We start from the raw sequence: 140,130 nt of genomic DNA, 5'->3' as shown, positions 1-140,130 counted from the left end.
AACACATGAACACTCTTTCGTTATACAATCCTTTCAATCCAGAACAAGGAGTAAAAGAGGACACGTGCATATTTGAAATGTTTATTCACTAATGCAGTGTTCTCAAACGCAGTATCTTAGCTAATCCAAGCAAACATATTATAAGAAACAAAGTAATCAGCATAGTCAATAGTCCATAGAATACAAACGGTGAAAGCATGGTATTATTCTAAAATGAATAGGGTTTAACAAAACCTAATTCTCACCCTCCCTAGCTAGTATATTATATTATATCTAAGAAGGTCTCTTTTGGGTTTTTAGCAGAGCGGCCCCATACCTCAAGATCCTAGTGGTAAGGGATCACATCATCAGCAACCAGCTCTTGTGCATGCGAAGCACCATCAAGTGTGTTTGTATGCTCTTATGCAAAGCAATATAAAAGACGCCTAAAGCCAGAACTTGACTGCAGCTGCATGTATGTTATGTCTAGGAACGCGCGAAGATCAGTGCTCACAACAACTACTGTGTTGAGATATCCTTGAAGGTTTCAACACTCACTGTACAGACACAGCTAGCCAAGCAAGGCTGATATCAGTGTAACAACATATTATTCTCGTATGAATCGAAAACATTCTACTAGGCTCAAAGCTAAAGCAACAACTATGTGTCGTGTGCAAAAGCAGCAGAAAGGTAAAATGGCGTTTAAACTCCTAAAAAGCTCATGCTAACTTAACACAGCATACAGGCTATATATAATCTATATATCACCCTCCCTTGATCCGAGCACGTATCAGAAAAGATAAGATAAGATAAGGGACTCAATTGTTGAAAGCAGAGTTCAATAAAACGTTCAGTTCAAAATCGAGTAGGTGAGGAAAAAAAAAAATGTTGTCCGCCCAAAAATCCAAAATCTCACCAGCATGACATTGTAATGTCCACTGTTAGTAAAGCCAATAGGTCTGATCAAAAAAAATAATATCAATCATAATTCAAAAAAAAATTTTGGAGAGAAAAAAATCATGACATCAAAGGCCTCAATAGGAGTCAGCCAAAAATTGAGTATGCGAAATAAGCAGCAACCGCTTCCAAAAGGAAGTCACTGTTATCATCCGAAAATAACTCACCCATCCAATTTAATAGTGAGAAAGAACATACATGCTCTTCAATTACCGGAGCCTCTAGTACTATCAGAGGACAACTCGGTGGGTTCTCAATGAAGCTGTGTGCCAAGAAATATTGCGCCACTGTGAATATATTCCAACGACCCAGAACTCCATGCATCGCTGCAAAGGCCATAATCCCTCAGTCAGAACAAAGCAATTCATGAGTAACTAAGGGACTCATGAGATGATCATAATCCACTTCAGGAGACACCAAACTGCAGAGACACAAATCCAGGGCCCAATCGAAATCACAGCTCAGGCAATGAAATACAGGCTGGACACAGGTGAAATAGGAAAATCGAAACGATAATCCATACGATGCACTTAAGGTGGCAAGTTGCAGCACACCATAGTATTCATGCATCCTGTTGCGAAACAGTGCTAACTGCTCCCGCTCGTTTGCGAACACAGGACAGGCATCCATTTTGAATTAAACAAAATAGCAACAAAAAGCCAGCAGCCAGCGCCAGTAAAACGGGAAATCCACCAAATAGGCTGGAAAAGATCGAATGGAAGAAAGCAGGAATGACTCCAAATATATTTTGGAAAGAAGTCACTATACCACTGCTCACTACTTTAAAAAATGAGTCAGCCCCGAAGTGGAGGACGCGGTAAAGATTGTATGAATCAGCTCACCAAAATTTAAAGGAAGGTCAGTATTTAATAAGGCATGCACTTCTGTGCGGGTGTTAGCTACGTGAAGGACAAATGTTTCGCGAGCAGATGTCAGGGCAACTTCTTTTTGTGACAATAAGGCTCTTAATCTGCTCATCTTATTGAACTCTGACTTCAAGGTCGGAATTCTCGGCCAGATGGAAACATCCAGGTTCCCATGCGGGGGTGGATACAGCACATTTTTACAGCACACCACACGCTCACTGACTGTTATAACATAAGCTATGCCTTTTAATAACCCACAGCAATCTTCATTATTTAAAAGTAAATAACTCCCGTTTGCTAAGAAAGTAAAAATCGGGATAATAGCGGGCACAGTTGTACCTTTCAAAACACATGCCAAATTAGGGCGGTCTTGGTTACAGGAACCATGCAATTGGATGTGTCTACACATCCATGAGTGATCTGGTGTTTCTGTACACTCTTCTCCTTTCAGATAAACCTCTTTCCCGTCCCTAAGGCATCTATAAGTAAAAGGGAGAGACCAGGCTTCATGTAAGTAGGAGGTACTGAACAGCTCGTACCTGCAAATGGCAAAATACTTCATGCAATTTGTAAACTGGAAAAGCGCAAAAGGTAAAGTTATTAACCCGTGGATAAGCCACTTGCAGCCGTGGCCTCTGCCACTGAAAAGGGTAAAGACTCTAAGCGTTCAATATGTAACATGGAAAAAGAAGCATCTCTCATTGAAAGCAAACGTTGTTTTTCAGTTAAATTAAAAGGTGCAAAACAGAGATGTGACATTAATGTAATTCCAAGGCACTTTTCCATTTTTTAGCGACTGCAGGGTCCACGCAAACTGCAAAATAGAACACTTTATCCTGTACAATTTCAACAACAGATGACACAATATTATCCAATGTGTAAATTCGGGAGGAAAGGGTATTAATGCTGTTATCCACAACCGCAAGCACGTTTTCCAAATTAGCTTGATCAATAGCCCTAAGGCGGGTAGCCGCTTCAATCTGTGACGTTTTCCTGTGTTCATTATAACGGCATAGATCCATCTTTTAGATCTACCCTTAGCCGGGTCCTTTATGAAATCATTCAAGTCAACCTTGTCAGTTACTTTAGACAAATGCATTTTAACTGACGCTAATGTAGAGTGTTTGAGCCAATTCTGGCACAATTTGCCTACTGAATAAGTGGTCACAGAATGGTCACTCTCAAAACGGGGATCTACTCTGACCTGTGTAAAACCCTCAGCCAGGCCCAAAAACGATGCTGGCACAAATCTGCACTTCTGTGCCACATCAACCAACCCTTGGGATCCAAACTGGATATGTTAAAGGATGAATTTAGCAAAAAGGTCTGCAACTCTCTAATTGAAAATTTAGTTGAGTTTTCCCAACCCTAATATTCTTCCAAATCCGGGAAGGAAGGAGAATTTAATTTTAGCCAAACCAAAGCATGTTGTCTGTGAGAAAGTAGAATTCAAAAACAACATATGATTTGGGATGAGACATGCACGGTGCAAAGCCTCAGTGCCTTGTACCTGCCAACTTTTAGAACCCCAAACCGATTTAAGGTCAATAGTTTCGTTCCACAACTCATAGCCACCAACAGCTAGCTGGTCTAGAAAGGACTTCGAATACAGTAACTTAGTATCGGTAAGTCTAACTTTGGACATGGATTTATCTGTCATTTTAAAATAAAAAGAGGCGGGATTGGACTGATTAAAGTCAGTAAAATAAGTGTACTTTTTCAAAAACGTGTTTGAGCTGCCTCTCAAAGTAGCTAGGCAATGTTCCCACTGGGTATAATTCACAGTACTTCTCCTAGAATTAGTTTTGTGTAACTAATGATTGCCAAAATGTTGGAAGCAAAACAAATCACCATAATTAGCAGATTCTAAATATAAATCTTCAGCATCAAAGGCAGCATAATACTTTAAATCAGCAAACAAAGCCTCTACGGCCTGAACATCCCAATCATCAGAACGTATGTTTTGTTGAACCACATCCCCCATGTTAACTCTAAGCACATTAGGAACATTAATAACTTCAGTCGGACCATGGATTTGAAATTTAACTGCATCCCAGACTATTCCATCCAGGACAGGCTACGCAGTGATGTTAACAAAGGCCAAGTCTCTTTTCAATCTGTGGGCTGAATGTGATGAGGAGTGGGGAGCCAATGTTCCATTCAGATGTCTAATGCATGTTCTCTCCTCGACATAATGTCCATTTATAAATCGAAAAAAATAAAACACAAAACCAATTGACATAAAAAGATAGAGACCAAAAAGCCCCAGCCAAATGTAAGTCCAAGGGGGAATTAAAAAATATTTTTTAAACAATGTCGCGTAGGCTCTCAGCCTTGTGGGCTTCCCCGACGTATGTGAAACAGTGTCAAATGAAAATCTGGATTCTGTGGCTAAACGAGTTTGCAAATCAGGCATCGATAAGTCAGTTGGGTAGGTGTAGTCTGTATCATTAAGGCGAGTACCAGGCAAAACACTCAATAAAGGACTTGAAACTGTAGGCATCTCGAGGGCCACCTCCGGTGCATGATCCGAAGCAGTGGCCAAAACAGAATTTCTCATTATCGAAGGACATGAGACTGCTGGTGTCATGCTAAGAAGAATCGGCCACTCTGTGTATTTTGACATTGTCAATGGAGATATACCGGTTCTCTTTACGACCTGGAAGTGGTGGTAAAATGACTGTTCTTGTGCCCTTCACTCCAAGCACGGGAACCGGAGCACGGTATGAGGGACCCAATTCCTTTTGTTATCGATCTTCTCCCGAACCAGTTCTCCAACTTGGGGTAGCCAGCCAACTACCGGGATCTGCAACGCATCATCTGAGGTGGAGGGCAAATGTTCCTTTGCAAGACTGCCTCTCGTCTCTTGTAGAGTCGGTAAAACATTGCAATGTTCATCTACGTCAAAGGAAGCAGCCGAACCGACCGGGTCTAGACGGCCAAGGTCCGGGACATACATCTTGATACAAAAGAGCATTTGGTATGGGGTCCGCCCACCCAGAGACCTTCTAGGGAGATTATTAAGAGCACCCTGCACGCCATTGAGATGGGCCAGCCAATTTCTGCCAGTGCCTATAACTCGATCTGTCAGTGATTGCTTTAAGTCACAGTTCATTTGTTCCACAACACTATTAGCCTCAGGTAGGTATGGAGACGAAAACTTGACTTGGACCCCCATCGAAGTCATGGCATCCATATACGCCTTAGAGGCGAAAGCAGGACCCTGATCCGAATGGAAGGTACCACAGGCAAAAATCCCTACAAAGACACGCAAATCCCTGATGACAGTCCGTGAATCAGCGCTGCGATGAGGCCAGACCCAAAAAAAGCGTGTGCATGAATCAACTGCTACTAAGATGTATTTATACGCAGTATCAGAAGAAAAAGGACCGCAGTGATCTAAATAAACACAACCGAATCGTTTATTAGAAATGAACAACTGTGTTTGGGGCGGACGTGTAGAAGTTGAAGGCTTAATCTGCTGGCAAATGTCACATTGAAGGACATAGTCACGCGTCTGTTTGTACAGTCCCCGCCACCAAAAACGTTGCAACTGAGACACAGTAGCTGAAACGCCCGCATGCGCAGACGCAACCCCTTCATGGGCCGCTGTGATCAGTGAATGTCTGCGATCTGAGTTGGGAATCAACTAAGCATGGGCGGAAAATCCGTTACGCTCGCGGATTTTGCGGATTTTCGGGAAATCCGCAATCCGCGAGATTTGCGAATTTCCCGCAAAATCCGCAAATTCGCACGCAGCGGATTTTTTTGGCGGCGCGCGGCGTTGGTGATACAATTTTTGCGGCGCGCGGCGTTTATCATCGTTTGGCGAGTTGTTTTTTTCGATAGTTTGCGAGTGCTGCGCCATTTTGGATCTTGCTGTGTGATCCCGCGGGAATTGGCGAGCGCGATTACGTCATCGCGGCTTGCCAGCGATAGTTTGTCAACGCGAGTACGGCGAGATCACGTCTCGCGGTACTTCGCAATTGCGAGATTTGAGATGCGGCGAGCGAAAATATAAATTTGCAATTCTGCACAAGAAATCCACCAGCAAGCAGCATAAACCTTCTAGAAATGATGATTTTTATCTGAATAACTCCTTAGTTTGACATTTGCCTGCACTTTTTTAGCGAGGAGTCCATTTTGGGGAGGGGGGCAGGGGGGTGGGAGGAAGGAAGTGCCCCACAGTCTTCAACTTCCTGTTCCTGTTCAGCAGGCTCCTCCCAGTGCTTTGTCCATCTCCTGGTCACTTTTCATTTGGGTCTGGAGCTGGAAGGATTACTTTTTGTAGATGCTGCTGGATATTTGGATTTGAGGCCTTTTTGACTTTCTTTGGATCACTGTTGGATTAGAAATTTTACAAGTAAGTTTGTTTGGGGCATTACAGTTGCTGCAATTAAAATGTTGGCATTTTCGATTTTTGGGCTGTTTTGGGGCCTTTTGCCCAGGGGTACTCAGTGGTGGGTGGACTGAGTCTTTCTGTGGGGTGTCTTGAATTTAAACATCATGGAGGGGCTGGATGGCTTGGGATTGTGCTTATTTTTCAGTGATTTTTGTTTTTTTGGGCTGTACTTGTGGCCTTTTCACCAGGGGTAGTGAGTGTTGCATGGGCCTAGTCTTTCTGTGGGGTGTCTTGAATTTAAACATCATGGAGGGCATGGATGGAATGGGATTGTGCTGATTTTTCTGTGTTTTTCGATTTTTGACCTGTTGTTGGGGCCTTGACCAGGGGTAGTGAGTGGTGCATGGGCCTAGTCTTTCTGTGGGCTGTCTTGAACTTTAACATCATGGAGGGCATGGATGGAATGGGATTGTGCTGATTTTGCAGTGTTTTTCGATTTTTGGGGGTGTTCATGGGGAGGGACATGCCGTGTGGCTGGTGGCCATTTTGAGTGCAGCTACAGGCACTGGCCATGTGCTGGCAGGCAAGTGGCCATTTTGAATGCAGGCTTTGTTGTTAGGCCTCCAACCATTTTGCCTACTTTTCAACCTTTATTTATGCCCAGGGGTAGTGAGTCTTGCATGGGCCTAGTCTTTCTGTGGGTTGTCTTGAATTTAAACATCATGGAGGCCATGGATGGAATGGGATTGTGCTGATTTTGCAGTGTTTTTCGATTTTTGGGGGTGTTCATGGGGAGGGACATGCCATGTGGCTGGTGGCCATTTTGAGTGCAGCTACAGGCACTGGCCATGTGCTGGCAGGCAAGTGGCCATTTTGAATGCAGGCTTTGTTGTTAGGCCTCCAACCATTTTGCCTACTTTTCAACCTTTATTTATGCCCAGGGGTGTCTTGCATGGGCCTAGTCTTTCTGTGGGTTGCCTTGAATTTAAACATCATGGAGGCCATGGATGGAATGGGATTGTGCAGATTTTTCAGTGATTTTCGTTTTTTGGGCCTGTACTTGTGGCCTTTTCACCAGGGGTATTTGAGTCTAGCATGGGCCTAGTCTTTCTGTGGGCTGTCTTGAACTTAAACATCATGGAGGGCATGGATGGAATGGGATTGTGCTGATTTTTCTGTGTTTTTCGATTTTTGACCTGTTGTTGGGGCCTTGACTAGGGGTAGTGAGTGGTGCATGGGCCTAGTCTTTCTGTGGGGTGTCTTGAATTTAAACATCATGGAGGGCATGGATGGAATGGGATTGTGCTGATTTTGCAGTGTTTTTCGATTTTTGGGGGTGTTCATGGGGACAGGCCATGTGGGTGGGGGCCATTTTGAGTGCTGGTACAGGCAGGCCCTGGCCATGTGCTAGGAGGCAAGTGGCCATTTTGAATGCAGGCTTTGTTGTTAGGCCTCCAACCATTTTGCCTACTTTTCAACCTTTATTTATGCCCAGGGGTAGTGAGTCTTGCATGGGCCTAGTCTTTCTGTGGGTTGTCTTGAATTTAAACATCATGGAGGGCATGGATGGAATGGGATTGTGCAGATTTTTCAGTGTTTTTCGATTTTTGGGGGTGTTCATGGGGAGGGACATGCCATGTGGCTGGTGGCCATTTTGAGTGCAGCTACAGGCACTGGCCATGTGCTGGCACTGGCAGGCAAGTGGCCATTTTGAATGCAGGCTTTGTTGTTAGGCCTCCAACCATTTTGCCTACTTTTCAACCTTTATTTATGCCCAGGGGTAGTGAGTCTTGCATGGGCCTAGTCTTTCTGTGGGTTGTCTTGAATTTAAACATCATGGAGGCCATGGATGGAATGGGATTGTGCAGATTTTTCAGTGATTTTCGTTTTTTGGGCCTGTACTTGTGGCCTTTTCACCAGGGGTATTTGAGTCTAGCATGGGCCTAGTCTTTCTGTGGGCTGTCTTGAACTTAAACATCATGGAGGGCATGGATTGAATGGGATTGTGCTGATTTTTCTGTGTTTTTCGATTTTTGACCTGTTGTTGGGGCCTTGACCAGGGGTAGTGAGTGGTGCATGGGCCTAGTCTTTCTGTGGGGTGTCTTGAATTTAAACATCATGGAGGGCATGGATGGAATGGGATTGTGCTGATTTTGCAGTGTTTTTCGATTTTTGGGGGTGTTCATGGGGACAGGCCATGTGGGTGGGGGCCATTTTGAGTGCTGGTACAGGCAGGCCCTGGCCATGTGCTAGGAGGCAAGTGGCCATTTTGAATGCAGGCTTTGTTGTTAGGCCTCCAACCATTTTGCCTACTTTTCAACCTTTATTTATGCCCAGGGGTAGTGAGTCTTGCATGGGCCTAGTCTTTCTGTGGGTTGTCTTGAATTTAAACATTATGGAGGGCATGGATGGATTGGGATTGTGCTGATTTTGCAGTGTTTTTCGATTTTTTTGTGCTCTATAACTGAACTGATGTTCCTCTGTCTTCCATTTTTTTTAGGTGCACAAGACTCAAGAGAACCACCAGTGCCAGGAAGAAGTCCTGCAGCGGTGTGTGTGTGCAGCATAACGTCACGCGACGTCACGTCTGGCCTCAGACAACTCTACAATTCGTGCAACTGCGGCCTGCTGTCTGACCTGCTCTGAAGAAGATGGCCCCGCCCCCAAAGAAAGTTCTCCGTAGCTCCTCTAGCAAGAAAGTTGCTAGTAAGGAGCAGAAGAAGCAAGTTACCAAGGAGGCTGGTGTGCCACCCGCCACGTTTTTTGGGAGCAAAAAAAAAAGTACGCCTGCAGCAGCAGGATCTGCTGGGGACCAAGCTGGGAGCAGCACCCCTGCTCCATTGGGTTCAGTGCCTCCACCACCACGCCAACTTAAGTCAAAGCCCTTGAGGGCTTCAGAGGCAGTCAGTGTACTTCTCCAATCACCATCGACCAGTGATGTTGGCTCATCGCAAGAAAGTAGCAGCAATGTCCCTGAATCAACACAGGTTGTTGTAACTCATCTGACAAGTGTTGAACAACCACAGCCGCAACAACAACACCATGTGCAAGTACACGCCCAAGTACATGTGGAAGGAGAGGCAGCAAAAGGAGATGCGCAAGCAAAGGTGCATGGAGGTTCACAAGTGCCCACAATAGTTGTTCCTCCCGAAGTAGGGGCACATCAGGAAATCGACAATGAAGCCGAGGTATCATTGGAAGCCACTCCTCCTGATGATCATTCATTGTCTTCCACATCCCTAGCAAGGAAAAGATCAAGGGGGGTGTCTACATCTTCTTCAAGCCCACCTCGTTCTGATGCAAGTGATCTGTCTTGGGAACCAAAACTGCGGTCTGACAGTGAGGCACACCATGATCTGACACCGGTACCTAAGCGTAAAAGGAAGGTCGTCCAAAAACTCAAACCTATGGAGTGTGATGAGGCTCAACAAGAAGTGACAGATACTGCTGGTGATGAAGCCTCTCACGATGACGACGAGCCAGTCATCACAAAGGTCACTGCAGCCCCACCGGGCATGCAGCAAAGAGACATTTTGACCCTATCCCGAGAAGCTGCTGAGCGTGATGATGATGTTGGCGAGGAGGCAATGGAAATGGAATCATTAGATTTGGAGTTAAGTAGTACACAAAAACCTACCGCTTCCATATTTCTTCCTCGCAAGAAGGTACCCACCTCGTCCTCGACCTCAATTCGTGGTGGTGAAAGTGCAAAACGTACTGAAGTTCGGCAATCCACATCCTCCACTTCATCTGGCATTAGCAGCAGGACCACCACCACCAGTATCGCCGCCTCCTCCGGCCCCCGAAGACATTTCAAGTCTCCAGTTTGGGACTTCTTTAGTGTTTGCCCAAAAAAGGAAAACGTAGCCATTTGTAGCCTTTGTAAGCTTCGATTTAGTCGTGGTAAGCTTGGTTCTAACTATGGTACCGGAGGCCAGAGAGGTCATCTTGAGAGAGCGCACCCTGTCCAATGGTTTCTGTACCTAGAGGCGGTCAAGAAAGCCGGAATTGCACGTAATGAAAACGTTGATTTTTCATCTGCTGATGACGAGGAGGTAGAAGACGATTCAAACACTTCACTTACACCCAGTTCCCATGTCAGCAGCACACCCCATGGGAGCCACACTAAGAGTGTGGGAGAGAGTGAGACATCAATGCGGAAAAGTTCATCAGCGAGCGTAACTGGGTCGAAGAGATCATCATCATCCCGTAAATCCTTGGTCCAGGGCAACATTAAAAAGATGTTGTTTACAGAAGCGCAATATGAACGCAACCACCCAATGACCCGTCTGTATAACACTAAGCTGGCTAAAATGCTAGCTCTGGACCTTCTCCCTTTTTCTTTTGTAGAAGGGGTTGGTTTTCTAGAATTAGTGACAGCGCTCTGCCCTAAATGGAAGGTTCCTAGCCGGTTCTATTTTGCCCGAGTTGCGGTTCCAGCACTACATGAAGATGTTCTGAAGGTGATTGGGGCAGCTTTGCAGAAGAGTGCTGTTCACACTATACATCTGACAACAGACATGTGGACCAGTGGCGCAGGCGCTGATTACATGTGCATCACTGCACACTGGGTCTCTTTTTCAGGGGCTAAAGCAAAGCTAAACGCAGGTGTTGACACGAACATTGTTTTTAAAGGTGCTCGAAAACATGCAACACTAGCCATGTTTGGTTTGGAGAAACGTCACACAGCAGAAAACATTTTGGATGTCTTTAACACAAAGGTCCTTAACTGGCTGTCCCCACTAAAACGCAAGGTTGGTTATGTTTCCACGGACAATGGCGCCAATATAGTTAAGGCCATGAGGGACGGTTACTATTTCAGAGTGCCGTGTTTGGCGCACTGTATAAACCTGGTTGTCCAAAAATTCTTGGGTAATAAAGGCAGTGCAGCGTACAGTGTATTGGACACCTGCCGAAAAATGTGCAAGCATTTCAGCCATTCTTTTAAGGCCCGGAAGCAGCTGAGGAGCCTGCTATATCAACATCAAATGCCAGTGAAAGCACTCATCCAGGAGGTGGTAACACGTTGGAACTCAACCTTCTACATGCTTGAGCGTCTGTATGAGCAGTATACGGAACTCGATCAATATTTCCTTAAAGAGGGTGCAGAGGAGCTGAGGATGGGTGGGCCGCAATGGAACATAGTTGAAAGCCTGACACGCATGCTTCGTCCTTTTGAGTTCTTCACGCGTGCAGTCAGCAAGGAGGACTCTAATTTGGGAAAAGCTATCCCATTGTTGTACATGCTGGAGGACCAACTGAAGGAGGTGTGTTCTGTGTTTGGAAAAGATAAAAACCAAGACTCTTTGCTTCTGGCTGAGCAATTATTAGAGCTCCTACAAGGTGATGAACGTCTTAAAAAGATCCACTCAGAACAGCATTACATTTGTGCTACTATTCTGGATCCACGCTACAAAAAGGCGCTGGCAGGCAAAGCATTCTTTCCTTTTGATGATGAACATGTTCCAAAGTACAAACGTTGGCTAGCCTTGTCAGCCAAGAAGTTTGAAACAGAACGGCTGGAAATTGAAGGAAATGGCAGTACATCAGCAGGCCATCCCCAGTCAAAACAATCCACTTCTGCACCTGTGGCTGTGGCACAAGTGACCTCTCAGCCGTTAAAGACACCGGCAACCGGATCATCTGCACGAAAGACAACAGAAACATTGGAGGCTGAAGAGGATTGGCTAGCTCTGCGTGGGTTTGGTTCTCAAAAGGTCAGAGGCACAGCAAGAGCTAAGCAAAGTGGAGGAACCTTGGATGAGGACCTTGAGTCGATGGTGAAGGACTATCTGAATGACTCAACAGAGGTCTATGTTAATTCTGACCCATTGGCGTATTGGCATGGGAAAAAAGAATTGTGGCCACAGCTCACCAACCTGGCTTTAAACTACTTGTCTTGCCCACTCGCAAGCGTGTCTTCTGAACGGGTTTTCAGTGCGGCTGGTGGGATTGTAACTCCCAAACGGAGCCGCCTCTCGCCCAAAAATGTGGAGAGGTTAACAATGATCAAGATGAATCAGCACCTCATACCACCAGATTTCAGAGTACGAGAGAGCGTGCCGGATGAAGAGGAGGTGGGCAGCAACATAGATGAGGGAATTTCTACTCTGTCAGGTGACACTGAGCTCACCCTGCCTGAATTCGCAGAGTATGATGACGAAGCCTTATTCTTATTCCTGGACCGTGATACCGAGCCCTGAAAATGAGACAACGAATCAATAACTTTCTTTTTCATCCTTATTCACTTTTATTCCTTTGTGTCTGTCTTTCTTTGTTGTGCACAGTTAATATAATTCAAACTTTAATCAGATAATCACAAAAACAAGCCCATCAGCAGAACTGTCTTCACTTGTTTGCTAATTGATTTGAAGGTGCCGCAGTCTGCATTCCTCAGGTTCACAAGTTCAGAAGAACATGCTCCTCTATCCTCCTCCTCCAGACTCCTATTTCCATCAAAGCAGAGGGCTGGTTTACGCCCAATGAAGAAAGACTCAGCACTTGTGGGGGTGTTGTTCTACCTCTTTGCAGGTGAGTTGACGGGTCTATGGCCATTGCTGGGAAGCACTAAAAGTGGTTTGGACCAAATCCGAGGCGGAAAATTTTTTGTGTTTTTGATGACTTGCTTGCCTTTGAGGTGCTCTTAGGGGGGGTTCCGTCTGTTTGTGGGTGAGTTTCGTGGTCTGGGAGCATTGCTGGGACACTCTAATCTTGATTGCATTTGCTTTTCAGGAAATCCGTCGTGCCAACCCCGACTTATGGCCTAGCTACGCAGCGCGTTTGGACGGAAGGCCCAGAAATATTGCAAGTATGAGATTTTGCTTTTGGACTGTTTGGGGGTGTTATGCTTCTTGGCGGGTGGGTTGCCGGGTCTTGGGGCATTCCTGGGAAGGTCTAATACCGGGTAGAAGTGGTTGGGACAAAATCCAGGCCGATTTTTTTTTTGGCTATTTCTGACATTTTGCTCTATGTAGCGTTTTCGGGGGCCTGTTTGGGGGGCTTCCTGGTGTTTGTGGGTGAGTTTCGTGGTCTGGGAGCACTGCTGGGACACTCTAATCTTGATTGCATTTGCTTTTCAGGAAATCCGTCGTGCCAACCCCGACTTATGGCCTAGCTACGCAGCGCGTTTGGACCGAAGGCCCAGAAATATTGCAAGTATGAGATTTTGCTTTTGGCCTGTTTGGGGGTGTTATGCTTCTTGGCGGGTGGGTTGCCGGGTCTTGGGGCATTCCTGGGAAGGTCTAATACCGGGTAGAAGTGGTTGGGACAAAATCCGCGCGGAAAAGCCTTTAGTTTTGGCACTTTTTGTAACTTAGGGTTCGTTAGGGTTAGCCCTAGCAGCAGGATTGCATGTGTTTCGGGGTGTTCTAGATTTTTCCAACTGAGTTCTGGGGTCTTAGAGCACTCATGAGAATGTGTAATTTTGGTTGCAAGTCATTTGAAGAAAATCCATGGTGGGAAAGGGGGGATTTGGCATAGTTAAAGAAAGCCTTTGCCACTATTCTTAACTTAGGGTTCGTTAGGGTTAGCAGTATTTCTATTGCATGTGTTTGAGTGGGGGGGATTTCGAGTCTTGGAGCGATGCTGGCTATGGCTACTTTTGCTTGGTTGCTTGCAAGTAGTTTGAATGCAATCCACGGTGGGTAATGGGTAATTAGGAAGGGGGTACTTCGGCCTACTTTTACTTTCAAAGTAAGTTTTGTCACCAGTTTTCTGCTAGGCCTCGTTTTTTGAGATTTGATTGGGGGTCTTCTACATTTTTGCGACTGGCTTTAGTAAGGGTCTGGGTGGGAGCACTGCTAGGAAGATCTAATTTTGTTCTAAAACACAGTTTACAGTACACCTAGCTTGAGGGGCAAGATCCGCTACATTAATTTGCCCATACTTATTTAGCCTTCAAAAGGTGACTCAGAGTACGCACTTTCAAAAATATTGTACTGTCTACTAGGAAAATCAAATTGTGACTTTTTGCACTCCACAGCCTACATACCTTATATTTATTTATCAGTGGTGTTGTAATATTATATCACTTCCTGTTTTTCGTTGAATAATTACAGGCCGGGTTTCAGTCTCTGCAATGGGGAAAAAAGGATGGAGTCAGGCTTCACAGTAGCGAGCCACAATTCAGCATCAGGCAGGCAGTGGACAGGGTGTCTTCTGGTGACCAACATCGATGGACGAAGCGTCGGCTGCAATGGAGGAGTGCCGCTAATAGGAGGATTTTTTTTCTGCAGGCAACTTACTTACCACTTCCAACAGGACCACTACAACCACATAGATACAGTATCCCTTGCCTTTTTCTCTGACTGTGACTGCATTTCTTGGCTCTCTCTCGGCTTCTAAATTGATCCCTTAACACATCACTTAGTCCACTCCACTATCACATCTGCACCACACATAGTCATTTGTAAGTGCTCCTACGTAATTCGCAAGTCGCAGCACGCCCCAGGCCGTAGAGGACTGGGATGGCCCCAATGATGAAGCATGTCACCAAGGGGCAACCCTGGTGAGTGAGGGGACACCTAGAAAAAAAGCAATTTCTCCTTTTCTATCTACTATACCTTCCAGACCAACCCCACTGAGTGTTGTTGTGAATGGATTTATAGTGACCAGCAAGGCTCTCGGGTATCTGGCTACAGAGACCTTATGTTGAATATCGTTATCAATAATTTACACATAGGCCCTTTACTGTTGCATTCTTTCTTCCACAGTTGTCGAATGTACTACTTACTTTTCACTGACATGCATGCAGTAGTGCATGCACTTTCAAAGATTGATGGATAGGTTTGTACCCAAAGAATTGTTTATGTTCAATTGTTTGTCTATGCTGTGTTTTCTTTTACAGGGTGTCTTCTGGTGACCAACATCGATGGACGAAGCGTCGGCTGCAATGGAGGAGTGCCGCTAATAGGAGGATTTTTTTTCTGCAGGCAACTTACTTACCACTTCCAACAGGACCACTACAACCACATAGATACAGTATCCCTTGCCTTTTTCTCTGACTGTGACTGCATTTCTTGGCTCTCTCTCGGCTTCTAAATTGATCCCTTAACACATCACTTAGTCCACTCCACTATCACATCTGCACCACACATAGTCATTTGTAAGTGCTCCTACGTAATTCGCAAGTCGCAGCACGCCCCAGGCCGTAGAGGACTGGGATGGCCCCAATGATGAAGCATGTCACCAAGGGGCAACCCTGGTGAGTGAGGGGACACCTAGAAAAAAAGCAATTTCTCCTTTTCTATCTACTATACCTTCTGTCAGGTTACGCAGCCCCTAAGCGCCTACCGTACTATGAAACTACATTTCCCATGAGTAGGCGGGAGACTTGCAGGAAGTTTATCTGGGGAACAGACGCGCTTCCTGTTGCGCGTTATTCTGGTTTCTGTTCTGCACCGGCATGAGAGCGGACGCTCTGCATGCTTTTCTATCGTGTCTCCTGTGGACTATCACCTTCCCCCCCCCCCCTGAGGCTCAGTGGGGAGCGCTTCCGTGTTCTGTCCTTGGCGGTAGACGGACTTCACGCGTCTTCAGGTAAAGCCGCTCTAAACTCTTCGGCCGCCCATGCGGTCAGCTGATTACTGCCTGAACGGATTGTTAAGGGAGGTTCTGTGACTGTTTTCTAACAGAATTCTACCTTTGCTGAATTCCTGTTTGGTTGAATTGTGTGTGGCGGAGCACAGTGGCGGTCTATACCACGTGTTACCGTTCACATCGGGGATCGTTTTTGTGCTATTAAAACGGAGCGCGGTAGTAAGGACAACTACGCGTCTCCGTTGTATAACTGTGTATTTCAAAGGACCTCCATAACTGGGCATGTAGTGAGGTAACTACAGGCTACCCCAGTTCTCTTTGTGTAGTGCACCGTGGGGTGTGTTGTTGGCAGAATTCAGTGGTGGTCGCAACTACGTTTTTCTGTTTGACCTTCACCAAAGATTCTCTACTGGGTCATTACTTAGAGAGCGCAGTGTTGTAGTTCTTGCTTCCTACACACTACCGTTTCCCTCTTCCTTTTTGTTGGACCATACATCTTTGCTTTGACTATTTGGAACCCCCTTTGTACATTGAGTCCTCTACCATGTTTGTGGTATGTTGTGAGTAGTGGGTTTGATGTCTTAGTATAACGCGAGTGTGTTTGGTGCGACAGGAGTGTGTTCGTTAACTATATGTTTATGTGTTTCTTAGGCCTTCCTCACAGATTGTGGCAGAAGGGCTATAGTATTTCCTATCCAAGGTCATGTTTTCTTGGTGCTCAGGTACTTGTCTACTTCCTTGGTTATTTAGTGAGACTATATGAGAGTAGCCTTGTATGTTAGGACAGCACTTCACTGATGCCTGTCTTGTCTTCTGTTACAGGTATCCTTTCCCTGCTGACCCTACCTTTACCCATCCCACATTTTTTATTTTAGTTTGTTATTTTTCTCCCCCGCCTAATGGCTCGAACACCCTGTGTTTACACTTCTGGGTGTTGGTGACATTTGGAGGTGGAACCATATTTGCATCGACTGGATCACGGGGAGTAAACCTGACACCTTCCAGACCAACCCCATTGAGTGTTGTTGTGAATGGATTTATAGTGACCAGCAAGGCTCTCGGGTATCTGGCTACAGAGACCTTATGTTGAATATCGTTATCAATAATTCCACACAGGCCCTGTACTGTCGCATTCTTTCTTTCCACAGTTGTCGAATGTACTACTTACTTTTCACTGACATGCATGCAGTAGTGCATGCACTTTCAAAGATTGATGGATAGGTTTGTACCCAAAGATTTGTTTATGTTCACAATTGTTTGTCTATGCTGTGCTATTTTTTCTTGTCTCCCAAAACCTTTCCCAAAAACCCCCGTACCCATCCATTTTTCAAACCCTAACCCTCTTCCCCCGGGCTGTGTGGTTTTGATTGATGTGTGACTAAATTATTATTACAGCAATAAATCCACACACTTGCTGGGGAGGATAAGGTGATAGCAACAGGCTGGTGAAGAAATCCGAGGATATATTCTTACTCTGCTTGACAAAGAACCATTGCTAATGTGAAAGAACTTCAACCGAATTAGTAGTTATACTTTACCATTTGTTAGGCTACAATGTGGCACTGTTCTACTGTACTTCTGTCACCTGCTATATTCTCAGTTGTACCGTTGAATTGCTCAGGAGGACAAACCAGATTTCATTTTCTTTTTTTTCATAGGCATGCAACTGCCACTGTGTCACACCACTAGTACCACCGCTATGAGGAAATTTTATCCGACCAAGATTGCCAACCTTATTCGGTGTTTCCCGTGGAGCCAGCCCTGGGTCTAGCCCTACTTTCAAACACAAATTACAGGTAAGATAAGCGTTTGGTGGTTTGGGGGTATAATGGAGTATTAGTACGAGAGACGAGAGACTGAAGGTAGTACTACTAAAGTCCTAGGACTCTTGGATTCACTTCACTTAGTCTGTGAGAGGCACTTAGTGTTGAAAACATTTGGGCATTTACACTTAAAGGAAGAAAATGGAACTAAACTTTCAGGAAAACAGTCAACGTTAAACCCCCACCCACCAGGCAAGCAGTAAAAAACAGGTATGCTCAGATAAAGTTTGAAAAAGTATATTTATATCCCTAACAAAATAATCTCCCGCAAGACCCTCCCTAACCCCAACGATTGTCCTTCAAAAGTCCCCAAAAACCCAACTCCCAATTCCCACCCCCCAAAAGTCTCTAAAAAAGGGGCAAGGGACACTATGGGTGGATGCTGTTAACTTTTTGGGCCAGGGCATCATGCTCCTCGCGGAGCAAGGCGAGCTCCTGCTGAAGGCGGGACACCATCAGGGTAGTGCGGCGCAGGCGTGCCTTCACTGCCTTGCAGGTGCAATGCCTGTGAGAGGCAGCTGTTGGCCTTGCTGCTCGGCGGTGGCGTTTGCCTTTGGCAGCCCGGCTCAGTCTGGGTGGACCACTGTGCTGGGTGGCAGCCCGTGGGGCCACGGAGGCCGATGCAGACGACGTTGTTGTTGTTGTCGACTGCACACTTTCCTCGTCCTCCAGGGCCACCAGCCGCCGATATTCCGCAACAGTGGCCTCGATCCTCCGTTGCCGGGCCGCTCTAGCCAGCTCCTTCCTCCTTGTTCGTTTGGAAGGAGCATCTATATGAAGAAAGAAAGACATAGTCTGTAACCAATGCTCTTTAAGATTAACTCAATCATTCAGCAGAAATTTGTGTTGCAGTACAACTAGCAACTTGCAAGCGCATTACATAACTATTGAGGCCAGTATCTATCTAACCTCACACTTCTTCATCCTTGCTCTAACATTAGTGGGAGTTTAAGGAACAAATTCTACGAGCACTGTGGACTTCCATTGGAGTCGACTATGAAAGTACACCAGTCTTATTCTTCTTCTTATCTCTTGTTTTGGAAAATTGGTACGTTATTTTCTGCAAGCCGGCATAATGCCAGCGCAGTAAACTTGCACCCGAGAAAAAGAGACGCACGCCATGAGGAGTGACCTAGACTTGCGTTGCGTTACTGTACCCGTCCAGTACATGCAGGTGGTGAAGCTCTTACTTTTCTATTACGGGTGGCACTGAGAATACTCTGTTACAACTCAAGGGCTACTGCTTAATTAATTTAACTTTCACCCTACAGTGGAAATGAGTACTAGAAATGGAAAATTGAAGAAGATAAATAATCTGATTATCTATCACTTCACATGGGATGTTTTTGCTTATATATGGGATGACTTTAGGTGCTTTGCTTTTTATTGAGTGACCAGTGATACATCCACACATGAATGACTGAGTACTACTAAACTTATTAAGAGAGGTAGGGAGTGGCCACCGTAATAACCGGATCTATGCAGTGCTTGCAATACAAACTACTGCTACTATTTATGGTAGTATTTGGACAAAATTAAAAGTTCTTTTCCTTGCCTTTCCTACACTGGAACGGACGTGCGGGTGCAGTGTTACATGCTCTTCAAAGTTACACTTAGTTCATCCACTGACCGTCTACTCTCTCTAGATCATGGGTACTCACAAACTTTCTCTCAGGGGCTACATTTACAGTGTAGTTTGGGGCCGAGGGCCGCACTGGTGGGGGCGGAGTCAGAGGGGGCGGGGCTAAAGCAAAACGATAACTTGTGACCATGAGGTTGCACACAGGTCCCTGCAGCAGATGCCCTCATCCACTGAGCCACCAGACCCAGCATTTATATACATCTCTCTCCCTCCTGCTCTCCCTCCTGCCCTCCCTCCATCTCTCTCTCCCTCCTGCCCTCCCTCTCCCTCCCCCTCTGTCATCTCACTGTGTGTGTGTCTATCTGTGTCAGCCTTCAGCCCGGGTTGAGACCGCTTCCTCAACGCGCACACACAGACAACAACACCAAAGTACTTAACAGGTCTTTAAAAGACCATTAACATATTATTGAGGCTTTGTTTGTTGTAGCGCCCCTGCTTCTCCACCCTGACAATCACTGCTTGCCCGGCCCCACAGAGCAGAGGCTTTGTTCTATTTCACCTCTTTGTGGCCTTGCATCTCCACTCTGCTCTGTGGGGGCCGGGGGAGCAGTGATTGTCAGAGTGGAGATGCAGGGGCGCTAACAGGTGAAATACAAAAAAGCCTCTGCTCTGTGGGGGCCGGGGGAGCAGTGATTGTCTGCAAGGTCTGCGCACCGCCAAGGAAGGCTTGCCGGGCCACCACCGGCCCGCGGGCCGTACTATGAGTACCCCTGCTCTAGATACACATATGCTATCTAAGAGTCAGATAGTAGCATGATCCAGGTATATGGACACATACAGTTTCTGTGTCACCCACCCAGGCTGTTGTCCTTCCACCCATCATTGCTTCATCATTCACCCAGCCATGCATCTCATATTCTTGCCTTCCCAGCTAGTCTTCAATCTCAATAAGTAAGGAATATATAAGAGCTTACCTCTGGCCGCCACCACCACCGTCTCAACTCTCACAGCCGCCGCCTCCTCCCCTGAAGAATCGCCCTCCGCCTCCGTGTCGAGCACCACCACCTCCACACTGGCCCCACCACCAGATGTTCCACCTACAAAGTACATTTAAGAATGTTAGAATAAAGCACTCACTAGTCTTTGGTCTAGGAATGAAGACATGTGAAAACAATGTAATTTGTGACTGTCTACGTTAAAGTTAAAAAAAATGTACCCTTTTTCAAGGGAAGGTTGTCTTGCTGCACTTTTTGGCACAACTGATGAAGGCTGTTTTTTTAACACGCACCATTTTTCTCCACACAGACAGAAGATGGACTTCTAACAACAAGATCAAGTTGAAACCAGGTGAGAGCTCGGCTCGACCACAAGAAATGTCTTCAATTAATCGTCAGCACTAACCACTTTTCCATTATCAGTTAAACGTTTAGTTTTATTATGACTTCATTTTAATAAATGTGTTTACTTTTAATAAAGCTTTTAAACTTAAATACAATCTGTGTTTTTTGGTCCAGACTAGAGTGACTGAGCGAAAGGTTTTGCAATTTTTGCAAGCATGAGTCCAGATAGAACACTTCAAAAGACATTATGGACAATCCCAGAGGACTGCACTAAGTTGATAGAGCTATTGCTGACTAGAATCATGGGAGTTTCGCCAACCGTGCAATCTTAGTTAGCTACACAGACAGACTAATAAGAATAATCTAGTAATACCACAGGGAGTCATAGTAGAGGCAGGATAAGAATTTAGATACAGTCTACAAGAAGAGCAAAGACAATTTTGAAAAAAGTCAAATGAGGAACGCTAGGAAAAATAGGTACTAGTCTAAAATGAAAACTTACTGGGGCCAGCAGAGGAGCCCTCGCCTGCCCGATCCTGGCCCTGTTGAACAGCATCCGCCGCCTGCTGCTCCTGTGTCCTCCTCTCGCCCCTGGGGGGAGCTGACGTACAACATGAAAGAAAGAACAGAAAACATGGATGATTGTTGCTTGTCAATGTCAACCAAATCAAACATTTCAAAAGAACAATAACAAAATATTTCCGCGAAATTATATTGATTATGGTTAGTTTTCATTTATTTGCGGACCTGTGACTTCGAAAGTCACGTAACTCACTAAACAAAGTACTGAAACGTTCACCTAGGACTGGCAGGCAGCAGTCCGCAGGCAAGACGCAAAGTGACAGACAAACTCCATTGTGATTTCAGTCAGATCAGTGACAACACTAACAGTTGCCTGCTACATTACCAGTCATTTAAATAGTCAAACTATCAATCCACCGCCACTATTTTTCTTATTGTCAGGGGTACAAAGGAAGGGGCAGATTTAAGCCCTTGCGGCTCTTTTGCGCCGTTCTTGTGTGACTTTTGTGACGCAGCAGCTAAACAAAAAAGGGCGCCATGGTGCGGCGTACAATATTATAACAACGTGACGCATTTGGGAGATGCATCCCGTTATAAAGCCCTGCGCCATCAGGGGGCGTTCCGGCACAAGGGAGGGCATTCCTGCGCTGGAACACATCCTAATAGTGGCTGAGGGAAATCTACAAAATTTCAATCAGTCACCTTTAGGACAATGATGCGTCACACAAACCCTGCACCTGCTTGAAGCAGACGTACGGCTTGACCCAGCATTGGGGAGATAGGGTACCCCAGAGCATTGATGGAGCTGCGCCATCGTTGCGACGCAACTCCAGCAGTAAAGCTTCGGTGACGTTTTGGGCCCATGGTGCGCCGCATTGCAAATACGGCGCACCATGTTTGGTGGTGGTAGCGGGCCGCACAATTAATGGCGCATCCCTGCTACTTTGCAGGGATGCGACGGTAATTGCAATTCTGCCCCTTAGGGGCATACTTACTTACGCGTTCTGGCGCATCTCCAGAGATGCGCCAGATCAAATGCGTCACGCAAAACTACCCTTGCGACACGGCAGATGTGCCTCATTTACAATGCGGCGCGCCCTGGCGCAAGGGTAGGCACTTGCGTGACGCATCTCGTCACGTAAGAGCGGCGCATCGCTGGAGTCACGTCTCCAACGCAATGCAACTCCAGTAATGCTCAGGGCCACCCAATACTTAACATGCTGTGTCAGTCCTTTCGCCTGCTTCGAGCAGACATAAGGAATTGAATTGACGTAGCAGCGTCGCAGAAGTGCCTGCGTTAAATCTTGTAGATTTCACGCAGGCAATTTTGCGAGGCGCACAGCCGCTGGACCGCCCACCCTGCGTACTAGGAACGCACCCATTGTGGTGCAGGCCCATGGCTTTATAACGTGACGCATCTCCCTAGATGCGTCATGCTGTAAATGACTCGCAGGGATGCGGCACGTTTACGCCGCTGTTGCGTCACGCAAGGCAACGTAAACGTGGCGCAAGGGGCTTGTAAATGTAATCTGCCCCCTAGTGTCTAGCATTACGCAGTTCTGTAAAGTAAAGTACACTCATACATAATAGTTACTCAGGCCAATGAGACCACGAAATAGAAAACAAATAAGCATAGTAGCAACGCCACTGAGAAGGAGAGCAGTGCACCTGAAATGCACAGAAGATTTTGAAATATAATTTAACTACAATGTAATCGTCATCAGCGGCATTATTGGCTTGCTCCATGTAAAAAACAAATATTTGCAATACAACAACACAGAGCAGGAGAAAACATCATAGTAGTGAGTGATTAAATGGCTACTACTACTCACCAAGCCTGGGGATCTCCAAGCCGAGCTGGTCCAGCAGGTCGCGCTCGCGGTCCAGGAGGTCCGTCCAGCGATGGGTGACCTGGCTGTAGGTGCGCTGGACCCCGTAGAGGTGGGATATGGCCCAGCACACCTTCTCCCACCGCTTCCGGCGCTCCCGCATGTTGTAGCCGCCGGCCGCGATCCTGCCGCCTCCCGCGATGGTCCTGGGCAGGCGGCGCTGGACGAAGTAGACCAGCGCGCCCACTTCCTCCGGGCTGAATATCTCCCGTCGCGTCACCTGCTCCCCCCTCAATCTCCCGCATGCTGTCCTGGCACTGGGTCCAGCACTACTCCCCGCCGCCGCTGCGGCCCTCAAGTGCCTGGGCAGCTTCACGGCGCCTGGCTTGACCATGGTCTGGGCAGGTAAGGTAGGAAGAAGTAGAAAATTAAGAAAGAATAGGATAGGGAAGAAGAAAAGAAAAGAGTTTAAAAAAGTAGTTTAAAAGTAAAGAAAAATAGCAGAAAAGACAAAAATATACAGCTAGGAAAAGAGAGGGATAGATAAGAAGCAAAATCGTTAAAAAAAAACTGAAAACAAGCAAAGGATGGCAAAGATACCAAGAGGATTAAACACCATGCCCAGACACAGGAAATGAATGAAAAACAAGATGGCCGGCGCCCGTTCACGAGCGCGAAAGTAAGTTCGCGCGAGATTTTCCTCGCGATCTCGTGCGAACTTCTAGATTTCCCGCGCGATCTCGTGCGAACCTCTACTCGCAATGCGCTTACTGCGCGAGATTATACATAGCGGGCGGAAACGGAAATACGTCACGCAAACAAAATGGCCGCGCCCGTACTCGACCTTGGGGTAAATTCGCGTGTTGCGCTGCAAGCGGCTCGCGAACACTGCAAAAAAACTCGCGAAACAACAAGCCGCAAAAAAATAAAATGCTCATTCGCACGAATTGGCGGCTTCCGCGGTCGGTTTCGCACGACGCCGCGCCCCGCGAATAGCGCGAAAAAAAACGAAAAACGATTTCAGCAAAAGCAAAAGCAATGAGCAGGTGCAAAAGGTCAACCTCATGATTTGTAACGATTCTTTGTAGTGCTTCCTGAGGGGGCCCTCCAGAATTCGGTTGCCTGCTTGCAACTATTGTGTGACCCTGCTCTGACCTTAACTGTATGCCACAAAGGTCCTGATTTACAGCTAAAGGAGCAGACAAGCAGGTGCCAGGCTGGAACTTGAAATTCTTTCAGTGACACATTAATTAGCCCCTAATTCATTATTGTCAGTTGGGGCAGGGCAGGTGTTGTTAATAAACTAACCCCAAATTAATTCATGTCAGTTCAAGCAGGGCAGGTGGGCTTGCTTTTCCCCCCCATCTTCTACAGTGATGATGAACCAGAGGGTGGCATTGATGTAACAGAGGGTGGCATGGGTCAAAGAGAGGGTGCCAGTGGTAAAACAGAGGGTGCTGGGAGGCTGTGATGATGAACCAGACGTAGAAACAACATAGTCGCGACCGTTGCGAGCCGACAAGTAAGTTCGCAATTGCGAACTAGTACCAAATCCTCGCGAACTGGCAGAAACAATTGCGAACACACAAAAAAAAATCCGCAAATTCGCGGGAATTCGCGGATTTTGCGGATTGAGAGTTCGCAAATCCGCAAAATTCGCAAACGCGAGATCCGCAAAATTCGCCCATGGTTAGAATCAACCTCTCCCCAACTTTAGGCATTTTCACATAAGGAACCTTATCAGGACTTAAGTGGTATGTGTACTTCGAAGGGAACCCCATAGGATATTTATCTCGCTTCTCAGTGGCAGCAACAGCCGCCAAGATATCATTATCAATCTTACTTTTGGACCGTGTGACTGCTGCAACTAAATATGTCGATACCGCTGATTTAGCTGCTTCATCTGCAAGCGAGTTGCCGACAGCATGGACTCCAACGCGCTGGTGACCGAGAGTATGAATTACAAACACGAGTGGCAACAGCTCTTTAAGCTCAGCCACCCGGACCCAGATCATTTTATGTTCTATTGTGCTACCCTTGGAATCACGAAAGTCATTCTGAATCCAAAAGAACAAGTTCTCATTGTAAGACTGGACACAGTAGTAAGAATCACTTACGATAAGTGTTGTCACACTAGGATCAGCGTACTCCAATGCAAGCATCAGAGCACGAAGCTCTGCCAATTGCGCGGTGCAGTCTCCTAGAGTCTGTGTATGCACGACCCTGGACTTGAACTCATCGTTCACCATGGCACCTACCACAATGGCGCAAGCGGAAACGTAGGCGTGTTTAGAACCATGCGCAACCTGCGCCGAACCATCAGTGTATATGATGCAATGGAAATCCTCCAAAGGCCGCATAGCCAAAGGAGCAGGATGAACAAACTCATATTGCAAAAACTCCTGCGACCGTAAGGAGGTAGCAAAAATGAACGTGACATCAGGAGACGTCAATGATGCAGCCCATTGTATCCACCGAGGGTGCAAAGCTTTAGAATTTGGTACACTGGCTTTCGTAACTGCTTCCAAAGCAGGACACGGGGTAACAACCAATATGCATTTTCCCTGTGATAGAGCACGTTCCTTTTAGAATCTCCATCTGCACAGCCGTAAAAACTTTCTCCATGGTGGAAAATCGCATTTCAGCCGAAGTGTACAAGTGTGACTTGTAAGCAATAGGTACTGTATCTCCTTCATTAAAAGTAAGGTATGTGAAACCCACTGTCCCAGGGATGATTCTTATCACCAGGTTGGTGTGATTATCACGAGTCAATAAGTATTTAGAAGCGAGCAGACTAGCCTGCAAAGATTGCAGTATAGCCGAGTGCTCAGGCAGCCAGTTCGATTTTGTCAAATTTCGTTGTATCAAAGCATACAAGGGCTTGATACGCTGGGCATATTTAGTAATGTATGTCCTCCCAAAATTTAAAAATCCCAGCAAAGACTGTCATTTTTTCAAAGTTGTCGGAGAGCGCAATTGTGCGCATTTCTCCAAGAAGTGAGGAGCTAATCCTTGACCTTCATTGTTGAGCTCGTAGCCCAGGAACAACACTGTGTACTCTGCCATGTGCGATTTTGCAAAGTTGAATTTGTAACCGAAGTCCGCAAAGCTACAAATTAAGCGATCAACTCGACACAGATGCTCCCACAGTTCGTCATCCGTGAGATAAATGTCATCCACATATGAACAAGCATCCGGGTCAACTCTAAGAGAGAGACTATGCGGGCAGCAAACACTCCAGGACTATTCTTGCAGCCCATCGGTAAACGTTTGAAATGTTTTTTGACACCGCCTCAAGTAAAGAAGGTCCATTGGGAACTAAGACCATCCAAATGGTGGGCATAAAAACCGTTGGAAATGTCAAGCGTGGTTTTAAACCGCTTACGCACGAGACTATCCACTAAAGCAGAGCCGTGAGTATTCTGTACTGCACAGGTACGGCAATGCGAGTTTAAATGACGGTAATCCAATACCAAACAATATGAACCGTCACGCTTGGTCACAGTAAAAAGAGGGTTATTTATTGGTGACACGCAAGTTTCAATAACACCCTGATATTGTAATTGTTCAAGGATTTCCGCAACGGAAGCCTTCGCTTCTCGCTTCAAGGGATATTGAGGTTGAGGCTGAGGCATAGACCGCAAAGGAATCTCGTGGTGAGGGGAAAATTTATCCCATCCACAGTGAGTACGGTACAGAGCCGGCGCAAGGGCCTTAGTCCACTCTTCTGCAAAATTCAGCGCATGCTCCTTCGAGACTGTGTGCACGAAACTAGGGAGGATTACCTCCTCCCCTCTCGAAGCTGCGAGCACAAAAGGTGGGGGCCAGTCAGCCTCCGCTAACAAAATGTCATAGGTAGTCGTAAGATTCTCCCAATTTACCCCTTCTATGGTGCGTTGAATGTCACCCTCAATGAATAAGTCTATTTCATAGATCCAGTCAGGGGGAGCTACTCTAGTGTCAGCTGTCTCCACAACAACATAACGGTCAGTCGCTGTCACCTTCAGTAGTGGACGCAGGGCCTCTCGCACTATGGTAATCTCCGCTGCGCTGTCCAGCAAGGTCAGAGCCCATGTCTGATTCCGAAGCTGGGTCCTCACTATCTGTGGCATATCTATGTGCTGTTAAAGCAGCGACTTTCTTTTTCTGAAACTGGGGTCTCTTTGGTGTAGAATCGTCCTGCTTGCCTTTGCCGTCTTTCGGGCGGGGCTGGTCACGTCTTTGCTGGCCGCCCCGACCCCTGCCGCCTCCTCCACCACCGGATGAAAAAGCCGATGACTCCCGAAAAGAACGAGGAGAGCGTTGATCAGAAACCTGAAAACGATCAGGTGATTTTATCATCGAGCGATCGCGCAAGTCATAAACACGTTCTGTGGGCGCAGGCAATGGAGACGCAGGACGTGACTCCGGTTTCTGTTGTTGCTGTTGCTTTCCCTGTTTGTTTTTTTAGGCCAATTTTGTTTTCTGGACTTGGGCTGGTCATCGCAGAGGATGAGGTGTAAAACCAGCCAAAACAGGCCAAGTTGCGCCTGGTATGGACAAAGGACCTAACCTCGGAGCTGCTAAAGTATGGGGTAGGGTGCCATTAAACCAAACTCGATGCTGCCAAGTATCTATAGGAATCTCCTGTGCCCTATACGGAGCATATTCCTGTGGCACAGCTGTGGGAGTGTACGTGTCGAACACACGTGTATCTGCGTTCATAGCTGGGAAGGTCACCCATGAGTAAAAAATCCCATACCAGTAAGCCACCTCTGCACTCACCACCATTATCACAGCCAAGCCATCTTCGGGGACATTATAACTTTGCAAATGATTGCGCACCTCAATGCGGCTATGTTGCGCAATGTCCACCGCAGCCATAGTGACACAGAAAGAAAAAAGGCACAAAGGAAACTTTGTAGCACAACTGGGTAGTAACTCAAGTAAACCGTTTTAGAAAGATTCAAGCTTGAAAGAACCTATATTACAAGGAGGGGGGTTTGAACCCACGCAGTCACAGGGACCTGGGCGTCGTGTAGTAAGTGTACAAAAGGGGTCCCCGTGGAGAGAACGTTTAGATACACAAGAACACTTGTATAAATTAAATGAAAATGGGAAGGTAGTTACTGAAAAAACGGTTGTAGTTTATTCAACAACACTACATTTGGAATAAATAACGCATTTTGACAATCACTTTAAAAAGAGTGAGAAATCTGAAAATTGAAAAAGGCCCCAAGTGGGGAAGGGAATGGAAGAGGGAAATGGTGCTCAAGGGCTGTGAAAAAGTAAAGGAAAGTACATAGGTTTGATCAGGATGTAAACAATTACAAAGGTCAAAACAGGAATTGGAAATTACTCCAAAAACCAAATAGCCTATATAAATTGAGGCAATTATTGAAAAAACAGTTCATCTAGGGACATTATCCAGTCACATATACAATTCGGTGTGATTCAGGGCATGTGACGGACGTCCAAGGTGAAAAAGTCGTCGACGTTTCGACCCCTATTAGTAGGCTAGATTGAGTCCTTTGCCGGGGTCTTCATCAGGACCATTATAGTGAGGGAAGGGACGTAAGGGGGCCGTCCTATCTGTAAAATTAAAAACCAAAATCAGAGACTACAAAAATAAACTTGACAATACAGTCATTGTCCTGTAAACCCTATGGGTTGATTAATCAAGACGAACATATATCATGGCGTCCGGGTCAGTGAGACCTCAGGACAAGGGGAACTGGGAGCAGAATGCGCAAAGTGTCATACTCTAGCTCAATTGTGTGAATCAATTATCAAAGGGAACACAGTTATCATATCAACACGGAACAATTACATCAAAGAGTCTGAGATCCTCAGCGAACGCCTTACATCACGTGGTTACCCAGCTCGCATGGTCAGACGTGCCAGGAAACGAGCTTGGTACAACCCGCGAGGGACCTTGCTGAATCCTGAAACCCGCAATGCCCCGGAGATGAACAGGATGATCTGTGTCACAACCTTTACCACAAGGAGCAACGAGGTTCAACAAGTTATCAATAAGAACTGGCCGCTCATAGCTGATGAGATTGGTCGACGACTTTTTCACCTTGGACGTCCGTCACATGCCCTGAATCACACCGAATTGTATATGTGACTGGATAATGTCCCTAGATGAACTGTTTTTTCAATAATTGCCTCAATTTATATAGGCTATTTGGTTTTTGGAGTAATTTCCAATTCCTGTTTTGACCTTTGTAATTGTTTACATCCTGTTCAGATCCTATGTACTTTCCTTTACTTTTTCACAGCCCTTGAGCACCATTTCCCTCTTCCATTCCCTTCCCCACTTGGGGCCTTTTTCAATTTTCAGATTTCTCACTCTTTTTAAAGTGATTGTCAAAATGCGTTATTTATTCCAAATGTAGTGTTGTTGAATAAACTACAACCGTTTTTTCAGTAACTACCTTCCCATTTTCATTTAATTTATACAAGTGTTCTTGTGTATCTAAACGTTCTCTCCACGGGGACCCCTTTTGTACACTGAAAGAACCTATATGGTAGGTTTATCCGACAACACTGTTAACCGGAAACAATAGTGAAGGTGTTAAGGACTGAATGATGTACTACTCAAGTATCAGGCAATAAGACCACCAACGATCGGGCGCCATGTCGCAGGGATTCCCTGCTCAGACAGAACTGTGCATAGAGGCTTGGAACCTCAGTGAATTAGGGTGTGCCAAAACCCACCTTAGTACCAAAAAATCCCCTACCAGACTAGCAATCAGTGTCTCATTGGTCATCATAAACTCCCAATGCTTATACAAACCAGAACATGGACTTAGTACACCTCAGGTAACGTGGAACACATGAACACTCTTTCGTTATACAATCCTTTCAATCCAGAACAAGGAGTAAAAGAGGACATGTGCTTATTTGAAGTGTTTATTCACTAATGCAGTGTTCTCAAACGCAGTATCTTAGCTTATACAAGCAAACATATTATAAGAAACAAAGTAATCAGCATAGTCACTAGTCCATAGAATACAAACGGTGAAAGCATGGTATTATGCTAAAATGAATAGGGTTTAACAAAACCTAATTCTCACCCTCCCTAGCTAGTATATCATATTATATCTAAGAAGGTCTCTTTTTAGCAGAGCGGCCTCATACCTCAAGATCCTAGTGGTAAGGGATCACATCATCAGCAACCAGCTCTTCTGCATGCGAAGCACCATCAAGTGTGTTTGTATGCTCTTATGCAAAGCAATATAAAACGCGCCTAAAGCCAGAACTTGGCTGCAGCTGCATGTATGTTATGTCTAGGAACGTGCGAAGATCAGTGCTCACAACAACTACTGTGTTGAGATATCCTTGAAGGTTTCAGCACTCACTGCACAGACACAGCTCGCCAAGCAATGCTGATATCAGTGTAACAACATATTATTCTCGTATGAATCGAAAACATTCTACTAGGCTCAAAGCTAAAGCAACAACTATGTGTCATGTGCAAAAGCAGCAGAAAGGTAAAATGGCGTTTAAACTCCTAAAAAGCTCATGCTAACTTAACACAGCATACAGGCTATATATATATCTATATATCAACCCCATTAGGAGCTTACAGGTATATTCGATTGCCATTTGGGTTGGCATCGTCTGCCAGTGTATCTCAGAAACGAATGGAAAACATGTTCAGTGAAATCAAAGGGGTACAGAAATTCCAAGATGATATCTTAATTCATGCGGATTCTGAAAGTAAGCATAATGAAATTCTAGATATGGTGTTGAGAAAATTGCAAGAGAAAGGTATGACCGTGTCTAGAGATAAGTGTAAATTCATGAAATCAGAAATAGAATATTTAGGCCACATCCTAAGTGCTGAAGGGATTAAACCAAAGATAAACTTGTTAAAGGCTACTAATGATGCACCTAAACCTGAAGGTAAAGACTCACTGAGATCATTCTTAGGTCTCAGTGAGTATTACTCACGGTTCATTGAGAACTATTCTAGAATGGTTGAACCATTAAGAGTCCTTTTACGCAAGGGGCAAAGCTTTATTTGGGATGAGCAACACGATATTGCATTTCAAAAGATCAAAGAAGCAATTTTGAGAGCTCCAACACTTAAACCGTTTGACTCTAATGGGTCGAATGTAATAACAGTTGATGCCAGCTCGGTGGGAATTGGTGCTATATTCACACAAAAAGTAGGCAAGCATACACACACTGTAGCTTTCATTTCTCGCAGATTAAATGACAGAGAAAAAAAATTATAGCACCATCGAGAGGGAGGCCCTTGCCTGTGTATGGGCCATGGAAAAATTAAAAATGTATGTATGGGGCAAGGAGTTTGAATTGATTACAGGCCAAAACCCCTCACCTTCAAGTTTCATGGTTATGGCAGAGGTAACGGAAGGGCATCATCTAGATTGGTAAGACTATTGTCCAAGTTGCAGGAATTCAATTTCACTATAAAACACATTTCAGGTAAAAGCAATGTTAGAGCAAATTTTCTATCTCGCTTACCTACTGAAAATTCAGAGATTCAAAAAGAAAATGATAATGAATGTGTTGTTTCCAATGTTGATATTTTCCAAGAATCCAACATAGTAGATTCAGATAAAGAATGGATGGATGCAACGAATAAGGATGCAGTAAAGTTAAAAGTTAAAAAGTACATGTCTACCTCATGGCCCCCTGCCCGTAATTTATCACCCGATTTGAGTACCTTGTTACAAGTAGCTAATGAGTTACATTTCTGCAAGGGTTTACTCATGAGAGGGGATTTGCTTGTTCCTCCTACTGCAGTAAAGCAGACTACACTGGAAGTAGGTTCAAGTAGATTTATTCACAAGAAGAACAGCTTGACAACCACAGGTAGCAGAACATGTCTTCATACCCTCAGCCAGGCAGTAACAGTTACAATCCAAGGGAAAACACTCTAAGCCCCACAGACCATTCTAAATGACATGAAGAGATTCCAGATGACAGAGGGTCATGGAATGACATGGGAAGGTTCTAGATGACATAAGATGACATAAGGAATACCACACACCTCCCCCCTTAAAAAAACCCCCAAAAAAAAAACAAAAACAAAAAAAAACTAAAGCCTTAACAGAAACTAGAAAATACAGTAAGCATTTAAGTTCTAATATAATCTTTAAACTTTGAAGGAACACATTTCACGCGCTCGCTACGTCTTAACAAAATATCTTCACACTCTACATTTGATTGGTTGTCTATAGCGACACATGGAACAGGTCGAACATCAGGACTGATCACAACATCAGAATTATTTACAATGACCTTTTCTAAATTGTCATAAACCTCATGCTTGCCAGAAAAACCATCTGGATTAGGGTCTGAGACAAATTTCTCTGGAAGAGTAGTTTTTTGAGAAGGGGAAACAAAGGGTTTGCATAAAGAAATCCTTCTAAGATTCCATATCTTCCCGCCTTCGACTCTGACAGCCTTGCTAAAAATTTCAATAACGTTGACAGGATCAGACCATCTAGAGACATTCTTGTGAAACCAACCACCCATTTTTACACGAACTTGGTCACCAACCTTTATCCTGCAAGTATTATACTTCTTTTTAGCAGAATGCTGGATCATTCTTTCCTGGTATTTCCCAATCTTATCCCTCAACTCCTTAAAGTCTACCTCGTAGGGAGAATCACCTTTTAGCCACCAGGGTAAAAGCCGAGAGCCTGGTTTCCTCCCTCGCAATAATTCAAAAGGGGATAGACCAGTGACTGAATTGGGAGACAACCGATAGGTTAATAAAGTTGCTTGAAGTGCTTTTTTCCACTTCAAACCACTTTTAATAGCCAGTTGACAAGATTCTTTGATGACTCTGTTGAACCTTTCAACTTGGCCGTTGGCTTGCAGAAAATAATTAGAGGTCCTTTTGTGAATAATACCACAATTTCTGAGAAAACACTCAAACTCATTGCTAATGAACTGTGGGCCATTGTCTGAGATAAGTTCTTCCGGTAAGCCCTCCCTAGCAAATATCTCATCAAGAAAATCGATTACGTGCTCTGAGGAAATTTTCTCAACAATTTTTAATTCAGGCCACTTAGAGAAGTAGTCAATTAGAACTAATGCAAACATTTCCTTACCGGACTGATAACTGAAAGGTCCAATAATGTCAATTGCTAACCTCCGCCAAGGGCCAACAGCGTATTCAATGGGAGTGACATCAACAGACATACTCTTCACAGATTTGTCACTCAAAGAGCAAGGAGAGCAATTCCTGACCCAACTATCTACCATGGCATCAATACCAGGCCACCAGTAGTGTTCTCTGATCCTTCTTTTGGTGGTGGACATCCCCATGTGCCCTTCATGTGCCAATTTGCAAATTCTTTCTCTCAAACTTGAAGGAGGTATGATTTTATCTGATCTGACAATGATGTCTCGACATAACATTAAATCATCCTTAACTTTGTAAAACAACCCCAGCTCACCAGAAAGCTTCCTTTCTTCAGGCCAACCTTTAATCAAATACTGCTTAACTAGATTCAAGACAACGTCATTCTCTATAGCTTCTGACTAATTCTTTTCTGAAAGAATCAAAGAATTTTCCTGATCTGAAATTATATTGACATCTGCAAACGAGTACGCAACATCACAATCTATACTGTCGCCAACTTCTACACAGGCTGGAAAACGCGACATGCAATCCGCATGAACATTTAGACGACCTGGAATATATACAACCTCACAACGGTATTCCTGTAATTTTGCCGCTAGTCTCGCTAAGCGAGCAGTAAGGACTCTTCCACCACCAGCAGCTAACATGGTGATCAGGGGCTTATGATCAGTTCTTAAAGAAAATTTTGTCCCCCACAAAAACTGTCTGAAATGCTGAGAAGCCCAAGTACAAGCAAGTAATTCTCTCTCTATAGTTGAGTAATTCTTCTCAGCATCACGTAGAGCTCGAGAAGCATAAGAGACAACAAACTCACCAGATTTATCTTTTTGCATTAGAACAGCCCCTAAACCGACATTGCTTGCATCAACATAAACAATACATTCTTTACCCACTGAGTAAGGTTTCAAAAATGGGGCTTCAACAATTTTGCGTTTTAAAATTTCAAAGGAATTTTCTTGCTCTTTCCCCCAGACAAATTTTGCATTTTTTTTTAGAAGAATTCTCAAGGGATGCACAATATCAGAATAATTTTTAACAAATTTGGAATAGAATTCAGTCAGTCCTAGAAAAGAAAGTAACTGTTCCTTTGAATTGGGAGAGGGAGCATTGACAATATTTTGGACATGATTGAGTTTAGGTTTGATTCCATGACTCGTTATTTCATGTCCCAGGTACTCAACTTTGTCTTGTCTGAATTTGCACTTGTTATATTTCAGAGTGAGACCCTTAGAACGAACTTTCCCCAAGACACAAGATAAATTCTCATCATGTTCAGTATGGTCTTTCCCAAAAATCAAAATATCGTCTTGGAAAGCTATGGCCCCTTTACAGTCTGTGAAAAGTTCTTTCATAAGACGCTGGAAGACGGAGGCTGCACTTGCCAACCCGAAAGGCATGCGTAAATACTGAAACATGCCCTCTGGGGTAACAAAAGCAGTCAATTTCCTTGAGTCTTCATCTAATTCTACTTGGTGATAGGCACTAGCCAAATCAATTGAAGAAAATACAGTAGCGCCTGACAATGCGGAAATTAACTCGTGAATATTTGGCAAAGGATGTTTATCAATCCATATTTCTTTATTGAGGCTGCGTAAATCCGCACATAAGCGAAGTTCGCCTGAACTCTTAAGAGAAATCACAATAGGCGAAACCCAGGGGGAAGATTCAATTGGTTCTATTATGCTCCTTTTTACTAAATCATCTAGAATTTCTTTTAATTTGGGTCTGTAAGCTAAAGGGACATTTCTTACCTTATGCCTGACAGGAATAGCATTATCATTTAGGACAATTTTATGCTTGAAATCAATGTATTTTCCCAGCTTGTCGTTAAAAATTTCGGGAAAATTCTTGAGTACACTCTTAGTGAAATCAGAATTATTAGATGTATTCAAAGTTAAATTGACTAGCGAGTCAGTAATGTGTTTTTCAAACCGGGGCTCTTCAACGTAAACTGGTGGAACAGAATTTGGATCCAACTTGATCCCTAAAGCACGTTGATGAGGCCAACCAAGAATAGAAACACCCTTGGTAGCAACATAAACCTTTGCTCTGACATCCCAGTTTTTAAAAAACAATTTAGCCCAAAAGAAACCCTCTAATGCAATCCTACGTCCTGTGTACCCACCAGGATATATATCTGGACTCAAGAGTTCCCTGTTGTGCCAAAGTTGTTAAAAAATATCCTTACCAATAATAGTGTACCATGCGCATGAATCGACAAAAATTTCAATAGGTTTGTCGTCCATACAAATTGTACAAGAATGAAAATTATTTTGAATACATTCGTCAACAGAAAGTATGCAATTTAGACTATTTAGGACTTCTTCTTCTTCAGGAGAATTATAATTAATTCTTTGACCAGATCTGCACACATTGCCAAAATGTCCTTTCTTTTTACATTTGATGCAGATTTTATCCCATGCAGGACAACCTTTGTAGTTACCAACATGGTTGGTACTACCACATCTGTAGCAAACTATTGTACTTTTCTTAGTAAAACTCTTATTATCGCTAGCATTCCTTACATATTCCTTCTTAAAGGCAGGCCTAGGATTAAAAGTGTTCGAAGTGGTTTTAACAATGGCCACTTCAACTTCAGGAACATTAGTTTTCAGATTTTTCCCTCTTATTTCAGATACAAATATTTCAGAATGTTCTATACCCTTAGCTATGTTCACCACTGCAGCAAGAGTAGTCTCAGTACCTAACCAAAGCCTTTCTTGGATCTTTTTGCTTTTTGTTTTCATCATGATTTGGTCTCTGAGGACTTGCTCATATGATATAGTTTCGAAAGAACAAGTGCAGGCAAGTGAACGTAAAGCTGCCACGTAATCCTCAATTGTTTCATCCGGTTTCTGTTCACGAGAGTAGAATTTAAATCTTTCCATCACTGTATTTATCCGTCTACCAAAACGGATTTTCATTTGCTTTGAAGCTTTGTTAAACACATCCATATCGCCAGCATCTTCCAAAGGTGGTAAATTATCGAACTCTGTTATTCCTGCACCACCAAGACAATGTCTTAGAAGAGCAAGTTTTCTTTTTGCTGAACAATCCTCTTTTTCTAAGACATCCACGTAAGCAATAAACATGGGAAACCAAAGATCCCATTCTATAGGAGGATCGCCCGCAACTTGAAGAAAGTGAGGTGGTGCTGCAATGTTAGACATTTGTACATAAAAAAAATCAGAGCAACAATATAAACAATTAAATGCAATTAAGTGAAAACTGAAAACCTAAAAGTAAGAATATTAATGTAATTGGTGTGCAAATCACCGTAGTAATGGATTTGCTGAAATTAATTTTTTTTAAAAAATTTTTTATAGAGAGGTGTGCAAATCACCGTAGAAATTTGCAGTAATATTCAAAAGAAGTGTGCAAATCACTGTTGAAGAGTACAGGAAAGCGTTAAAGTTGATATAGAGTTGAAAGTATTTAAATTCCAATGTTCGCGTTAAATCCACGAAGAAAACAACGTGGTTGCTTGGAAACGCGAAGCTATTGCTTCAAACTACATCAAGATGGCCGCCGTGAGCGTGTAGTCATGCGCGATGACGTGCGCGATGACGCTCTTGTCCCAGGATGCACTGCGAATAATCGGCAGTGAAAACGAACTCGGAGTGCTCGAGAAAGAAGCTCGAGGTGAGTTCTCTGAAATGTTTATTTCCAAAACGAGCGGTTTATTTCCAAAACAAGTGATAGTTCAAGCAAGCCAAAGTATTTTTAATTGATAAATGTGAAAAACGCTCGATGCATGCGGTCGAGTAGCGATTAGATGATGAAGAAGCAGATGCTTGAAATAGAAATGAGAATCCAAAAGAAACTTAAATAGACTGACTTACGTTTTAGTAGAAATGTCAATGTCCCGAAGTTTCTCTAGAAAGTTCACAGGAGTATAGATGAGGTTTCTCACCGCAAATAAAGTTCTTTTGAGTTGGCAAAAGTAAATTTTGCATAAAATAAGTGAACGCTGTCTTCATAAATCCACTGCTCCCAACGTCACCAATAATTGTGTAGTAAAGCAGACTACACTGGAAGTAGGTTCAAGTAGATTTATTCACAAGAAGAACAGCTTGACAACCACAGGTAGCAGGACATGTCTTCATACCCTCAGCCAGGCAGTAACAGTTACAATCCAAGGGAAAAGACTCTAAGCCCCACAGACCATTCTAAATGACATGAAGAGATTCCAGATGACAGAGGGTCATGGAATGACATGGGAAGGTTCTAGATGACATAAGATGACATAAGGAATACCACACCTACCATGGTCAGAAGCAAATTAATTTCCGCCGCACATAAATCACATTTAGGAGCCACCATGACTAAAAGAATACTAAAGGAACACTATTGGTGGCCCGGCATGGACCTTAATGTTAATCTATGTGTTGAAAAATGTGATGCCTGTATCAAATCGGACAAACATCGGAAACTCAGAACACAAGAAATGCAACTGGTTTCCATTCCTAGTTCTGCATGGTTCAAAATTGCCATAGATATGGCAGGACCGTTTCATCTTCTTGAACAAATGCCAGATTTTTTATCACAGTTAGTGACTATTACTCAAAATGGATATATCACAAATTTGTAGGTACCATTGACTCCAACGCAGTCATAGACTTTTTACGTACTTGCTTCTCCATCGAAGGTAATCCTCGCATCATAGTGTCTAAAACGGGAAACAACTTACTTCAAGCAAGATTACTGCCTTCTTTAAATTGCATGGAGTTCGCCAAGAGAAGACTCCGTTATATTCTCCGAAGTCGAACGGTCAGATTGAGAGAGTCAATCGCTTACTTAAAGATGGTATTCAACTGGCGTTGGCATCAAGAATTCCAGTAAAAGATTTTATTCAAGAGAGGGTTTTTGCTTACAATACCACACCCAACAGCACTACAGGTTTCACTCCTTTCTTTTTAATGAGAGGGAGAAGATGGGACAATGATATTGCTTCTAAATTTAAAGTGTCTGATAGCACTTTACCTTCCACCATCACTATAGATGATGATCAATTGCAGGTCAATAAGAAAATTGTAGATAATCAGTTAAAATCCAAACAGTATCATGACATGGTACAAGGGGCGGTAAACAAAGTATTCTTCAAGGGAGATTGGGCCTTAGTCACTAAACCAGGTCATCATCTCAAGGGAGAGTCTAAATTATTTGATCCTGAAGAGGTTATGGAAGTCTCAGATAGTGCTGTACACCTCAAATATTCTGGGTGGCGTAACAAAAGTGATGCTGTAAGGCTCAACAAAGACCAGGTTGAGTTATGGTTCAAGGGGAAGAGATGCAATGCTGAATTTGACAACGAGTTTTCTTGGCTTCATACTTATACTTCTGAGAATGAATGTGACTCGTCTACTCATGATGATAATAATACATTTCAGGTGACTGTGTAGGCAGGAATGATAATATTGTTAAAAGTGATTACAATGATACCAATAACTACACCAACAAACTTCAGGCTGATGATGTCGTTGATACACAGTTAAGTAGTAATGCTTCCTGTAGTCGAGCATCCTTCACGGTCACCCCTGAACCCAGAAGTTCTACTAATTTGCATGGTGGTTGGGAGGGCACCTTCACCAAACATGGCAGAATTTTACCCAATGCACTTAAAGAATATGAATTAATGTAATTTGTTTTCACTTCAAAGGGAGATGTTGTAGGTCTAGTTGTTATTTTCCCCCACCCCTTCCCATTGGTCATTGTGCACGCTCCATCCTTGGAATGTCTAGTATGTATATAAGTGACATCAACAAAGAACTGCTGCTTTTCCTGTGACTCTGTGCAGTCACCCCTCCGTTGCCACAAGCTCTTTGTATTACAATAAATCTTTATTAATAATATAAATATACCTTCTGGTGTTTGTTACCACTGTCACTACAGTAAGGTGCCAAATGGTCGGTGAGCCGTGTAAAAATGTCTGCCAGAGTTCTGTCTTATTCCTGCAAGATTCGGTCCTTTCTCCGTGTTGATGACGTTTGTTTTGCCAGTCTTTCCTGCACTCTGTGGCATTACGGAATGTGTTGTCCATCTTTTATGTCAACTGGGCAGACCCGAGTAAACAAACGCCGAAATGTTCTACGTTGTTCCACCAGTAACAGCAGAGAGCGCTGTTTTGAGAGCTCTGTATAGATTTTGCTATCTCGCCAGCTGCTGCCACCGTTGCTCGAGCACTGCTCACTGTTAGCGCTTCCGGGTATTGGACAGCAGATGGCAGTGTGTCGAGTTCTGTGCCGTTGCTAGTACTTCCTCTTGTCGGGGTCGCCCAGTCGCAAAACAGCAGCAGCCGGAGAGAGAAGATGTCAAATCAAGAGGACCCGGTGCAGCGCGAGATCCACCAGGACTGGGCGAACCGCGAGTACATCGAGGTGATAACCAGCAGCATCAAAAAGATCGCGGATTTCCTCAACTCTTTTGGTAAGCCGGGGAAGGAAGGGCTTCCTGGAGATGATTTTTAGGGATCTGGGCCTTCAGATGGGTCTCGGGAGTCGGGATCTGCAAGGGTGAGGCTTTGCCTGTTAAGAGGTGGAGGTAGTAGCATATCGACAAGTACCTGTCTTGCTGCTGCTTTCCGAGACAACCGGGAGGTGAAGGTCGCCATCCACTGCAACTAAGAGGGTGTTCCTTAAGTGGGTGTGGCGAGGATGTCCGGTGCCAATTCCCACAACAGATGGGAACGACTGTAGTAGTCTGTGGCCTGAAAGGAGGAGAGGGGATTTGATGAGCCGATAGTAATGCAACGTAGCCACTATTTCCTGAGGTACTCACACCGGAAGTAAGCGAGAAAGGCAAGATACAACCGTCTCTTCACTGCGAAGTCCCCCGTTAAAGTTCCCCACATTTCACCCCACAGAATTCCAACCTACGCAAATACATTCTAGTGTCAAGGCAAGGACTCATCCCCCTTTCCAATTAATAAAAACAAACAAAAAACAAGCATTGGAAAAGCCAACAGGTCTCGCCTTTGGGACCTAGCAGCTTTGCCAGTGGTTTTAGCGATACTGTACAGCATGGATAAATAAGAGTAACAAGCATTTTCAATGCAACGGTTTCGCCTTTGAAAAAGTTTGAACTATTGGCATTGTAAATGACAACATTTTTATTTATGTGTTGGTTTTGAAAATAGATAAATAAATGGCACTGTCATTTACAATGCCAATAGCTTAATCTCTCGCAAATGCCACACACAAACACACAGACCCACACAGAGTCCCACACACATACATACCTACAGAGCCGCACACACACACACAGAGCCGCACACACACACACACAGAGCCACACACACAGAGCCACATACACAGACACAGCTACACACACACACACACACACACCCACCCACACACACTTCATCCACCCACTAAGTCCATCCACCTAGCCACCACTTAACTCCATTCATCAACTGACTCCATCCACCCAACCACAGCTTGTCAGGGGTAGTAAGCACTATATAAATACAGTTACAAAACAATACATAAAACGAACTTGTGCAAGTACATGACACCTTAATGAATCACAATCACTTGCTCTGCTTTGATCCAGGCGTAAAAGCAACTTAAACAAGATAAAAGCTTTGTAAATGAACCCCATTGTAACCATCGATTTGCCAGTCTCTCCCTTCCTCATTGCTCTTACTGCCAACTTTACAATAATGATCCTCAATCTGAAAAGAGAAGTATATATTTGAATAGCACAAAATAGACAACTGCACGCTATATAATATTTCACAACAGACACAGGTGAGATAATGGCATGGGAAGATGTTTTTACATTTGCAGCCGCTCCTGAGGTGGTCTTGTAGTTAGCAGCTCCTTCCAGTGGTTCTTTAAGTTCATCTTGGCTACCTGACAAGCCTGAAAAGGACTGCAAATCAAGAGGACTGTGTTGGATTCCCGGTCTGCAGTAGAAGTGACCACTGTTTCAAAAACCTTTGCCCTGGTGAACAGCAGCAGGAGCTGCTGTTTCCTTGCTCAGCATTAATATTCAGATTTTTTTTAATGATGCGCGCATTTATTTACAGGTTAAATTAAGTCATGAAGTAACTACGGGGTGTCCACTTACCTTTAGTTAACCTGCAAATAAATGCTTTCTCATGTATTTATTTTTTTAGACCTTACACACAATCCCTGACCCACCCAGATCCCCTACTGCCACCCTGCTGGCATCAGGGCGGCCCTCGGTCACACCACAGACCGTACTTTGTGGCCCCTGGGCAAATGTTTGCGAGTACCCATGGCATAGACCAATGGTACTCAAACTTTTAATTCTGAAGACCCCCACCCCGTGTAAAATAACTACATTAGTCTCAAATCCAAATAAAATGGCATCATGAATAAAACAATTAATATATAAAATGTTAAATATTGCAATTAAGCTATGGCGTTTGGTTGGTAGGTCTTGGGGGTACAGCCTTTAACAATTAAAAGAAACTGAGCCACAATGTTCTACAATTTATGACATTAAATAAAAGTATGTTTAGCAATTTAGCCGAACATTTCACATATGTGATTGCGGGATAGTGGGGCATTTTAAAAGAATAGCCCAATAGCCATGTTGTGCTTCATTTTTTTCTCAGAATGTATCCCATATTGGACAGGAAAAGTATATTGTAGCAAATGAGCAAAAACGAATGAGGGACGTGAGCTGCAGTAGTGGGCATACAAAACTGTTAAAAATGTGGGATGGAAAAAAAATATCAGCCTACGGAAGAAATCACCTTTTTTTGTGCAAATGGTCTGCCCAGTGCAGATGTTACTCAATTTTGCATGGTTGAAAAGGCTCTCTACCCTTCCTAGCCCAACGCGAACAAGCAAGTCACCAAGAAACACGTGAATCAGAAAAAAAGAAAGGGAATGCAGGAAAAAGTGGTTCACTGTTTTTTTCTGCAGTGCACAAAAAGAGGTAGAAAATCAGGTCAAATTAGAAGGCCAAGAAGTTTTGATAAAAAATTAATGTTTCTTTTTTCACATCGTACCTAGGTATCAAATGTTCCCATATCATGTACTATACCTGAATGCTCCTTCGGCATTGTAGTCAAAAGCATTTGGCATTCTGGGATATTTTGAGCATATGTTTAAAAATGTTTTAGAGCCAACTCTGGGCTGGGCCACTGAAATTTTGTGGTAAATTAGGATCAAATTATGTGGCACAGTGCCTAACTTATGCAGCAAGAAAAGACATTTTAAGAATGGTGTGACACATTTGATGTTAGTATTACCTCATAATTTTGAATTTTGTTGATATGGTAACGCTATCAGAGCCACTTTGACTCCCGAATGCAGAAATAGGCAACAAAAAGGTGACCAGTAACTTTTGTGGGGGACCCTTCAGTGCGCGGTAACAGGTGCTGCTGCACATGCAGTCTCTTTTGATCCTGTTGGGTACAATCCTTTTTTTATTGAAATGTGAAGATTATACAGCAGATTGTGGATTAGGTGTGAAAATGCCACAAAGCCATAATTATGCAGAAAAGGCCATGGTCACAAAATTGCATAATTCCAATGACCCGGACTATAGGTCCCAAAATACAATGCACTGCTGGCTGAATTAACAAGCCATGCTGAGCTGTTGCAGGACACATTAGGCTACTTAGCAGCTCCGAATACATTAACATGTTGGACACTGCAAACGCGAGTTACTGATGCTCCATTACAGAGCAGCTCGCGGCCGATTGTTTTCTACACTAAATCACTGTAATGTCTTCCAGTGAGAAGTTTGCATTCACGGCCGGGGGCAGAAAAAAAGTGCCAATCGTGCCCGTCCCCTCTCCCCCCCGGCTGATACCCTTTTATTTCACCAACCCTTTATGAGGGGAGAGAGACATGGGGCCCAAGTCACTGCTTGTCAATCAGTGTTACGACCACATCTCGCGCACTTTGAAGTTTCTGCGATGGCTCGAGTGCTTGCCCCAGAGCACTACACAGCATCACACGTGGGTCAATATCCAAGGTGTTAGCCCCTAGCAGCCATATGGGCACCCGAGGCCGGCAATGCCTCACTGAACTCGCTGGCAATTCGTCCTGCGAGGTGCCGAACATCTGACAGGCGCTCCTTTTAGCTTCAAGGCGCTACACTCTGGAGCCCGCTCCAAAGATACCTCAGACGTGAGGAGAACCACACAAAATTCCACGAGGGCGAAAAGCCACCTCTTCTGCCAGCTACGCCCCCAGACATCCTGACATCGCGGCCGGTTCCAACGCCCTGGATCAGTCCTGGCTACTTCGATTCAGCGAGTTTCTCTTTGACAAGCTCATTGAGTCCCATTGCTAAGCGCTAGAAAGTGCCTTGGCAGCACCACAGAAAAAGTCTTAAAATAAATAGAGCGGACAAACGAATACAGGCAAATTCATATGGGTGAGCTCCTTAATATGAACACGCGGGCAACGAAACGTGGCACACGGAGAGGAGGCAGAGGCTGGGCGGATGGGAGAGAGGGGGCCACTGGGGTCGAAGAGTAAGCTTGTCAAGCCGCCTGTTCCTTTGGGACTGGTGTTGTCTAAAGACACCAAACAGTTTAGGTTGCAAAATCAAAAGCACATTGGAAGAGACATGATCGAAATATGACTTTGCAAGGTGTGCCAAGGTACAATATTCAACAAAAGAAGAGACGTCTTCAAGTAAGTTCCAATAAAGATTTATTCTGGCACATCAACTTATCACGGGACTGCATCTGTCTTCAGTGAAGCATAAGTAGTTCAACTGTTAGTGCTTCAGCAAAGAACAGCCGGGAGCCCGGCCAGAGACGAGGGAGGCGGGGATCTGCTGTGGGAGGGGAGGCGGGGATCTGCTGTGGGAGGGGAGAGGGAGGCGGGGAGATGCTTTAGCAAAGAACAGCTGCCGGGAGCCCGACCAGAGACGAGGGAGGCGGGGATCTGCTGTGGGAGGGGAGGCGGGGGATCTGCTGTGGGAGGGGAGGCGGGGGATCTGCTGTGGGAGGGGAGGCGGGGATCTGCTGTGGGAGGGGAGAGGGAGGCGGGGAGAGCGGAGGCCGTGCTACATCGGCATCGGGACCGGCTGCGGCTGGGGAGGCGGAGATCTGCTGTGGGAGGGGAGGAGGGGAGGCGGGGATCTGCTGTGGGAGGGGAGAGGGAGGCGGGGAGATGCTTTAGCAAAGAACAGCTGCCGGGAGCCCGACCAGAGACGAGGGAGGCGGGGATCTGCTGTGGGAGGGGAGGCGGGGGATCTGCTGTGGGAGGGGAGGCGGGGATCTGCTGTGGGAGGGGAGAGGGAGGCGGGGAGAGCGGAGGCCGTGCTACATCGGCATCGGGACCGGCTGCGGCTGGGGAGGCGGAGATCTGCTGTGGGAGGGGAGGAGGGGAGGCGGGGATCTGCTGTGGGAGGGGAGAGGGAGGCGGGGAGATGCTTTAGCAAAGAACAGCTGCCGGGAGCCCGACCAGAGACGAGGGAGGCGGGGGTCTGCTGTGGGAGGGGAGGCGGGGGATCTGCTGTGGGAGGGGAGGCGGGGATCTGCTGTGGGAGGGGAGAGGGAGGCGGGGAGAGCGGAGGCCGTGCTACATCGGCATCGGGACCGGCTGCGGCTGGGGAGGCGGAGATCTGCTGTGGGAGGGGAGGCGGGGATCTGCTGTGGGAGGGGAGAGGGAGGCGGGGAGATGCTTTAGCAAAGAACAGCTGCCGGGAGCCCGACCAGAGACGAGGGAGGCGGGGATCTGCTGTGGGAGGGGAGGCGGGGATCTGCTGTGGGAGGGTAGAGGGAGGCGGGGAGAGCGGAGGCCGTGCTACATCGCATCGGGACCGGCTGCGGCTCGGGAGGCGGGAAACATGTTTCAAATAAACAGATCTCAGCAAGTGACAGAGCATTCACTATTTCAGGCAAAATAAACAAGCACAAGCAACCAACGAGCACACGGACAGCACAGCGGGAGGGGGGGGCGGGGAGGCACACGGACAGCGGGAGGGGGGGCGGGAACGGCCAGCATGGACTTCCTCTGGCGGAGATCGGCCACACAATGACCAAACAAAACGGACAAAAAAAAATAAATAAACCCCGCCCACGGCCTTGAATACGATGCAAAAAGGGTGGAGAGGGACAGCAGCAAGCACGGCCCGGCCGGACCAGACTCGGGGGCGTTCCCGGCGTCGCGTGACGTCGGCAAAAGCCAAAGAATCTCGGGAACGCCCCCGTGTCTGGTCCGGCATTGATGGACAGGCCCCTCGTCCAATGGCTAGGCTCCATTTATGGAGCTAGCCAATGGGACGGGGGGGCGTGTTCCATAGTGCTTACTGTACTCAATAGATTTCTCTGGAGGAGGAGCCTAACGGCTCCGCCCCCCAGCGAAACCTCAAAAGAAGGCCTATGATGCCACCGTCCACGTAATTTTGTAGGCACATGCACCACCCATCCATCCGCCTTCAAAATGGAACCGGTGCTATTTTTCCTTTTTGTTTACTGTTCTCAGTTGTATTGGCAAATAACACAAATACACACAAGCGTATGGTAAAAGCAACATGGGGGATGGAAGCAACAAAGAGGGGGTAGAAACTACATGGGAAGTAGGGAGGGCAAAGCAACACGGGGGGCAGTGGTGTGAAGCAAAAGAAGAGTGCGGGTGGGGAAGCAATACAGATGGGTGGGGAACAACACTGAGTGGTGGAGAAAGGAAATTTGTGAGAGAAAAGGGAACGTGGGTGGGAAAGCCAACGAGTGGAGTGGTGGTGCAAAGCACACAGGTGAGAATGCAAAGGGGGAACAAAAATTAGGGAGAGTGCTTCACGGAAGGGGGCGGGGAGAAATATACAGCAACATGGAGCCAGGTGGAGACGAGAAGACAAGCACACTAGGGAGTCAGCTGGAAAACACATGCACTCTTGTGAAGTGATTTACATGCATGTAAAAAAGTTGTTCTTTAAGATTGCGCAGTAGTAAGGCACAAGTAAATTGGTAATGTTCGTGGTGAGGAGCAGCCATAAGATGGACAAGGCAAGCCATCGAATAGAAGGCAGCCACATCAGTAAAGGCAACCAATGATACCCAATGGGAGGGAAGCTATTTTCTTGAGAAGACCACAATAGGTATTTTGCAAGCAGACAGCTGCACTGTGGGGCAGGCTTGACCTATAAAGATAACAAGAAAAAAATTATTTTACTGGGCTTTCAAAAAAGGGTAACATATCGATTTAACATTTTTACTTTTGCTAAATGCCAAACATTTCGCCTATATCTGCAGTGAGCTTTTTAAAGACTTTTCCCAGGACTGTTTACTGAGAACATTGCAGCCCGTGGAACAGCATGCATATTCTGCTGGAGTGACAGCTCATGGGGTTTTGTGCCAGAGTGTTTCTATATACCGCTGGGAGCAGCGGCTTTTTACTCAATCCTAGGTGACCGAGGCATAGCGCCTACACAAGGAGGAGGGCGACAGGAGCAAGCAGGCTTCGAGAAACCAGCCACAAGTAAAGAGACTCCAGTTACAGATGTCACTTGATAACAAGCGTGCTGCGCGTGCACTGCCAGGAATGCGAGGTATGAAGCTGGCACTCGGCTACGCTCCTGAGCACCCTAGGCCAGGAGACAGAGAAGGCGGGACATACACTTGCCATGGGCCAATTGCGTGCTGTCTTTCTTAGAAAGAACCACGCAAAGGCCAATAGCGGGAGATAAAAGCACAAGCGTGTGTTTAGAGATTAATGCCCCTTACTAGAAGGCTCGCAGAGCAGCGCATGTGCCCAGGTTCAGGCGAGACCTAAAGAAAGTGCATAGGCAAGCAAAAATTAACTCGCAGTAATATTCTACTTAAACAAAACAGTAATACTGAACAGGGCATCTATAATAGTGTTGAGCAAGAAAACAAATCAGACGGTGCGCCAGGAGCAAAAAATCTTCCAAGAGTTTTGGCTTCATGCAAATCCTCCCAATCTTGAGACGGTAGTTTGTGCTACCAAAAGTCACTTCCACCCTGTTGCTTGACCACCCTGTGCTCCATGGGAGAGGCCTCCGTATCCCCGTTCACTTGTCACTCAAGAACCTCCCCTCCAGCATGTCCTTCACAAAAATTGTGATCACTGTAATTATTTCCACACATTGTATCATCAGAGGGAAAATCATCTACTCAATCGTAAGATTTATGTACAGTAACTTATTTTCTCTCACTTCCTCTTAGCAGGCCACAGCTTGCTGTCACTTAATAAAGCCGCATTGCACTAAACCTTAACCACTCTTAAAGGTTCTGAAAATCTGCTTTCGCCTTTGCGTATCATTCGTCCTTTTTAGGTCTCGCACCTGCGACGCAGGGCGAAGCCCTGTCGCAGCGAGACCTATAGTCGGCGGCTATGGTTTCAAGGGCTTAAAGGGGGACAGGAGATGGGCACGCGCCTGCTGCAGGCCGGACTGGGGCACACGCAGGCTGCAGACCAGATCGGACTGGATATGTGGACGCGCGCGCAGTGCGCATCTCCTGTCTCCCTTTAAGCCCTTGAAAGCACTTTCACTTTCCATGCACTGGTGCGCCCCACTCACCGGGCTGCTGGGCAATGCGCCGCCGCCGAAAAACACCCTGCCTCTCTACTTTCACCCGGGCCCCCTCCTGGGACCTGGGACTTCTCTTGTTTTATTTTAGCGCTGTTCTAAACTTGTGTAGTTTTGTTAAAGCTCTATGAAGAAATTGGCGGCTTCGCCTCAGTGCAGATGAGTGTCCCAGAGAGCTGGTGCGCTGTCCTGGGAGCCGTCGCCTCCGAGGGAATCGGTGAGGGCTGTGCCGGCGCTTCCGGCGGCGTCTGCTCTGCTCCTTGGCACATGTAGCTGTAGAGGTGGAGAGTCCAGTCACGACAGATGAGAGAGGCGTAGGCTAAGTGCACGCAGTTCACACTGGGACGTCCTAAAGCTGTACAGCGTGGACTTAATATTGGGGGGCGGGGCCTGCGAGAGGGGTGCGGCCCTGTCCTTTAAAATGCGAGACCCGGAACTGGCTTGAAACAAAACCTAGCGACTCGGTGGACTCACACGGAAAATCCAATTGCGTGCTAGTGGCAGAAGTGTGTCCGAAGCGATGGAAGAGCCCTTAGAAGTGACCCGGCTCCGGACAGGAGCACTATTTGGGCACGGGTACCAGAAAACACGGCGGAGGTGCCCTCCCAGGATGTAGTGTAGTTCCTATATTTCCAATAGGCTCTGCGCATTGGAATAATATATACTGTAGTTAAGACGTAGGACTGAAGTCAACTAGGTCTCTACCGAATATATTAAACTTAATAGTGAGTGCCAGCTAACTCAGAGGTCACTAGAAACTTTCTTGAATTCACAAGAAGGGATTAGTTTCTGACAACCGCATAAACATGACAACTTTGTTTCTTAAGAATAAGAAATCAAATGTTTAGAGTCGCGGAACCAATAGATAACTATTTTACTCAGTCAATCGTGCATGCTTCGTTTCACCAGAGATGCAGAGAAAAATAGAGAGACAGGTGTTTTAAATAAATATGTATTGAACATTCTTTCTCAAGCATTGGAAATGAACTGCTACAATCGTAATACTGGTTATAAAGTACACTGCATATAATACGAACAGTATTACAAAGTAGTACTGTAAAAGCATGATATGGTTTCTAGCCATAAAGTGCATAAAATCTATAAAATACATACAGTAATAAATAATGACTAAAAAAGTACTCAACTGGTGCTTCTAAAATACGCATACCCCGGTGTACCTAACCTAAGTCTAGTACTAGGGAAGAAGTAAGTGAGGAGTAGTCTAAGTTTAGTAGTTCTCTGCCAGGAATCTATTTCAAGAATTCTCTAAGAGGGCTAATCAGCTCTGTACCTTGGTTTTAGAATGACGGAGGTCTTGTATCTCTCTCTCAGAACTCGATTTTCCATGTACCCGCAAGGGTAAGCCGGAAACACTGGAGCTGGATTTCTCGGCAAGAGAAAAGACAGCATCTCTCTCAGTGCATCAGCTGGAGGGTCGGCTTCCTTCGGCACTTGCTGCTGCAGGGCATCGGGCAAGTAGTTAGTCGATCTGCTCCAAACCACTGTTTGTTTGACTGGGCAAACCTGAGCATATTTATACTTTGAAGGTGCCGAGTTTGACGCATGTTTGGACTTAATATCGTCACTCAAAGGCTAAATTCTTGGAAAACGCCAGGAGTTCTTGGAGAACTTAATATTCAAGCAGGGGGAAGTTCCTAGCTGCTGAAGGCGGGTTTTTCCAAGAAATCGTTGTTAATTCTCGGAACCTAGTGGAAGTAGTCATGCCGTATTTGGGCTGTGTGGCTTAGACCAAATAGGGTAGTGATTTCTATGCCTATGTAAGGATATGATAAAGTATATCTATATAAGGGCATGAATCAGGAAAATTACACTAGGGGCCTAGATTCGATTACAACAAGGAGACCAGCCCCCGGCAGCTGCAGGAGTATGACACGGGCCAAGGACGCCGGCAGAGCCTTCGAAAGAGACTCTGCCCCTGGCAGGAGCGCTAGTAGAGCACAGGGCGGTGCCAAGGACGGCGGCAGTGGCCTCCGAAGAGACCCGGCCCCTCTCCGCAGCTACGGTGGAGCTCCAGCCGCCCAGAGAAGAGAACAGAGCCGGCTCCTGACGCTGCCCTTTAGGGGGTTGTTGGACAGGTGAGTTTGGGGTGCCCTCCGAGATGACTCTCACCCGACCGTGCCAGCCGCAGTGCCCTCTGAGAGGACCCATCCCCGGCCGGTGTACCACTAGGGCACGGGTACCCGAGCCTCGCTGCCAGGGCAGAAGAGCTGTGTGATTTTTTTCTGATGCAGAAAAAAAAATCAAGCCAGTAATAAATCTGAGGTATTGAAATCAATATAATCTCTACCAGCATTTTAAGATTTAAAAAATACCTGCAGTTAAATTAAGGCCATGAACATTGAAGCAGTCTGAAAACATGCAATCTTGAGTAATGAAAAAATGTTTGAACTGTTAACCGTCCTTGTTTTTACTGAATCCGTATCTCATCAGAAAGCTGCATGAATGCATTTTGCATAGCCCCTCTCATCTTCTCTCGATCTCACTGTGCATTACCACATGGCTAAACACCCCTTTCCCTCCCTCACGCCCACCCACCCGGATCTCTTTACGCAGAGGTGGCAAGTAAAGCGCCCCTGTGGGGGAGGACGGGACAACATTTCCAGCTGTGGCCATAAATGTTATGCAAATAAAAATATTTTACTTTAACAACATCGCCTTCCTTAAGAACAACTCTTTTCACCCCTTTGGATGCATCATATTTAAATTTGTACAACTTTTTTCCTTGAACCATACGCTTCCTCATCGGACCACTCAACCATTTTAGTGTTTCGCAACCACTCCATGTTGTCAATTGTGCGAACTGATCTTCCTTTCTTTAATTCAAACGGGCTGTGTCCTGTGCTAGCATTTTTTTAAAATCCTGTATGCTGCCACCATTTTCCTTACTTCCACTTCCCATGACATGCCATTACTATTAGATAATTCAAAAGTCCCCTTGATTACCCTATTGAAGCGCTCCACATTTGCATTTCCTTCTGGATGATATATGGATGTCGTTCTGTGTAACATGCCAGTTTATTTCACAAACGCTTTAAACAAGTCAGAAGTTAACTTTACTCTATTGTCAGAAACAATGGACTGTGGCAACCCTTCCCGAATGAAAATGTCCTTAAAAAAATCCACTCCAATTTCTGAACTCGTTCTAGATACAATTTTGAACTCTGGCCATTTAGAGAAATGGTCAACAACCAGAAGAACACATTTTGGATTGCAATCACTAACTTGAACAGGACCCAAAATGTCCACTCCTACTCTCTCCGATGGCATACCTGGAAGTTCTTTGGGATCTAGTGGTGGTCTAAACGTGACCAAAGTTTTGTCAGAGTTGGAACAACTTACGCATTCCCTAACTACTCTCTCAATTTCTTTGTCACGTCCAGGTTACCAATATGACTACTTAATTCTACTTTTGGTCTGAACTATTCCAAGGTTTCCCTCGTGACATAAACTGATAACCTGTTCTCTTAACTTCGTGGGAGGAACTCGTTTTCCTATACATCAAAACATCCTCTATGATAGTTCAAACCTCACTTCCCAGAAAGGTACCAAATCCTTATCTAAAGACGGTTTATCAGGCCAACCGTTAATAACAGTCTTTGACTTTGCATAAACAATGATCTTGCAAAAGTGAATCGATCCAGTCCTTCTGATCAACACTTTGTAAACTCTCTCCAAATAACAAAGCTACACAATACTCGTCCCATTCTTCTTCATACCATCTTTGTTATCCAAAGGTAAATGACTCAAGAAATCACCAATTCTATTGCGTACCCCAGGAACGTATTCAACCACATAAACAAAATCTAGTACCTGCATGGATAATCTTCTAATCCTGGGTGAAACGGTGCTCAAACCTTGCGAGGTGAGCACTTTTGTTAAAGGCTTGTGACCACTCCTTAACACAACACTATCTCCCCAAATTAACTGCCTAAAATGTTTAAGGTCCCAAACACACGCCAACGTTTCCCGTTCAATAACTGAATACTTCTTCTCTGTTGAATTGAGAGCTCTAGAAGCAAACACGACTACGCATTGACTACCATTATCTTGCTGTTGAGACAAGAATGCCCCCAAACCCTTTCTGCTAGCATCGGTTGTAACAAAAGCTTTACACTTGGGGTTAAAACCTTGGAGAGCAGGAGCCTTAAAAATCCTCCTTAATACTTTCAAAGCTTGCCTGACATTCTTTTGTCCACTTGAAATTGTTACCTTTTTTTAACATCTGCCTTATGTCAGACATTTTCTCCGAGAAATTCCGCACAAATTTGGCGTAAAACTCAGCCAATCCTAAGAAGGAACTTACCTCATCTTTGTTTTGTGGAACAGGGACTTCTTTTGTTGCACTGACATGAGAAGTTTTTGGGCTAATACCCTTTGAATTAATTTCGTGACCAAGGTAAGTGACTATCCACTGCAAACGTGCACTTAGACTCTTCAGCCGTAAGACCAAACTTCTCCAGTGTACCAAGTACTGCTTGTAGTTCAGAATCATGCTCCTTCTTACCTTTTCCCATGACCAGGGTGTGCTCCTGCAAAAAAGGTAATTTTTCCCATTCCCTTAAAAAATTTATACATCAAGTGCTGAAACATGGCTGCAGCCGAGGCCAATCCAAATGGAACTCTCTCAAACTGGAAACAATCTTAAGGGGTAATGAACGCTGTGAGATGTTTACTACTGTCATATAAGGGAACCTGATGGTACTCTGACTTTAAATCAATAGTCGAGAACCACCGCATACCTTTTGTTGCCGCTAACAGTTCTTCAGTTCTGGGCAGAGGAAACCTGTTCACGAAAATGATCTTGTTCAGTTCCCTCAAGTCAACACAGAAGTGAATATTCCTATTGGCCTTCCGTGCTACTACCAAGGGAGCAACCCAATCCGAAGATTCTACTTGTTCTATTATTCCTCTTTCAACTAGCTTATTGAGTTCTTTGATTACTTCTCCTTTGACGTTCATAGGAATGTTCCTCTTCTTGTGTATGCATGGCTTAGCATTTGCTTTAAGTACAATTTTGTGTGCAAACCCTTCTAGCTCACCCACCTTTCTGAAAATACTTTTGGAAACTTACAACACAACATCTGCTTTTTCACCGTTCTCTTTCTTCACTATTAGAACAGGTTCTGAACTGTTGGGGTCAAATATTATGCCCAAATCTCCTAGATTTCCCCCCCCCCCTTTAAAAACATGGACCAGTAACAGCCACATACAATTTACATTCCGCTTCTCTAACCTTAAATTCAAAAAGAAGTTTTCGGAAATCCAGCAGGTCAATGGGTCCTCTCGTAAAACTCTTAGGAGAGATGTCAGCCTTTATAAGATTAGAACCAATCTTATCACAAAATAGTTTAATCCAAGTTTCCTTATTGATGATAGTAAATGGAGATCCTGAATCCGCTACCAATGACACACAAAACGCCCTCCACAGTCACTTCACAAACAGGTTTCTTTCTTTTTGTTCCATCCACACATATCATGTCATCTTCCAGTACACAGAAGATTTGGGGACTCTCCATATCAGAGTCCGAGTTACACTCTTCATACAGCCCATCCACTACGCACTTGACTGCTCTGGACTTACGACATACACGCGTAAAATGACCCCTAATACCACATTTTTGCCCTAGAGCCGGACACCTTCTGTCATGTGCAAAATATCCTCAACTCCCACAGCGATAGCACTTCCCTTTCAAACCATCCATTCTATTCCTATTCTTTCCCACAACTTTTTCATCATTTCTTTGTTTTATCTGGAACGTCCTTTTTCGGTAGCTTTTCTTTACTAATTTCACAGTGTCATCAGAACTTTCTCTTCTAGATGAGGACAGAACTGCTTTTGCACATCTTGAAGTAAGTTCTGATTTCCGAATGATACCAGTAACTCCCTGTAAACTTGACTCACCATGTACCCATAACCTATTCTGTAAGCCTGGATTATTGCAATGCATAATGACTTGGCCCCTTACCAGTTCCTCTTCTAGCCTATCGAACTTAGAGGAGATGGCCAGTTTCCTTAGGGCAGCAACATAGTCCTCAATTTTATCGCTTGGACCTTGCTTCCTGTCGTAGAAGTTGTAACGATCTATAGCTTTGCACACTGTGGGAGCAAAATGTGTATCCAAATCATCTAAAGCATGTTTAAAAAGTCACCTTCATCACCTACGCGTGGTTTCTTTTCCATGCGATTATACACTTTGAACCGTCCGGACCCAAGCAATGTAACAACGTGCTTTTCTTCCATTCCGGTGTTAAGTCTCCAAACGTGTCAATAAAATTAATAAAATAAGCCACTCTTCCCATTTTAGACTGTTGACCTCATCTTCTATCATCATGAAAGGTTGTGGAGTTGACAAATTCATAGTTGCCATGCTTCGCACTTAAAATCCCAAGGTAACACCAACTTGCTTATGAAATACAAATGTATCCTAGAAATACAGAGAGAAAAACAAATATTGCAATGAATTTCCCTTGTACAGCTCAAATAAAGATGAGTGCGCAAAATAAAATACTGAAAAACATTAAATAGGTAGGTGTGCTGGTCAACGAATGCAGGCTTTCAAAAAAGTACCCCTTGCTTTCTAGTCACAAATGTGAAAGGTGTTCTACTCACTGTGTGCCAGCAACTTCAATGAATACGTAGGAGAAACTGACCTTGTCTCTCATTTGAATCGGCAAGGTGTGCCAATCACTGTGCCTTTAAGTGTGGCAACGTAGTAAGTATGTAGGAGAGACCGATAATGTCTCTCATATGCAATCGGTAAGGTGTGCCAATCACTGTGTGCTTTTTGATGTCTGTTGAAAGCTGGTGTCCCAATCGTGGTTGGCATGGAGTGCCAATCGCCATATTAAATCAATGCGGCAACTTGCATTGGCCGCAACCTTCCCAAGGTGGCCGCCACAACGTGCGCGTACGTTCTCAGGTTTGTCATGCGCGATCTCCTAAGTGCATGACAAAGATGCTGTTGTCTCAAACTCGCGCTGTCCTTACCTCGCGCTATTCCCTGGCGCGCGTCTCTCAGATGGCGGTTGGAATCCTCCTTGCACACGTGAGTACAGTGCTGAGCTATTCAATTAAAATCTCCGTCAAATAATGGTTCCTCCACTATGTCAGGAAATAGTTGCCAAAATTCTTAAGTTCATTGAAACACTGAGACTGATTAAGTTCATGTGCAGGTTTATTTGAATTCCTGAGACACTCACACTGGCAGTAAGCGAGAGAGGCAAGTCTCTCCACTGCAAAGTCCACCGTTGAAGTGTTCCACATTCCACCCCACAGAATTCCAACCTACCCAAATACATTCTAGTGGCAAGAAAAGAGAAGAGGGAACATATACTTAATTGAACGATCTAACACTTCACATTTTTGATGAGCTATCGGAGAATAAACTTCAAATGTACAATTTAACCATTCTCTAAAGTTATTTACAACATATTTTAGGCGACGATTTTCAGTCAAGCAGGTGTTATTTATGTTTACTGAACTTGGTAGAGGGTCTTCGCGTCTCAGTAGATAACTGCTTATGTGTGTGGCACTTAATGGGGAATGACTTGCTGTGTTTTGACCCCAGAGTTAAGAGAGACGCGTGATGAGCACTATGGTCGGCTCGGAGTAACTCGTGCAAAGACCAAGGCCTCAACTTGTAGCTGTGCCGAGTGGTACGGTCTCTTGTGAGCGTTCTAATAGGGCCTACTGCTGAAGTAAAGCCTATTACCAGATGCGTTAGCGCTGCAACGTCAGTTAGAACTCAGCGTTTACAGGAGATAACGCAGCCGATTGGCACGACTAAGGGCGGAAAAAGATTTGTGGCTTACCTCTATGCCTAGTGAAGACGCCGTGAAGTTTGTCTAATTGTCTGAACGAGTATAGCTGTGCCTTAACGCGCCCACGGTGGGAGAAGCTGCCAACATTAAAGGGGATACGCAGTAAATGAGTATCCAGGACTGCACGCAAGCTTGCACGGTTAAAGGGCAACATTTAAAAGGAAAGTACATTTCGCATCTACAGTGTTATTTTATTGTTGTTTCTTTTGTCCTGTGAGCTGTAGGTAAATAAACATCCAGGGCAGTGTAGTGTTTTTTTTTTTCACTGATCTATGCTATACATTTGCTGTGAGTTGTTGCATCTGAATCTCTGTTGGATATACATCAATTAACATTGATGTCACAGCGTTGGATGTTAGTGCAGTTTATATGCCACCACATTTTTTGTCACAACCTTGCTCTCCATCCATTGAATGGCGAAACATTTTTGATAATTATTTAGAAGCCTTGGATGCCCAAGATTTTAGCTCCGGTCGGAAAATGGCAATTCTTCTTACAAGCCTTGGAAAAGAGCGACAACATAAGTACCTTCTGATGGCAGTGTATCATCGTGGACAACCAATTGAGGATGTATTTGAGGAGTCACAGAAGATATTGGAGAGGAGATTTGTAAAGGAGTCAAATGTTATGAGAAGGTTTAGGTTTTACACTCTTAGAGAGTAGGTGAATGCATAGACAAATTCATCACCAGACTACGAGAACTATCACTCAAGTATAGGCTTGGAGCGACAGCAGAAGAGATGATACAAAATCAATTGATAGTCCAGTGTAGAAGCAGAAAAACACAGGAGCTGCTATGGGCAGCTAAAGGTCCTACACTGAAGGATGCAATTGAATTGCAAAAATAATGTAAGAATCTGAGTATTGTATGAAGGAGATAGACCACAGGAACTCCAAGTAGAATACCACGAATGAGGGACACATCGATGGTGGACAGGGTGGATGGAGAAGTAGCTGTGTTCACCAAGTCAAACAAAGAAAGGAAAGTATTTTTCAGGAAATAAGAATTTTGCAAGCAAAACAGGAAACAAGATATGTAGCAAATGTGGGAGTAGCTATCATATAGTTGATTCAAAGAATTGGGTGAATAATGTAAGGATTGCAGGAGGCGTGGCCATTAAGGTAATTACCCTAGGATGTTTAGAGAAATCAATAAAGGCAAAGTAGCCTATGCTGTCAGGCCTGACGGGGTTCTATGTTTTGGTTCATCTCCGGAGGATGAGGTGGTCAAAGAAGAGATTTTGTTTGTAAGATGGTCGAGTGTAGAGGAGCGGTGAAGGAATAGGCCAGAATTCTTCATCATGGACAGAAAGGTTGACTTGATGGTGGATTCAGGGTCATTATATACCATACTACTCAATAATTTGTTTCAGAAGGAGTGGCCTAATGTAAGATTGCTGATAAATATAAGCACCTTAGCGTTCGCTTCACACACAGGGCACTGACAAACCTTTAGAAACCCCTGTAACACCCTACACATATAAGGTCCTGACGAAAGCCAGTAGAAGAAAAGGCCTGGTTGAAACTAGTTGACCGCACAGGACGACGGTGGCCATAAGCCTGCCGTGCACGTCCGCAAGCCTTTGTTTTTATTTACTGCCTGGGGCCCAACATTAAAGCAGTCTTTGCGACCCCAAGGACAGTATTTTGAACCTCACTCAGAGTACAATCGCAGCACCCTCACGAACCAAAGAACACGTTCCTCAGTAATCTGGCATCGTAGCACACCTGAGGTACACTCGGTGCCTCGGGTGGGGCCCGATGATGAACCATGCCACCAACCAGGTTGGTGGGTGAGGACCTTCATAAAAAACCTAATGGTTCCCCCCCCCCCCCCCCCCTCCCCACACACACACACACACAGACACACAAACACTGTAAATCAGAGCTAGTTCTCATTGATTGACAGGTTATACCTGGTTGTCAGAGACCCCTGCGAGTCAGGAGGACACCTAGTTACCTTCTAGATTGTGAGCTGGAGTAGTCCATTCACTGTTTGCCTTATTGCCATCTTGTACAAAAGGTGAAGATATTTTAAACAATGTTTAAAGTTGTTTTATTCGTATCTTGTTTTCACTGCGTTTAAATTTGGTTGTGGAAACTTTATTATAAATATGCTGTGAAATGTGTGAATCTTATTTTCTGTTTTTACCTTTTAAAATGTTATTTTTATGTTTACTGTTCATTTTCCTTTGCATAAGACCTATTTGGCTTTAATTGTATTTTCTGCGTTAATTTTTTTTCTTTTGTCTTGAATCCCTTACATGTTTATTATTCCTCCTGTTTTGAAGGAAGGGAGATGTTGTGATCTTGCTTGAATGGCTATGTACTATTCATGTTTAGAACTTTCACTCGTCAGGGTTCTGTTGTCAGGGTGCTGTCCTTGCAGCTCAGCAGCTTTGTCAATTGCCGCTGGCTGTTGAGGGGAGCACCATGTTTCGATCTATCAGAGAATAAACTTCAAATGTACAACTTCACTTGTCTCTGAAGCTAACTGCAACAAGGCCCAGCACCTTTGCTGGAGCAACTCCTTCTGACCATTTATAAATTACTCTGTTAAGTCTTTTAGGTCGAATCCTATCTATAGCACAGCTGTCTGGTTTGCCAAAGCCATCATGGGGATATACAGAAAGCTGGCCTAGGAATGCATTCCGCACATTGCTTACCATTATCTTTGCCATTGCTTACTATTGACATTGTGGCTTGTAACCTACACTTGCTTGCTTTCCATTTGCTTTCTTTAATTGTTTTAAGATGTTTGCTTGAGTTAGGCCATCACAAGGAGCATAGCCTGTTTTCTGTATTTTTCCTCAGTGCTGGCTCCTGTAATCAGGCCTTTATCTATGTTTTTGTCATACTTGTTGTCACATCTAGACTATGGCTTCCAAAGAAGCTTGATGTTTACTTTTCTTTCATTGACTTCAAAGTGAGAGGCCTTATCAGACAATCTGAGGGTGGGAAAGGGGGTGTTTTTTCTTTTTGATTCTGTGTAGGGGTTTCCTCATATTTTTTCATTTGTTTCCCTGCTTCTATCCTAGCTTCTGAGCTTTGCTACTGCTCTGACACTTTTGGGTACTGTGCGCTCTACAAATGTATGAACTGCAAATATTTCAGAATATATCCGAATTAGGAAAGCACAAATGATGCACATTTTTTGCCATTCTCAAGTGTGCAGGAAACAAATATTTGAATACAATAAAAAAATCCATGCACTAGTTGAGGCAATTTCCAAATATTATCCTTTTTGTCCATTATAGTTTTATCAGTAAAACTGTACTTCTGTTCAAATATAATGGTAATTTCAGTTCAAAACATGTTGTCTGTAATGGCCGTGCACTACCACACCATGCAAACTCCACTTTACGCCACCCTCCTCTACCCCACTTACTTTTAATCATGCTGAACAGCAGCCACGCTGATATACAACATGGTTAGAACATGTTGTCAGAACAGATAGCTCTTGCCTTGGGCCGACCTATTGGCTTTGCAAAGGCTTGTTTTATTTTGCTTTAGATGCGAAAAACAAAATGTAAACCTAGCTTTGATTGTCATTTCCTCGGATAGAAGATACATTATGTACGTATTTATCCTCAGGTGTTCAGACGTTAACATTTATAATTGTATCCTATATGGAATATTAAGTATTAGAAGGGTGGAATTTGGTCTCTTTAAAATATTGCTTCACACTTAGTTCAACCTTCCAAAATCTTCATCACCTCCCGCCCAGCATTGGTAGTTCTCATCCCATACCGTCCCTATCTTGTACAGTAGTCTTAGGGCAGACCCTCCCTCATATTATTAGATATGCCATAATAGCGGAATGGCTCACAACATGCCTCCTGACTTTAGAGGGTATCAAATTCTACTAATGTATACAGATTCATAACCAATTCTGAATTGGGCTACTAACACAAGTAATTAAAAGTCTATGACATGGTTTTGGGTTTGGCCCAAGTATCGTTGACTTTGAGGCATCGGGTCCTCTGAATGCAAATGAGGCCTTGTTGATTGTTCCCCTTCCTGCTCCACTATCCTCTGGCTGGTAGTCTTACAGCTCTCTAGATCATATTGAGCACTCAGGCCAATCTCGCTTCCTGTCTTCACAACCCTTGCCACTCGCTTCCGGTATCAGTGTAGCTTCAATTCAAATCTCACCAGCTGATGGTATCCTCTTGAACATGGATACATTCTTTATAAAAAATTTCCAGTCCCTTTTCAACAGTGACCATTGTTCCATTTATCCCTACCTTCGTCCACAGTTCAACTTCATATGGTGTCAAGAACTTCCATCCGGAAAGTCTATTCCTCAAACGAGTGTTACTCAGTTTTCACAACTATGTATGGTGCTCGAATCAGAGTTCGTAAGAAGTGCTTCACCCCTCTTTTAGCCTGGAGTCACCACAGTGTTATCTTTCAATGATGCACCTCTAAATGGTGCACATAGTTCTGATTGTTGGCCCATTGTCTGTATTTATTTATTGGGATGGTTCTTGTGGCGCCAGTGCCTTCTCCTTCTTGAGCTTCACATGGTCAAATGCACTGCATATCACCAGTCCACAACCAGAAACTTGGTATATGCATCAGTGACCACCAGGACCTGCCTTTCATCTGGAAAGATACTGAAGTCTGCACTTAGTTTGGTCCATGGCCTTTCACAAGGTTTCTCAGTGATTACCATTGCTGATTTTCTGCTCTACTGGTTACCTGACATTACTGAGAGTTCTATATATCACTTCTAGTCTATGCATGAAAACCATCATTTCTCACTGTCTGCTTTTCGTCTTGGGTGCACCCTTATGTCCTTAGTGCACCGGAATAATTCTTTTTTTCTGCATTGGCTTCTGTTATTGCAATGCGGGCTTCTGTGAGTGCAACACTGTCCAGTGTAGTACTTAACTCCACAACATTGACAGTGTTTGTTGAAACTGAAGGTCGTGCACTCTAATGTTTGCCAGGAACATCTTCCACCACTATCCCTGAATGGTTGCCTAGAACGTTTGCAGACATTCATATCTGGCAGTCTCTTGAGTGATTTCTTTCACTCTTATGGCTCTTGGGCATGCAGCCTATATAACGTGTTGAACATACTCCTCTGTTACTTCACTGTGTCCCTTGCTTGCAGCGTGGGCTCTTGTGGGGTGCTGCAACAAGTAATTAGCTGAGTTTTTTTGGGCCCAGTTGTTGTTATTGTACTGAAAAGTCATGTTTCTGCAGTTGCATGATCCACCTCTCTATTATGGGGGTGAATGTTGAGATGTTCCCTCAGATAAGTTCACTAATGGCTTGTGGTCCGTGATCACCTTGAATCTCCTCTCATATACGGGTAGGTGAATATGGGTGCACCCACATCTGATGCTTAGAGCGCCATGCTCAACGTGCAAGTAACTGGATTCTGTTGTCAGCGAACGCAATGTGTGCTCTTATTCCACTCCTTTACTCCTGCTCCAACATGGTCCCTTACCCAACCAGGCTGGCATCTACAATCCGCTTAGTGGCAAGTTACAGGTCATCGTCGCATCATGCAGGAGGTCTTTCTACACATTCGTAAATGCTTCTTCATGTGTTTCTGTCCATTCCTATCTTACCTGGGCTATCTTCAAAGCCCTCAGAGGTTTTGTCAAAGTTGTCAACATTGGAAGGAAACATCCAGAGAAGTTCATCAAGCCTAGAAAGCCTCTCTCTTCACTGCCGGATTCTAGGAGTGGGACATTGCTTCTTGCAGTCTACACTGATACCACCTCTAAAGAACAGATACCTAAAAAGTTGTACACTGCCTTTGGAAAAAAAATCACATTTGTCTCTATGGAACGTTAGACCATACTCACAGACTACTGAGTGTATCTTTCAGTCTCTGGTTGTGCTCTTGCTTATTTCTCAGAAATATCAAAATGTTGTCACATATTAATAACTTCATCAAACCCACATAATGTCTTCATGGAGTTTTGGAAGACTTCATTGGGTGAGGAGATTCCAGAACAATATTTTGTTTCTCCAGAGCTCTACATGCGTAGACAATGTGGTATGTACCCGATGGTGAGATCAAGTAATAGTTGGTGATACCCCACATTTAAATCTAGTTTTTTTCAAGAAACTCTTAGTTTTTATAATAAAAAGCAATACAGAGGAAATGAGGAGGGAGAAGAAAAGGTTCAACATCCGACAGTTGCATAATGTGTACATTAATTTGATACATTCAGATTTTGAGGGATAACAGCAGGTATATGTCCAGTACTAAAGAAGTGAGAGAAGCAAATGGCACCTAGCTATGGGCATCAAATGCGACTGGATGAAGTGGAACTGTCATATGTACACCTTTTGCAAATGTCCCTGCGTGATACCAAATAAAAAAAGAGGAGTGGGGTAGGAGGGAAAGGAAGAGGGGGGGAGTCATGTGTTACTGTGTACGACAGGGATCTGGGGTTCTAATATGATAATAAGAGTAAGAATTAGTGGTCAGTAGGTGGTTGCAGGATTTCCGTTTCGACTGTAGGGTCACGAATACAAAGGTCAAGTGTATTCCAAATACCCTGAGAGGGGGCTGGGCAGCCTCTTGTATGAGATTGGTTGATGTGTTATTTAAATTTAGTTTTAAGAACCTTTGAGGTCCTCGATATTGTGTAAGGTTGGCGTTGTGTGACGAGCTTGATGTACTGATTAAGCAGTTTCATACCAATACAAATTCGAACCATCCCTGCTATTTTGTGCATGGTAGCAACCACCGTTGGATCTGACACCTTCATTATCAAGTCAAGCCCTCAAATGGTGACAGAAGAAACACTTGCAATTTGTCTAACAATCAATCCCATTGTTCTTTTGCCCACCATGCCATCTCAGATTAGACCCAGTAATATGCAAATCATTCTTTGTCCTGCTTCAGTAGAAGTCCAGCCCGAACCACCAAGCCAGGTCCTCCCTGAACCAGAACAAAAGCAACCCAAGACTGGTTTAGGAAGTGAGAAGGATATCTTCCTTTTCTTTCCCAGGGTCACTCTCAATTGTTGACCTGGAGCTATTGTCTGAGGAAGTCTTTCTGTTCACATGACTCATGGTGGATACCAGCTCTTCTGCTTTACTCTTTGACAGTTTGTGTGACCAGACCAGCACTACGTCCACTGTCATCCCTAGCTCTCTTGGGGTTCGCTGCCATAGCACCAATATGAGTCAGCCTTGTATGATTTGGGCGCAAACTTCTTTCACTGGATTTTCACTCGTGTAGGAGCTGGCAAGCTCCCTCTGCTTCTCATAGCAGCACTCTATTTATTTCCCCCTTCAATTTTTTTTCTTGTCTCAATTTGATGCTCTTATGGTCCAGATTCAATTGGGGCCAAAATGTTATTCAGAGCAACCACTGCAAACACGTAGTCATTATATGCACAACTGGTGGGGGATTCTCAAATAGCTTGTATGTCTCTTTCTCACCAAAGTGAAGCAGGCATGACTAATTCACGGTGCCATCCATCTCTTTAGAGGCTCTGAAATAGTTGTTTAGTCTCCCAGCCACTTTTCCATCAGGGCAAATCAATTCACTGAATGGTGGGGGCGTGGGCCAGGAAGCATGTACTGATTTTTGTGTCTGACTCTAGAAGGGAAGTCTCTGTAATGCATTCCCACCAAAGGGCTGCTGATCATCAGTCATACCCTTCTATATGGGGATACGTCAGTAGAACTCTCAAAATTTCACCCTCTGTTAATGTCTCTGTTTATCAGTCTGTTGTTACTTTTCACTATTTGTGTTTCCTACGTTAGTAGGTGAGGTGGCCTGAGGTACCCTAAACACGCTTACCTGGCTGCAGTGGTAGAAGTCTGCTGCTAGGGAGGGTCCAGAGCACATTTACATATGCTTGGGGCCCTACAACTCCAGACTTGCCATTTTTCAGATAGATTCGGCCCATGTGCCTTACTTTCTCCAGGGCGCATCAGCCCACCTATTTTGTTGCTTTCTTCTTCAACTGCTGACCCCAGTTTGGAATGTTCTGTCATCTGTGATGTTGCTAGACATCTAGTGAGAACGTAGGCTATTCAACTAGAATTTACGTGCTAGTCCAGGATCGGATATTTTATTTTTGTTACATTCTCATAAATCTGCCAATAGCATTGCTTGATTGGATTCACAGCTCTTCCTGCTGCTGGCTCTCCTCTTTCTCTGTGCAACGTAGCGCCGCATCCTCATTGCCAATGTAGCATCTTGGGTGTAGGCCTGATCGTTCACAGCGCTCCCAAGCAGATGTTGTGGGGTCCGACCACAAGCGATAACTCTTCTTCCCCACCGACCCTGAATTTACATATCCCTCGGCTGAGACTGGCTTTCGGGTTACCTGCAACATCAATAATAGGGAAGGCTTAATAGTGGAGCGACTCTCTGCAAATGTCTGGTTATCGTCTCCAAGAGCAATCATCAAACCCATGTTCTATAATATAATTTCATATTTGGGTATTACCAAATCTCCTTTTATATCTAGTAACGCTGTAAAGGAGCATAGGTCGAATTGTACACCTATTAGTTCAGTATGGACTTTTGACCAAAATTCACTTATTCCATGGCATTACCATATTGATTGAGTGAACGTGGTTTGTTCCATTCGGTATTGAGACGTGTCTGGTGCATCTCTAGACCCATAGAGTGCGCTATGTTCTGTCATAATTAGGACTTCCGATTATTGTATGGTATTTATTTATTTGAAATTCCGTTTCTATTTATTCACATTTATGTTTTTGCTAACTTTACCTGGCTTTGTCCATATTTATTTTGAAGCTGAAACTCGTATATTTAATTATTGCCATAAATGGAACGCCTGACAAGTTTCAATGATATGAACACATACAAATGATAATTCTTATATAAAAACACGTAAATGTTGGTATCAACCTTGCTTGTACTGCTGTTTAACCCTCATTACTAAAATGGATTTATTTTTATAATGCTCCTTCCGTGTCAATCCACACAGTTTGGGCCTGACCCTCATGGCTGGCAGCATTTAGAATCACTCAAAAACAACCTAATTTCCATTTTAATCCACATTTAAAAAATAAATACAGACACGAAAATGCATGTTTTTCTGTCTGTATTTATCCTCACTCTTCCAGCATAAGCACTTCATTCTGAGTCGAATGTGTTATTGCCACCAAGTTACATTTAACCCCCCAAGCATTTTGTATCCCCCTTTAGAACACCCATTTGTTGTCTTGAAGCTTGAACGAGACAGTCACCCCTTTGCTCAGCCAGCACTCGTCTTTTAATTTTGCACAGTGATTGCATATCTGTGCAATTTGCTAAGTTTTGTGTTATTTTACTATATTATTTTTCTATGAGATTTTATTCTGTTTTTATGCCGATTCAAATATGTTAATGTCTATTTCATGGTGGTAAGATCCACCCTTTTATGATTTTCACAAATTAAATAAAGTATTATTATCTTATCTATCAGTAATAGTCAAATTGAAAACAGGAAGCCTTATTATAATAAGTACTCTGCAGAATCTTATTTTAGACCAGCTTAAAATTAGATTGACTCCCTACTGTCCAAGGTTACTGAAAGCTTTGTCCTAGTCCTCACCTCCAAACTCCTTCATTTGAGCCACCGATATGGCGCCCATACGTCACAAGTGTATACAGCAGTTTTATGTATAATGCTTCTGTAGATACCAGAAACCGCCTCACTTCCAAAGTTGCCAATCCACACAATTTCCTTTGGAGAATAGTAGTCTGGGTTCCCCCAACCATCAATCTCCTGGCTATCTAACATATTTAAGCAGTGAGTAACGTCTGTAATCCAAAAGTGTGCACTTTCCTGATTTTTTTTTTTTTTTAATTTTTTTTTTATGTATTTCGTCTGCATCCCACCCAATCGACTTTTAGTTTTGCTATGTATTTATTAAGTACTTCTTTTCCATTGCTTCTCTTTATAGTTTCAGGTATATTTGTAACAATGTTTTTCAACTCGCCTCGAGCTATATCCGAGGTTTTGTTAGAGTTTTGGCATTTGTGCTATTAAATGCAACATTCCTTTTGGTTCTAGGCTGGTTTATTGAATCTTTGTGATTTTTTTCCTTGCATTAGTGGCCGATCTGTAAACTGCACCGTATTCGCATTGGTCTTAGAGCAGGCTACTGTGTCCGTCAGTTTATTTACTAGAGAAAACTCTTTCTAAATTGGTGGTAATAGAACTGGATTAGTATTTTAGAATCTGTGAGCAGGTTGGCTTTTTAGAGGATTTTGTCAGCGTTGGGTAATTTTTTTGTTTCTAATGATAAGATTAGGTCACTCTGGCGACCTACGAGACCTACTGATGCCTACAGGTCATACATAATAATGAAGGTTACAAAACTGGAGGAATCCTCACCTCTGGAACCTAGACTAGTGTAACTCCATGCTTACAAAAGCCATATCCCTAATAAATAAAAAGATCCTAAATCACACCCCAGATGTGTGTTGCAACAGTTAAAGGAACGATGGAAGTAGGAAGTGGAGAGCTTAGAGGACGTAAAGTGGGAGGAGGCCCTAAGTGCCTCCATGGAGGTTGCCATAAGATCAGTGTTTCGGTTGCTGCAGCGCCTCATACATCATCTTTTATACGCCTTAGGAACAACCTTATTGAAAATGGGTAGACCTGCTTCCAAGCTGGGTTGTGGACAAATATGGTGCTTCTTGCACATCCTATGGACTTGCCCTGCGATACAGGCTTTCTGGACAGAACTTTCGAACTCCATGGGACAGAAAGGGATGCCCTTAGGAGGAGGCATAATGAGTTAGAATTGGGATTACTGTTCATGTAGCTTTTGATTCAAAGGGAATGGTGTTGGTATGTAACCAGTCAAAGCTAACCTTCTATACGAAGCCTCCCTCACCCTCCTGCAATAAATGAATAAATGGCCTTAGGTGGACTTATATTTTCTATATAGGTGCTGAATCCACACACCTCTTCTTAGGTCTTGCCTATCAGACAGTGCAAGCTTTCTGTTTTCAAAACGCCTTTTGATGGCTACCCAGAAACGTGCTGTGGGATGAGAGCCAGCCCATAGCTTGACATTGGTTGGCTTCATTGTCACTTTCATTGTCTTGCCTTCGTCCTCTTATGTTTGTCAAAACACACTTGTTGATCGCACTTTCTCATGCCTACCAAATGACCCGTCAATGTGCCTTATTTTTCTTTTTCTTTTGGCAATTGCTGCAGGGCATCGCTAAAAAAAGCGTTTTGCTGATTCTGTGCAGCATTGGCAAAGACAATAGATTTCAAAGACCGGACTTGTTGGCTTTGCCAGTACTTGTTTAAAATGCTAGCTACTGACATCTTTAGCTGTCTGACAAGACCTCTTGTTTGAGAGTGGAAAAAAGAAAACCATGACATATCGGATACATTCAGAGAGGGTCTTTGGATCAGCCTCCTTAAGCTGTTGCCTTGTTCAGTTAAGTGTCATTTAGTTATTGTCTCACTGGGTTGTCCTTCAGGATTGGGGCCCGGCTCATAGCATATTATCGAGGCCTACTTTTCTTCAGTATGAATTTCAGGACTATTACGACTGCTATCTGAAGTGCCTGAATGATTGCACATGTGCAAGCTCTGCTTTTCCATTTGTGTCAAACTTAGATGAGGGGATTGTCCTAATATTGCAACTAAGATGGCTGCACAAAGCACCTTGATGCTGACTCTGTCTGTTGCCATCTGATATGAGTGCATAGCCCCAACAAAATGACTTTGGGCGTTACAGGTGTTTCCCGCGCTAGAATACCAAATGTGTCTAGGAGCCGGCTGCACCAGAGGCTATGCATGGTTTTTCATGTCTGCACTGTCTCTATGCACTGCACCTACTTGAGTGTTTCCAATATGAGCACTGAATGCACTTTTCACGACAAGTGACATAAAGAAAAGACATGACTTGCTCCAGTCCTGCATGTCCTAGCTGAACCTAACGGCTAACTGCCTTTCTCCTCTCTGACTGACCACTGGTAAGTGCCATTGTTAAAACACATTTAACATACTTGGGCACGTTTTCTTCTTTCCCATTTTTCGTATACAATATTTCTATTTGTTTTTTTTTTTGCTTTGTGGGTGCAGCAGCCCCGGCAGTGTGTTTTTTTGCATTTTGAGTGGTATTTATAGTTTTTGGTGTATAGTGTCCTATAAAGTACCCAAATGTACTATACTAGGTCCAGATCTGTTGTAGAGTCTCCCCTCGCCCTCTTTGTGGTCCCAGTATGGGTTCCTCTTTTGTTTAACAATTCTGTAACCGAGTTGTAGAATAATATAGAAAAATGAAAGTTCATGAAAAAATTACATTTATTTGAGCTTTATTTAATCTTTTTCATTGCTTTAAAAAGGTGTTGGATTCTTGTGGTCTCACCCCACGTATATTCAATTTTAGGTTGTGCATAACATAAAAATCCTCAATGCATTTCGGACTCCTGGTCCTTCATCAGGAGATCAATAGAAGTTTTCATTTTTTGATATTAATCTTCAATCTGATTAAAGGATTGTTAAACAAGAGAGGAACCCATACTGAACCCACAAAGAGGGCGAGAGGAGACGCTACACCAGAAATGGTATAGTGAATTCGGGAATTTTTTAGGACACCCGGTATCAGTGGGTAATATCCCATCAGCACCTGAAATAGTTCTCATTTGCTAGCTACTTGGATTAAAGGGGAGTGCACAGATAAATTCACTTTCCTATAAAGTATCACAGAAGGTGTCCTCCCACTGCTACAGAAGTTGTAGCATAAGAAACAGCACAGGAGCCGATACTTCAGTTTTTTTTCCAGTGGGTCTGCCTAGTCCCTCTGCCCCCACAGCTGTTCTAGTTTTCCCAGTAGAACAGTCAGAGGCTGAATAGTTGGGCTTTAGTTTATTTGGGTGCCATGGAAAGTAGGGCTGCTGTGTATGTAAAATGTACATTTACTATCCTGCTCTGTCATTTCATCAAGTAAAACTTGAAATATGGAAAATAGAGTCCTTACTTTCATGAAATCCCTGTGCCTTACTTGAAACGTTCAGGTGTGTTAGCGTGGTGTTTGTAAGTGTGAGATTTCAGAAAAAGCAATAAAACTGCAAGTGCAGCGCATTGAACATATTAAGATATGCAGATTTTATTAATTAGAGTGAGACAAAACATGGCTTATGGACACACAGACCATATCATTTTGTGTCTGGGATGACTGTAATTTACAGCGACATTTGATGGGAGCCTCGTGCACACCTAAGGCCTGTTTTGCTCAAACAGGATTGTGTCGCATGTGGCAATTTGCCTTACAGTGAGCAGCTGTTTTTAGGTCCCTGATGGCTACTAGCCTCAATGAATTGTGCTAAGAGAAGAAAAAAACTCACAAGACCGCAAAGTTATAATGTGAAATTGTACAGTTCAGGAGTTTGAATGGTATCTTGCAAGGATAGTTCTCTAGATAAGCATTCCCTTTTGCCGTCAGTGTGTAGTCTATACAAGTGTCCTGTTTTCAGGGTGCTAAAGCATAAGCAATAGTGGTTGCTTTCAGTCAGTCCTACAAGCTTTATTCGATTAAAATAAATCATGAAAGCACAGGATACAAAAATTCATCCTAAATAAGTGAAGGTCTTCATAATGAATATTAAAATAACACCCGATTAATTCAATACTGTTTTAATCAATACAAAATACACAAGTCCCCCTTAGCCACATTTCTTGCTTATTGGAATTGCTCCTTTTCTACAATTTAAAACTGCACAGCAAATGGCCATTGAATCTTAAGAAAGTAAAAACCTATATCCTTCTATAAAAGAACAGGGACTCAAAGGCTTTAGCATTGGAAATACATATTGGACTCTTACTGACTTCTACAAAGGACAAAAGAGAGTAAAGTGCTCTGTATTGTGAGATTATCACATGGGAAAGGGCATAGAGCATTGGACTATCTACACTGTTGTGGGAAAGCCATCAAAAAGTGAACCAGGGAAAGACTAAATCTAGTCAAATAGAATCTGTGTTGAGAACTCATCAAATAAACAAGATAAAAATGATGATTGCGCTTATCAAACCCAACTTCCAAAACTTACTCTTGAGATAATTAAATAAGGGCTACTTGGAATATTTGCATAACAGAGGCAATACAATATAATGGATCTAGTAAATTTCAGTTCAGGTGTATTCCAGATCTTGGTCCATAACAATAGGGAGCAACACCCACTCGGTCCTCCACTAACTCAAGACCCAGTTCAAGATGACAAGAGTTGAAGCACTTTTTGTTACCATCGTAAATTTCCTTGTAACATTATTCTCAATTCATTGGAACTTAAAGCAATTAGTATAGCGCAAAACTCTAGCCCCATAAGTGGCGATTGATAGACACTTTGCCCTACAAAGAGTCAGCAACTCTTTCACTGGCTTCTGACCCAGTTGGGCTGCAAATTTAGAGAGTGCCTCCACTACTCTTGATGTTTGCAATGCTCTTAAAGTAAGTAGAGAGCCTCAAGGAAGCCGAGCATTAAAAAAATTCCCAAATAGAAAAACCCATTGACCTTCTCAAACTCCTTCTCCTGGACCACAAATACTTCGGTATTTGTTCTTTTGGGTCCACACAACATTATATATGACTTTATAAATTACTTTAAGATCCAATGAGGCCAGGAAACATACAAAAGCGTCCAACTATTTCTGAAGACTGTTTGTTGTCCTTACAATAAGGACAGTGTCGTCTGCATATAATAAGGATGAAATAATATTTTTCACAATCTTGGGGAAAGTCAAGATTTTTCCCCAACAGATAAGCCTCCAGCCTAGTTATATAAATAAGAAATAAAAATAGGGCAAGGACGCATCCTTGATGGACTCCTTAGGTGGATAATATGAGCCTAGTGTTCTCCCTGTTAATACCATATCGAATCTTATCTATAGTATTTGAATGGAGTCTACGTAATAAAAGAACAAGGGGTGGATCTACTCCCATGTCCCCCAACATGGTCCACAATTTGTCACAATTGACAGAATCAAACGTGCAAGGTACGTCCATGAAGGCAAGTGTACTGAGCACCTCAGGATTTAGTGTACTTGCTAACAATCAGTGACACATTGACACAGGTCCGTCCGCCAACATAATCGACCCCTAAATTTCCATTCCTCCTGAGCCAGCCTGTTACCTTAAAAACACTATGGTCTTATTTTAAAAAAGTTGCGCGTATGTGAGAATACACTTGAAAGCTGAAAGTAGATGTATAAACACAAAATCTACCTTAGAAAGAACCCGTTATTTTTTTTTATGCATCGCAAAAAACTGGAAGAGGTATTTTCCTACTGACAAGGTATGGGTATAAGTGCATCTTGGATAGAAACTGTTGTCTTGGGCATCTGCTACTTTGCTTAAAATAAAATGTGCAATAGAAAATAGATTTCCTTTAGGAAATATTTTAAATATCGTTTTACAGAAAGAATGCTTTATTTTAGGTTACTTTGGTATTTTGACCAGTCTGAATACGCGTTTTTAGGTCAGTTTAGAGTAATATTCTGAAGGTTCATTAGAATAATTTCATCATTACCAGTGATTAAGTACCATCTGTTATTTTCTCTTTGTTTAGATATGTCGTGTCGGTCTCGACTGGCTACTCTAAATGAAAAATTGACCGCTCTGGAAAGACGAATAGAGTACATCGAGGCAAGGGTAAGTAAAACTGTTGATGTCCAGCTTTTTAAAAAAGATTCTTCATAGGAGTCATTTGTCAATAAATGCATGCTTTTAGACCAACTACAATATGAGATGTAGATGCAATTTAAAAAATAGATTTTTCCTCTCCTAGTTAAGAGTGGATGTAAATCACTGTGTCAGTTATATGCAGCACTGTCAAAGTACAATATGAAGTGCATCGTCTAATCTTAAATAGTCAGAAATTGTGAGAGAGGGGTCCAAAAACACCAAAGGGATAGGACACCAAAAGTAAACACTAGAAACAGAAGGTCCCTTTGGGCTCTCTTTTTATGCACACATCACACATATGCCTTTCTCAATCTTACCATACTCTAATAGCATCAATTAGAACCTAAGAATACAATGTAGAAAAAGTCATAAATCTTTATTTGACACTGTTAAAAAACTATGATCTATTAGTTAAAAATATGTCTCTTAAGAGATCTCATTGCACAAACCTAAATAAACATACAAAGGCTTTTTATAAAAGAGCAACAAATTGCATAAAAAAGGGAGAAAAAATGTGTGCGTATATGTGTGTATGTGTGTATATATATATATACATGTGTATATATATACATATATATACAAACTAATCACTAGAACTCTGAGAAAATACCCGGCCCACGTGGATACACGCTTAGAAAACAATATCATATAGGTATTTTTTGCATAATATATATTGCACACGTTGATGTTTATATTCTGCACAAGATGTTATTGCAAGTTTTCTAGCAAGTCCATCTATATTGGGACCAGAAGGTAGTTTTTCAGATTTATTCATAGACACAGAAGCGACGCGTTTCGGTGGTATATGATAGCGTCCCACCTTCTTCAGGCTAACAAATGATTTGTATAGATCTTCCCAAGATTGATCTAAAAACAATAATATAAAAACAAATTGGTTACAGACCCATCACTAAAAAAAAAAGGTACATAGTTACAATCGGCATCACATATACAGTTAGGACACTCCATACAATTTTTTTATAGTCCGTACAAAACATGAATTTCCACATTACATTCTCCGTTCCAACCATGGTGCTATATTGGTAACTATAAAGGCTCAACCCACTTTCATTCAAAGCAACCATTCATTCTAAATCCTTTCAAGGAGTAAGAAATACATATAAATACCCACCAATTTCATGGGTGAGTGGAAGGAGGAAGCATTCTCTCCAAGTCGAATAACCAGATGTCTAATTATAGTACATTGACCATAGAACATTCGATACAGGGGTCAGGATCAAACACCCTAAAAGGACATATAATCATGTTAAAAGAATCGGGGCAACCTGAACCCTACATCTAGGTCTGCAAGGTATGTGCTCTTGCAGCAACTCTATTATAAAAGAAGGCCCAACACAACTCTTGCCCTATTTAGCCATTACAAAATACTCAAATTATGCTCATTAGGCAAAGCTCTCAAAGTCACAAACTAAAAGCTAAAAATCAATTAATCAGATAATTATGATTGTAATACCTCATATGCTGGGTGTTATCTGTCAAGAGTTCCGTTCTCTAATATATATATATATATATATATATCACCAAAGGTGTCCAACTGCTTAGAAACGCACTCCACTCAGCGAGTCTGTTCAAGACATTTTATTGGAGGAAACGGCGTTCTCATGCCCGTGTGTTCATTGTCTCTTGCCTGACCGGTTTCGGAGCCTCCTGCTCCTTACTCATAGGCTTGTCCGCAGCACCATCGGCCATCTCAGTCTGTGAAACCCAAAGGCAGCATGCTTCTCCTATTTCAGTGACTCTCAGTGGGTGTGGTCCTTCAATGGGCGTTTTCTTCTTCCAGGTGAGTCGCTAAGCATGTTGGGACTTGTGGTTTCTTTTCACTGCATGACTTCTCCATTGGTGGGATTCCGATTTCTCTGCAGCTTTAATTTTTCTGTGTTTAGCCCTCCAGTGGGCTCCAGGCATGTGAGCGCTGTCAATTTTCATAAACGCTGTAGTGCTGTCAACTGGCTCGACTTGGTTCTAGTCCCGGCAGATCCATCATTAATTTCGATGGCGGTGCAATTTCCTGCGGCTTGGACGTGCCGCATACAAACATTTCACCAAAGGTGTCCAACTGCTTAGAAACGCACTCCACTCAGCGAGTCTGTTCAAGACATTTTATTGGAGGAAACAGCGTTCTCATGCCCGTGTGTTCATTGTCTCTTGCCTGACCGGTTTCGGAGCCTCCTGCTCCTTACTCATAGGCTTGTCCGCAGCACCATCGGCCATCTCCGTCTGTGAAACCCAAAGGCAGCATGCTTCTTCTATTTCAGGTTGTAAAACTCTATGCGGAACCCCCGCACGGTTTGAAGGACCCATGCGTCCGTTGTAATAGCCTCCCACGCTTGGGGGAAACACGCCAACCTCCCCCCAATAACCACCTGATCTGCAGGGATAACACTCACCGTGTGAACTGTTGCCGCCGGAGTCGTTCCGGAAGTTTCCGCGTCCTCTGAAATGCTGACCTCTGGTGGGGTAGAAGTTGTTATAATTCGCGGAGGAGTTGTAGCCTCCTCTGCCGGAGCCATGCCCTTTTCCGGGCTGTTGCTGACCACCACGGCCGGTCGTGAGGCCCCTACCACGACCAGCCCCCGGGAAAAACGCTGGTGGAAGACCCGCTTGATGGTCGACTGGGCCTTATCCAGGGAGGTGAAGGTGGAAACAAACTTCCCCAGTTCTTTAATGAATGACTCACCAAAGAGTCCTCCTTGGGCGACAGCGCCAGCTTCCGACGAAGCTAAATCGCCCAACTTGGGATCCAATTTTATCAGTAGCGACCGACGCCGCTCGGTCGACAGGGCACAGTTGGCATTCCCCAAGAAGATAACCGCCCGCTGCGCCCAGTTGGACAATACTTCCGGGCAAATGGCGCTGCCCGACACCTTGGCTTCTTCGGCCATATCGAGAATCTTGGTGAGGGGGCTAATGGTGTCCAAGAGCTTGTCCTGGCAGGAGCGCCAGGAACGGTCGATCCCATTCCGGGGGTCCTTGACGAACTTCGCCATGAAGGTGGCCATTTTCCCATCAAGTTCCGGCGTCATGGCCACCTTCCCCTCCAGAGTCGGGCGAGGACATTCGCCCCTCAAACAGCTGCGCGCCTCCTTCTCCAAGGGCTTGCGGAGGCGGCCCGCCACAAACTGCGCCACCCTATCACCAGGCGCCCAGGCGGCCGACCGCGGGTGCATGATCTCGTCCGGGTCCAGCATGCCCGAAGTGTCCTTGGGCAACTCCGTCGAATTGGACGACGGTCGCCATGACCGCACGGAGTCCTCGTCGTCGTCGTCGTCGTCGTCCCATATCCGCGGGGGAAGCCCCCCCCGGGGAGGCCGGGACAACGTTCGCCGGTGTAGAAGGTGTCTGAGACGGAGGCGCCTCTGGGGTCGACCCAGACGCTTTAGCCAGGAAAGCGTCGCGTAGGCGCTCGAAAGCGTCCTTGTCCACACCTTGCGAACCACTGGGACCCGCGTCCCCACGTGACTTTTTGGCCGCCGGAGGCTGGCCAGGGTCGTTGGTGGGGGAACACCCTGGGGCCAGTGCCAACTTGGCACATTCCAAGACAATGCGGGCTGAAAGTCTGTCCTCCATAGGCCCAACGATTTCCTGCACACACCGGTAAATCGACTGGTCCACAGCCGCATAGAACTCGTCGTCCTGGAGGTATTGGTGAGACTCCTCCACCTCGACGTAGTACCCCTCAGCCATGGCGCTACGCAGTAGATAAGAAAGTGAAACTGAGGGTTCCGATGGCGTACACAGACTGCCACGTGTGGGCCGACCGAAGGTTGGCAAAGATTGTAGGCCGGTGGAACCGGACAATTAAAAGGCAGCACCAGCCTTTACAGCGCGCCGACCCTCTCTCCAGAGACCGGGCCGCACCGCCTCCCAGCGCGCTCGAGCGGGGGAACACCCCAGCGGAAGCTGTTGCAGAAAAAAGGTGCTGAAATCGCCCGCAGGCTTCAACGTGGGTACAACCACTATACAGACCCCACCGGGGCGTTCAAGCACGGGACAGTACAACCCAAGAGGGCGTCGGGGTTAGGCGGCAGCAGGGCACCTGCGATGTCGACTCCCCAGCGCAGCTCCAATCAATGAGACGAAAACTGCGCGCGGGCAGGCGATACGCAACGGCCCTCTAGCGGTGACTCAACACCGCGGAATACACGGGGACATCGCGTAAGGGGCGAAGGCGTCCCCGCGATGGAAGGGGCTCTGGAAGGGAAGAAAAACCCCACAGGCCCCCCAAAGCAACAACAAATGCAAATAGAATAGAAGAAAACACAAAAAACCCTCAACAAACACAAAAGTGCAAGAGAGGGATAATAGCACTTAACTGGCTGCGAAGCAGCGAAGAAAGAGGGGGAGTTCGTTGGTTGGACGCCTTATATTGGGATTTATGGACACTAAAGAAGGACTGCCTACATGTTCATCTCATGGGATTTGTAGTTATTAAACGATGTTATTACAATGTTTTCTGATATTCCTGTGTTGGGAATACAACATTTTTTGAAGTTTTGATGCTTTTCTGGCTGCTGTGCGATGTGATGTTAATAAACAGCGAAGAGGGAAAAGCATAATCTGAAGCCTCCGGTCCTGACATAGAATCCTGGTGCATCAACAGTGGAATATTGCATCATTGTCTTTACACTAGTGTAGAAATATTCATTCAAGCCTTTCACGATGAAAACAGCTTTTGCATTTTAGTTTACTTTTCATCTGATCACAGCTGTTAGACTTATTAAAGAGCCAAGTGTACCTCAGTGGTTAATTTGTCTGTGGGTAGTTGGAAAGGAAATAAGACACCCCCCTCCAGGAGGAGCAGGCTGTCTATTTGCCGCTTGTCCACATGTGTCCTCTTCCTAATAAACAAATTGCAACTCAATAGATCTTGTATTTGTGAGAGTTTATGCTATTGGCATTGTAAATAACAATGCCTTTTATTTATGTGTTTTTAAAACCAACACACATATAAAAGGCATTGTTATTTATAATGTCAATAGCTCCAATTTTTGCAAATGTGAGACCACTTTAATGGTGGCTGCGCCCCTTTTTTTTAGACGCTGCTCGCCGTATTCAGGTTACAGTGAGCAGCGTCTAAACAAAGGGGCATGGGGAATATTAAAGAGAAAGTGCTGTATGGGTCCTTTCACGCAAAAATAAATAAAGGTTCTGTAGGGCGCCGGCTATACTTAAAGCGGACCACGCTGCAAATTGAATAAATAAATAAGCACAACTGCTATATTTAAAGCAGACCGCATTGCAAATTAATTAAATAATTAAATAAATATGTGCGGCCCCTATAGTTAAAGCTGACCCACAGCCATTTCTTTAAAAATATAAAAACGGGGCAGCATGGGTGGAATAGTGGAAATCATTAAAGAAAATAGTGTTCACAGACTAGATAAAGCCTGCTGTGTAACAAAACAAGTAAAAAGTACAGTCCTTATGGGAGGTTACATATGCAGACAAGGCGGTACAAAGGAGGGACTACTAAACCTATTTATCAATCAAAAGCAACGATTTCAAATGGACAGTAACGAGCAAATAGAAAAGATGTTCGGGAAATGGGAAGAGCTTCTAATCCATACCTGAATACGACATGCCTCGCAGAGCAGCGCATGTGCTGCCCAGGGTCAAACTAAAAAAAAAAAAAATCTTGTTGGTGAAAGGCTTGATTCTGGTAATTGTCTCTTTCTTCCTATGAGATTTCAGAAAAAGTGAGGAAACATTTTTTTTTTTTTTAGATCTATCCTAATTTTGTCTGTTTAAGAAAATAAGTCGGCTAAGCTAAGACACCATCTCACACTCCAGTCCTGGAAAGGGGTCTAACAGAAAAGGGTGGGAGACAGCATTTAAGGCGGAGGAAAGATCTAAAAAAAATCTCCGCTGTTTAAAAAAGGGTTCATTTCAGCATACTTCAAAATAACTGGTAGATCAGGGTGGGAATAAAATATGTTTACTCCTTCTCCCTCATACTTTAGATTCTGACTTGTGCCTCTAGAGAAATTGTTTTCTCTAATTTGTTGGTATTGTGTCCTGTGATTGAGCAGTTCAGAACCGAAAGAAGAGCATTACCTCAATTTGGAAATGATTCTGACTTAAAATCCATACACATTCTCTTTGAGCGGTCCAAGGTTTTTTGGATTTTGTGCGGCAATATAGCAGCACATAATACATGATAATGTCAAGAGTGAAGTCTAAGAAAAAGAAACAAAATACATATACTAATAACCCTCCCTCATACCCATCGGTGACAATTACGGTAATAATTCTAACTCTTAAGGTGTTGTTTTCATTCCGGATGGTAGGAAAGCAACAGTGTATTTAAATGACTTGGCCCACGATATAGGATGCAGTTGTGTTTGAGACTGGGTTGCTTTTCCGTATATTTGTTTGTCAGTGACATAGCTGGTAAGTAATACTGCAATACATTTCCGCTCCCTCCTACCACCGATTAAAATCTCTACTGCTTGCTGACAGGGTGAATAATATGCTTACTTTGCCTGTTTGTATCAGCAGAATAATGTCTTAACGCATAGAGTAACGCTCTGGAGTACCCAAAAGGCTACAAGCGGCGCTTATCGAAAACTCCGCAGTAAATTAATAGCATGTGATTGCGCCATAGACTTGATGTATCACTATCTTCAGTCACTTTAAACCAGTCCTCTAATGAACTTTTACTTCGGTACTGCCAATAAAAACATTCTGTAATTCAGAAGTCTAATGTAAGCCGAAATAGTTTATTTACGTAGTTGTATTATATGCTAGTAGAATGGAACACTCACAATCCTTCCAGTTTCTGAATAGTTCACTCAGATACAAATGTTGACACATTAAGCAATTATATTTTTATTTTTGGGAAATCTCCATCCACTGGTTTCTGTAGGTAGCCAGATGACACTCTAGACTAAACATGAGAGCAGAATATGCACCCTGCTTTGGCACAAAGATAGCAGTGTGTTTATTATTATTCATTCAAATCCAGCACGACCTCTTTCACTGTTTTATATGTAGAAGTATTCACAGCAGAAAACTCGTTCAAAAGGTGAAGGGTCATAAAGTGAAAGCAGGAAAATGTTTGTTTACATCCGTTTCAGTGTGTACTCAGTTTAACATATTTCCACCAAGGACTCCAAATCTTATCATGTTTATTTAGGCAGCCTCTTGTCAGGAAGACTTCCCTTTTCAGTAAGCACGCATAATAAGTCACTCTGCATTTGCGTGTTTTTATCTAATTTCCAGAAACTCACTAGTTCTTTCTTACCAATGAAGCAACCGCACCCAACTAAGATACCTATGGAGCGCAAAGCCTCTCACATGCACCAGCTGCATCACTCCTTGCAGACACATTTCTGGAGAAATGTGCACAGGTTGCCCCAGAGCTATGGATAACGTTGCATTGACTCTCTAACAATAAGTAAGGGTCACAGGTCATGTCCAGATAAGATGGAAACAATCCTCGTATTTTTCCCCACAACCTTCCAGCAGCTGTTTGGAGGTTAATAGACACTTTGAAGAAGTGCAATCTGAATTATGCGCATGTGTACAGATATGGTTCTCCGGGAACTAGTCTGGCCTCAACCCATTCCTCCTCCTCAAGCAACCTACTATCTTTTCCCCACACATGGTTGCAGGGCATAGAACCAATTGTGACACTTAATATTGGGGAAAAATATGTTCAGGATATTCAATGTTTCCTTCAGTATTTCTAACTTAACCTTTGCCTCTAGAGCGTTGTAGTCTGGGATAGAATTTAACTCTGCTTTTAAAGTAACCTTGTACTCTTCAGAGAGCACCTGAAATGATTTAAGGTGACCTGTACCCAAAACCTACCCCACTCTTGAGAAACCAATAAGATTCCACTTCTGGAATACCCTTCATTTGTGATACCTGTCTTGTTATTGTGCAATGCCATAAAGGGGAATCCCATATAATTTTATTCTGCCAGCTAATCCCATGTAATTGTATTCTGCCAATTTATCCATCTAAATGCCTTACGCCACCATTTCAAGACCGCTTTTGTGCATTCTGGGGAAGACTTCTGTAGTTGAGAGCCATAGAGGTATTTCAGTAAGCTAAATCCCTCAAAAGCTTTCGTTCTCGAGATTGATGGGTCACCTCGATTGCCAAAGAGTCAATCTTTTATGATGGGGAGTAGAGAGGTCCAGTACTATAATCTTATATCTGCAATGCCAAGCTTTCCATTGTAAGTGTATTGAATGCGCTTTACCGATGTGATTCTTGTCGATTGTCCTTCTTACATGAACTTTTGGGACAAGCCTCTGATGGTATGGAAGAAGTGATCATATACTTTCTGGGGATAGTTCTCCACATAGAAAAGTTAGATTAATGCAATCATATTTAAAAGTACTTCTGAGCCCATGATGTTGAACGGAAGAGCGTCTCAGATGCAGAGATTATTATTATAATTTTTTTAAACTTTATTTTTTGTTATGCAATAAAGAGAACAGAAACATTTCCCCCGCAACCCCCCCCCCCCCCAATTGCGGCATCATATAAGAACTGTTGCATACAGAACGACGACCTCATTAAGGCACAGTAGGGAAACATTATCACTAGACAAAAATCGGACATTGGGGTTATAAAAAAGAACCATACATTACAATCAGGACATAGCGACAGTGAACATGAGGCTGCGGCCGAGTGCAAACGACAACCCAGATCTACTCATCCCCATTACCCCCTCCCTCCCCGTCAGTTCCGGACCCTTCAGGCGTAAACAGTTCAGCATTAGTCCCCTCAGAATCACTCGGGGACAGACCAGCGGCACACATTGCTCTCCATGCCAACAGGTCTTCCTGCAGTCTCCCATCCCTGCGCGCACATCGCATGTGAGTCTCCTCTGCCAGACACTCTCGGACATCCCTCAGCCATGTAGAAATCTCCGGGGCCCTTCGCCCCATCCAGGTAATGGCTACTCTCCGCCACGCCAGTACCAATATGAGTTGCAGTAGTTTATAAGGGATTTTCATTTTCCTAGGCCGGGGAACCAGCACCAGCAAACAGTGGAGCGGTGTTAAGTCTATCGCAAGGCCGGTAGCAGCGGCTATACGTCCCACCACCACTGACCAGAAACTACGCACCAGGGCACGCTCCCAGGCCAAGTGTAGGAACCCAGCCCTCTCAGCTCCGCATCTGGGGCAGGTGTCCTCCCTATCTGGCGAAAAGCGCTGCAAAAGACCGGTGTCATATAAGTGCGGTGCATAAAATTAAAATGTGTAAGCTTAAATCGGGAATTACATGACATTTACGTGTAAGACCCCCCTATACGCTTGCGCTGCCCGGCCCGGCCCCCAGGGTCTCCCCGAGATCCGTTTCCCAAGCACTCCACGCAGGCTGGACCGGCAGCTCTGTGTCCCGGCGCAGTGCAGAGTAAAGCAAAGAAATCAGCCTACGGCCCCTGCCACATGAGAGAATGATGTTCAATGTATGGGAAGTCTGAGGCGCCTCCGGGAACTGAGCCCACATCTCCCTGGCCACCCCCTGAATGCCGCGATAATGTATAAATTGTCCCCCCCCAACCCAAAGGCTTCCGCAGCCTCCTCGTAGGAGACAAACGAGTCGCCCGGATAGAGGTCAGCCAAGGTTTCGCAGCCCCCATCTCTCCAGTCCCTAAAGGACATATGCTCCTCCATAGCCACAATGGGCGCTAAAATCCAGACTGACAACTCCCTGTGAAAGGGGGCCCGTCTCAGGACTCGTTCCACACCCCTCTGCCAGACTGCAGCAGTGTGGCGCACTACATATGGTAGGGTCGCGTCCGCTCCCCTCCCCTTCATTAATGCCACCTGTAGTGCCTGTTCAGTGGCACTTACAGCCAAAAGCTGCATCTCCCACCCGTCTGCCTCCACAAACCACCTTGCCGCCGGCAACAGTTGCGCTGCATAATAATACAGATCAAACCTCGGAGCCTCCAGGCCACCTTACTCCCAGCTCCGAACCAGGGTGTGTAGCGCAACTCGGCTACGTCGACCCGCCCAAAGCAGTGACGTTAGCAAAGTATTAAGGGTACGAAATATTCGCAGTGGGATAGGGCAGAGCGAATTCTGGAGGACATATAATAACCTGGGAAGCATCACCATTTTTGCAACAGCGAGCCGTCCCATAAGAGAGAGTGGCAATGTATTCCAGAAGACTACTGAAGACTGTAAAGACGCAAGTATCCGACCAACATTTCGAGCCAGTACCTGTGTGTCTGTCGGGCCACCTGAATCCCCAGATACCGAAAAGCCTCTCATTCCCATCGCAGTCCCAGGTCTGGGAAGCCCACCGCCGGTCCCCCCTCGTATCCCGCCAGAGGGAATATCAAGGACTTGCTGCGATTAATTTGCAAACCCGAGGCCTCTCCAAAGCGGTCAAGGTGGTGCAACAATACGGGTAATGATTCCTCCGGCGCCCTCGGGTAGAAAAGAGCGTCGTCCGCATACAGGGAGACCACGTTACACGTATCCCCTACCAGAATACCCCATTGTGCCATCTCCGCCCGGACCGCAAAGGGCTCGATAGCCAGCGCAAAGAGGAGCGGCGAGAGGGGGCACCCCTGCCGCGTCCCCCGACCCAGCCGCCACTCCGCAGAACGCCCCGCGCCCAGCCGTACTCTGGCACTGGGAGCTGTATACAACAGGTGGACCCACAGCGAAAATTGGGGCCCATGCCCACCACTCGAAGGACCTCCAGGAGGTGTCCCCAATCAACCGTGTCGAACGCCTTGGCAATGTCAATAGACACCACAACCAATGGCTCCTCCCGATCGCGCACTTCATGCAGAATATGATTCAACTGCCGCAAGCTCATGGCCGTATTACGTCCCGGAATAAAGCCACATTGATCCGAGTGGATCAAATGTGTCATGTGCGTTGCTAGTCGGGCCGCCAACAATTTTGTCAAAATCTTAACATCAGTATTGATCATAGTAATGGGCCTATAAGCTGCCGGGTCACATTTGTCACCCCCTGGCTTCAAAATCATGCATATCTTGCCCTGGTTCATGGTAGGCGGTAGACCACCGCTCTCAAATGCCTCAACATACACCTGCAACAGGCTAGGGGCAACCGCATCAGCGTACGCTTGATAACATTCCGGGGAGAAACCGTCACTCCCCGGAGCCTTGGCTCTCGGGAGACCAGCCATAGCTACCCGTATCTCCCCCAACGTCAATGCCGCATCCAAGTCCTCCACTGCATCCCTAGACAGGGACTGCAAGTGTAATTCCTGCAAATACGGCAGGTATGTATTTTCAGTAACCGCAGGGTCGGCCGCATACACTGTTCGTAAATGGGACTGGAGGACCCGGAGTATAGCCTCTTCAGAGTGCACCATGCGCCCCGCCTCACAGCGCCACTATCCTCTCCGGTGCAAATTCTCGGCGCAAAACCCAGCCCAGCATCCGGCCCGCCTTATCGCCCTCCCTATGAAGCCGCTGTCTAAATTGTCCTAAAGAGTACTTATCGAGCCTGTCCAGAATGTCATGTACACAGGCTCGGGCTGCCCTTTCTGCCTCCTGTTGCGTCTCGTCCGGGTCCGGCACTGTTTGCTGTTGCAATAAGTCCCCCTCAGCGTTCCGCAGCTCCCGTAGGAGCTTTCTCCTGACTCCATAAATGAGGCCATACACTCACCTCTTTCCGCCTTCAGGGCTTCCCACTTGGTAGTGTAAGCAATGGATCCCTCCTGCCAGTTCAACTCTAGGTAGCTGTTAAGAGCATTCTGGACCGAGTCCCTCGCTATCGTGTCCTGTTACAGATCCCCCGGCATCCGCCAGGTTCAAGGGCGGGCAAGTCGCCCCTCCCACTGCACCACGCACGTCACAGGGGAGGGGAGTGGTCAGACAGAAAGCGAGCCTGATGTGTGATCGCCAGTGATATGGAAGCATCAACGTTGGCGACTAAAATCCTGTCCAGCCTGCTATGTGTGTTAGGAGTGGGGGAAAAACATGTATAGAGCTGCAAGATCGGGTGTCGCTGGCGCCATATATCCACAACCCCCAGATTCCCCATTACCTCACCGAGCTGTTTTGTCATGCGCGGTTTCGTACCTGCGCGGGGAGGGTATCGATCCAGTACAGGATCTAGGACACAGTTAAAATCCCCCACCCAAAACAGAGGGGCCTCCAGATCCGGGATCAGAACCTCCTGAAGTGTTAGGAAGAATCCAGGGTCATCCACGTTAGGAGCATAGGAATTCAAAAGCGTGAGGTCCCTCCCATCCAGCTTCGCCCTCAAGAGCAAGTATCTGCCCTGTATATCCGCCTCCATGTATTGAATGGCAAAGGGGATCCTGGGAGCTACCCAGATAAGTACCCCCCTAGCATAGGAGGAGAAGGAAGAGTGAAACAATTGGCCTCACCATTTCCTCCCCAGTTTACGGGCACCTTCATCATCTAAGTGGGTCTCCTGGAGGCATGCAATGGAGACGCCGTGTCTACGGAGGAATGAAAGAACTCTATGTCGCTTAGCGCATGTACCCAGCCCTCTCACGTTCCACGTAAAAAACATATAACCCACGACCCGTTGCCGGCCCCCACCAGGGCCCCATCAGCACATCCTGTAAGTTTCCCATTTCGTGCCCGCACTGTAATACAACTGATGCCTGTAACAAACCCCCCCCAACAAACCTCCCCAACACCCCCCTTCCCCCCTCCCACGAGCAATATTCCTGCAACAACTGAACTTGCTGAAATGCCCTTCCCCCGCTGGTGCCAGGACGTACACAGCAACCCCATCCCGAAAACCCTAGCAATCACCCCAACAGTACTGAGGAACAAACCCCCCCCGCCCCCCCCCCCCCCCAAGCGACCCCCGGCACAGCTAGCCCCCTGAATATACTCTGCGCCCTACTTTCAGATTACAAAGGGCTTGCAGCCCGTTTACTCTGCTCCCCCCCCCCCCCGACCCACCACCACACACCATCAGTTCACGTCAAGCAGAACACTGAAAATCCTGAAAAGGAAAAACAAAGAGGGGGGGTGGGGTAAGAGGGAAAGAAGGCGATTCAGCTCAAAGGTCCAGCTATCATCCAAGGATATGTCCCTCAGGGCCGGACCTCCGCTGCATCGGCCGCATCAGCCATAGTCTCCGGTATTGTGTCCACGTTGCCCTAGAGCGACCCCTCTCGTCAGGGGGGAGTGCTTCACCCCTGATTTCAAGCCACTCCCACACTTCCTCTGGTCTTTCGAAAAAACGGGCCTTGCCCTGGGAGAGGACCTTAAGTTTGGCGGGGTACATTAACATATACTGGAGACCCATTTCCCGTGGCTTTTGCTTAACCACCAAAAAGGATTAGCGATGTTCCTGGACCTGCCGGGTATAGTCCGGATAGACGGAGACCTTAGAGTTCTCGAACGTGAGGTTCGCCGTTTCCCTGGCTGCCCTTAGGATACAATCCCTGTCGCGGTAGTTCCGAATTTTTGCGATGAGTGCTCGCGGCGGAATCAGCGCTCTATGGGCACGTTCGATCACAAAGACCTCCGAAAGTCCTGCCGGGCAAAGCGTGGTGCTGATCCACTGCTCTAGAAATCGATTTGCATTCCCCATCTCCTCCCGTTTCGGGATGCCCAGGACTCTGATGTTGCTGCGGCGTGCCCGTCCTTCAGCATCCTCCGCCCTTCTCTCTAGCTCCCCCGTGGCGGCCGAGAGCCGCGTCACCGTCTGCTTAAGTGAGGCCACCTCCTCTTGTAGTTGAACTATGTTCCCATCAGCCTCTGTAACTTTATCGGTGACCTTGCGAAGGTCCGCTCTCAGCAGATTAACATCGATGGACACTGTCTCAATCTGCCGTTCAAGGGCGGTGTGAGATCCCTGTATGGCCTTCAGGAGTTCCGCCCTGGAGGGCTCTGAGGAGCCGCCAGACACGCGGGTGATACGCTGCGAAGGGAGATGCGGGGTAGTGTACTGGGTAATGGTATTAGGCTGCGAGGCTCGGGCAGCCTGTCCTTCCGCATCATCGGTGCCCAGCGAGGCCCCTCCAAGCGCCCCTCCCAGCAACGCTCCCCCAGTAAGTCTCAAGGGAGCCCCGCAGTTCAGGGTGGAGGACCACAGGATCTCACAGGGTACTAGGCCAGACTCACCACGTTCCCTTACGGGCGTCGTCCTTGACACTGCGGGAATCTTGCCGCTGCCTCCGGGCTCTCAGGTCCCCGCATGAGTTCCAAACCAGTCTGAGGGGTTGATTTCAATGTCCACCCCCAGGCCGGGCTCTGCACCCTCGAGACGAGGGCTCGATCACAGGAGATCCACTGGGCGGTGCCCCCACAGGGGGATCATCAACTCTCCTCCCTCAGGTGCTCCCCGTGGATGGGTCCCGCAGCGCCCAATATTCAGCAGAATGTCAAGAGCGGGCCGCGAACAGCGCCCGGGCCTGGCCAGCCACAGGCTCCAACACGCGGGGGCGGGGGCCACGGTAGACAGGCCACCTACTACCTCCGTCCCGCTCGGGGTTCAGTTGCTCCGCCACAAACACACCTGGGAGGGAGTCCACAAGCCAGAGTCCACGCCCGCAGCGCCACACACCAGATCTCAAACAGCCGCTCCAGGTCAGGGAAGCTACCCTCGGGGCAGGCTCCTTCGCACCCCCGTCCGGGGCAAGGGTATCAGCAGGCTCCGGGCTCAAAGAGAACCCCCACGTAGCTCAAGTCTCTGACCCACAGATTCCGTCGTGCCAGGTCTTCGATTTTGTTACAGGGCCGATTTTGCAGCATAGCTGCAAAATCGGCCCTCAGGGGCCCAAAACTGACCCCCAACCTTTGCGGCGCACTGGGGGATTGGCCGGTGCCCACTACGGCCCGTCCGGGCCTGACTGCCCCCAAACGGCGACGCGTGCTTGGCACCGTGGGCGGCCCTCAACAGCAGTGGGTGCCTCCGCTCCTTCCGGCTCCCTCTGGGCAAATGCAGCGATCTCCCCAACCGCGGCTCCAAGCCCCACCGCCTCCCACGTCTCTCAGGGGGCAATATCAAGCGCTGCAGGTGGCCCTCGATGGCTGCACGGGCCCCCGCTCTGCCCCACACTCTACGGGTCACCACAGCACCTTTCCGGCGCCTCTTTCAAGCTCCTCCAGAATCCAGGCCCAGAGGGAGAAAGATTCGTCTCCAATTCTCCAGGCTCCCGGGCCCGGGAGCACACACAACAGGATCCGCCGTGTTCCCGGGAGCAGCGGCGGTCACAGACGTCACCCGGCAGCGGCCCGTATATTAGGCCGCAGCCTCGGCCTCCCGTGATCAGGGCGCCAGCTCCCGCAGTCCACGCGTCTCTCGCCGCATCCTGCAGTCGGATCTCCCTAAATTCGACACCGAAGCATGCCCCCGGACTTCCGACCTCCCGTCCCGCAAGTTTAGTCAGCAATCGGGCACAGGATCAATTCTTTAACAGGATTTTTGGGCTAGGCTGGCCGGGAGCTGCAGGAGCTCACGTCCTGTCGGCCATGTTCCGCAGAGATTATTTTTTAGCATGTCGTCAGTTAAGGCGGCTAGATTAAGCTCCTAACTTAGCATTGGGTCTGAAGAGATGTGCATTCAAAGATATTTATAACTATGTGTTAGCCTATTTAGTAACTATGCCCATTCTCAGAAAGACGCTCCTTTCTTATTGTACATAAAGGTATTTTCTCCCAGTTTACCATGAGGTCAGATGCCTCCCTGTATAGACCCAATATCTTTATCAAACTGTCCCCAGTGCATGCCGTGTTGTGAATGAATAGGGCCATATCAAGCTCATCTCCCCAGTCAGAGCACTCCACTAATGAATCCTTTATATCCGTTTTTAATCTCAATATTGATAAGGGAGATATGGCGATATGAGGCGCATAGGTCTGAGAGCTGTCCTGATTTGAAGATAACACATTTCGTAGCCCCTATAAGGTCTGGGGAAAAGGAGCCTTGATGGGCCAACTCGTTGACTGAAGGCACAAGGTGTGTGTGTCTGTGTGTGGGGGTAACAAGAGAAGCGTATTTCTTGAACAATATAGCTGGGAACCCATTGGGGGCGATGTTTTCCCTGGTTGCATATCTTTCAATACTTTAGCTTCTTTTTCTATAGTCAGTGGTGCGTCTAAAAGCTCCAATTCCATTGTTGACAGTGAGACGTAGTAGTAGTAATTCTTTATTTAGATATAAAAAACATATCTTTAAAAGATTGCACAGTGAGACGTGCTTCATAGAGTTGTCTGCAATAGCAAGCGAAAGTGGCCACAACACTAGTGATACAAAACACCACTGAGCTGCACTCCTAATTTATCACAGCTATGGTTACAGGGTCCATGTCTTGGCTGGCTAGCTAGTAAAGGAGCCTACCTGATTTGTCACTCAGCTGTATGACCCTGTTTTGAAAGGCCAGTCATTTCCCAGAGGCTACTATACTGATTAAGTTTGTGGGTCGCTACCTCTAATTGTCACAGTAAGACTGCCTCTGTTGTTGCTGTGTATTCTTGTTCAAACAACCTGACTCGCCCTTCTAAATTGTGACTTAACCACCTCTCGATCTCACTCCCAACACTTTAGAAAACCCTTTGCTCTACATCTTAACACTGATTTGTTGGCTTTCCATAAGCTAGCATACATTTCTAATGATCCATTATTTACGTCATAGTGACTTACCACCATTTGTGTACAAAGAAACTTAAGTCGACATCCGTCAGCAACTAGGCTTTAATATGCCATAGCTCTCGCCTTCATCATTTTCTCCCCTTAGGTTTAATTCCAAAAGGTCTGATCTGAACCGCGTGGCAATATCTGTATCTAGTTGACCTGTTGCAAGACAACTGCGCACATCGGGCTATAAGTCTGCACAAGAAAATTAACAATGTGTGTCTAAGTAGGTGTTAGATCATTTTGGATGGTGCTGCTTTCTCCATACATAAGAGGCCAAGTTTGGTATGTCCACACAGCAATACTAGATTTCTTATGTAGTATTTTGGGGGTAGAGTTGGGTGGTGACCAGTATTAATTTAGTAGTTCATTGTGGCGTTGAAGTCCCCTCTCATCACAATCGTATCCCTCATGAATGTGAATAGCACCTTTTTAAGATCCCTTAAGGACTCCTTGGTGGATGGGAGCAGGATGTAGACATTAACAGGGAACATATTTGGCCCTCTAATTACCCAGAATTGGCCATAATTCTACCAAGTTTGTCGGGCAATACCTGGGCATTCACCAGCAAGAAGCTTCTATGCAATAGTATGGCACCCACCCTAGCAACTTTAGTGAAGCTTGCACGATAGACTCTTATAAATGAATTTCCCCCCCAAAAAATCATACTTGATAACTAAGAGGTCTGTCTTTTCCAAACACGAGGCGCCCCTGGGTTGTATTGCTTAACAGATTAGGAAACTTTTAGTTTATAGGAAAAATGTTTGTGGGCTACTGTCTCATGTGTAGTGCGTATATAGATAATTTTGAATCCGTACTGAAAGGGGAACTCCCACCCAGGTTTCTGATTGTAGAATTAATGTTTTCTAATAATTGTTTTTTTTCCTGTCTGGCCTCCATGTTGGTGACAATGCAATTCTTCATAAACAGTACATTGGCATTCTGCAGTTCTTCCACAATTTAGCATTCCTACACACAGCATTATGTCTATTGTTTTTATGACATTCTAAACTACAATCCAATCTCTTCTCTTTAGATGCGTTTAAAACAACAAAACCTAGACAACCTTAAAAGCAGCAGATTCTGTAACACCACTTCTGAATGTTAATAGTGTAGAACTATGATATGATTACACAGAAAAGAATGATCAGACGTGTTTAGATACAGCTTTAAAAATAATTCTAAGATCCTCATCATGTTTGTTCCGTCTTACTTTTGTTAATTGCCTTTCACTTGCTTGTAAGGTTTATAGTTAACCAAATACATTTTTAGCACTGAGAAAGGGACTTGGTTGACACAGTCTGCATTAAACTGTAGCTGCATGTCGGCTGTTCAAGTCATCCAATACCATATATGCGTGAAGTGCAAAGCATTGATGCAAAGTCTCTAACAGTGAGCTAAAATGAGTGAAAGAGGTGTATTTTAAACTACGATGATACATTATTGTGGTCTGTAGTGAAATATAATGGGGGCTATGCACATAGGTAGCTTGCACTTGTGTGTAATTTACTCTTACGCTTTTGAGTAGCTCTATACTTTTGAGTAAATCTGATTTTGTAAATAGCTGAAAGTAGTAGACTTACATAGCTCCACCCTCTGAAAAAGTGAGTGGAGCCAAATTTATGAGTGTGATTTACCAATTCCAAAAAGAAACAGTCGTAAGTCTGACACCAAACAAGGCCAAACACTGATACTCCAGCATCCTCCCATTGAAAATAAAGGAGGTACGGACTTCAAATAAAACCCTTTAGGAAATAATATTAAATTGTATCTTTTAAAATAGGTAACAATATAAATACATTTAATTTAATGTTAAAAATTTATTAAAAAAATAAGACATTGTAGAATATGTAATCACCTTTATTTTCAAAATAAATGTTAAATATTATTTTAATAAAATATAATTAAATTATTCTTAAGTAATTAGTCATATTAACTTTATTTCGGTTCAGTGAACCATAAACGTGCACAGTACAAAGACCTGTTAAATACATAGAAAAATCATGAATATAAAACGCATCCCAATGGCAGTATGAAATGTTAAAAGAAAACTCCAGTCATAATACATAAATTAACAAAATACTACCCCTAAAACTAAGATCAGAACCAGCAGGACAAAAACCGAAATAAGAGGAACCTTGCAGAGGGGACGCTCTCGGGCAGCCATGCACTTTACAAATCAAATTTCATTTCAGGTACTGCTAAGGGGTCCGCTAGGTCACCTGGACTTTCTGTATTGTCTTTTAATAAGGGTAGCTCAACACCTCCCTGGGATGGCTAAGATAAAATTGTGCACTTACAGTATTATATAATATAACATATTTTTGTACACTATATAACCTAAGTGGGTTGCGTTTCTCGCATCAATTCCATTCATCATAACAATGATTTGATAAAATATTCAAACAGTTCGGGTCCTCATAACAATGATTTCAACCCAACATTCAAACAATTCATGTACACCGCAATGTAAAAGAGAGATGCAACCCTAAGAAGGTTCTATAGAACAGCCCTAATTGTAACCCTTATTCAAACGTTGTACAACAGTGAATTAGATCATCATTGCCCATAGTGCTTTCTGATAACAAGAGCCCCCCGATGAAGTTCACAACCACAGTGCAGATGTCAATAGAGACTAACTGATATCTAAAGCCTTCTTTATATGTACAGCGGCATTGTATTCTCAATAGTGGGAGCAAAAATGTGTTGCTCTTGTGGTTTTATAAAGTGCACAAAATAATATAAGGTGTTTTGTTTAGACAAATTGTCACAAGGACATAACATGAGCTGGTCTGAAATCCTGGACTTGGAAATGCTGCCAAGAAGTGTACGGTGCCTAACTGAAACCTTGTAAGGTTAAATCTATATTGCAAATTAGTGCTTAAAACCTAGATAAAGTTGTAAATGATAAGCCATTTGACTAGCCCCGACAGGACACAGCATTCCAAAATGTTCCTGCGACTGCCGGTGACTATTGTTAGCCCCAATAGAAAAGGCCATTTTAATGCTGTCTTTGGCTTTTGAGGTCATATTCTGGGTGTTTTCATTGAAGTCTCGTAAACCAATCTTGAGCAACGTACATTTCAAATAATGAAACAAGGGAATCTTATCAAAAGTAGAGATGGCAAGACAGTCTCTGATAATGTCTCTTGAAAAGGCTAATTCTTCAGCTAGCCAAATCTTTTCCCATAATAACAGAGGGGCAAGGCCAATACAGTTATCTATATATTCCAGCCAAAATTCGGAGTGGCATCATTTTGTGGGTGTACTTTTTGGTACCATCATTAGTCTAATCCTACACATCACTTTAAATAAGTATAACTGCTTTTTACATAAATATATTTTTGTTAGGTTGGAATGTATCGTTATTTTAAACTTCACCGAGATATTTTGTATTTAATTTATTATACAAATTAAAGATTTAATTCAAAATTAAGTTCATAGTGCTATACCTTTTTTAAATGTTCCTTATATTTTTGCATCGGAATATATCCCCCTGACTGTGGAGTCTACCTGTGCTATGGTATAGGGAAAAGTGAAACAATATTTTTATGTTAAATATTACTGTAAACTGTTAATATATTTCTCCTAAATATAGAACTTAATAAAATAATTCTTCAACATAATTAACTGAATTTTTAATTAAATCTTCAATTTAAATATATTAAATTAAATAAAAATTAACCTGCTGACGTTTTTAATTAAAAAAATTCCCACCTAAAGAAAAACATTTTATTGTACTATGCATTCATAAATATTGAATGGGATGTATACAATTAATTTAAAGTAATTTAATCATGATATACTGGCCTGTATCAACGACCTATATATAGACCTAGCTGTGCAAGTCCGGGCTGGCAAAGAGTTATTTGATCTGTGGTGGATTTATAGAGGTGCCATGCAAGGATGGGTGTCTGTTATCGCCCCTGCTTTTCGCACTTGTGATGTAGCCTCTGTATAACAGGATGTGTCATTTAGGTGTCCTCCATGGACTGTGGGTGTCCAGTTATACCCACTTGATCTCGTTATAAGTTGACTATGTTTTAATATAAATGAACGACAGGTCAGGTCTGGATCTAAACCTATGCATTCTAGATCCTTCGGAATAATTCCAGGCCTGCTCTTCATTTGGGCTGAATCTTGTATTTTCCTATTGAAGAATACCTGCACGGGTGTTCTGGCTGAAATGGGCTCCTTTGCGATCCCAATCACCTTGTTGACTTTAAAGTATTTAGTTATTCACATCTATAGGCATTCAGAATATATCTAAGCAGAGAACCGTGACAGTTCGATGGCATCCCTCAAGTCTCTGTGTTTTTCTGGAAAAGACTCCTGCTCTCTCCTCTAAGACATATAGCATTGTAATAGACAAAAAAGTGTGTTCTGCCATACCATTGAATGGTAGTCCACAACCTGAATAACCGGCTCACTGAGCTGCTGTGGGCATTGAGCAGATGTTGAGCACATCTAGACAAACTGTTCTTTCCCTTGAACGCTTGAAGTCTCAGCACACTGGACTAAGAGTCATGCTACCTGCTCCAGTGGATTATGACTTGAGTTGTCCTGGTTGCACCCACCAAAACAGATTACATCTGCTGCCGCAAAACTAAAGTGCAAATTCACAAGTATACTCTTGTAAGTAATTCCCAAGCTGCATGCACACCTCTCCTTTTTTGAGTGGCTCGTTAGTGTTGGCTGCAATACCTTCTTCAGCCACGCCACACAAATGTGTATTTTCTGGATGTTCCACTGTGGTGCTTGCCTCATTTCAAGAAAGTATAGTTGACAGCCAAAAATCATGCTGGACGTAGGCCACTAATGTGAATATAGGACAGTTGTTCAAGAAAGGGGCTACGACAAATTGTGAGAGTCCTATGCTCCCAGCAGGACAATTCTTGGTTCATGCAGCACTCTGCATTGTAATTTGGTAGTACCTGGGGCAACAAGATGTCAACCCGGCACAGACCAGGTGCTACACACGTTGTTGAAATGGAACTGTAGGCACCCTAAGATCATGAAAGTACACTGGGTGCTTCGGCAAGGAACTGTTGCCGCCTCTAACAACCCTTGGGCCCAATGGAGTCAACATCTCCAGACTGAACTTTCAAACAGGGACTGGTCCATAATTGCAACTCCAGAAAAGTTTGCTTGACAATATTATCCATTGCACGTACCTAACCCTGGCCCAGCTACACTTAGTATTTGTTTCCGCTTCCCACAAATGCACTTGATGTGCTGAAGACAAGGTAGACTTCTTTCATGTAACCTAGCAGTTCACAACGTTTTAGCCATCCTGATAAAAGTATGTGAATTTGTTATACATGCTATAGGCTGGCAACATATGAACATACAGAAAACTAGTCAAGTCAAGTCAAGTCAGAGAATTTATATAGCGCACTACATACCCAGAGGGTCTCAAGGCGCTTAGAAAGGGGAAGAGGATTACTTGTCAAATATCCACGTTTTAAGTAGCTTTCTGAATGCTAGGTGGTTCTGGGTAAGGCGAAGGTGAGCGGGGAGTGAGTTCCATGTTTTAGCAGCCAGGTATGAGAAGGATCTGCCTCCCATGGTGGTCTTGTTGATGCGAGGTACAGTGGCGAGGGCTAGGCTGGAAGAACGTAGTTGGCGGGAGGGGGTGTAGAAGGACAGTCGAGAGTTGAGGCATTCTGGTCCGATGTCGTAGAGTGATTTGTGTGCGTGGGTTAGCAGTCGGAAAGTGATCCTCTTATTGACGGGTAGCCAGTGGAGGTCTTTAAGGTGACCAGAGATGTGTTCGTTGCGTGGGATGTCTAATATGATCCTGGCTGAGGCGTTTTGGATTCGTTGGAGTTTCTTCTGGAGTTTAGCGGTAGTGCCTGCGTAGAGGGTGTTTCCGTAGTCCAGTCGGCTCGTGACCAGAGCATGGGTGACTGTTTTCCTTGTTTCGGTGGGGATCCAGCGAAATGTTTTTCTGAGCATGCGAAGAATGTTGAAGCAGGAAGAGGATACGGCGCTGACTTGTCTGTTCATTGAGAGTGAAGAATCAAGGATGACGCCTAGGTTCCGTGCGTGGTCTGTCGGGATGGGTGCTTTTCCAAGGGCTTCCGGCCACCAGGAGTCGTCCCATGCAGAGGGGGATGTACCTAAGATGAGGACTTCTGTTTTGTCTGAGTTCAGTTTCAGACGGCTTTGTTTCATCCATTCGGCAACTTCTTTCATTCCTTCGTGTAGGTTAGTTTTGGCGGTGCTGGGGTCATTGGTGAGAGAAAGGATTAGTTGAGTGTCATCCGCGTAAGAGATGATGTTGAGGTTGTGTTGGCGGGCGATGGCCGCGAGGGGGCTCATGTATACGTTGAAGAGGGTGGGGCTGAGTGAGGATCCTTGTGGTTCGCCACAGATGACTTCAGTGGCCTCGGACTTGAATGGTGGGAGGCGGACTCTCTGGGTTCTTCCGGTGAGGAACGAGGTGATCCATTCCAGTGCTTTTCCTTGGATTCCGATGTGATTGAGGCGTTGTAAAAGGGTGCTGTGGCAGACTGTGTCGAATGCTGCAGAGAGGTCGAGGAGGATGAGGGCGACTGTGTCTCCATTGTCCAGTAGAGTTCGAATGTCGTCTGTTGCTGCGATGAGGGCGGTCTCAGTGCTGTGTTTTGCTCGGAAACCAGATTGTGAGGAGTCGAGGGATTTGTTGGCTTCGAGGAAGGCGGCGAGCTGGTTGTTGACAGCTTTCTCGATGACTTTGGCCGGGAATGGAAGGAGCGAGATGGGGCGGTAATTTTTGAGTTCGGTGGGGTCCGCTGTGGGTTTTTTCAGAAGGGCGGTGAGTTCAGCGTGTTTCCAGTCTTCCGGGAAGGTGGCGGAGTTGAAGGAGCAGTTGATGACGTCTCGGAGGTGCGGTGCTATGACGGAGTCTGCTTTGTTGAAGATGTGGTGAGGACATGGGTCTGTGGGGGATCCAGAGTGGATAGAATTCATCAGGCGGATTGTGTCATCAGTGGAGATTGGGTTCCAGTCGTTAAGGGTGTTCACGGGGGGAGAATGTTCAGCAAATGGTAGGGTGGGTTGGTTTCCGGGTTGGTTGTCGAAGCTGTTGTGGATGTCTGCAATCTTGTTGTGGAAGAATGAGGCTAGGGAGTCGCAGAGGGCTTGAGAGGGGGTGATGTCGTTGGAGGTGGCCGAGGGATTGGAAAATTCCTTGACGATGTTGAAAAGTTCCTTGCTGTTGTGGGCGTTGTTGTCAAGTCGATCCTTGAATGCTGTTTTCTTGGCCTTTCGGATTAGTTGGTGGTGAGTGCGGGTGGCGTTTTTGAAGGCGTCCTTGGTGCTAGTGGTTGGGTCTTTTTTCCAGGCCTTTTCAAGGGAGCAGCAGAGTTTCTTGGACTTCTTAAGATCATCGTTGAACCATGAGGCCTTTTTGCTGCCAGGTTTGCTTTGACGTTTTTTCAGTGGTGCTAAGGTGTCGGCGGTGTTGGATAACCATAGGGTGAGGTTGGCGGCGGCTTCGTTTGCGTTAGAAGAGTGGTCTGGGGTGTTAAGAAGGAGCGATGCGGAGATCTGGTCCGAGGTGATTTTGTTCCAGTTTCTTTGCAGAGTTGGTTGGAGGAGGTTGGTGGGTTTTGGTTTGTTGTAGGTGAAGTGAACGCAGCTGTGGTCAGTCCAGAGGAGATCCGTAGTGTGGCTGAAGGAGACATGGTTGCTGGAGGTGAAGATGGGGTCGAGTGTGTGACCTGCGATGTGGGTGGGGGAAGTGACTAGTTGTTTAAGTCCGAGGTTGGCGAGGTTGTCTAAGAGGGTGGCGGTGTTGCGGTCGTTGATCTTTTCAAGGTGAAAGTTGAGGTCTCCCAGAAGGATGTATTCTTTGGAGGGGAGCGCGTGGGGAGTGATGAAGTCTGGGATGTCTTCACTGAATTTTGCGCGGGGTCCTGGTGGTCTGTAGAGGAGGGTGCCTCTGAGTGTGGTCTTGGGGTCGATGTGGATCTGGAAGTGAAGGTGTTCGGAGTTGGTGAGGTTGGCGTCAGAGCTGGTTGAGATGCGGATTGATTTCTTATGTACGATAGCGATTCCTCCTCCTGTGTGGCTGGTACGGTCCTTGCGAGTGATCTTATAGTCTTCAGGGATGGCAATGGTGATATCTGGGGCGGAGGAAGCGTTCATCCAAGTTTCTGTTAGGAAGGCGACGTCTGGAGAGATGGTGTCTAGTAGATTCCATAGGTCGATGGCGTGTCTGTGGACCGAGCGGGTGTTGAGAAGGATGCATTGTAGGTGGTTGGGGTCGGGAATCAGTGGTGTGGTCGTAGCGGAGATGTTGTTGTTGCCGCTGAATTTGCAGGAGTAGCAGGAGAAAGGTCCATGGGTGTGTCCAGGGGCTGCTTGGACGCAGTTGGGGGCTCGACCGGGGTTAAGGGCTAGGAGGGTGGCGGCAGCGTAGGTAATGCGGGGGGGCTGGGAGGGACGGGGGCCAGGGGGTCTGGCGCTGGGCGCGGTCCAGGCGCGGACGGGCGTAGACGGGCTTACCTTTGGCGCACCTTCGGCGCGAATTGGGCGCGAACGCTGCGCGTGGACGCTGCGCGCGGGAACTCCTGTCATATGTGGATGGGGGAGGGGCGAGGGCGTCTCAGCTGGGAGGCGGGTCGGGCACACGAGGACGACAACAAACAAATAAAATGGAGGTGGGGGGAGGAGCAGAGCGGAGCGCTGTTGGTAAATGCGCAAACAATATAAGTGAAATACAAAAAATGAAAGCTAGAGCGCTAATTAAATAAAGCGCTAATCAAAGCACAAAGCAGGCGATAGACAAATGTAGCTTTCTAAGAGATTGTTAGGCAGAGCAGCGCTACGATACCAGCCTTCAGCCAGGGACACAGGGAGCGACCACTCAATCTGTGAGGAGGAGCGAGTCACAGCTTCTGCAGGGCGAGGAGCGCTATTATAAGTCTGTGGGAGGGCGTCTCAGCTGGGAGGCGGGTCGGGCACACGAGGACGACAACAAACAAACAAAATGGAGGTGGGGGGAGGAGCAGAGCGGAGCGCTGTTGGTAAATGCGCAAACAATGTAAGTGAAATACAAAAAATGAAAGCTAGAGCGCTAATTACACAAAGCGCTAATCAAAGTACACAGCAGGCGATATACAAATGTAACTTTCAAAGATATTATTAAGCAGAGCAGCGCTACGATGTTTGAAAGCAAGAGCGCTAATTAAATAAAGCGCTAATCAAAGCACAAAGCTTTGATTAAAACTAACTGCCCCCCTTTGACTAATGTCTTGCCCTAAAACAGACAAAGCGGGTAACCGATTCATGGATTTAGCTTTTGCGCTAAAGCACAATTGCAATGAGTTGGACGTCTTCTCTGCTTGTGAACACTTGTAAAATCCAGTTTGGGGTGGGTGCAGATGGAGATGATGTGGTTAGACAATTATGGTATAGAGCTGGGCAGGAGGCGGGATACTATGTTGCTGACCCAGTCATTGCTTAATTTAAAAGAAAAAGTAAGAGCCAGGGCCCTTCACAGGAGGCCACTGTAATTTGCACCCATTGCCCCTGCCAGCACTGCCATTGGCAGTATCCGCACATGCACTAACCATCACACTCCTACAAGTGGGAAAGTTCAAACTTTTCTAGGCCACCCAAAGCTATAACAAGGGTTTGGGTGGCAAGTATTGGTCAATAATTTATTGTATGAACGAACTGTTAAAAGGAAGAAGCAAGGAGGTTGCTGTTTTTCGTTCTTGGCGGCTGCTCTATGGAACTCCCTCCCTATTTCACTCCGGAATTGTGATAATTTTTGGTCTTTAGAAAATCCCTGAAAACGTGGTTATTCAAGCAGACATACGTCTAAGGAATATATCTGGATCATTGACATTAGCGCCATGAAACCTATGGGTGTACGGGTGCTCTATAAATAAATATTAACATAACATAACTGTTGTGCTCATTTCAAAATTTGGCAACACCACTATGTGGCAGACTGGCTTAAGTGGAGTTTTTCATAATTAAGTGCTGGGGCTGAGTATTGGCTAAGATTAAGCTCCTAAATTCAGGGTCGGACTGAAGGGTACCATAGATCACCAATATCAGTTTGACATCACTAAGGCATGCGAACTCCCTTGTAGTACATAATATGGGTATTTGTCAAGCGCACGTTCATCCGTAGGCATCTTGATGCTGAATAACAGATGTTTGTTACCCAACTCAATGGTAATCATTTTCTCGATCTCGGATGAAAAGCTGATTGGACCCGCCGGGATTTGAACCTGTGACCATGAGGTCAAACGCATGCCTCTGCAGTGGACGCATTAGTCCACTGAGCCACCAGACCCGGCATGCCTCGCACCACTCATTTGCCTTTGCTACATGTTGCCCCTCCGTGAAGGTGCAGCAAGCTCATACCAGATACATTAGTGAAGTGTCCCCAAAAGTCCAGATTTCGAGGTTTAAAATTCAAAGTTTCTAACTCAAGGTTAAAATGGCAGTGTACCAATTGTTGCCTTACTCTTGAATTGTATTGTATATTTTCTTTACTGCCACATACTGCTGTTTTGTTCATAAAGAAAAATGCTGCATGATGATACATTATCCTGACATTTATGCATTTATGTAAAATTTCAATAAAGAGCTACTTACAAATTTAATTATTTCAATAAACATAAATGTTACATTAATTTATACATGTTTTTAAAGTTTGTTCAAATGTTTTATAGTTAAATAATAAATGTTTTATCTTCAGAATGTATTACCATAGCATTATATTTGTAACTATTTTAAATAATTTAATGTAGTATTCTTTCATATAGGGTTGTATTTGAAGTCACTAGCTCCATACATTTTTATGGGAGGGTATTGCAGTATCAGTGGTTGACCATGTGTGGTGCTGGATTTACTCCAGCTCCTTGATGGAGTAATTTACTAATATCTTGAGTCCCTTTTTGGCTGGGGTATAATTTAGAAGTGTGGTTTGTGAATAGCAGTGGACATACTCTTTAGCGGGTGGGTGCATGTTCTTTCCTAATCCCCTTATATTTAGAAGTAAGTATGCTTCTTTCTCCAGCCATTCTCCTGGTCCCTCCCACATTTACTTCTCAGTAGTAAACTTAGGACATGTGAGGATCTCCCTGTAGCAAAAATAGGTGAGGTGGAGATATACACTCATAGGTTTGTGAATAGCATTTTGTGAAACGTTTAGTAGTACTTCTAAACATATTACAAAATGCTGCTTGTGAGAAGGTCACCGATGATATTGCATCACTTGTCAAATACTCTTTCAACAATTGTATTCTTTTACTATCTGAGGTTTCTTTTTTCATTGTTCTGGTCTATCTCACTATTGCTTCATACCTCCTAGGTTTTTAAACTCTCACAATCTGAATATTTTGATAGGGGCAATTTTTTTGCTTTTCATTGTAATGTGCTAAATAAACCCAATGTGCTTTACAATGCACCATTCATTCAGCAATAACTGCCTTAAAATATTTCTTAGTTGTGGTCACCCCCAATCCCTTGTAAAGTGGTGAAGTTTAACCACTATGCTTTGAAATCCACCAACCCATCATTTCTTCCCACCACCCACACTAATTTCGGATCACCCACATTTTTCTCAATGACTCATCAAAAGAGAAGTAAACAAATGTCATCATTGACTTAAAAAATAAATAAAAGAAAGCCGGACCTATTGGACTTATCAATTCATGTTTGTGTAGATAATCTCATGGTTGGTTTAGAAACTTTTACTGTTGATTTACTGTTTAGTATAAAGCATGGGTTTTTCGTCATTGATAATAACTGTTGTTTCTTGTGCAGGTGACCAAAGGTGAAACTCTCACATAAGTAACTTCGAAGATTTGGAAAGACTGGGTGTTAAAACGCTGACCAATGTGGAAAGAAATAATAAATGAACGTACCTTTTTTTCATCGTAACTTGATGCTGGCGGGGGCTTTTCCTGCTTTTGTTTGTTCTGAACATGTGGGCCATGAAAAAGGACCTCTGTACCTGGGTTGGTGGCGTGCAGCTTCGTTTGACGTGGATAAAGAAAACAAATTGTGGAATTAACGTTGGATTTTATGTCACCAAAACGTGACCAAACACAAGTGCTAGCCTTTCTTTCTTTTCATCATGTGCACGCAGAGCCTTGTCAGCTCTCTCATTTACCCTTCAGATTTAGCTGGGACTTTTCGTAGTTTTGAAAATCAGAGTATTGTCTTAAAACAAATTTGTATATTTTATTTCCTGGAGCGAATCTACTACATAAAGATCGGGGTGGGGGTGGTCACATAAATTAGCGGGCCCTTACTTGGCTCGTTCCTCTCCCCAACCCCCACAAATGTAGTCTTAGTGCTCCTTATAGACGTTTGCTGCTGACATCTGTGTTGGAGAAATTGTGGCAGCATGTACTTTTAACTATCTTGAAGAAAATCTAGTTGATCAGGAATCATGTGCCAATTTAGTCTTCACAAGGATGGTTTTTCGGAATGTCTTTCTTTAAATGTAATACATGTATTGTTTTAATTTGTTTAAACAATAAAACCTATCCAATTTCTTTGATTGGATGCTACTGATGCCATGAACAGACACCTTCTTCTCAACCACTTGTCCATGCAGGCTGATTGGAGCAGTATGACTGTTGGCTAAAGCACCGCTTAGCCACCTGTTTGTTGACAGGAAAAGGTGAATATTCATCCAAGTGCTATAATCTGTAATGATGACGTATTCTTCGCAGTTCATGGTTTAACTTGCCTGGTGAAATAACTAGGCTGTTTATTTTGTAAGTGTACATTGGAGACTATATAGGTGTCCAGTGTATTTTATTAAAACTGTTGTACCCCAGATCCTAAACAGCAGGTGCTAGACCACTTTTCACAACAAAGGTAAAACATACACAGTCTGTAACAAAACACTTGCAAAAACATGAAACATATGAAGAGAAACTTATAAACTATCTTTACTTACAATAGTTGAATGCTGAAAATGTATTAACCAAAGACCTTAACATAAAAATAATTCCATGTAATTCAGAACAGGCATGGTTTTGGAATGCTAATGGTTAAAGCATGGTTCACCAAAGTCTGTCCTGGAGGGCCGGATCCATGCCATATTTTTAGCATAGCTACATTCAGATAAGTGTAGTTATCTTAAAAATCTGGCATGGATCCAACCCTCCAGGACCGACTTTGGAGAACCCCGACTTAAGGAAAGTATTTTAAATGTAGGTCATGCAGTGTATTGTATAATTCATCCTCTCACCGAGTTGTGTATCTAATTTAGTAAAAACAGGATGGGAGCTGTATGTGTCATCTGCAGATAAAAGGCAACTATCATGAAACATGACAAGTATGAAAGATGTAGGGATACCACATTTACAACAAATTATTAAATTCGTAAATCAATCAGTGTTTTCAAAAAGTCAAGAGATGAATATGAGAGTGTATCTTCTTTTTATTGTATTTTCTTTGACTATATATATATATATATATATATCAATTCCTCTGTGAGAGAGAGCCTGTGGTGAGATATATAAAATCCAGCAGTTCAACAACAGATACTGCACTACCATATACTCACCTGGGCCCATAAAGTCACAGTGTGTAAAACCGCTGGGGTCAAGTTTTTCACTTCCACAGTGTTCAAGATTAGTTATTTGAAAAACCTAACTAACCTTTCACTGATTAAAAAGTTCTTTCTTCTGGTCAATGGACCATTAGTTGAACTAGTTGATGGTGAAAATGACATACATTAACTATACTTTTATTCATTATAAATAATCACAGACTCAAAGTTTTAAATCTTTATCTAAATTAAAGCATGTGAACTACTTAAAAAATACAGCGCAGTCACCTTCATTCATAGGAGAGAAAATTAAATTCATTAGACACCAAGCATATACTTCGGACTCATACAGTGATCATTGCTCAGAAAGGGAGAGGATAGAGAGAAAAGTACATCAGTAAAAATAAGAAATTTATAAATACCAAGGATGGTGTGAAAGACCAACCCCCTTGCCAAAGGGCGGGTGAGGGTCCCCTGGGATAGGACAGGAGACAGACTTCAGGATAGTTACCCTCTCTAAGATACCGACGGATGCACTGCATCCCTCTCTGACCCACTCTTCCTCCTCGAGATTCTTCAGCGATCTTAGATGTAACTCAATTAGGATAGAAAGTTCTGCATTCGATTCTTCATCAGCATCTCTCCCAGCATCAGCATCTCCCACAGCATTCAGTTCTGTCAGCTCTTGTTCTGCAGCATTCAGCTCTCTAACTAACTAAGGCCATATCTCCGTTATACCTTTCGTTCTGCATGTTCCACCCATTAATGTTTCAATATCGTAAAAATACTAAATCTGATTGGTCGAGCAAGGGGGAAAACTCCATCACACCATGCTTACATGTCATTAAAATCAGTTAAACTATTGTTCGCAAACCCATCCCCTTAATTTTATTCATGATTTTAGTCCTCATACATTTCTAAATTTACTTTGCAACATTTTTATTAACTTTTTGGATACAAGTCCTCATCGCTGAACTCTTCACCATCCGTTCCCAGAGTATATCACTTGTGTCCTTGACTCCCTTTCAATATCTAGGTTTTCATTCCGGGTTAACTTTCAGCAGTCATGCGCAGTCCTCAGGTGACTCCGCTTAATTCAGTTATACGGGAGAGGCTCAAATATGCACTAGTGATAAAGTCAGAAAGAGAGATATTGGATTCACAAATAAAGTGGTCACACTGTATACCACCCACCTCTACTCTACTCCCCTTTACTTATTAATAATTTTCCCGCATTGGCATTAGTAAACTAGCGTGTTTTCGTTTCAAGCAAGCAGATGACAAGCATGTGAGTCTCAAGACTCCATTTTAGTATCTTCTGCTCATGCGCCAGAATTTCCCTCCTAGCATTAGTAAGTCATGCTACGTCGATGCAGTTTAAGCATGCGCACAACAGTTCCCCGTTTAAAGCGATATTAGCCCGTCGTTCATATTATTCACGTTAGTAAACACATAAGCAAGCTTCACTAACCCAAGTATTAATGTGGTGTGTATTAGTTATTCATGAAACATGATTTAATAACCTGTTAGTAAGTTAACGAGTGGTTCCATCATATATACATACATTTACATATACATATACACACACACTGCAAAAGACACCAGCCAGTGGGTTTCATCCATGTGAAAATGAACTTCTTCAGGGCACGGTGGAAGAAAAAAAGCACCATAATATGGTCGATTTTTGCGGATTCCTTCGCTAAAGAAGCGTCTTGTATAATAATCAGTTCAGAATTAGAAAGGCCTTGGAATGTATCATCTAGTTGTCATGCGACATAGTGAACAATGATTCCATCCTTTGTTCCAGAATATCTATATGCTGTATTGGTTTTCAAAAAAGGGTGGAAAAGAGAGTTTGCTGTGCTTTAAATGGTCTCATAGATATGGAGTAAGGCAATACAAATCGCTGCGTTGCCTCACTCTACACTAGAGAGGCGTTTCATAGGCATTACGGTGGGTGTACCAATGGATTTTGATGCATCCCCAAATTTACAAGACCATATAAGCCTGGGAACGCTCCCCCAGAGGAGGCGCAACGAAGAGAAATGTATTTATTTCTCTAGTTTTTCCTCTTTCTAAGTGTGCTGCATTCTGCAGCACACATAGAAAGAGGGAAAAAACTCCCAGAATTGTTTTTGTGCAGGAAGGCACCCTTTCCTGCACAAAAACAACCCTACATGCAATGCAGGCACCCATGCACCATGGTGCAAGGGTGCCGGTGTTGGCATTAGGCTGCCGAAACAGTGCCAGCGCAGGGGGTGGAGAAGACATGAATGCGCTGTATGCCATAGATGCAGCGCATTCATTCCACTTTCATGTTGATGCTGGACAGCACAGCAAGGTGACCTGCTGCGCTGCCCTGTGCCAAATCCCCATAAATATGCCCCTATGCCTTCAACAATGAGTGTTAATTATTCAAGAACTTTGGGTCAGTTTCTTCAAGGCTGGTAGGGGTGAACAGCGGCCCCATATAACCTGGGTTTGCAGACTCGCTGTTACAGTAAGGGAGCTCTTGTTCTCTGTACTTTGAAATGTACTTTTATGCAGTGCAAGCAGATTTCTGTGCTTATTCATTACATCTGAATTGTAAAAAAGCTAAATGTATTTATATGACAAACGATTGAAGTAGACGCTGTAGGCCCAGGAAAATTTCTACACTACACAAAAATAGCTGCTATAGCGTGCCAACTGTGGCCAACCTTGCTGGAGGTCCCAGAGCCCACCCACACAACTGACTATGTTGTCCATGGTTGCAGCCGCCGGCTGGTTACTTATCTGTACTGAGCACTGTATGAGGATAAGCGGCTTAAGCCACTATGAGTGGAAGAGAGAGGACAATCTCTTAGCAATGAACCCTTATTGCCCGGGGATTGGTCTAGGATACACGCAGGCGCCCGAAGGGTATCAGTGAGTGCTAGGTTTAAGAAAATTCCATTTAACATAATCCGTATGACCTACCTGTCCCCCAAGCACTTACATGCTATCTAACCGACGAGAGCGTCTCAATGCCCGATATGCAAGTTTAATGAGGCTGAAATCTTGCACATGCTCTGGTGTTGCCTGCCAGTAGCTACCTTTTGGGGAGAATGCTAACACAGATTCAGCAGGCAAAGGGTTGGTACGTTCCATTGTAGATTTGTAAGTGCTTGTTGGGCCTATTACCAGATGACCTAAAGTGCATACTTTACACTGTGCTTGGTCCCACAGTGGCAAAACGCAGTATAGCAATCCATTAGATGAGTGATAGGCCCCTGACTAGGAAGAAGTGAGAGAAAGACCTGCGTCTGGGGCAGAAGAGGAACATTTCCGAAAGACTAGAGGAAACAGGCTGCCAGAGGTGCTGTTTGCATGGGGGGCAATGATGAGAGATTTGCTGGACACAGCTGGGTCCTAGGGTTCTACATCTGGACAATTGGAAGACTTGGGTGAGAGAGGCTGCGAGGTGGTGAGAGGTGGTGAGAGTGAGATGAGAACTGCTTCAGACGGATAGATGGGATAACAAAACAACCCATAGCTGGGGCCATCACTTGCCCATATAGACTGGGGAAATGCAACACAACACAGCGGATGAAGTATATAGAGGGTAAGAGTAATGGGAATCTTAGACCCTTTTCCATATGGCAGCTTAGGGTGGTGGGGGCACGTTGGGGAAATTTTAGTTTGTTTTCTGTTTGAGTGTTCTTATTTGCTTTCATTGATGCAATATATAGTGCTACGACCGAGTGCAAACACTGCATAAGGAAACCCTAATAAAGACATATTTAAAAAAAACAATTGAAGCAGACATCTCTCCTAAGAATCAACCACTCTCAAAATCAAATCGATCATCCATGCCAAAGGTAACCACAATGCATCAACCCAACTCTAATTCAGAGGTTTCATGTTCAATAGGGCAATCAACTGTGATGAACAAATTCTTAGAATTTGACATGTTAAATCGAGCACAGTTGCCATAGATGCATACCACTTTTCATTCTGCAATGCAGCAGCATCATCATGGACCTCTGTCTAGCCCAAAAAACTCACAGACCTCACCAATACCCTCACTTCACTAAAGCAGCGTTCTGTGTGGATGATATGGAGTATTAGAGACCAAACTCTCCTAGGTCTAATTGATCACTCGGTTGCGTTTTATACTATCACAATTCACTCCTCAAAATGCTTATCAACTACCTGGGTCTGCAAGACAAAGCCTAGACTAATTTAATTGTTCTTGTTTATCTGACAATAGTTTGTCCAAATGGACCTGTCAAAGTGTGCTGCCCCAGACATAACCTCTGGTGTTCTCCATGGTTCCATTCACTTCTTTTGGATCTTTAATCTCTGCACAGAAGGATTTATTAGGTACCCTGGTTACTTGCAATGAAATTCCACATACCTCCATAATCCAGCATAACCCAACCCCCCTCAAACTATCCTGCACTGATATATAGTTTAAAGTGCTTGTATAAGTTAACAATCTGTTTTGCACTTTTTGGCATGCTATCCAGGTGCACCCTCAGTGCAAAGTCAAGGAACAAGCAATCCGTCAGTTGATTAAATAATCCCTTAGATCCGCTGCAAGGTGAAATCAGCTTGAAACATCAATAGTCAAAATTACCAAATGTAATCCAAGAAGTTCAATTCAATTGTTCTTTTTATTTTGAATCTATGATATTTCATTTGGCATGATTTCATGTTATGCCACAAAGGTATCTTATAGAATCCATTAAATCATCCCCTCCTCCATAGTGCATTTCAGACTAGGAAGTCTTATCAGGGGGACGTTATATTGCATCATGAAACTGGGGAATGTAAGTAGTCCCTTGCACAGTTAAAAAAGAAAAGCACTTTGTCTTGTGCCGTAGCGTTACTCAGTGACAACAAATTGTGTAAAGCCACAACAGGACACACTGCTTTTTTATCTAGATGAGGGGATGATTTATTTATATACATTACTTAGTTATGCCAGTGGTATCTATACTGATGTAAAAAAAAACTCTAGAAAGGCACTTAATAACAGTGGTTAAAGTGACGTAATAGTTAAGTGTTGAAATGAGCTAAAAACGTTTAAAAAACAAAAAAATACACATTCACCATTTATAGTTCAGTGAGCTACTGATAACCATCACTTCTTATGAACTCGCATAGTACATCTCTGACATCATCCAGTGAATATGACATTTATCTATACACTAGAAGATATTCAACTGGTTGCACCAAGAACCAATTTTCTATTGTCTCGGTCGTGTTAATGGGCGTAGCCTTTCACAATATGTAGGACATAAAGTATATCTGTGAAATCATCCACATTTGGTAGATACACTATTATTTTCTTAACGGTATTAAATCTAAAAATGGTATTCAGTTGTGTAAGAAAGGTAATGACTATAGACATGTGAACACCAGTTTATTAAACCATAAATACTGTTCAAAAGAAGGTTTAATCATTATTTACTCTGAGAGGTGGTCCAAAACTTGGCGGCGAGGGACATCTTTGGTCTTCCCTGCCATGCTAGAGCCTCGGATCTGTTACTCTCCCTTCACTGGCTTCCTGTCAGAAAGCGGATTGTTTTTAAGGCACTGACATTGGCACTCAAGGCACTCCATGCTGTAGGTGCTAAGTACATCCAGGATCGTCTTACCTTTTACAAGCCTACAAGATCCCTCAGATCAGAATCCCTTGGTCTGGCAAAGGTCCCTACTATTAGGAAAGCTAGGGTAGGGGGACGCTCTTTCAAACATCTCGCTCCCAAGTTGTGGAACACCCTCCCCCTGGCACTCCGTTGTACTTCGAACCTGCTGGCCTTTTGAAAAGGTTTGAAAACTTGGCTCTACAGTCAATAATAGGTCTGTTTCTTTTTCATTTTCTCCCTTCTGTTTCAGCTATGGGTCAGAAAGCGCCGGGACACTCCTTGGAGTAGCCGAGCGCTATATAAGACACCTATAACATTAACATTAACAGAGGTGCCTGTTAAATACCTCACCTGACAGAATTAGAAGTCAACCTCTTCACACCCATGCATTAGCCACTAATAAGGTATGTGCAACTAGCTCCTATGCATAACCCTACATCATTTGTTAAAATGCCTTACACGTATTCCTGAAGTGAGCAGAATGGCCCACACCATTAAAATAACACTTACACCCATTCTGCAACTTAAATAGTTTGTAAGTCACTCATACATTATACGTTTTCAACAATGTACATTATCTCAAAATTTTCACAGAACTTCTGGAATTAAATATCTGCAACTTATATACATCTTCAGTTTATATAGAAACTGTAGATAGCACTACATGGCAACTCTATCATCAGAATACGTACAGAAATCCACAGATGAATAATGTATTGTAAGGATAAGCTTTAGTTTTTCTCACATATTCTTAAAACCTTACTAGTAGTTTGAGGGGCATGGCTTGGCAAGGAGGAAGATATCTATTTAGGTGAGGTATTCCTAGTTGTTTTAACCTCGGGCAGCACTTCCTGAAATTCAAAATTACTACTTTTCTACTCTTCCTAAGAATATTTGAGGATTGTATAGCTTTCCCCAAAATATTCCGGCACTGGGGTTTGAATTGTAAATAAGCCTCCTGGAAGATCTGGGTGAAAGCTGCTCTTCCCCAAATATTTTAGGATGGGAGTTAGCATAGTAAATTTTACCATCAAGGTTCACCACGCCCACTGCTGTTCTGAGCATGCAGTTCAGGTCAAGAAACACGAATGTGCAGGCGAGCGGCTCTGTTTCAAAGCATCAGCAAACAACACAGCCTAAGAGATGCCTGTAACTGCTTTTGTCACCAATTTCATCACAGAGTGAGCTACAGTCTCATTTCCAGGAAAGAACCACGTGGAGCTGGCTACGCACCTTCTAAAATCCTTGTTTCCTTTTGCGCGACACATCAGCAATAACATACAGGTGGCACAAACTGTCTGAAATTGGTTCAGGTAAGAGAGCATTTATATTTGAAACATCATGTTCACACGTTCCAAAGCCAATCCTATATCTCAAACATGCAGAGCTAGTGAAAATAGGAGACCAGGAACAGTATTCCAACCTCAGATGAACCAAAGTTGCCCGCCCACCCCGAAACCCCAATCAAAAGCAAAGCAGACATCAATTACCACAATGGAGACCATCCTTAAAAAACTTTTAGACATGCTGGAGTTATCCTAAAGCACTACGATCAGTACTGACCGTATGCAAATATACATCTCTGGAACACAGTGATATCAAATGACTAGTTGAAAGAGTAGTACGTCTAAAAGTATAAGTAACCTGGAAAATGAAGGAACCAAAATGACAAAAGTCTTAACCTACAACTACTCCAAATCACTCAGCCTTCAAACAAAACTAATTGAACTAGAGGACAGTAATAGAAGCAGTTTTGCTATTCCTGAAAGAGCAGATGACCAGTTGGGCTCTTGTGTATTATTCCTGGAAAATTGTCTCCAAAGTCACCGGCATCACATTCCTTAAAGACTTGAACTGGGGAGAGACCATCTGATTGAGAGTTCTAGCTGCAGATTCCTTACCTATGAATTTTCCAGGCGTCAGGCTGGACCCAGAAACTTTTGCTGCGCAGTACCACTTGCGCGCGCAGTTGGGTGGTTCCATTTGGCTCCACATGATGTTGTCGGCATTTGTTATTATGTTATGACATCGCGGTGCCTATATAGTTGCCACCCAGACATAAGTTCTTTTCTCTCTGTGTCAGTTAAGCGCCGATCCAGGAAGAGCTACCCCTCTGTCACTTTTTGACAGGTTTTTTCTTGACTTTTGTTGAATTTCGAAAAAAAATCCATCTTAGTGTGCGAGGGATGTTTTTGAGGAAGACCCGTTTCGTGCAGTGCCCCTACCACCGCCCCCCACCTGGTCTGTCTCTTTTGTCTCGAGCGCGACCATGACTCGAAGTAGTGCTTGGGCTGCTGTGCCATGGCTCCGAAGGCCTTGAGGAAGCGGTTGATGAAGCTCCTCGCAGCCTGGCAGTCGACACTGTCAAGCGAGACTCCGTGGAGGTCCTGGTCCCGATCGAAGAAGAGGTTGTTGCGGGACCGTTTCTGGAGCCCTAAGTCTTCTTCATCCCACTCAAGGTCCTCGGTACACTTGGGGAAGAGGCAGAAGAAGTACAAGCAGACTTTGTCTTCACTTCGACTGTTCATCGACGAGAGAGGTAAGGAGCACTGATGCTCTAAGTACGGTTCCGCGGAGCCAGAGCCTGGACCGACTTCGCGCCTCCCCCCTTTCTGTGAGCTGGAGCAACCCACACTCAAACAAAAGAAGTCTACGAGGCCACACGCAGTGTATTTGAGCATGGCACCTCCACTGGTGAGCCCTTGGCAGAGTCGAAAGGGGCCCCATTGGGTTGGACGCCGCCAGCTCTGGCCTTTCACCGGGGGGCCGGCCTCATGAATCTGATCCCGGATCTGGGTCAACGCCGGTCGTGGCAACGCGACCTCCTCCGGCTTCGGATCCGAAGTTAGTGCCTGCGGCCAGCCCCATCCTCGTCCCAGACGTCACTGAGCCGGAATCACGTTGCTCGACGCCGATGCGGGCGGTGATGGAACCCAAGGGTTCTATGTTGTTGCCTGGGCACTTTGAAGATGTGCTAGGCTCAAGAGAGGAATGGGATGGGTCTATGACCCCTCTGGAACACCAGAATGACTCTGCGGATCATTTGGACTGGTTTGGGGAACTAGCGGAAGCTAGTTGACTGGACATTTCTCCAGATACAGGCATGCTCTCTACGCCTACAGTGGCTACGGAGGAGGGGGCATGCTATGCCATGGTGGTAAAAGCAAACAAATGATGGATGGAATGCAAACATTCTCCTCAGTCAAAAGATCTGGGTCAAATCCATTGTTCTTTTGCCACTACGCCACCCCAGGGAGGACCTGGCTTGGCAGTTCGGGCTGGACTGTTCCCATTGAGCGCAGGGTCAAGACTGATTTGCATATGGCTGGGTCCAAACTGGATTGGCATGGTGAGCAAAAAAACGATGGATTTAGGCCCAGATCTCTGTACTGGGGTGATTGTATGACCTTGTTCTGCATTCTGTCCATCAATTATTCTTTTTGCATGGAGTTCAAAAGGGCAGCTGAGTGTCCTTGGACTAGAGCTGCTCTCAGTGCAGGTCAGGACTAATCTCGTGACCGAAGTACTTCAACCTGGGGCTTCCACTTCGGAACCCCTTTTGCCCTTTAATGGGGCACTTGCAGACATCCTTCTTGGCACATGGTCCAAGCCTTTCACAGGGGCTCCTGTGAATAGGATGATTGGATCACCCGGTGCTGAGTGATGGCGGCTGCAAAGTTCCTCAGCCAACATCCGCAGGGCTCTACTTCCCAGGGCACGTTCCTTTCCGCCCCTCTGGATAGGGAATCCAAGAGGTAGGATTCATTTGGTAAGAAGTTGTTTTCTTCCTCCAGCCTGGCATTGTGGTCTGTGAATACTGCATGCTTATTGGGCAGTTTCTCCCACTCCCTTTGGGAGACGGTTGCGCAAGTGCTGCCACAAGTCCCGGAGGAGGCCTGGGCTGTGCGCTCCCAAGCAGTCAAGGATGGGAGAGATGCAGCACAATTCACCATATGGTGTGGTCGGGATACGAAAGATTTGCTGGGCAGATCGATTTCAGCGACCGTGGCCTTGAGACGCCACGCCTGGCTCAGAAAAACTGGCTTCTCTTGCTATGTCCAGTCCAATCTGATGAATGCCCTTTGATGGAACCGGTCTTTGACGAAAAAGGCAGATTCAGCCCTGATCAGGCTCAAGGACTCTAGAGCTACAGCCATATCCCTGGGCCACTCCTCTTAGCAGTCTTCCTTTCGCCCCTTTTGTGACAACGGAAAGGGTTTACAGCCCCGTCAGCCCTACCCCAGCTACCATCCTTCACAGACTGCCCAAGCTGTGCATGGATGCAGTGCATTTCGATCCAGGATTGGAGGCCAGAAGTCATTGACCACCCTGACCCCGGCAGCCGCAGCCTCCAAGCACTCCTAGTCTGAGTCTGCAAGCCCACACTACCCCAGTTGGCAGGAGAATTAGTCATCTCCCACTGGAGATCCATAACATCTGACTAGTGGGTCTTTCAGATTCTTCAGGACATCTAATCTCTTCCTTTCCTCTCTTTTCATCCTCTCATTCTGCCAAATCAGGAACTGCTGACAAAGGATCATTTAAAATTTCTCCAGGAGGAAGTTACAGCTCTCTTGGCTAAGAGAGATATAGAAGGGGTCCCTGTTTCAGAAGTAAGCAGTGGTTGTTATTCCTGCTACTTTCTGATTCCAAAGAAGAACAAAGGGTTGCGGCCCATCTTAGATCTTCGGGCCGCCAATCTCGTTCTCAAGAAGAAGTTCAAGATGCTCACTCTAGTTCAGGTCTTGTCTGCCCTAGACCAAGAAGGCTGGATGGTAGCTTTGGACCTGCTGAATGCGTATTTTCACATCCCATCCTGCCGGGCCACAGGCGTTACTGTGGTTCAAGGTAGGCTGCAAGCATTTTCATTTTACCGTGCTCCCCTTCAGCCTAACCAGTGCCCCTTGGGTGTTCACCAAGGTGATGGCAGTGGTCGCAGCTTACCTGCACTGGTTAGGGGTGTCAGTCTTCCCCTACCTCAATGACTGGCTGCTGAAGGCGTCCTCAGCCCAGGCTGTCATCTACTACCTTCAAACTACAGCGGACCTCCTGCATTTGCTGGAATTCTGTATAAATGTGCCGCAGTCACACCTGACTCCTTCTCAGACACTCCCTTTCATCGGAGCAGTTCTGGACACAGTGCAGTTTTGGGACTATCCTATTGAGCAGGGAGTCCAGGATATTCGGGTTATGTTTCTGATGCTTCAGCCTCTATCCTGGATTTTGGTGAGACTGACTCTGAGGCTGTTGGGCTTCATGGATCCTGTTGGTAAAGCGTGTCCCGGCCGGCGTATGCGGGCTCTGCAGTGGACTTCTGAAGTTCCAGTGGGCACAGCGTAAAGGAAATCTCACCAACATGGTCCAGATCTTAGATGGAACTGTGAGAGATCTGCAGTGGTGGTTGACTAACCTCGATTGGGTAATCGGCAGACCCCTCTTCCTTCCCCAACCAGATCTCACAGTAGTGACAGATGCCTCACTTCTGGGATGGGGCGGCTATCTGGGAAAGGTGGAGATCAGGGAACACTGGTTTCGAGCGGAGTCGGGTTCCACATAAACCTGTTGGAGCTCCGAGGGATTAGATTGGCACTGAGATCATTTCATCACTCTGTCAAGGGGAAGTTAGTGCAGGTGTTCACGGACAACACCTCCGGCATGTGGTACTACAATAAGCAGAGCGTGTGGAGTCGTGGACCCTTTGTTGAGAAGCCCTGTATCTCTGGACATGGCTGAAACAGCAGGGCATAATCCTGGTGGTTCAACACTTGGCAGGTACTCTGAATGCCAGGGCTTACGAACTTAGCCATCGATGCCTAGCAGATCACAAATGGCGTCTCCAGTCGGAGGTGGCACAAGGTTTCTTCCAGCAGTGGGAGAACCTTAGATTTGTTGATTCGGTCGCCTCCGAAGAGAAAGCACAGTGTCAGCAGTACAGCATGCTGGAGTTTCCAAGGCAACTGTCGCTCAGTGATGCTTTTCTTCGCGAGTGGAGCTCAGGCTTGTTGTACGTCTTTCTACCCATACCACTCCTGCCCAGGGTTCTGAAGAAGATCTGGAGCGACTGGGCCCAAGTCATCATTGTGGCTCCGGACTGGGCAAGGAGAGTCCGGTATCCAGAGCTTCTAAGAATGAGCATTGATCCTCCGATCAGACTGCCCCTTCCGGGAGGATCTTCTGTCTCAGCAGCAGGGGAGGGTCCTCCACCTGAACCTGTCAACTCTGCGCCTCCATGTGTGGAGATTGAGGGGCGGCAGTTGATAGCTTTTGACCTTCCTCCCGAAGTTTGTAACGTTATTTTGACGACCAGGCGTCCCTCCACTAAGACGGTATATGCCTGCCATTGGCAGACATTTGTATTATACTGTACCGAAAGGTCTATCGGCCCTTTCTGCTTATTTCTACTGTCCTTTTGTTCATTCTGACCCTTGTCCAACAGGGCTCTGCTTTGGGAACTCTCAAGGGTTACCTTTCTGCTCTGTCTGCGGCTGCTGATACCAGCCCTCTCTGTTCAAATATCCTATTGTACATAGATGTCTGAAAGGGCTGGCTCATTTGTTTCCATCCACGCCCTTTGTTATGCAACAGTGGCACCATAATGTGGCTTTCACCTACCTGATGTGTGCTCCTTTTGAGCCTTTACATAATATTCCCCTCTGGCTCTTGACCATCATGTCTTTTTAGTGGTGATTACATCGGCCCGGACGGTAAGTGAGTTGCAGGCGGTAATTGGTTTACCACCTTATCTAATGTCTTTTCTGGACAAAGGGGTGCATGGCACCCAGGCTTCCTTTTTGCTGAAAGTTGTGACCCCATTCCATCTGGGTGAGTCCATCATATTGCCCACTTTCTTTGCTCCTCCGCATCCCTCTAAAGAAGATGAACGTCTCCACTGGCTGGACCCAAAAAGAGCATTGTCATTCTACCTTGACTGCACAAAAGAGTTCTGGGTGGATGACCGACTCTTTGTCGGGAATGTGGGAGCGAAGAAGGGTAGGGCAGTGCAGAAAAGGACCATCTTTCGCTGGGTTGTTATCTGCATCAAGATCGGTTATGCCCTGGCAAAGAAGCAGCCTCTGAGGGATTAACGGCCCATTCCAACAGGGGAAAGGCTGCGACTACAGCCTTGGCTTGGGATGTCCCAATCCAAAACATGTAATTCGGCAACGTGGGCATCCTTGCACACGTTTGCAAAACACTACTGCCTGATCGGACAGGTCTGCAGGTATAGGAATTTTGCCCGCTTGGTCTTGCAGGACTTCCTTGTATAAGATATTGGTCTGCAGCACACTGCCGGGATGGTATGGCTTGGGTATCTAATTCAAAGGTAAGGAATCTGCAGCTAGAAGTCTCTATCAGATGAACAAGTTACTTACCTTCGGTAATGCATTATCTGCTAGAGACTCCAGCTGCAGATTCCTTACAGCCCCACCCACGCCTCCCCGCTTTGCGGAGTAATATTGTAGGGCTAAGGTTACTCCCCCCTTTCAGGGCACTAGTTTTGCACACAACTACGTCAGTTACTTTGTGGCTCTGTGCTTCTGGCATGGAAAAAAACAAAATGTACCGACGTCCGCGTTCCTGGGTGGCACCTATATAGGCACCGCAAAGTCATAACTGATGTTGCCGACAACATCACACGGAGCCGAATAGAGTCACCCGATGGTGCGCGCAAGGGGTATTGCTCAGCATACGTTTCCAGATTCAGCCTGACGCCAGGGAAATTCAAAGGGAAGGAATCTGAAGCCTAAATGTGTTAGGGTAGGTAAGTAACTTGTTCATCCGGTCCCCTCACATGTTTTAGCAAACATTGGCTTCCTCTACCTTAAACCGAAAGAGATACGCCCATGTAGCATTGATTCTGCTTAAGTTCATTGTCTGGGAATGTAAAAAGATCAATATATCCCAAGACTACTTCAGAGACTCAGATCTGACAAGGAAAGCTTTCCTGCGCTAAGACCCAAATGACGCAGCATGAACATACCATTCTCCTTCTTAGGTCCTGCAAGGTTCAGAATCATTTACAAGGACAAACCACACATATTCTTTGACCATAAAGACTTGTCATCCTTCCCAGACAATATTTTGAACTCAGACATGTTACCCAAACCACCATGATCTTGGTTAATATCGTTGACCCTAGTTTGACTGATATTTCTGTGGAATTGTTTCCGCAAGTCAAACAATTAATTTGCTCAACGTTCTTAGTTGGACTGAGTGATTCCACTTGTCTTATTACTTTATACCAACACAATTAAGTAAATACTAACTAAACTAGACTATTCGAACTATCTGTGCTATCCATGTTGCTTAGTTTTAACCTACTATAGCAACTCTTGTAGCATGTACTTTGCATGCTTTTATTCTGGGTGAGAGCATGGGCAGATTATCAAGCTACCCATTTGCTTTTAAGGCACATTACTAGTTCTAAATCGGTCTCTTCAGTGGGGGTGGGGTACTCTGCAACTCTTTGAGTCCTAATTTGGTAAGTTGTGCTCACAGTCAATAACTGAGTACCAACAGAGTATTAACCTCAAGTTCTAGCATTCATAACTTTCAAATTACTTGTACACATATACTCAAATCTCGCTTTTATATTCAAACCTAAGCATTTTGGCAAAAGTAATTACTTATTGTACTCTGAGGTCTTGACTACAAGTGCAGGGCTACATTCCGATCCCTGTGCAAGGACCGGCATCAGGGAAAAAGGCAAAACAAGGGGAATTTGGTGATTAAATACATATTTCACATGTTATGCCTCATTTGAAGCGCACAAATTGTAATAGGTGACAATTATCGCCCATTTTATATTCTGATCCGTGTGCTATCGGATTTTAAAAGGTGCTCTAAATATTGCCTTCTCAGCCAGGCACTTCTAATGAGGGTAAAAATGGTCCAACGACGTCCACTATTTGATTCACTATCATCCTTTCATTGTCCATGTAGAATTACTAATTTAGGTTTATATGTAGTCCTAGCTTTCTAAACGCCCTAATAACATTGAAGACTTGGATGAGTGTAATAAAGTTTATTTTCAAACCCCACAATTACAATCTGGTATAACGTTATTAGTTTTCAACTACACATTTAGAGTTAGGTGTTTATTTCGATACTATGCGAAATTTGATCAAAACGTTGGCAATAATTGTGTTCTAGCTGGTGCCTCTTTAGCAGAGTATTTGTGTTGCAGTTATTATAATTTTACCTAGTGCGAATTTAATCCTAAATCGGTTATCGGAGGCTTTACATAGCACTACTTGAGGCCACATTCATTGTATTTATTTGTTGTTAGGCACGGGGAGATTAGGTGATTTGCCCAGAATCACAAGATTTTCAGCGTCTTTGCCGAGACTCGAACCCCCAGATTCGAGGTCGACCGCCCTAACCACTGGGCCAACTCCTCTCCGCGATTTTGTTTAATTAGTCTTCACTATTCTATATTAAGGAGAGTACTGGAGTGAGTCCGCATCCCCTTTTCCCCTTCACACTCCGTATTGGTCCTCCTTCATATCGGGGAGGACTGGGAGAAGTGGGGGTGGGCACTGGGAAGGGAGGGTCTCCAAAATAGTGCGTTCTTACTTGCTTTATCTGTATTGTCTCGCTTTTTCTCTGTCATCTTTCGCTTAACTCTATACTCTGTGTGAGCCAAAAAGACCAACTTTGTGTCACAACTCTAGGGAAAATTACTAACTAAAGCTCAGTTTTTACTCCTTTGTGCATTCAATCCAGGGCATACTTCATAAATGCCACTCACGCTATCATTATCCCACTCAAATGCTAAATCACGCTAATAAGTCCATTGAAAATAATATTGTTAAATGTCCTACCGCCTGTTGTTCCTATTGAATTTTGGTAACAAAATGCTAGCCACCAGACTCTCCCTTATATTGGACCAGATCATCTCCCCTGTGCAATCCTAAATGTGAACGGTATCAAGTAGCCGGTAAACAGGAGGAAAACTTTCAAATCACCTAGTGTAATTTAATAGAGAAACATTTTCAAATCACTTAGTGTAATTAATAGGTGACGTTATTTTCCACTAAGAAACTAAAGTTACTTCTAAAAAAAAAAAAGTGTCCTCCTTTATGGAGGTTGAGTGAACAATGTTATATTCTCGACTGCATCTAATAAAAAAAATGGGGGATTACTATTCTAGCTAAACAAGCCAATATTTTCATCCTTGGTACACAAATCGATGGGGATAGATACTAAATAAACTAAGCTGCCTACTCATGAGCTGGTTTGCGTCACGTTTGTACCAAGCAACAACGTGGTACATGTTCAACCGAACGCAAACCTTAAATGTGATTTATGAAGCTATGCAGGGCCACTTTGAGTAGCCCTGAGTGGCTCGATAAATATGGAGTAAAGCAACGCAAATCGCTGCATTGCCTTACTCCATGCAAGGGAGGCGTTCCATGGGTGTTGCGTGGGTTTTCCCACCCAACTTCCATGGATTTTGACGCATTCCTAAATTTACCAGAACTTGTAAAATTGGGAATGTACCAAAAAGATATGACTTCCCAGGATAGGCATAACGAGGAAAAATATCTTTATTTTTTCTTGTTACTTCCTCTTTGTATGTGTGCTGCATTCTGCAGCACACGTAGATAGAGGAATATGCCTCTCAGGAATGTTTTTCTGCACAAAAACAATCCTGTATGCAACACAGACACCTGTGCACCATGGTCCAAATTTGCCTGAATTGCTGCTAGGCTGCCAAAGGCGGTACAAAAGGGGGTGGTAATGGACGGAGCATCTGAACCAATCACACACTCACACCTAGTCAAAAGATCTGGGTTTAATCCATCACCGTTCTTTAGCCCACTCTGCCACCCCAGTTCAGACATGGCTATATGCAAATCAGTCTGACCCTGTGCCTCATGGGAACAGTCCATCCCGAACTGCCAAGACATGCCTTCCCTGGACCGGAAACAAGCTTCCAAGGACCAGTTTCTGGCATTCCAGCCGTCTTCATCCCGGCCGCTTGAATCCAGTGGCAAAGTGAGCAAGGGACTCACGTCTGAGCATACCTTGCCACACTTAAGGTGGCCAAAAGGGGGTGGTAATGGACGGAGCATCTGAACCAATCAAACACTCACACCTAGTCAAAAGATCTGGGTTTAATCCATCACCGTTCTTTAGCCCACTCTGCCACCCCAGTTCAGACATGGCTATATGCAAATCAGTCTGACCCTGTGCCTCATGGGAACAGTCCAGCCCGAACTGCCAAGCCATGCCTTCCCTGGACCGGAAACAAGCTTCCGAGGACCAAAGGGCGCCAGTGCAGGGGAAAAGGCAGGGATGTGCCGTATTGCCAGATAAGGCAGATTCCTGGAGTTTCCCTGTCACGCAGTGCAGCAAGGTGACTTGCTGATCTGCACTGCTTGACATTCTCATAAATAGGCCTCTAAATCTGGGAAGGAAGTGTAGGTGATTAATATTTATACTCATAAATCTTGGCAAAAAAATTAACATCTCGATTTGTAGTATTACCCCAAATGCAACGATATTGCTAAGTGGTTGTTAATATATTGACATAAGAGCCTTCAAATTATTTTCCCATCCACAACAGTCTCCTTTCAGAATCTACTAGATACTTCTTAGGACAAACCCCAATCTCTTCACAAATCAAATTTTGAACCTAGGGTAATATCTGGTCGCATTGCTATCTTCTTATGTTTTGGTAAATAGCTTAACTGCAATGTGTGCTTCATTGGAATATATAACAGCACCACATCTGGCATACAATAACGACACTCTACATCAGATATAGGAAGTCAGATACATTTCAATTGTAATTGTGCGGTCAGATACTGTGTACTAGATTCAGTCACCCTCCGAGATCACCTGGACCAAAGTACCAGGCCAGGATAACATTTAGCACTTGCAGACAGGTAGAACAGCTCTGTACAAAAAAAACCAGACAGTGGCTTCAAGTGCATTTACATCGTAATGTGAATACAAAATGAAAAAACGCATTCAATTCCCCCCACCTGGAACGATATGTGTGCATATGACTCAGCTCAACCTATCCCAACAACCAGCATCTCCTGTGTGCTCCATCTGACACTCATCAGTGGCCAGGCTATATCATAGTCCGCAATCTCACATACATCCCTCCAGGTCAAACCAGTGCACGTGTCCACTCAATCCCTTGATACACCTATTATATCAGTAACATTGAGATTGGACTGGGGCTCCATACAACTGGGCCCGCACAGGGTCAGCAACGGTATCCTCAGGGGGGGAGGTGGCATAACGACTCCTGACATATAGAGCCGTACTCAATAATACACTGTGTTCTGAGGAGGGAAGGTGTCCAAGAGCCTGTTCAAGAGGGGTCGTCCCGCTAGGATTTCCGCACAGTCTATCGGTGGCGGCCCGGCTAACCATCACATTGGCCACTGCACAACAGCATAATATAGCTGGTACCAAGGGCACTGAGACCTCCTTTCCTCCAAAAGGGCCACCCTTCACCGACTGTCACCCCATACAAGCTAGTCAAAATGCCCTTAATAGATCCTTAAAGAAAGTCTTCCACATAATCAATGGGAGGGTCACAAAGAAATATAATAACTTAAGCAGCACAAGCAGTTTAGCGAAGCTGATCCTACCCATGGGGTACAGAGGCAGCCTGGTCGAAAAAGGAAGCAGACGGAGGTCATTACTGCCTTCTCGAAGTTCCCTTCCATAAGAGCTGACCCCTCGTAATACACTTGCACTCCCATTATTTGATGAAGGCAAACTGCCAATTGAGGTCCGTGCGCGGCAGCACATCTCTTTCATCATCGGGAATGGGCATCAGAGATCATAAGCAAGATTTATCCCAGTTAATATGTAATCCTGACATAGACCCAAAGGTGTTTAACACGGTCATAATCCCGAGCAGACCACACACACTTACCTCAGACTCGGCTGAGGATGGGAACTAAAGGAACGGGGCCAAGGGCCTAGCCAGCCTCCAATCTGATATGTAAACACAAAATGGGCTGCCCCCAGCTAGGGTTCCTACAGAGTTAAATTGAAATGCGACATCAGTGGGGGCATCTCATAAAAAGTTTCGGACTGGCCTCTCACTCCGCCCGGTGTCATGCTTCATCATAGGCTGTCCTCACCCTCTAAGAACTTTGCTTGATAGAGGACGGGCATACACCTGGAGACAGTGCCGTGATGTCCTTTCAGGATGAATGTTAGTGCTTTATAAATAAATAAATACAATACAAATACAAATACAGGGATGCACTACTAAAGGTAAGTGGTGGCCATGTGAAAGTGATCTAAAAACCATTACATCTGTCTCTAAACTGTGTTTATTCAAGGAGCAAATGTATGGTGTTAAAATGGGTGAACAGTGATCGGGGACGTTACTCTCCCTTCACCCTGTAGAGTGTGGTCAACAGATTTCTGTATTTGTGTCCCAGTAGGGTACGTCGCATTCGTCCGGACCAAAGGTTTTTTTTTTAAACTGTGGGCGCCGTCTTCTTGCAACTAATACAAGAAGGAACTGCCCCTATCGGGACGGGGGCTAAAAGAGTCAAGCTACCCGTTTGGTGTAGTACCCATGTAAGTTATTCCTAAAATACTATCCTCTATACTCCATGGGAGGGCCTACTTGTGATCAGCACGGGCACCCTCCTGAGAGACACAAGAAGAAGGGACTCCACCGAACCCCACAGGGTAGAAGTAGCCCTGGTTAACACACACTCAATCAATCAATCAATCAATGACACTTATAGAGCGCGCTACATACCCGTAGGGTCTCAAGGCGCTGGGGGGGCACTACTGCTCGAACAGCCAGGTCTTCAGCTTCTTCCGGAAGGAGAGGTGGTCTTGGGTCAGGCGCAGGTCGGACGGGAGGGAGTTCCAGGTCTTGGCGGCCAGGTAGGAGAAGGACCTTCCTCCTGAAGTCGCTCTTCGGATGCGGGGGACGGTGGCGAGGGCGTGGTTGGCTGATCGGAGGTGGCGTTTGGGAGCGTAGAAGTTGATCCGGCTGTTGAGGTAGCTCGGGCCTTGGTCGTGTAGGGCTTTGTGTGCGTGGGTGAGGAGGCGGAAGGTGATTCTTTTGTTGACGGGGAGCCAGTGAAGGTCTATCAGCTGTCCGGAGATGTGGCTGGTACGTGGGATGTCGAGGATGAGTCTGGCTGAGGCGTTCTGGATCCGCTGGAGTCTCTTCTGGAGCTTGGCGGTGGTACCGGCGTAGAGGGCGTTGCCGTAGTCCAGTCGGCTGGTGACGAGGGCCTGGGTGACGGTCTTCCTGGTCTCGGTGGGGATCCACCAGAAGATCTTCCGTAGCATGCGTAGGATGTTGAAGCACGCCGAGGAGACGCTGTTGACTTGCCTGGACATGGAGAGGGAGGAGTCCAGGATGAAGCCCAGGTTGCGTGCGTGGTCTGTTGGTTTGGGTGCGGTGCCCAGGGCGGGAGGCCACCAGGAGTCGTCCCAGGCGGAGGGTGAAGAGCCCAGGATGAGGACCTCCGTCTTGTCAGAGTTCAGTTTCAGGCGGCTGGTCGTCATCCATTCGGCTACCTCTTTCATCCCTTCGTGCAGGTTGGCTCTGGCGGAGGCGGGGTCGTTGGTCAGGGAGAGGATCAGCTGGGTGTCGTCGGCGTAGGAGATTGTGCTGAGGTTGTGTTTGCGTGCGATGGCCGCGAGGGGGCTCATGTAGACGTTGAAGAGGGTGGGGCTCAGAGATGATCCTTGAGGGACGCCGCAGATGACTTCGGAGGCCTCTGACTTGTACGGTGGTAGGCGGACTCTCTGTGTTCTTCCGTCGAGGAAGGAGATGATCCATTCCAGCGCCTTGTCCTGGATTCCGATGTTGCTGAGGCGCTGTACTAGGGTGCGGTGGCAGACAGTGTTGAATGCCGCGGAGAGGTCTAGGAGGATGAGGGCCGCTGTTTCTCCGTTGTCCATCATGGCTCGGATGTCATCGGTGGCGGCGATGAGGGCGGTCTCGGTGCTGTGGTTGGCTCGGAAGCCGGACTGTGAGGGGTCGAGGGATCCATTCGTCTCAAGGAAGGCGGCCATCTGCTTGTTGACGGTCTTCTCGATGACTTTGGCTGGAAACGGGAGGAGCGAGATGGGGCGGTAGTTCTTGAGTTCGGTGGGGTCCGCTGTTGGTTTCTTGAGTAGAGCGCTGAGTTCGGCGTGCTTCCAGCTCTCAGGGAAGGTGGCGGTGTCGAAGGATGTGTTGATGATGTCTCGCAGGTGGGGTGCGATGATAGTGTCGGCCTTGTTGAAGACGTGGTGAGGGCAGGGGTCGGTCGGTGATCCGGAGTGGATGGAGTTCATCGTGCGGATGGTGTCTTCGGTGCTGATCGGGGCCCAGGCGTGGAGGGTGGTGGTGGGGGGTGGTCGTTCGGTCATGGTGTGCGTTGGTTGGTTGTTGAAGCTGTTGTATATGTCCGCGATCTTGTTGTGGAAGTATGAGGCGAGGGAGTCGCAGAGGTCTTGTGATGGGGTGATGTCGTTGTTTCCTGCGCTGGGGTTGGAAAGCTCTTTCACGATGTTGAAGAGTTCCTTGCTGTTGTGTGCGTTGTTGTCCAATCTGTCCTTGAAAGCTGTTTTCTTGGCGGCGCGGATCAGCTGGTGGTGCTTCCGGGTGGCAAGCTTGAAGGAGGTCCTGTTGTCCGGTGTAGGTTCCCTTCTCCAGACTTTCTCGAGGGCTCGGCAGTTCTTCTTGGAGCTCTTGAGTTCGTCGGTGAACCACGGGGCTTTCTTGCTGCTGGGTCTGCTGGGCGGGGTCCTCAGCGGGGCGAGCTCGTCCGCGCAGCTGCTGATCCACTTCGTGAGGTTGTCGGCGGCCTGGCTGGGGTTCGCTGAGCTGGCAGGAGGGTGCTGGCTCAGGGAGGTGGCGAGCTGGTCTGCTGTGATCTTGTTCCAGCTTCTGCGGGCGGCCTGTTGCTGGTGGTGGTGGGTCGTCGTTCTCTTGAAGGTGAAGTGGACGCAGCTGTGGTCCGTCCATTGGAGCTCTGTGGCGTGGCTGAAGTCGATGTCTGTGCTGGAAGAGAAGACTGCGTCGAGTGTGTGTCCGGCGAGGTGGGTGGGGGTGGACACCAGTTCCTTGAGTCCAAGATTGGCGAGGTTGTCGAGCAGGGTGCTGGTGTTGCGGTCGTTGTTGTTCTCCAGGTGGAAGTTGAGGTCCCCCAGGAGGATGTAGTCGGCGGAGGGGAGGGCATGCGGGCTGACGAAGTCGGTGATGTCCTCGCTGAATTGGGTGCGTGGTCCTGGGGGTCGGTAGATCAGGGTGCCTCTGAGGGTGGTGTTCGGGTTGGTGTGGATCTGAAAATGCAGGTGTTCGGCGCTGGTCAGGGTGTTGTCGGTGCTGGTCGTGAGACGGATGGTGTTCCTGTGGATGATGGCGATGCCACCTCCCATCTGGTTGGCGTTGCGGTCCCTCCGGACGATCTTGTAGCCCTCTGGGATAGCGATGGCGATGTCGGGAGCTGAAGAGGCGTTCATCCAGGTCTCCGTGAGGAAGGCAACGTCAGGGGCTGTGGCGTCTAGGAGGTTCCAGAGTTCGATGGCGTGTCTGTGGACGGAGCGGGTGTTGAGCAGGATGCACTTGAGGTGGGTACTGCTGGTGTTCGACTTTGCGGGTGCTGGTGCGAGGCAGGTCCGGATGCAGGTGAAGTTGCAGGCGTGGCAGCTGAAAGGTCCGTGGGTGCGTCGTGGTGTGGCTTGGTGGCATTCTGGGAGTCGGCCGGTGTTGAGTGCGCGGAGGGTGGCGGCGGAGTACGTCAAGCGGGTCGGTCGGGGTCTTCGTTGGCCAGGGGTCCTGGCGCTGGGCGCGGTCCGGCCGCGGACGGGCGCAGACGGGCTTACCTTTGGCGCACCTTCGGCGCACAATCGGCGCGCCCGCTGCGCGTTCGCACGGTCGCCATTTAAGGCGAAGTGCGCGGGTGGGCGGAGCAGCTGGGAGGCGGGAGCGGGGAGGGAACAGAAGGAAAAAAGGGGCGGGGTCTGCGGTGGTGGCGGGAAGCGGGAGCGGGGAGGGAAGGCGGAGGGCGGCGCGGTAGGCGGGCAAACAGGAAGGAACGCTGACACGGCAACAAAAAATACAATCACAAAACAAATGGGGAAAAGATGCTAACACGGGCACAGAATTAAACAGCAGGCACAAATTACGGTCAAAACAAGGTAAAAACAATCGGCAGCGGAGTCAGCCGGCAGCCGGCAGCGAGGCAGGCAGCGAGCGAACACACAGAGTGTTAAGCGCTCTCAAGGTAGCACTGGAAGAAACGAAGACATTACGCCCCCATGAATCCAACCACCACGCCTCCCGAGACGGAGGGAACAACACCAAAGGCAAACAAGGTAGAGTGCCTTGAGTAGAAGGGTGGAAAGAAAGACAGACGGGTCATTCGGAGCAGGCAGATGGCGTTGCAGAAGCGCCAGAGGCACTGGATCGCCCGTGGCCGGGCGTCCCCAGGCCCCCATAAGAGAATCATGGAGTGACGCCTCAAAAGGAAGGAACCACCCCAGCCACCAGAGTCCTGGCGGAGAACCCCCAAGATATGGTCTGTAGAAAATGGAGTGACAGGTTCACCCATCCCAAGAATACCAGCAGCCGTGGAAATAGCCTAAACAAAGGCAACACTGGCCTCAGAAGGGCGCCAAGGAGGGGAAATCAATTCCTCCATGTGAGAGGATCACAGACTGAGTCGCCCTTCCCTGACGCCAGAGGGGGACGGCCGGCCCGACCTAGTGGAGAAGCCACCGAGGAATGAGGGATCTGCTGGGCCTCAGGAGGAGAAAATGCAGGAGAAGAGGCAACTACATGGTACCCTGCCTCCGGGAAGGAGCATATCGACAGATGACAGGGCGAATCCAGAGCTCGGCGCCGGCACGACTCCGTGGAGGTAGTCAGCGGCGCCTGATCGGCGTCCTGTGACGCCGGAGGGTTTATACGCGACAGCAGCTCGGCCTCAGACGGAGCAGTCATCTGCGCTGAGGAGCGAGGAAGGGCCCGGGAAGGCACCCCAAGACCCGCCTCGACCCGTGACTCCACCGGAGCCAGGGAAGGCGGCTCCTGGCGCTGAACCCGGTGCCAGCTCGACCTCTGGTCCCGGGGGGACCCGGGGGCAAGTCCAGGGTCCCGAGATAACCTGCGACACCACAGGGAGCCCCGTAGGGATTTGAGGCAAGACAGGGACACCAGGCACCGAAGAGGGAAGCCCCAAAGGACTACACCTCGACGGCGCCACTCTCCCACGACCTGGTGCAGAGATCATAGGCGCCGGAGCTGCTGGCGACCACGATAGTTCCCGCATGTGCAAGGGATTCGCGGACGTCTCAGGAGGTGGAGAAAGGGCCAAAGAAGCCTGCAGAGCCGCAGCGTAGGCTATCATTTAGGCATTAGTCACCTCTGCGCCGGGAAACAGCGGAAAGGGAGGCGACAGGCAGGGGCGCATGCCCCAGAGAGAGCAGGCGTCCACCGCAAAAGGAAGACAGGGCCTCGGAGATAAACGGAAGGACCTACCAGCCGGTGAGCCATGCCCTTGGAGCCACGGTGAAAGACTATGCCGCAGACGAAACCAGCGGTTCCTTGCTTCTGAGGCAGGGGACGGACGTGGAGAGGACACCGATTTGGAGAAGCACGCCGACAGAAGCTGCATCCGGTGCTCCCGCCGCGACCGAGGCATGAGGTGCCGGCCTGCGTCACAGCTCTCAGAGTGCCGGTGCCCATCCAGGCACCACACACAAACTGGGTGAGTGTCCGTCACCGACATGGGACGCCCAGAAGAGGGACACGTTCCGAAGGCAGTCGCACACTGTTACCAAACGTGAAAAAAGGGATAGAAGGCCTGAAAACAGGCCAGAGCTCATACGGTTCCGCGTAGCACGCGGAAAGAGAAAAAACTGACGTAGGTGCGTCTAGGTGGGACTTATGTGACCTCGCTGACGTCACGTATGCGGACGATGCCTGGGCGGAGGTGTGTGATTCTGCCCCCCCCCCCCACCCCCCCCCCCCCCCGGCACGCAGGGAGGCTGTGCAAAAGATTTTCTGGATCCAGTCTCACGCCTGGGGATAATTCTACGTGAAGGAATCTGCAGCTAGTAGTCTCTATCAGATATCAAGGTTTAAGAGGGACATTGGACAAAAGGATTTCACATTTAAGGGGTCATGGCCGGGATTGGGAAGGTCAACAATCACCCATTCTCTCATGGAAGCCAGCAAGGTTCCACTAGCCACCACCTTCTCATACACCTTCAGCAGCTGAGGGACCAACTGGGCATGGTAATGTGTGTAGAATTCAACGGGAAAATCCATCAGTGCCCAGTACTTTTCCATGGGCTATCTGTGTTATCGTCCCTGTCACTACATCTAGCACCCCAAGGCGGTCCTCTCAGTCCCTTCTGCATTCAACCCATTCCGTATACCATACACTGTCTTCATGCACAACCCCCATAAAACCACTTTGCATGCATTCCACTCAAGCGGGGCATCCGAGGCTGTCCCTTGATTGTCCTGGAAGTTGTGGTCTATGGCTTCACCAATCTGGGAACTGAAACCCACATCATCTAAGGCAATGAAGGTAATCTCCAAATAGGACTCTTCTGTCTGGACCTGCCCCACACAAGTGAGATCAGCAAGGGCTTGTGATCTGAGATGGTACATTCCAGGTATTCTACTCGTGTACCCTGCATAACCAATGCTGGCGGTGCAAAGACCATATCCAGTCGAGTGCACCACATGTACCGCTGAATAGTAGGAGTACTCCTGATCAGCCGTATGCAATAGTCGCCAGAGTTCTCCCACCTGCAGAACATTAGCCCAGGTGTTCAAGTGTTGTGAAACATACAGGATTGTGCCCCGGTGAGGGGGGATGGATCTCTCCACTGCCAAATTCACAACCCCACAACCAAAGTGTTAGTGCCGCTGAGTCTTCCAACAGGGTGGGTGTCAAGTCATGAAGAATGTAGTCTTCCCTGCGGTTGGGGTGTATACTGCCACTGAAGTCAAGGGCAACCCATGCAGCGCCCCTCCCACCACTGCATAGTGACCCTACGGATCTAGTTTAGTGTGAGACACCGTAAAAGGAATGGTCATCATTGGAGTGACCTCAGGTTCCTGTGTGTGTGTCCGGGAGCGTGTCTGGCAGGGAGCAACTCAGTGAGTGGGTCTCTGAGGCATTTAAGGCACCAGAACTGGTGCCAGACCAGGGGATCCCACCCGCACCATTGCAGCCAACACTGGAGCGCTCTCTTTTGCTGCTTGGTCCGGGGAAGGGCGAGAGCAGGACTTATGGGACGATCGGCGCCGGCTCCTTACAGTTTCTGCCGTACCTTCGTTCCCCCACGCACTGTAAAGGACATACTTTAGATCAAATTTTCTCTACTGTTCCTGTGGTCCTGACCTCCCTTGCCCCTGTTCTATGGTCAGACCACTTTTTAGCGGATTTTGTGATCCCTCTCACTATAAAGAAAGTAGCTAATGGACAATGGCGTGATGCGCTTCCTTCCAGAGCTTTTCAGCATGTCTCCCCAGCCATGCTGTCAAAGGCCTTAGATACCCACCCCTGCCTTCTAACAGGCTCGCTCGAAACGGACCTTGACCTTTTTCAGGACTGGCTGACGCAACAACTTGCCGTCCTTGCCCCCCCCCCCCCATTCGGCAGAAGTCGCGTTCGGACAGGTCCTCTGCCCCTTGGTTTTCCCTGGCTCTTGCCGCCAAACGACGACAATGCAAACAAGCCGAACGGACTTGGCGCAAACTTTATGACGCCAATGCTAAGGAAACCTACAGGGCAATGACCAGGGACTATCATCACGACATCGAGGCTAGCAAAAAATCTTATCTGGCCAGCAGAATTGATGGCGCCTCCAACTCCTGCAAAGAATTCTTCAGGATAGTCAAAGATTTCATCTCTCCCCCCTGGTCCACCCCCAAACTGACTCATTCAGAGTCCTGGATCTCCGAACTGGCAGACTTCTTTACCAGCAAAATCAGGACTATCCAGACCTCTTTCGGGACCGCCAATTTGAGTCCCCCTCTCTTCTCAGGATCTCTCGATCCCCCCAGACCTTGACCACTCCCTCCCTCTGGAACTTTCCTCCATTGTCTCTCCAGCCCTCCCTAGACCTGCTCTCCAAATTAAAATCAGGCTCTCCTCTCGACCCGTGCCCTGCTAAAATTCTGGCACAAATGGCCCCTACCCTTAATCATCTCATTAATCCCATACTCAACCTGTCGCTCAACACAGGTGAAGTACCACAATCTTGGAAGCAGGCCCTCATTTTGCCCCTTCTGAAGAGAGCTAACCTAAACCCTGAATCACATGTCAATTACAGACCCATTTCCCTTCTGCCAGCTCTGGCGAAAGTGGTTGAAAAACATGTCCACTCCACTTTGTCCCACTTTCTAGAATCTAATGATATTTTACACAAATCCCAATCTGGCTTCCGCTCTAATTTGAGCACCGAAACAGCTCTGATTGAGGTCACGGAAGTGATTAAAGAAACCCTGGACAGGGGAGGAAAAGCTATGCTGGTGATGCTTGACCTTTCTGCAGCCTTCGATACCGTCCCCCATGAAGGCCTCCTATCCAGACACGGGAGGTAGGTCTAAGGGGGACGGTGTTTAGATGGTTCAGGTCATTCCTCACTGGCCGCCAGCAAACGATGTGGGCTCCACCTTTTTCTGCCGCAATGCCGCCTCTGGAGGTCGGAGTGCCGCAGGGCTCAATTCTGAGCCCCTCACTCTTTAACATTTATATGACCCCTCTGGCGGCACTTGCGGAGGACTTCGGGGCCCAGATCGTGTCGTACGCCGACGACACTCAACTCCTGTTCACCTGTGACAGGGGACATGACTTCGACGGGGCATCTATTCGGGGCTGCCTTGGGGCTGTGTTCAACTGGTTTAGTCAGCACAGCCTCAAGTGTAACTCTGACAAATCCGAGGTACTCTTCTTCGGCTGCCCCGCTGACCCCAAATGGAAAGAGTGGTGGCCGGCAGCCATGTTCCCTCCCACTGGTGACTCAGGGGCCGCAAAAAACCTGGGCATTCAGGTCGACAACTGTCTCTCCTTTAGGGCTCAGGTGTCGGGCCTAGCCGGCAAATGTTTTGCCATCCTGAAGATGCTGAGAAAGTTCCTGCCGCTCCTATCCTTGGAACACAGAAAGACTACTGTCCAGGCCCTGATTGGATCAAGGCTGGACTACTCTAACGTCCTTTACCTTGGACTGCCAGACTACCTCCTATCACGTCTTCAGGTGGTGCAGAACTCGGCGGCCCGCGCCATCTTCGGCCTCTCCAGTAGAGCAAGGGCCAGTGAGCTTCTTAGAACTCTTCACTGGCTTCCCATGAAGAAGCGGATCACTTTCAAGGCCCTGACCATCGCGTTTAAAGCTCTTCATGGCACAGGTGCCCGCTATCTTCAGATCAGTTTTTACTCACCATCCAGATCCTTGCGCTCTTCAACCCAGGCCAAGGCAGTCACTCCCATGATCCGTCGTGCCCGCTGTGGGGGGCTCTCTTTCAAACATCTTGCCCCTCAGCTGTGGAACGACCTTCCTCTCTCTCTCTCAGATCTAGCCCCAATCTGTTGGCTTTCAGGAAAGACCTGAAGACCTTGCTTTTCCTGCAATAACATCGCCCTGCTGAGCTATGCCCCCTTCATTCGTCTGTCTTTTACCACTCTGGACTTGCTGAGGCTCCGACAGCGCCGGGACACTCCTCGGAGTAGCTGTTCGTTATAGAAGCCCCCCCTATAACATAACATAACATAACCCTTCATTTTGAACATCAGCCATGTAGTCTCGAAATATTGTAACCAAAGGACTTTTCACTGGCCATGGGCCTTTGGTGCCGGCAATCTGTAGGATATTATCCCTATTGCAATAGTTGAACAGGCATGCCACCACCGGGCGTGGAACATACAGATGATGGACGGAATACGGAACAAACATTCACCCCCAGTCAAGAGATCTGGGCTAAAGCCATCATTATTTTGCTTATGATGCCATCCCAGTTTAGACCCAGCCATATGCAAATCAGTCTTTACCCTGCCCTCATGGGAACAGTCCAGCACGAACTGCCAAGCCAGGTACTCCCTGGACCAGAAACATCCTAGGACTGGTTTCGAGGTATCAGCCAGGCTAGCTTGAGTACTGTGGCACAGTGAGACTGGTACCCACGTCTTGGCATACCTGGTGCACTTAGGGCAAGAAAGCAAAAGATAGACAGACACACACTGGGCGTAGGGAAGCACCGAGCGGAGGTGGCTGGGCTGGCACATGGGGTGCCCATTCCACTGAAAAGAAGGTGGAGCTTTTGTACCTATAACTACTTGCGCCTGTCATTGCTACAGGTACAGAGACATACTTGGACCCTCAATCATCTCGGGTAGCCCCACTACCCTAATGTTATTCCAGAATGATCATCCTTCTGTGCCATCATCTTTGCGTTTCAGGAGGCCCCCTTCCTGCTGCAGAGCCGCTACCTTGGTCTGTGTTTCAGATATAACAGGCTGCATCTCTGTTATGGCCACCTCATGTGGACACCTTTGTTTTCAGTTTGTTATGCTCTTCGCAAATATGGCCCATGTCGATAATCAAAGTATCTAGTTTTGGTTCCAGAGTTGTCTGTAGACCATGTACAGCAGCAAGAAGTTCTGTGAATTTGAGGTTTATGTCCTGTAACGCAGGTTCAGTGTTGAGGACTGTCCCACAGGGAAGGATTCTGTTGGGTGTCCTCTGATTTGGAACCTTTTGGACATATCATCATGACACCGACAGAAGCAGCTATACTGCAGGAAAAGAAACTCAAGAGCCCGTCTGCGACGGTCCACTGTTGGGAGCGCGCAGTGTCCCTTCCGCACTGCGCAGTAGTGCTTCTCCAAGGGGTAAGCAAAGTCCCTGGCATGTCAGTTGACATGGCTGTGATCGCCCGCAATTCTGCCAAAATCAAGAGGGAGTTACCCTTCTACCGGAAAAGGGATGGGTTACAATAAACAGCAGCAAGTTTCCCTTTTCCACAATTTATCAAGGATGATGATCCTAGTGGGTCCTTAGAGTTTTATGCGCCCTCCCCATTAACTATAAGTAGAGTCAATGCTAGAGTTACCAAATGTACAGACTTCTTTGAAACAGTTCTTTAGTAAGAGCACCTTAACACTCATGAGCTTAAAATTTCAATCATTTATTGAAAAAAAATTGTTATTAAAATATCAGTATTCTACTGAGGTCATAATGTACATCATTTCTAATTCAGTCATCACGGTTATAAAAACATTTTCATTAAAATCATACAAAAACAACATTTATTACAAAAAATATTTTCCTTTTTGGTCACTTTACAGTTAATGAAGAACAAACAAATTGTCGACGCGGCGTTTTGGTGACATACACAATCTTGCACCTTCTTCAGGACTTCGTTCATTACAAGTACATCTAAAAAATATATAATAACACTCCATTAGACCCTGCTCTTGGTAATACTCATCTCATTATTCTCTTAATGTTTCCACCTTCTACTTCATCACCCTAGTATTTGGCAACCCCACACAACCAATCAGTCTCTTTCTACTTAATTGCCCATTATCGGTTCTTTCTATTGAAGGGGCGCGCCCTATCCCAAAGAAAATTAATTAATTTTGTGCACATACCTATTGGCTATAGATGGAACCTCCAATAGTTTATGTAATTAAAAGCTCGGCAAATTCAAAATAGAGCAAGCTGCAATTAAGGAGAGAGAAAAATAATTGCTCTATCCTTGTCTTTCATTTACTAGACCAGCTTCCGTTTATTTATGCTGTTCCTTACCTAGGGATTATTTCCTTCCTGGCAAGTTATTTGGATATCAGAGTAAGTTTTTTTCGTCTTTCAATGCCTTTGGGAACAAAATGAAAAAAGAATCTAAATCTTGTCCCCAAGAGCATGGCTTGAATTTACTTGTCTTGCCTCCCCCATCTTTTCAGGGCCAGACCTCCCTTTACACCATGGCCAATATTTACCTTGCAAGAAGGATTTGCTTGCTTCTTTTCTGTAAGGTTTGAATAGGCGATGTAGTTATCTAATAAAAACAGATATTATCTTAGTTCTTTGGATGTTTATGTTGGCTATTTCCTTATTCTTTTGTTGCATTATTTTCTTACCATTAAAAATGTGTTTCTCTTCTTCGGGGTAAGGGGGACGTCTTTTTGTTACAGATGTCCAAGTTTCCTGCATATGGACCTGCAATATGGTCAGGATATTCAGGATCACTACTTAATCTATTGATTACATTAATTATTAGAGTATTGTCCCTAAGTGGGGGATTCTTACCTTAATTATATATTTAGTAAGGATTCTTGGTCCTCCTCTAGTGGTTTCTCTTGATCTTTGTATAATTCAATAAGAGCCCACTCTGTTGGAATTTTTAAGAAATTGTTCCAAACTGTGGAAAAGTCAAAGAGTAGTTTTTTAGTGTTAAAGTATTTAGTAAGCTATTCTCCCAGGCCACTATTTCCTATCCTTCCTTAGAGTACTTACTGGTGATCAGACGAATCCAGCACAACGTCCTCCCTTGTCAGCTTCCTTTCTGCATCTGTGGCTTAGGCAGAAATCGCTTCTTTTTATATGGGCAACTTCATTGATAACTAGGCTCACCTGATTTTTATCACATCCAATTACCAGCGGGACTCGAGCTTTTCTGGGCAAATTTATCCGCCATTTTGTAATAGGTTTTTCCCCTATTGTTTGCATTATTTCCTCTTTCTTAATTGCATTCTTACTGTTTTTCTTTAATCAAAAGTTTGTTGCCTCATTTGCCCGTCTAAAGTGAACCCCATTATGGCAGCCATGTTATTTTGACGCCCGTTAAGAGCATTCTTAAATCGTGATTCCGGTCGCGATTTTTTTCAATAAATGAACCCCTATTGTTTACAGGGTGGTATATCGTTTAACGTTTTGAGGCCAGCTACCGATTAACAGTGCTCCTCAGTTGCTCTCAATCATTACTACGGCGGCATCCTCGCCGTTGGATCCGTAATTTATATGCCCCAATTTTGAGGTTAAAAGCGGCCGCCATTTTGTAGTGGGTTTACATGGGTGTTAATCTCCCTGCTTGAGGATCTTTTAACTGCATGTCCACTTCGTCCAGTTAAATTCGTTATTCGCTCACTTTTTTGGACAGTCCGCTGATGTCCTTAAGCATGGGCCAGTGATTATGGACCATTATTTGGCACTTCTATTATTTGATGGTTTCGGTCGCCATCTTGTAGTGGTATCGAACAGTGTGTGATAGCGATTATATGCTCACTCTATACTCAGTAATTTATATAATACCAACCTTGCATGTCTTGATGGGATAGGTCCAAATATCTAATTAACAATGTTGGTTCCCATCATTTTACATAATGGGTATATTTATCACAGCATCTGTTGGTGGCAATTCTGCACATAGGCCTCTCCTTGGAAATGCAGTGGAGCACACACCGTAACATGTACACACTCAAGTCCCAGGAGTGGCAACAACTTATAGGTAGAGGCTAAGACCCACGCAACTTTCACCTCAAAGGCTCCCGAAGGTCAAATGGTCACTTCTCCAGTGTGCGTTCCTCTAGTAACAGTGGACCCCCACAGATAGGGCTGCAATCAAACGTGGGGCCCTTCAGGTAGCACCTCATGCAGGATCACCCCCAATGTGGTCGCTCACCCCCAACCAGGGATCCAACTAAACACCTGTGAGTTGTAGGGAAGAGAAAGCGCAACCCGTTGCTGCAGTCCATAGTTGCCTTCCAATGGCACCGTAGGGCTTGTCACTGCCCCAACCAAGTAGCTTGCTGCCATGCACCTTCAAAAAATGCCTCAACAGGTGGCTGTCCAATGTTTTGGTAGGGGTGCTACACAGTGCCTGCCCCCTGTATTCTCCCTTACAAATTCAGGGGCATCTGTAGGGAGCCCCCAGCAGTGGGAGTGGCTCACAGCAAATGTGGTGGAGAGTCAGGAGCCCTCGAGTCTGGGGTCTATCCTGAGAATAAATGGCAAGGAAGGCAGTCGCCACAGGCCTTCAGGATTAAGGAGTAGCCACTTTACTGCAGCAGCTCAGGGCGTCCCTCGGTCAATATTAGGGATCAGGTGCCAGCTGCGCCAGGTCAGTCCTCCTCAGGCCTCAAAGGAGCCCCCGCCTCTCAAACCAGGAGGCACCCAACACACAGTGAGGACAAGGCGGTAGGGACAACGTAGGCCTCAAGAACAGCTGCAGCTATAGCGGAGGGGGGTGAAGAGGGTAGACTCACTATGCAGGTCCATGGCCGCCTCCTAGCAGCAATGGGCTGCTCGCGCATCCTGCTGTCTCAGTTCACACCAATTCCCCAGGGCATTCCACTTCTCAGTGTCTGCAATGCAGAACCTCCAGTCAGCCTATAAAGAACAGGGTGGGTCGCTACCCCTGTTGCGGCACCAACGCCTGGCGCACAGTATTGGCTCATCTCCTCTGACACCGCTGAAAGTGCGCTCCATGTAGCAGCCTCCCCAGAGCAGCCACGAGTAAGGAGTCTGAGAGGACAGTTATTTAAGGGCTCAAATGGAGCGCACATCAGGAACGTCAGACCAGATTAAGCCCCCAACTGAGGCATAATGAAAGGAGAGGGAGAAAAAATACGTTACAGACCTTTAAAAAAAATCTATGTACAATAGGGAATTGAAAAAGGGAAGGTTGGTTAGACAATCGAAGAAAAGCAGAGATGACAGAATTAGATCCCTTAACAGTGCCCAGGGCAGAGCCCTGTTGTGCAAGGGAAAAGACGAACAGGAGAACCTGAAAAAAGGGGCAGAAAGGGGGTGATGTTGTCTTTCTGCACACCATGCCACAAATTTAGCCCAGCAGCAGGCATAAGCCATCTAGGTGAAGGGACGCCTGGCTGCCAAGATAACGTTAAAGACTGCAGGAGGAAGGATGAAAGGTGTCAACTGTTGCCGCTCACTCTCCACGCAAGATGGCAGAGCATTGACATGTTCGGGTGTAGAAGCCTCCCCTACTGCGACAGAAGATCTTCCCAAACGGGCAGCCTGATTGGAGGACCGATGGCCATGCTCAACAGCTCAGGATACCAGACTCTTTGAGCCCAGTCTGAAACCATAAGAATGACTTGGTGCATGTTGTTCCTGATCTTCTTGAGAACTCTGGGCAGGAGTGGTATTGAAAAGGCTGCAGGAGGCCTCAGCTCCACTCAAAACAAAAAGCATCTCCAAGCGCGAGCCGCCTTGGAAAATCCAGCATGCAGAGCTGCTAACATTGCGCATTCTCATCGGTGGCAAACAGATCTAACCAAGGTTCTCCCCACTGCTTAAAGAGACCTTGCACCACCCCCGGAATGGAGGCCACTTTCGTGCTCCGAGGCATCGTTAGCATTGTTAGCTTAATTAGTCAGTACTGGCGTTCAGAGAACCCGCCAAATGTTGAACCACCAGGGATATGCCCTGGTTTTCCAGCTATGTCCAGAGACGCAGGGCCTCTTGAAAAGGGTCCACAACCTTACACCGCCTTGTTTGTTGCAGTACTATGTGGCGCTGGTGTTGGCTGTGAACACCTGCACTAGCCTTCCCTGGATGGAGGGTAGAAAGGCTTTTAATGGCATTCAGATCACTCGGAAATCCAACAGGTTGATGTGGAGTGCAGAGTCCGCTGGAGATCAGAGTCCTCTATACCCACCTCTCCCAGATGGCCGCCGCTGCCCAGGAGTGAAGCGTCTGTCACTACTGTGAGATCTGGCTGAGCAAGGGGGAGCGGTCTGCTGCTGATCCGATTGCGGTTCATTAACCACCACTGCAGAATTTTCACAGTTCCCTTGAGATTTGGACCATGTCGTGGAGATTTACCGGATGCTGTGCCCACTGGAACTACAGGCCCCACAACAGAGCCTGCTTATGTCAATGGGCAAGTGTGACCAGCAGGATGTAGGAGGCCATGAGGCCCAGTAACCTCAGAGTCAGTCTTACTGAAATCCGGGATAGAGGCTGAAACATCAATATAGGTGGAATATCCTGGACTCGCCGTTCGTTACGATAGGCCCAAAGCAGCATTGTATACAGAACAGCTCTGATGAAAAGGAGTGTCTGAGAGGAAATCAGGTGTGACTTCAGGACTTGATAGTGAACCCCAAAGAATACAGGTGGCCTGCCGTAGTTTGGAGATGAGAGAAGACAGCCTAGGGCGAGCCCGCCTAAAACAGCCAGTCAACGAGATAGGGGAAGACTGGCACCCCTGATCTAAGCAGATGAGCTGCAGCCACCGCTATCACCTTGGTGAGCACACGAGGGGCGCTGGTGAAGCCAAAGGGGAGCACAGCAAACTGAAAGGTCTTGTGGCACACCATGAACTACAGTTAATGCCTGTATCCGTCTTAGAATGAAGAAGCCCTAGTAACGGGAGAAGGGAGTGGTGGTCTGAAGGAAGAACATAAATCCCCGCCAATCCGCCACTAATAACGATCCCCATTATGTAATCAATAGGAACCAGTTTTACCCACCAGCCTCATCACTTGAGTTTATTCACAAGATGATTGGAGGGAAAGGACCAGCCATCATCTCCTCTCTGGTCCAGCGCTATCAAGCTAACAGGTGGCTGTGCTCAGATGAGCTTCACCTGGCTATCGTTCCCAGAATTAAGAGGGCTAGAAGTGGTGACCAGCTTTTTTCATATAATGTCACTAAACTTTGGAATTCCCTCCCTCTTCAGGTACGGAAGGAACCCAATCACTTGGCCTTTCGTAAAGCTCTGAAAACATGGCTCTTCCCCAAAGGATCTCGAGGTTGCTTCTGTTGCCCTGCACAGCGCTGGGATGCCTCGGGTAGCTATGCGCTTTACAAGTGCTGTTTCATTCATTCCTGCATTTCATATTTAGGCTCTGAATTTTTTCTGTATTTCATAGGGCATCCTGAAACCTCATACACATTTCTCAGCAAGCTTACATCAGGCCATATTAGCATATCACCTTCCTAAAGTCTGGATCTTAGGCAATATATATATATATATATATATATATATATATATATATATATATATATATATATATATATATATATATATATATATATATATATATATATACATACACACACACACACACACAAATATACATATATACACACACACACACACATTACCTACTGGCGGTCGCCAGTAGGTAGTTATAGTTAGGATAATTTTCAATGTTAAATCTCAACATTCTATTTTGAATAACTTTGGCGCCGGTTGACGAATCTGCCTGAAATTTTCAGGAAAATGGTCTCATGGCGGTCCGGTCTTTCCCTGAAAGTTTGGGGGGGATTCGTCAAGCGGGGGCCGAGATAAAAGGGGGGTCCCAAAACGCGTTTTCCCCATGTTAATTTCCATAGGGCGGTCGATTTCACTTTTAGCTCGAACGGCTGAATGGATTTCCACCAAACTTGGCAAAATTGTAGGGACTGGTAGCCCGATGTGCCTTTGCTATGTCTCAAGATATGTGCTCCAGTGGATTTTGAGTAATTTAGGTTCAAAAAAATATATATATCTATAGCCGCGCTCCGGTGCGCGCACCGGAGAGCGCTCGAGGCGCGACACGCGACTTGCGCGCAGGAAGCTGATTGGATCTCAGTTGTCTGTAAACATTCTAAACAGTCTGGAGCGGCCGCCATCTTGTGTCTCGGTAAAATCGAGACACAAGAGGTGGCTAAAAGAAAGGGGGAAATGACAATAAGGGGGAAGAGTACACCCCCTCTGACCCCCTAGTTTTGATGTGGGGGCCATTAAAGGGCCCCGCGGGGCCTCAAAAAAAAATTATTTTTTTTCGATTTCCGCGGGGGGCGCACCCGGTACGCGTACCGGGGAGCTTACTGAGGAGCGTACTAAGGAGAAAAAAAATGACAGATTTTTTTCACAAAAAAATGCATTTTTTTATAAATTAGAGGTAGTTCTGAAAAGAACTTTTTTTTTTCTTCTTTTTGTTGTTTTATATTTTTTTGTGTTTTTTGAACTTTTTGAACTTTTTTTGGCTTTTTAAAACAATTTTATAATTTTTTTGGATTTTTGTCAAGGGAAAAACAAAAAACAGGAATTCAAAAACGGCTCAACAGGAGCAAAAAAATGTGAAAATTTAGGGACTGTCAGGGCAGCGGTGTTGCTGTTTCTTTAGGGCAATAAGTTCAACACTCTGCTCCCCATAGCAGAGCAGTTCGTTACACTCCGTGCACAGAAATTTGATGCCTGCAAACTCTGGCTGTATGTTAGGGACCATTCTTCTACGGGATGGTCCCGAAGGTGTTGCTCCACCAGTGGAGGTGCTGCCGCCATCTGTGGGTAATTTCCGTGCCAGGTCTCTGACACTCTCCCTCGCAAAGTTGTTTGGGTGTCTTCTTTTGACATGCCTGATTAAATTGGCATTACCAAAACTATATTTTTTCAGAGGATTGCCTCTGGATAAAGTACTCCCACATATTTTGCAGGTTACTTTTGGAGCGTTGACTTTTTTTTCACCTTCAGGGATGTTATAAAATTTCCAGATGAAATGGATTTTTTTCTTCTCCGTAGGAGGGTCCTCATCTACAAATGCATCTGAATCACTGCTGGATGACTCTCTTGCAGCCATTGCTGTAGATCAGGAAAGTAGGAGATGAAGATAGTACACAGAACAGCTCTTGCTCTCTCCAAGTACAAAGCAATAGTGAAGGAAATGGGTGGGGATTTCATTCTTTGTAAAAAAAACTGTTAGCAACCAATGAAAAGTGTTATTTTAGGGTCACATGACCCGACGCGCTTACGCTGCGCGCTTCGGAGCACTTCCGGTGCGTTTACGCGGCGCGAGCGGAGGCGCTTCCGGGGCGCAAACGTGGCGCGATCGTAGGCGCTTCCGGGTGCGTTTACGCGGCGCGATTTGAGGCGCTTCCGGGGCGCACATATGACGCGACCGTAGGCGCTTCTGCGTGCGTTTACGAGGCGCGAGCGTAGGCGCTTCCGAGGGCACTTACGTTGCGCGCCGAAGTGATGTCATCAAACTTTTACAGAAATGCATAATCATTTTCCTTATTAAAAAAAACTGATTTTATTTGTATAGTACGAAAAGTTTTGCATTATTATTATCTTTTCATTCATATTTTTTTTCACGAGCGACAATAGCGCTCCGGGTGCGCTTTCTGCTAAGCTCACCGGAAAGCTTACGGGAGCGCTTAGCTGAAAGCTTCTCGGAGCGCGCACCAAGAGCGCAAAAAAAAAAAATATATAAAAAAAAGAATACTTACAAAAAAACAGCAAATTGTAAAAAAAAAAAGGATACAAACTCGATATAGAAAGGAATTAGCATTTAAAAAACCTATGAAATTCACTGAAAAAACCATAGGTTTCACACCAGTTATAGTTAGGAATTAGCATTTAAAAAACCTATTAAATTCACTGAAAAAACCATAGGTTTGACCCCAGTTATAGTTAGCTGGAAATTTTACTGATATAAAACCATTGAAATTCACACGTTATAGTTAGTCGGACTCACTATAACTTGCGCGTGCAATGCACTGCTGATGACATCACATATTACATCACTCATGACATGGTCAGTGACATCACTCATGACATCACTGATGACACCATCCAGTGAATATGTGCCTTTCTGAAAAAGTAAATATTAGTGAGTAATGTTTAAATATTTAAATATATATATTAGTGTTTTACTTTGTGTATAAGTGGCTACATGTGTTGGTAAGTAGCTACATGCGTATGTATATGGGTTATTAGATGTTTCTCTTAGTATCAGTATGAGTGTCTATATGGTTTGGTGGGGGTATTACTTAGCACATAGATGCATGAGTGACTGACTCTCTGTTTCTATGTGTTTTGAAGACAGCATATGTACAGGACTGTATGGGTGGATGAGTGTCTATATGTGTTTGTTAGTGAGTGAATGACTGTCTCACTAGTGTCTTTATCAGTAACTACATATGTTTTAATCTAGTATATATGAATATTGATGTATATAAGTGAGTATATGTGAGAGTAAGAGATTGTAAGAGTTCCTGTTTAAATAAGTATGTGTTTCTATAAGTGATTGTTTAAGAGAATAAATATGTGTAATTTTAAATAGAAGTAAGGTGGAAGTGTGTGTATAACTCTATATTCAAATAAATGGATGTCCAATAGTTTATTTGCACGTGTGAATATGTGTGTGAGTAACTTTTGGATGAATGTCGGTGTGTAACAGGATGTATAGGTGTATCACTTCATATGATGAGTGAGTATATGTATGAGTGACTATATAAAACTATTGGTGAATGAGTGGATGTGTATATAGATAGTGGAATTACTGAATTGCTTGTTGTAACTGATATAGGTATCTCCATTTTTTTAAAAATTTCAGTTTCTATTTTTGAATATGTGTCTCAAGGGTTACATTATAGTGAAAGGAGGTCTGTCACTATGTCACAAGGATGGTGTCATGAGTGATGTCACTGACCATGTCATGAGTGATGTAATATGTGATGTCATCAGCAGTGCATTGCACGCGCAAGTTATAGTGAGTCCGACTAACTATAACGTGTGAATTTCAATGGTTTTATATCAGTAAAATTTCCAGCTA

General features: G+C 45.5%; 1 protein-coding gene across 1 annotated transcript; it reads left to right on the top strand.

Annotated features, from left to right (window-relative positions):
- Window positions 1-38,991: 38,991 nt before the first annotated feature.
- BRK1 (BRICK1 subunit of SCAR/WAVE actin nucleating complex) lies at window positions 38,992-99,997 on the top strand. Its single transcript, XM_086938923.1, has 3 exons — window positions 38,992-39,314; window positions 70,756-70,838; window positions 99,242-99,997. The coding sequence occupies exons 1-3, from the start codon at window positions 39,197-39,199 to the stop codon at window positions 99,266-99,268; spliced, it is 228 nt and encodes a 75-aa protein (XP_086795049.1). The 5' UTR covers window positions 38,992-39,196; the 3' UTR covers window positions 99,269-99,997.
- Window positions 99,998-140,130: the final 40,133 nt, after the last annotated feature.

The sequence above is a fragment of the Lissotriton vulgaris genome, chromosome 9, assembly GCF_964263255.1.
Source record: "Lissotriton vulgaris chromosome 9, aLisVul1.2, whole genome shotgun sequence".
Taxonomy (NCBI): domain Eukaryota; kingdom Metazoa; phylum Chordata; class Amphibia; order Caudata; family Salamandridae; genus Lissotriton; species Lissotriton vulgaris.
Note: the sequence above shows the minus strand (reverse complement) of the source record. Positions and strands in the feature narration are given on the sequence as shown.

Coding starts and splice junctions, on each gene's coding strand:
- BRK1 (XM_086938923.1), top strand. CDS start 39,197: ATGTCAAATCAAGAGGACCCGGTGCAGCGCGAGATCCACCAGGACTGG. Junction 39,315..70,755: donor GGATTTCCTCAACTCTTTTG/GTAAGCCGGGGA, acceptor CTCTTTGTTTAG/ATATGTCGTGTCGGTCTCGA. Junction 70,839..99,241: donor TAGAGTACATCGAGGCAAGG/GTAAGTAAAACT, acceptor TTTCTTGTGCAG/GTGACCAAAGGTGAAACTCT.